This window comes from Salvia miltiorrhiza, chromosome 3 (genome assembly GCF_028751815.1).
Source record: "Salvia miltiorrhiza cultivar Shanhuang (shh) chromosome 3, IMPLAD_Smil_shh, whole genome shotgun sequence".
Taxonomy (NCBI): Eukaryota; Viridiplantae; Streptophyta; class Magnoliopsida; order Lamiales; family Lamiaceae; genus Salvia; species Salvia miltiorrhiza.
In genome coordinates, this window is record NC_080389.1 from 55,844,158 (window position 1) to 55,987,095 (window position 142,938).

Consider the following 142,938-nt stretch of genomic DNA (forward strand, 5'->3'; position numbering starts at 1 on the left):
CGTAGATGAGGTTGTTGTTGGTGGATACCAGGGCCGCTTCTGTTGTTTTCTTTAATTATAGTTTATAAATATAAAACCCAAATGTTACGACAAATTTGTAAAAATGTAACTTTTCCTCCAAAAGAACACTCATACTCTAATAGATTTCTCATTACAATTAGCCAATAAATTTCAATTGATTATTATATAATACTCCCTTAATCCCACTAAAAGTGGTCTGTATTCCATTTTAGATCATTCCACAATGAATGGCCTGTTTCTATAAATGGAAAAAGTTAACTCTTAAAAAAATATATTTCCTATTACTTTTAACCAATTTACACATTTAACCGATTTACACATTCTCCTTAATTTTCGTGCCGGAAAGTTTTGAGCCACTTATAGTGGGATGAAGGAAGTAATATTCTTGTCATTTATATATTGTATTAATAATAAATATCTTAAACTTTATATATCAAATAAATATGAACAAATATTTACAACCATTATATAAAAAATCCGCATTTATATAACTTAAAAATCTTAAATGTTAATGCACCAACACACATAATAACAAACACTTTTTATTGAATAGAATAGAAATTTTAAAGGCCACGATTCAAACTCTAGAAATTTGATCTCATCATTAACAATTCTACTATGGGATGGACTTGCATGCGGGAGTCCGCATCCTATGTGGGACGACCCGACCCATTTTTGAACGTATGTATATTACTTTTGAGATATAATAACTAAAGTTGTATTGTGGTGTAGTGGTTTAAAGCGGTGCCTCGTTTTCACCTTTAAAGGGCATGGGTTAGAAACCCAGTATTAAATAAATAAATTTAAAGACCACGTCACATGACTCACATGGAACTCGAACCCAAAACCTTTAACTTTGGACATAAACCCTTAACGCTTACACACACACAATCTCATCTTTATCTTTTCTTTTTAGGTTGGTGGAGGGATGTGCTGTGGACTAGACTTGAGTCGAGACTCCTCTCATGTTATATCCTGTTAAATTGTTGTTTTACTTAAAACTTAATTTTACTATAGCTATTCTTTGATGCTAAAAACTAAACAAAGCATTTTTTTTTTATCAGAAAAAGATTTCATTAAACATGAAAGGCATCAGAGATGCCCCAATTAAATACACAGAGTGCTCGAAAGATTTCCGGAGCACCAAGAAGAGAAGGAATCATTCCAATCAAGTAACTCAAAGATAGAAATCCAACTCCACATTCTAGTTTTAATATCAACTCCATTGATATCCCAAGCCTTTCCTTCGAACCGACCTTCATTCCTTCGTCTCCACAAAACCCAGATCGTACAACTCCAAAGAGCCTTCAAGAATTGTCTGCTTTTCTTACCTTTTCCCAGAAAAATGAAGGCTGTGAAGTGATCCTCAATAGTTGCCGGTCGGGCCGAGTAAATGCCAATCCACCGCTGTAGGGAATCCCAAACTGCTTCGGACTTCGGACTTCGGACAACGGAGGAAAAGGTGATTTGCCGTCTCGGTAGTATGGAAGCAGGCAGCGCAGCTCCTTTCAACGAAATCCAGTTCGACGTTCCTCTTGACCATGTTATCGCAGGTTGGGAGTCTATTCTTGAGAGCTCTCCAAGCTGTCATCCTAGCTTTCTGCGTAGCAGGAGCTTTCCAAACATTTTGGAAAACACTGGGATCTTTAGTTGTCGTCGGGTGCCTCTAGTTTTGAAGCTTGATTGCAAGATAAGCTGATTTTGTAGAGTACACTCCGTTCTTATCATCAATCCACTCCCATTTATCATTCCTATCTGCACAAGGAAAAAATTGAGAAAGTTCACCCATGAGAGAGTTTACCATCTCAGCTTCCCTCTCCCTCAACTGACGCCTCCACTTAATCTCCCAAACCCAGCTCCCATTGCACCATTTCCCCATGTCCCTGATGGATGCCTCCCTATCTTCGGAAAGCCAGAACAGTCTGGGAAAATCATCTTTGAGGGTTCGTTCTCCCAACCAAACCTGCGACCAGAACAGAGTCTCCCCCCCTTCTCCAACCGCTCGTCTCAAATTTTTTTTGAACCAATCACCACTCGACCCCGTTGCAAGACCCACAATTTTTCCCCACCATCCGCCCCTCCTTCAAATTCGATCCTCCGTACCCTCCGCCACCCCCCACTTCAATTCTCCATAGATTGAGGAGATAACTTTTGCCCACAGATGATCCTTCTCAACCAAAAATCTCCACATCCATTTCATCACCAAGGCGCCATTGAACCAATCAACATTTTTAAAGCCAAGTCCCCCTTCATCAAGATCAAAACAGAGCTCCTTCCAATTCACCCAAGGAATTGAACCTGAACGCTCTCCCCTTCCCCCCCACAGAAATTGACAAAAGATAGAATTAAGAGCTCTCACCGTGGCCTTCGGAATTGGAGAGAAGGAAAGTTGGTAAATGGGAATGACTTGCAAAACAGATTTCACCAAAGTGCATCTGCCCGCGAGAGAGAGTTTACTGTTCTTCCACCCTTCAACTTTTTTCTTGACTTTGTCGACCAAATATTGCCAATCCACGACCTTATTATGTCGCCCACCGACTTTGATACCGAGGTAGTTAAACGGTATTGTGTTGACTTTACATTTGAGATCGTCTGCCATATGAATCAAGCTGTTTTCTTCAATCTCAATCCCCATGAGGGAGCTTTTATTGTAGTTCACTGCCATTCCGAAAATCCACTGAAACAAGCTCAAAATGTGCTTAATCGCTGTCGAGTTCGGCTCCGGGCCATCCATGAAAAAAATCGTATCGTCGGCATATTGAAGGTGGGAAATCCTGATTTTATCTTTCCCGATCTCAGCTGGCTTCAACAGATCTCTTTCAACTGCACGAGTAGTAAGTGAATGCAATCCCTCGGCCGCGATCAGGAACAAGAATGGAGACAAGGGATCGCCTTGTCTTAAACCCCTTTCCATTCGAAACTCACCAGATGGAGATCCATTCACGAGCACATTTGTCGATGCCGACGAAAGGCAGCCTGCAATCCATTTCCTCCAAGTGATGTCAAAATTCATTCTCTCCAGCATGATGTCAATGAAATCCCATTCCACAGAATCGTAAGCTTTCGCAAAATCACTTTTAAAGAACAGTCTGCTCCTTTTCTTTTTCCTAGCTTGAAAAATGGCCTCGTTGAGAATCACCACTCCATCAAGGATCATTCTTCCTTGAACAAACGCGCTCTGATTTGCAGAGATGATGGAGTCCATAACAACTTGCATTCTTCCTGCAAGAACCTTCGCAATGATCTTATACAAGCTACCAATCAGGGAAATAGGTCTAAACTTTTCCAGGGCGATGGCTTCTTCCTTCTTAGGGATAAGGACAATGAAGGAAGAGTTACACCCTCTCGGAATTTTGCCGTTCTTGTGAAACTCACTCATAACCTACAGAAAATCGTCTTTAAGGAGCTCCCACGACTTTTTCCAGAAAGTGAAGTTGAACCCGTTCGGTCCGGGGCTCTTATTTCCTTCACAGTTCCAAATAGCAGCCCTGACCTCCTCTTCGCTGAAAGGGCGAATAAGCCACATGCGATCTTCATTCGAGAGGATTTGAGTAGCAAAATCTGGAGGAAGTTGCGGCATTACTCTATTCCTACTCTTGAAGAAAGCCTCGAAGTGATCTCTCACTTTTGCTTTAATGATCATCGGCTCGTCAATCCACTGTCCTCCAAAAAGCAACCCAGAGATCTCATTTCTTTTTCTTCGCCCAACAATTGCTTTATGATAAAAATTAGAGTTCACATCCCCCTCTTTGATCCATCTCGCCTTTGCTTTCTGGTGAAGAAGACTAGACTTTTTCCTTGACTGAATGATGATGTGGGCTTTTATTTCATTTCTCTTGATGATTTCCGCCTCCTCCAATCCAAAGGTGTCGTCGATCGCATCTAAGGTTTGCAGTTCATCTTTGAGGGATTTGATGGAATGGTCAATGTTGCCAAAAGAGTTCTTTTTCCATTCCTTCAACTCTGTTTTCAGCTTCTTTAATTTTTCTTTAAAAACAAAACAACTCCATCCCGTGTAGCTCCCCTCCTTCCACGCCTTTTCCACCACCTTCAAGAAATCGGGGTGAGAAGTCCAAGCATTAACGAAGCGGAATGGTTTTGGTCCCCAATCGACAGATTTTGTCGACAGCAGAATTGGACAATGATCGGAGATCGATCTTTGAAGTCCCCGTCCATGCGAAGAAGGCCATTCCGACAACCAGCGGGAATTCACAAGGAACCTGTCCAGTTTACTCTTACAGTCTCCATTGGGTTGATACCAGGTAAACTTACGGCCCTGCGTCCGGATCTCCGTCAGCTCACTTCCCCTAATAAAAGAGTCGAAACTTCTGGAATCCGAAGTACAAGAAGAGCCTCTTCTCCCCACCCTTTCTCCTTGTTGTCTGATGGCATTAAAATCTCCCAACACACAAACAAATTTATCAGCGTTCTGTTCCACAATCAGTCTAATCGAATCCCACAGTTGGACCTTTTCGGACAAAACCATCGGTGCATAAACGTTGATAAAACAGCATGCAATGTTACATGTCAGCCAGCGTCCGTTAACAACAACCGCTCCCGGAAGATCCCACCAACTTGACGCCGCAAACTTTTCTTTGTTCCAAATACTGAGAATTCCACCAGACCTCCCAATCGAATTCCTAACCGCCGTGTCAAAGTTATTCGCGCCCCACCAAGAATTGCAGATGTGATTGGGAAAAGCATCGAGTTTTGTTTCCTGGATAAAGCCTAAATCAAAATTCTCCTTTCTGATAAGGTCTCCGATGTCTCTCTGTTTTGCCGAACTGCCCAGACCTCTGATATTGTAGGAGATAATCTTTATGGATAACTGTCCTTTGCGTCTCCCATCTTCTTTCCTTCGGTGACTTTCTTTTGTTGATTGAGAATCCGTTCCACCAAAACCTCATCTGGGAGATTGCTCTCGAGACCCAGCGATTTCCCGAAGTTCCAGATCTCGAAACCTTTCTCCATTTTGTTTGCCAACGTCGAAACGCGCTGAGCTTCTTTTTGTGAATCATTCTCACTGCCCTGATCCTCATCAGCCTCCAAATCCGCAATAAAGTTGCCCCAATTATGTTTTTCTTTACCTTTCTTTTGAGCTTTCCTAAGTTTTTTGGATATCGTCTTAGGATCTTGAGCGGCTTTCTTGAGTTTTCCACGGCCCCGTTGCAAGAACTCCTCTTTTTTGTAGTTTCCGACCTTCTTAGGTGCTTCGAGATCGGTCGGGTCCTGGTGCTCGCTTTGGATGGTCGGAGAAACTTCTCCTCCGTTGCCCGAGATCTTCTCAGAAAAAACCCCTAATTTCTCCATTTGACCTTGCTTCGGGCTACAACTTTCTGTTTCAAATACATTTTCAGAAGTCCTGCTCCTGTCACGACTTTCCTTCTGCTGGATCGAAGGCTCAAGAGATGGGCTTGGAAGAGATCTTTGGGCCTCAGATCTAGGAAAATCTTGTGGGCTTGGGTCGGACAGAAAGCGTTTTGGGCCGTTTGGGAAAACCTCAACAAAACTTTGGGTGTGGCCCAGATCTTCCTGGGAGTAAATCTTTGACATTGCGCCCGAGGAATCTTTTGCCGCCTCTTTAACAAAATCTGCCTCGGGAGAAGCAGCCCTAACGGTTTTTGTGTGGGATTCGAGGGGACTCTTGCATGGGAATTCGAAAGGTCGTCATCTTCCTCGCCGTCGACCTCTGGGATTCCAATCTGAGCCTCCGCCGGCGCCACCGACACAGATTCCCACGACCATTCCGATTTCGTCTCCAAGATTTCTCTGTTGTTATTCTCATCCCAAGGTAGTTCGTCCTGATGGTGAACTTCTTCAATCCTGATTTGAAACTCGGCTCCTGCGATCTTGCAATGAACTGTTCGATCAATTGATTGAAGGCCGGTAGAAATTTGAATAAAAGCCGTATCCAGTCTAGTTCTGCTTTTAGTTCCATATTCCAACTTAAGAACATGCCCCATTTTAGCGCAAACTAAGTCGAAAAACCTGGGGTTCCAAGCATGTAACGGGACCCCAAACCACCTCGTCCAGACCATTCTATGTTGATTAACATCAGTGTGACTCCATGGTCTTGTCCACTCGAACCAAAAGGATCTCCATTCATCCAACTCCGTCAAGGAACTTTCCACCGTGGGTTTTCCTATTTTTTGAATGAGAACAAGATTCCCACCAAGGGTAATAACCTTAAGTTTCCCTGCACATTCGCAGTTAATTTCAACTTCAATATCTTCCCAGCAAAAGTCCGATTTCACAAAACCAGTAAAAGATCCATGCAGCCAGTCGTTCTCAGGTTCCGTCGGCTGAAAAGGAATCACTTCATCCACCGGGTTTAAGTCGGATTTCTCTCCAGTGAGTACCTCTTTGAAAGAAATACCTTCTTTGCACTTGCTTTGAGGTATCAAACAAGACTTTTTGTTGCTGGGACTTTGATCCGAACCCCCTCTGCTCTCAGCTTTCCCGACCGGACTTTCTCTCTCAAACCTAAGTTTATACACCCTGATCTTATACGACTCAATCCAGAGTTTGTTAAGATCCTCTAAGAGACCAACATGCTGCTCCGCTTCCAGGAACCTGACGAAACCAAAAGGTTTTCCTTTTAAATCCTTCTTCTTGGGGCAGAACACGTCGACCACCTTCCCCACCGATCCGAATTTCCGTCTCAGAAAATCATTGCTACAATCCTCCGGGATGTTGTTAAAGAAGAACGTGACTGTTCTATCAAAGGGTCTCGCTCCAACCGAAGACGTCGTTCGTGGGAATCCACTTTTTGCAGTTTCGAACCTCTTATCACCTCTCCTACTCGCCAGACTGGGTTTCCAAGGTTTTGGGAAGAAAAAGTTCCTCACCGGATTTCGGTCGGAAAGGGTTGGGGCTGCCCCTCTTTTCCTCACCTCTCTCCACTCTCTCTCCATTGAGTCTCTCTCCTACAACCTAAACAAGAGAACAATAAAAAACTAAACAAAGCATTGCTCCCTTATGATATTCTAATTAGTAGAAAGTAGAACTCGTGATTGAAAGATTAAAAATTTAAATCCCAAAATTATCTTTTAGACTTGCATAATATAATGTGTCTTTTTTAACAATCTAGGAGGTATATGATTTGCGTGATAAGAAATAATTAATAAAAGTAATTCAATTTAATCAAATGTTTGGTTAATATAATTGTGTTCGTAACGAATAACTCAGCTCATATTCTAATTATACAATTAAGTGATTATTTATAATTAAAAAATTAAATAAAATAATTTAATCACTCCCTAATCTTATTCATCAAACTAAATACCTTACAAGTTATTGCAAAAAGAAAAGAAATAACCAAAGCCCACCCTCGGAAAAAGTATCGTAGTTTGTCCTGTTCTCAAAGAGAGAGAGGAAAAAAAAAGTCCAAAATTGAAAATAAATTCGAAAGAAAAAGAAAAAGAAAAGAATGCACACTTCTCATGAAATCTACCGATTTGTGTGTGTGAGAGAGAGACTTAGTCCAAATGTCTTGATTCAAGTCCTGATCTATATTGTATTTTGATTTTTCTTTTTCTACTATTTTTGCAAAAGTATGACATTGTACTATTAAGTATTAGTACTTTTAACTGTTTTATTCAATGATAATTATAATCCAACAACCAAAAGTCTTAAATTTATAAAATTTATCAAAATTTCAAAGGTAAGTATATTATTACTCGAAGTAATAGATAATGAATCACAACAGAATATTAAACATAAAAAAACAACATCACATGCATGCTATAAAATAATAAAATAAATATAGTTTTATTACACATAAATAAAATTATCGCAGCGGATAGGATGCAGGGGAAAAAGTATGACGATTTGCGAATAAAAGAGTTAAGAAAATTGTGATCTCAAATTATCTAATTATAGTTCCTTTTAATGAAGCCTAAACAGAAGAGATAAAACACCTTCTGAGACTCCACTAAGACCTACCCGTTCAACTCCAAGCTCCAATCCTAGAGCGCCACGTATACCGTCAACCCAAACGACCTCGCGTCGCCACCGTGTGATCCTGCACCGACTCCATACATCGAACAATCAACCGACACGTGTCCACAGACCCACCGCCTACATCCGGTCATCACCATCCTCCACCGGCTACACCCGGTAGCAGCCCCTTTCTACTCCCGCTAACTATATAAGCACCGACCAACACCGAAAAATCTTTTCTTTTTTACCTATTTTTTTTTTCTTTTTGCTAAATTCCTTCTGATTGCTCTCTCTGTTTCCAGGTTAGCTTAGAGTACTAAATTCTTAAATTTTTTCCCTTCTCTATATTTTTTTCAATCAAATTAAATATTTTTATCTGGATTTCAGTTTGAAAGTTTCCATTTTGGCTGGCGTGTTCCAAGTTCAAACCTTTAATCTTTGTCCCGTTCTAATATATTGTGCCAATTGTAAGTTTTTTGATCTTTGATTAAATTTATTAGGGGTCTAAGGTGATGCTGTTTGGGAACTTAATCTGATTAAAAACTTACTGTAAGTTACCTTTATGCGAGTGAATTTGTTTGATTAAAGATAGTTTCAGTTTGATCGCTATGTTTTACTTGATATTGGAAGGTTGAAATTGAACTGGGTTATTCTGATGTGGGTATTTCGTTACTTAGGTTTGTATGATTCGTCGACTGCTAACTTTTGGTTTCAGCTACTTAGTTTCTAAGATTTGTGCTTTATTAGATTTGGCTTTAATCCTGGTGGTCGTGAATTAGGGTTTTGTAGATATACCTGGGAAATTGTTGTTCTCGAAGTGAATTTTGCAATGAGAATACTTTTTTCTAGTTGCTTATCTCTGGAAACTTGTGCTCGATGTATTTTGCTTACCTTATCTTTTTTACCCCACACTGTTATAATGTAGTTTATTGGTGCTACTATTTGTTGCTGATTGAGCTTCTTGTATAATTCCTGGCAGAATCCAAAGGAGTAGTCTTTTTAGACTTTTTCCAAAGGTGAAACCGAGTGGGCATGGAAGAAGTGGTGAAAAAGTACTCATAGTTTTGTGTTGACTCGGGTTCCTGTTCTGAGAGGATGAAGCTGGTCATTTCTTCTCTTTAGCTAGGCTCTTAATAAGTGTCGTCTTTTGTATGTTTGCCTCTAACTGTCGAAGAGTTAGCACTGGATAATTTTTTACCCCAGGCGTTAAGCATTTGTGCATCCAATGGTGCCTTCTCGGGTGGTTGGTGGAATGGCACAATCATCTTCAAGTTCTGGAATATTTTTTCAAGGAGATGGGCAATCGCAGGTTGCAGGAAATTCTCAGTTGAGTTCAAATTTTGGGAACTCTTCACATGCACCTGGACATGCTCGAGCCAATATGGGACCGCTTCCGGGGGATGTCAGCAACACAGTCTTCAACAGTGTGGCAACCTCAGGACCCAGCATTGGGGCAAGTTCTTTGGTCACTGATGCCAATTCAGGGCTTTCAGGGGGCCCCCATCTGCAGAGAAGTGCTAGTTTTAATACAGATTCTTATATGCGGTTACCTGCATCACCCATGTCATTCACTTCTAATAATGTTAGCATTACTGGTTCGTCTGTCATGGATGGATCGGCTGTTGTTCCACAAAGCTCCAATCAAGAGCCAGGCTCACAAGCTCATCAAAATCAGCAGCATCAGGGAGCTTCAAGTGCCACATCTTTACCCACATCACGAATGGGGCAAGTACACATCCCAGGCGGTCCAAGGGTTCCTAATTCTTTCATTCAGGATCCAACCACTATTTCTCAGCTACAAAAGAAACCCCGTTTGGATATTAAGCAGGAAGATATTTTACAGCAGCAGGTTTTGCAACAGCTGTTGCAGAAACAAGATCCCATGCATTTACAGAACACCAATCCTCAGTTACAAGCCCTAATTCAACAACAGAGACTAAGGCAGCATCAGCAGCAGCAACAGCATCGAGAACAGCAACAGCTTCTTCAGTCTATGCCCCCAATGCAGCGAGTTCAGTTGTTGCAGCAACAGCAGCAGCAGCAGCAGCAGCTAAGACAGCAGCTTCTACAACAGGGAATGCAGCCTGCATCTGGTATAAAGCGCCCCTATGATGGTGGTGTATGTTCACGTCGCCTAATGCAGTACCTGTATCATCAGAGACAGAGACCTGCTGTAAGTGATTTGGAAAAATGATTTGGTAAAATCATTTATTATAACATCATATTTTCATTGTATTCACAACGATGATGCATTTCCTATTGTGCACATGTGCATGTACTCTACTTGGCTTTAAGTTGTTCCTATCTAGGGTTGAGACTTTTTTGGACACCTTGTGTGGTGATATCTCTTATAATTGGTCTTTCTAGGACAATACTATTGCCTATTGGAGAAAATTTGTAGCTGAGTATTACTCTCCACGTGCAAAGAAAAGGTGGTGTCTATCCTTATACGATAATGTTGGGCATCATTCGCTGGGGGTATTCCCCCAGGCAGCAATGGTAATTGTCTTGGCTCACATCTTAATTTTACCAATTATTATTCTGCACTTAATTTTTTGTCTTCCGAAGAGTCACTATGATAGTTATTTTCATGATCTCTTACAACTTTCTGAACTGTTTGTAACATATCCGTTTCTCCAGGGGTATTGACCCAGGTGTACAGAAGCCTGAATTTATATTTGATGTTCTTCTTGCTTCTTCTTCTGCAGGACGCATGGCAGTGTGACATTTGTGGTTCAAAATCTGGAAGGGGGTTTGGTTAGCTTTATCTAACATTATATCATTTGTATTTTCTTTTTAAGTTGAAATCGCTTTTTGTTAAATCAAGAATATGATAATCGCTTTTTTCAGTTGAAATCGCTTTTTGTTCAAAATCTGTCAGTTCTGTTATTTATATTACCAGTAAATCCCTGAGTGGTATTTACTATTGTGGCTAAAGGTCTGAGCCTTACACATGCATACCTCATGTTCTAATTTCCTATAGCATTGCATCATTCAGTTAACCATTTTTAGCAAATAAAAGGAGGTTTGATTTAGTGTTCCGTGAGCTTTAGTGCTTCTTGGCCGAAGTGGTCTCACTTAAATTCCTTACGTCTTCAGGTTGAAACTTGTAATGCTATTGTATACTTATTTGTGCCTAATACTTCCTGCTTTCTTTTTGGTATTGACAGAAGCAACTTTTGAAGTGCTCCCAAGACTCAATGAAATCAAATTTGGTAGTGGTGTCATCGATGAGCTTCTTTTTCTGGACTTGCCTCGTGAATGTCGATTTCCTTCAGGAATGATGATGCTGGAGTATGCCAAGGCAGTTCAAGAAAGTGTATATGAGCAACTCCGTGTGGTTCGTGAGGGCCAGCTTCGCATTATTTTCACCCCTGATCTGAAGGTGACCTGTGTAGACCTGTTCATTTGAAAATTGAAAGTACCTTCAGGTTCATCTCCCCGTTATATTCATGTTTAACTCCTGCACTCCAAACTTCTTTAGATATTATCTTGGGAGTTTTGTGCACGGCGTCATGAAGAACTTCTTCCTCGCAGATTGGTTGCACCACAGGTACAGAATTTCCACTACCCAAACTCAGTTCAGTATTGCACTGTGATTCTAATTAATCTTAAATATGTAACTTCCTTACTTAAATTTGTTATAGATTATTGTGACATTGCTTTGTGATTTTCTGTATCCACATTTTAGGCGCACCATCGTTGTGGTAGTTGAAGGAATTTCCTGCTTCTCTAATGTAATCATATGCGGCACTGGGCCTTGTTATGCGTTCCTCTTTTGTTACTCTTAGTTCTTCTCAAATTATTATGGCTGAAGCTCACAGTTATAGTTGATATTATTGATTGCTAAAATTGCTTTCACCGCAGACCTTCAGCGAGCTTCCCTATCCAAATGTGCTTCCCTGTCCAAATTGGGCATTTGATGTGGATGCCTTATCATATTCATATATCTTTAGACTTAGATTTCGGGTTAGACATCTAATAGTATTGTGTCGGGGATCACAATCTGGATTCTTGGCTTTTGGAAGCCCTAAAATCTGACCCTTTATCATGATCCTCTGGTGTTGTACAGAAATATAAAACTTCTGAAATGCACTTGTGTTGCAGGTGAATCAATTACTGCAAGTTGCACAAAAATGCCAAAGCACAATATCTGAAAGTGGACCTGATGGCATTTCTCAACCAGATATACAAGCAAATAGTGTAATGTGAGTGAAAAGCTCAATTTTGTGGTCTTCGTTCTCTCTCTTGCTATATTTCATGTCATATTTTGAAATTCAGCTCTGATTTTTGGATTGTGTTCTAGTTATGTGACTAGGTCTGTGGTGTTTGTTAGCTGGTATAATGTTTTAAGTTGATGCATTAATGGTACTGGTAAAATTTAAATCAAGTATTTCTCCAATTGATCACCATGCCGACAATGTTATCCTACTCCAACACTCTTGAATCAACGTAGTAAGGTATAATTGCAAATGTCCCTAGAATTTGAACTAATTACAGAAAGCATTCAGTAGCTTTTAAAACCTTACTAAGTGCTCAAATAGAGTACACACTTATTGAGATCTAAATTTTTCCTCGCCAATAGCCCTCATGAATAGTACGATCTGTAAGGTTTTGAAAACTAATGAGTTTTTCCCACAGACTGACCTGGGGAAGGCTGACTTATTTTTTCAATAATATATGGAAGTTGTAGCTGTCTGCTTCATAGTGAGGAAAACCACAAAGGATGTGTGGTGACATATTAAGTTGCTTGAATTTATCGGATTGTCTCTGGAACCATTTAGTCTTTGTATGTAGTATGTGATTCCTTATTTAATGTCTTACATTTCAGGGTGGTAACAGCTGGACGTCAGCTTGCTAGGAGTTTGGAGTTGCAGTCGCTAAATGATCTGGGCTTTTCAAAAAGATATGTCCGGTGTCTACAGGCATGCCTGAAAAGTTATCAACTTTTTATGTGGTTGCTCGTTTGCCCAGTTTTTCTCATCCTTCTTTTTATCATCTTAGATAGCTGAGGTTGTCAACAGCATGAAGGACCTGATGGATTTCTGCACAGAACAAAAAGCTGGCCCTATTGGTAATGACTCCTTACAATCCGCTTTTTCTCCTTTTTGGCTTTGATAAAAAGAGGAAGTTGGAGAAAATTCCTTACCGGTGAAGTGTTATTTTTGGACCACTTAGGAATTGTATGATCCCTTCATAATGAGACCTCTATGTTGCCTGCTGATTTGACGTTAGCTACAGTCTGTCTATAGCTTTAGTGGCATTCCTCACCATTATTGTGTGATGGACCGCGGTTGAATCCCCAGTTCCCCTCCCCAAACTCAAAAAAGAAAAGTAATGTTGACCATTGTGGCAGTTTACGAGAGGAAATCTTAAATAATGTATTTTTGCAGAGGGCTTGAAAAATTTCCCACGAGACACCTCCACGCCCAAGGTTCAGATGCAAAAGATGCAAGAAATGGAACAGGCGGGTGGTCTTCCTAGTGACCGCAACACACTCAACAAGCTGATGTCATTAAATCCTGGACTTAATGGATCGATGGGCAATAACCAACAGCTGGTTGGTCGAGGTGCTCTGACTGGTTCGGCACAGGCTGCTCTTGCTTTGACTACCTACCAAAGTTTGCTGATGAGACAAAACTCGATGAACTCAGCACATAATAGCTCACATCAGCAAGAGGCGTCTTCACCTTTCAGTACATCCAGCCAGCCTACAACTCCGGGGCCATCAGGCATTTTGCCAGGTAGCTTTCAGAATCAGCCAGGTGGTGGCTTCTCTAGCGGCCAAGCTTCTCAGCGGCAGCAGTTAATGCAGCAGCATTCAGCAAATGGGAATGGTCTATTACATCAACATCAATCTTTGCATTCTCAAGGCAGCCAAGCATTACAACAACAAATGATCCAGCAACTACTGCAAGATATGAGCAATAAAAATAATGGGACAGCTCCACCACATCAGTCCATGTCTGTGCAGAATCAAGGTGGGAATATGTCGAGGGAAGGCTCTGGCTTTAGGAGTTCCCCGACAATTAGTGGAGCAGGAAACGCGCCAGGGAATAGTGCTGGGCGCCCTCCAAGCAGAAGCAATAGTTTTAATGCATCGAATGCTGAACCTCCTACTCCTGCTGGGAATATTGGATTCAACGAAAAAACATCGGATTTGTCCCAGAACCTTCATCTATCCGATGAGTTGGTTCCGGATGTTGCCCATGAGTTCTCGGAGAATGGTTTTTTTAACAATGATCTGGACGACAACATGAACTTCGACTGGAAGGCTTGACTAACTTAGTATATTCTCAGCTATTAACAAGTCTTGAGCCAAGAAGTGGAAACCGAGAATGTTGTACAGGTTGTTTCAGTTACCTTCTTTTTCTCTTCTTTTTTTCCTTCATCCCTGTTCTCCTGATTATGGAAATTGTTGGACAATTTCTAGCACACTATTCTTTTTCTTTGTTTTATCTTCTTTTTCTTTTCTTTTCTTTTGTTTTTTCCCCCCTTTCTTAAACTAATGGGTTTCCATATGTAAAACTTCTTGCAAGTGTAATCTATTGAGTTGATTCAAGTCTTCAGTCTGCTATACGATTTGCTACTTGGTCCACAGAAACTTCAGCCTTCTTGAAGAGGCAAATGTGTAGCTTACGGTGGCTTCAGGCTTCAAAATACCCAGATTGATCGTCCTAAATTGTTTATCTGCAGATTGTCCAAAATCCAGATTTTCTACATTTAATTGAAATCCAAGAGTTGTTCTAGTTGATGTTGGCTGGTTGGTTATCAACTTAGAAACTAACCGTGCTGCAATATGCAAATTCATGTGATAATATCATATACTCTTTCCGTCAACAAAAGAACTTTCTACTTTTTTTGTTGGGACGTCTACAAAAAAACTTTCTACCTACTATATCCCACCACTCTCAGTACTAATTAAAACAACTTTTCACCCTTCTTAATGCACTCAATTCACTTTTTCTCCACTTTCAATATACTCTCTCCGTCCATGAAAGAACTTCCTAGGAGGGAGTGGCACGGGTTTTAATAAAATGTTGTATAGTGTATTGAGAGTGGAGAAAAAGTTGTAAAGTGTATTGGGAATTGTGAAAAAGTATTAATAATTTATTGTGTTGTTTTAATTAATGTTATTTGAGTGATGGGAATTGTCTTAAAAGGAGAGTTTTTTAAGTGGTGGGGTATTGTCCCAAAATAGGAAAAAGTAGGAAGTTCTTTCGTGGACGTCCCGAAATAGAAAAATAGGAAGTTCTTTCGTGGACGGAGGGAGTATTAAACAACTTTTTTTCTTAAAACTCATGTGACTAAACAAGAACAATCATTCTATGTATCACATGCCCAAATGTGAGGACAATTATATTTCCAGCTTAATTTTATACCTTGGATTTCTTAGCTTTATTTAGTGAATGAATATACCTTGGATTTCCAATGAATAATGAGGTTCGCTGAGATTGAGGAATCAGCACACACCCAGAAGTTCAGAAGTGGAACACGATAATATTACAATTAAAATAGTTGCCACAAACACAACTTCAACACTTGCAACTGACACTGTCGCAGAGGAATTAATAGATATCCAATGAGGTAAGGAAAAAGTTCAAAGATAAAGGCATGTGCACAAACATAACACAGCAGTAGGAAAAATGAAACCAACATGTTGCCTTAAATTATGTAATAAGCAACGAGCGTATTTTGTGTCTATATTTCTGTTTGGTGCTTCTGTTTTTCTTTCATGCTTTCATCACTGGAAAAAGCTGCGTTACAATGGACGCCATTTCTGTCATCTGCCAGATATGAAAGCTGACTACCTAAAAGATGCAACCTCGTCCTTAAATTGATTCAGCAGATCTTCAATGTTCTTCAGGGGAGCATCATTTTTGTCTCTGACTCGCACAGCCACCTGAAGACATACGAGTACATACGAAACAGGTAAAGAAATAATGTCTAGTATAGTCCCCAATCTAGCAATCCAGACAAACATGATCCTCCACGATATTGCGGCAAGTAACATAGGAGGAATAATATTCATTGGTGTACGAGTATTCAGTGAGTGCGTACCTGTCCAGTTCCGACTTCTTTCTCCCCAACAACTAAGATATAGTTGTACTGCGCCAATTGAGCTTCTCGTACCTACAAGCATTCAAAACCAACCTTTAGTATATTTCCAAATTATCCTGGCATAAAGAGGCACTCTAAAAGTCAACCTTCAGCCTCAACATTTCTAATGAAACCCTATAGTATATTAGCATACTAGCCACGTAATGGTCCTGAAGCTTTTCCAATTAAGAAATAAATGAGCTTCTTATAAAATGCTAGAGTACCACTCAAATATAGAAAAGAAAAAAGAATCCAAAACTCTACCCTGCATAAGTCTACAGTGACTCAAGATAAGTTGCCTTTAGTATGACAGTCGTATAAATATTTGAGAAATATTTAGGAGAAATGCATATTTAGGTCAGCATTCTGTCTAAGTATTTTTTTTTATTTTTTTTTTTTTGGAATTGGGTCTGCTTTTATTTGTTAAAATTAAGCCCTTGTACTTGCATATAAAAATAAGACCCCTTGTGTATATTATGAGTCCCTATTATGTTAAAATTTGGTTCTTATAGATGCTGTACACTGAAGTAAGGACCTAATTTTAACACAAGGACTAAGTTTTTCAAATAAATGAAAAATGAATAAGCACAGGAGGCCTCATTTACATAAGGCCCCAACTCAAGAAAACTTGAAACTAATTACAGTTTTCAAGAGTCTGGTCCTCCCAAACACATGATTGAAAGGCCTGGGTTATATAGGGTTGATGTCTATTACTATTCCTCAAAGAACAGTTTATTATTGGATGGATGCTTTAATTGCAAATTGAAAAACTAGAATAAGCATCATAAGACTAGAACAACCCTAATAGTTATTGTAGTTCTGATGAAGATAGTGGATATCTATATACGCACCTTTTTATTAATTGTCCTGTCAGTTGTGTCAACATCAACATAATACCCAGCATCATGTATGCGATCCCGTACCTACAATCAATGCAAATGTAATCATGAATAAAAGTTATAAAACCCTTAAAAGGTCAGTGATTAAAGAGCGAGTCTAGAGCATAACTTAATATCCCAAGCAAAGGGAATACAATCACCTACATGCAGACCAAAAAGGGAGGGGAGGGAGGAGAGAAAACAAACCAGAAGTACAAGTTCTAAGTCTCATTGTCACAAAGCCAATCGCAAACAAAAATTATCACAAATCTTGGAAAGCAGTAAGAATGAAAGAGATCTGTGTACATTCAGAAAAACAACCAACTAACCTCTAGGGCATAAGGCTGGGATTTGTCAGAAACAGGGCATACTATTGCTTGGCGTGGACTTAGCCAAAAAGGCCACTTCCCCTTGTAGTGCTCCAAGAGTATAGCAAACATTCGTTCAACAGAACCAAGAATTGCACGGTGAATCATTACAGGTCTTTCCCTCTTGGTTTCGTCTTCCGCTGAGTAAGATAAGTTGAAACGAGCAGGGAGTTGAAAGTCCAACTGGAACAGTAGAATATTTGATCAAAAATCCATACCTAGATTAAGAAGCCAGCACATTTTGTGTGCGCTCTACAAAAAATTAGGAATTATGCCAACATGCCTCAGGCATGCCAAAAACTGCCTGGTCCGATGGCAGCTTAAGAGCTCTTCAAGCTTAAGTTTAGCAAAACCTCATATTCAGCCAATAGGCTTTTAGATTTTAATTGCATGGTTTTGCCTTACAGAAATCCATCCACAGACACCACTTCTGTCTATAATTTATAGGTTTATCTACAATCTCCTCAATCTTTTCCTCAGCTTTTTATTCCCAGAAACATGGATAAGATATGGAAAAGGCTGTTATAAAGTAAACCTGCAATGTTGCACACTGGAATTTTCTTCTCATTGCATCAGAAACACTGATGTCTATCTTCGGCCCATAAAATGCTCCATCACCTTCATTTATCTAATAGAAAATCCAAAATCAGTTTTAGTAAAAGAAGTTGAAATAGTAGAAAACTATGAAGAAATTAACAGGTCAGTGTAATCACTTTCTTCTAAAAAAGCATGCCTTAGAGTGGACCCAGCATTTGTTTGGCAAAGCAATAAATTCATGAGCAACTAACCTCCCAGGGCTTTCCAAACTCATTCAGAGCTTCTGTAAGAGCAGTTTCAGCCCTTTCCCATGTTTCTACATCTCCAAGATATTTCTCTGGCCTCTACAACATTGGACAAATATTAAAGCAAGATCTTGTACATTAGCCACAATCTTTCACATCTGACCACTAAAGCAAAGAGAAAAAGAAGTGTGGAATACGAACAACCAATTTTAGGTTCTCTTTCATTCAACATGTGCATTCTACTTCATATATTCTACATTTTCTTACAGGGAGACAGTTAAAAATAGACTTTTTTTTCTGAGCCCGAGTAAAAATAGAATTATCATGACAGACTCTTGATACTTCAGGTTGGTGCACTGAAACACAAACATATTGCAGCTCACCACACAAGTCCTGAACACAATTGTATTTTGATTAAGTGCTGGGATTCATACCGTGGATAACTTCAGGTCAAAAGTGAAGCCAAATATTTCGTACACGCAACTGATAAATTCTAAGACACCCTTCACTTCATCTTTAATCTGAAAAATTAGTGGTAAAATCAAACAGAATCAGAAAGAAGATTTTGTACCAAAACAATAGAACTAGTACAGAAGCAGAAAATCGATCTTACCTGAGACTCCCTGCAGAAGATATGAGCATCATCCTGTACCAAGATCTTAGAGTCAGACCTCAGTTAGACGAAGTGACCCCCCTCCCCCCAGAAAAGTAAAAAATTGCATGTACTAATAAACTATTTAACTAAGCTGAATCACCAAGCTTCATATAGGTAAACATTAGACTGAAAGAAAACCAAGGACCTTAATATAGACCACAGGGAGTAGTTAAAAATGAACGATAGATATCAGATCGACAAATAACAAGCAAGTGGCTTACAAGAACACCGAGTTCCTTCTCTATCACTTTTCACAAGAAGTTGTAGGTATACCTGCTGAAACCGCCTCACACGGGTCAACCCAGTAAGAGCACCGCTTGCCTCATTGCGATGCAAGACCCCGAAATCAGCCAGGCGGAGTGGAAGCTCTGCAAAGGTGCAACTGTTAATTGTGAGGATCTATTGACAAATGAACTACATGTAAGAAGTAAGAACCCGTGCAAAAGAGCACTAGGACATACAGTCAGCAAGAAATCTTATCCAAAAGTTTCTCAACATGTAACAGAAATAGAAAGATGGTAAGCATTCATACACAACAAATGAAATGAAAAGTGATTATTACAAGCATAAAGTTGATGAAGTTAATAGATATAACAGAAAGCACTGATAATTCAACTTATACATTGTTGTTTTGCATCAGTTAATTGTGCAGCTCCTAACCAAGATTGATATAATAACCGATAATTGCATGGATTGCGGACAGATTTTATTTTGGTCCCCATACGCAGGCTGATGGCACATGCACATCCATTATGTCAACAGGGTATAGAAGGAAAAAGAAGAAAAAGGCTCACCTCTATATGAACGCACTCTATGATCAAATATTAAACAATGGCCAGGGCAGTTCATTGGCTTGAGTCCAAATTCTTGCTTCTCTACCTGCAATAACATCAAAACACAAGCTACATCAAATTTAGCAGATCAACGCAACCAAAAGTCCAACCCTAAGTTACCAAAAGGAAAAGAAACAAATAATAGAGTTTAACTGATCTTCCTAAAATCATAAGCTAACCTCAAACACAAACATATTCTCCTTGTAGTTTGCAGCATGACCAGATGTTTCCCACAGCTGCATATTGTACATATTTGGAGTCCAAACCTAATAATATCAAGCAATGGGTGGTTATGGATTTAGAACTTGTACAGAAGCAAGTACAAATGCATCCTTGTCAGAATTAAAGTCTAACCTCCTCATAACCTCTCTTCCAGTACTGACTCCGTATAAATTCCAGCAACTTGTTGCAAACTCGAGAACCGTGAGGTAGAAAGAAACAACTTCCCGGGCTAACTTGCATGAAAAAGACACCTAATTAGAATCATGAATTAAAATCACTAATATGTCATGTAGCTCAAACTTTTACCTTAGAGGGTGAAAAAAGAAAAGTTCTTGCTTTTTTGTGAGTTCTCTATGATCATATTTCTTAGCTTCTTCAAGCATGGCCTTATATTCCTGAAAGGATTACAACCGAACACATCAAGAGACATTGATAAATGCAAACAGTTATCACTTTATAGGGTGAACGGGAAAGTAACAAATATGTTACCTTTAAACGCTTTTGGTCCGGAAAAGATATGCCATAAACCCTCTGCAAGCTCTCACGGTCTTTATTTCCACGCCAATATGCAGATGAAGCCTAATTTTACAGAATAAGAAGAAATTAACGATTTTGTTCACAGCAAGCATTTACTTCCAACAAAAAGCAGATCCTACCTTCAAACAACTAAATGCTTTCACAAAAGCAGTACTCGGTATGTGAGGTCCACGACACAGATCAACCAAAGGACCGCATCTGTATACCGTTATAGTTTTATCTTCAGGTAAATCTTTAATAATTTCAACCTGATGAAAAGATGGGAAAGAAAAACAATAAACAAGTGATATAAAGCTAATTCAAAGAATAGAAATGTGTAGTGTGTGTGTTGGCCTAGCGGTAGAGTGGTTAATGCTTGAGGCCAAAAGACTCAGGTTGGAGTTCATCGTGGTGCAGTCTTTAAATTTAATGTTGCAATTACCTTGAAAGGATTATCAGAAAACATGTCGATGGCCTGTTGTCTTGTTACTTCAATACGCTCAAAAGGTTGTTTTTCCTAATGCAAAAGGAATAGTAATAATTACACTGAAATAAAATAAAATGCTACACACACATATGTAGGGAAAGAGGTAGAAGAGGCCTTATTTTCCATAACCTTTTTCCAAGAAAAAGACGAGTCAACGTTGAAGCAATAAAGTTACCGAAACAAAAGCATGTCAGTGATGCCACAAACTCACACCATGCAACCAACCACCTATTAAGGTTAAGTAACATATATTTAGGAGTAAAAAAAAGAGCTCATACATCAACAGCTTTCTTGGCAGCTGCTTCAATATGTTTAAAGTGTTCCTCGTTCAATCCCAAATCACCATAAAATGCATCGTAGTAAAATCCCTGCAAATTATTCAACCAATTCAACATAAGTTTGCTCACATTTTTAGGAATAACGGGCTAGTATGAGAATTGAGAAAAGCAGTTGAAAAGTAAACCCTGCTTCAAAATATCGGATACAGTTCCCAATAATCTTAACATCTATGAATGGAACCATCAATCTGTCAGAGAACAATGCAATAAGGAAAAGCTCAAAATTCACCTCCCCTCTGGTGGTACACGGCCCAATGCATAGTTTACATCCATATGTCTGTTCCAACGACTGGAATAACCCAAAGCAATCACATTGTTAATGATCAGATTAGACAAAGTCGTATCTTTCAACAAACAAAATCATGAGACCCGTGAAGTCTTACTTCGCCCAGAATGTGCGCGCTCGAATGCCAGAATGTATCGCGCCCCTCATCAGTGTCAAACGTAAACAGCGCAAGCTTGCAATCTTCTTCCAGAGGCCGATTCATATCCCACAAAATTCCATTCACCTTCGCAATCAGCGCGTTCGACGCCAAGCTCTTTGATATCTCCTTCGCCACATCAAACGGCGAGGTGTTCCATTTCCTCCCTTCCTTAACCTTCCCATCGGGCAATGTAATCCTACACTCATAGCGTCAAGCCACAAACCGAACAATCGGAAACTCAACAACTATACAAACACACACAAAGAGAATAGATAGAGGAAATTACAGGATTTTTTCGTCGGCAAGCGCCATTCGCTTGAGTTTTTGCTCATTTTGGAGTGATTCGAAGAGCGCAATGCGTTTGGGGATGACGGATTGAAGATACACATCGTCTTTGGTGAAGACTGGTTGAGCAGAGCTAGAGTTAGGCTTAGCCTTGCTGCCGGTGGCGGATTCTCCCATCGGATGGAAAAGGCGGTGGCGGAGATAGGTGGGCGGCAGAGGGCGGCGCAGGGATAAGGAGATGCGCCACCAGAGAGAGAATTGCATAAACTGCAGAGGGTTTTCGAGTGTCACTTTGCTGAGGTTTTTCCAACCTGCTGTTTTAGAGTGAAGCCTTTGACATCACAGATTTACATACTATCCTTCACTTTTGGGATTCATTTCAATGTGGTGCCTATAGTTTTACTTTTAGGTCGATGTCACCCTTCTATGCTTAATTCTCATTTAAATCACCAATTTTTATCTCATCAAATATATAATACGGTTAAGGAATCCTGGGCTCTCCTTAATCCGGGGTCCTACGTGGCATATCTAAGAATTCATCATTCAAAATCCCTCCAATTCTAGAGCCTTTAAGGTTAAAATATAGTACATCCTACGTGGGCGTTCTACATCTTACATGGCTTATTTCATTTTAATTTTAAAAACACAAATTAAATATTTTTCTCTCCCGATTATCAAATCCTCCCAATTATCAAATCCGATTCCCCTTTCCCCTCCCCGTCTCTCACACCATACATTCCCCTCCCTCCGCCGCCATTCACTGTACTCCGTCACATTGAATTTTACAGCCAACACTACTTTTCTTCTATTTTTTGCTCCGTTTTTTCTTCTTATTTGCTATTGAAATGCCTTGAAATAAATGATAGATTTTTATTACATACACATCAAGAATCAGGTTCAAGCTTTATTGAATAATTTATTGAGATAAATTATTATCTATTTTTAACTATTTAGTTGTTGTGTATTTGATGATCTATTTAGCGAGTGGTGTTTTTCTTAACTTCTTATTCACTTGATGCAGCAATCGAAGCAAGAAGGAAAAACAGATTAGTTGGCGCATCTTATTGTCATCTCTTTGGATATCTATTTAATTATGTCTTGGCATTTTCGAGCTCTTCTTTAGCTCATTACTATGATTTGGATATTATTGATGATTTTTCTGTAACAGTGATGATTTTGTGGGGTTATTTTGATTCAATTTTTTGTTTCAGTACGTTGTCAATTTGTGCTCCCCTTTTCTATAGAAATCAGAATATGTTTTTAATTGGTTCCCCTGTGAGAATGATTTGTTGATAGCTTGAATGTATAGTTGTTGAAATTACTTTGTTAATGACTGTTATTAATTCTACTCTCGAATATTGGCCTTACGAAGAAAGGTTCCTAATTTCTCACTTTTTAATGTATGCACTTATGTTTGATGATGGCTTTATGGAAGAGTTATTATTTGATGAATTTAACATGATGAAATAGAATATGAGCATGAAGAGTTGGTGGAGTTCAGATGGAGAGAATTAGGAGAAGAGACACAGGTTAGAATTTAAAGCATTTTGATTAGCTTTTGAAATTCTTGAATTTTTTTTTAGGTTGATGATGAATATGTGATGAGCAGGAAATTCATGAAGCGAATTCGTGGTTCGAGTTGCTGTCTGTTTTACACATGATGGCAATGCTGACACTGATCGAGGCAAATGAGAAGCTAATTCCTAAAAAAAGTAGTCTGTCTGAGAGGCTTGTGTCTGCAAGATTATATCTATCTACATACATACAAGTGATAATTATGAAAATTTTGTGTTGATATGGTGATCAGATTGCATGAGAGATGCTGTTGATTTGCTGCTGAAAGCAGAAGGGTATTTGAATTTTTATGTTCTTGATGTTCTTCCACAGCTAGCACCTGAGATAAAGTGCATAAAATCATTCTTGAGATCGTACGAGTCAGCATATGCATACACATTTTTGTTGATAAGATTCTTGATATCTTTGTATGCGTTTTTGTTGATCAGATTCTTGATAACTTTGTATGGACAGGAAGAAGCTGCCTTCGGATAAGCCTTTGGATATGCAGGGGCACATGCTAGAAGCGATTTTACATCAAGCACTGGCACAAGTAGAAGCTGCCTTCTATTACAACTTGAACAGAACAACAATCTTAAAAAACAGGCATGAAGTTGAAGTGTCTGAGCTTCATCCGTTGCGGCTTCGGCTTCTTCGGGAGAAGAAGACACGCTGAGCCTGCAAGTGGCGCAGAATGCCTGTGAGCAACTGCTTTGGAGCTTCTTCTGCTTCTTGTCTCTGCTTATTTGCATTCTCACTCATTAATTTCAAGTAAAATGCCAACTCTCAAATAAGATTTGATTTATGTAATAAGACATTGGGATCTCGCTAATCATGATTGTGTCTTGAGATTAGAGTGCAGGAATGTGTGTAGAAGTTGCGGCCTGTCTGGATTTGGAAGATTGAATCTGATTTAGGAAGGGAGGATTATATTGTTTATTGCATAAATATAACTTTAGTTTCTTTTACAGTAATGTATTAGGTGGCTTGCTTTCCCAATTGCGGCTCAAGTTTAAAGGAACTAATGTCAAGAATCAATTTCTCTCTCTTTTGTTTTTCTTTCAAGAATTGAATAGTATTATCTTTTCAGGTTTAAAAGAATTGATTTTTGGGGCTTTTCTGAGTGGTCGTGGGTAGAAGCTTGAGACTACTGGGTGGAGAAGTTTTGTTGCTGAGGTTATTGGAGGAGTTGATCGTGCAGAACTTAATTTGTGATCTTTCAAAAAAAAAATTGATCTTTTGCTTCTTCTTTTTTGTCGGATGAGTGTTCATATGGTGGCTGGATTTATTAAGAGTTGATGGTAGTTATAATTTTATTGTTTATGCAAAAAATAGATCATCTGATTATTGTAGTTTTACTGCAAAAGTTGTGAATTGTTTGATTTAATGCAGTTATTCCTTTCTATTATATTGTGTAAAAGTAAATAAGCTCATTATTTAGACGGAATAAATGAGTGGGATAAATATTGAGGTTCTACTTCCACCAATAGGTTCTTTATTTTTATTTTTATTTTTGACGAGTGCAATGTTTTTAATATATACTCCCTCCGTCCCAGCTTTTTGTATCCACTTTTAGTAGTATTTTATACTAAAAGTGGATACAAAAAGCTGGGACGGATGGAGTATACGAAGAGGATAACTGACGGGTGGCGGGTATCTGCGGGTGACGGGTGTGGGTGGTAGAGAGTATGTCGTAGGTTATGGGTCGGGTGGCGGATACGGCCTTCGCTCGCGGGTATGGGCATGGATAGTCACTATCTGTGCCTGCCGTATCCGATTGCCATCCCTAATTACAACGCATTATTTTTCAAGTTCATTTGACAATTTTTTGAATATATGTTTTACTAAGTCATGTTAGAGTGGATGGAAGTCCTCTTTAATATACTTTTTTATTTTAATTTGACATGTTACGTAGATCTATGTCATATTAATACTTATTTTATTGAATAATATTAATCAATTATAAATATATTATTTGTGTTAATTTCTATATTTTTTTAATAAATTATAACATCAATTAATACCCGTCGAATTTCGACGGGTTACACACTAGTTTGCAATTAAAACACATTCAAATTTCTTGACGATTGGATGTATGGCGTGATATAATTTTTTCTCACTAACTTAAATATTTCACATGTAATGAAAAAATTAAACATATACTCCTTCCGTCCCCGTCTAATATTATTTTTTTTGGCACGGAGATTAAGAAACTTATTTTTTGTGTGAAAATTGGTGTTGTCCACTTTGATTAAGCCATTTAAGTACACTCCTAAAATTAGAATGAGACTATTATAGTGAGACATCCAAAAAAAAAACAAGACTATTAGAGTGGGACGGAGGGAGTATAATTTTTCGTGGAGAAAATGTACTCGTCTATTCTTATAAATTGTCGTTATGATAATTTTTCAACTATACTTCTAAGCGTACTTTTCGTGGACGGAGAGTATATTACTCCCTTCGTCCCACGAATCTTGATACGTTTGGTTTCGACACGAGAATTAAGGAGTTGTAGATTAGTGTTTTAAGTGTGTAGGTAATAAAATATAAAAGTAATAAAGTATGAGAGATAAGATAATTAAGACCCCTTATTTTTGAACTAATTATTATCTTATTTGAAAATGTGTCAAGATTCATGGGTTGACCCAAAAAAGAATATGTGTCAAAATTCGTGGAACACAAAAGACTTTACTTGAGTGAGTATTTTGAGGTTTCAGCAACTACTGGGTCGTACAAAAGCTATCTATTTCTATGCATTAGGTCAAGGGTATAATTGTCTTTCAGGTCTGCGTATGCGAAGAGACAAATACGTCATTTCAGATATGCCACGCCTTAGATCGATCAAATCTAACTTTACGTGCATTGAGTCGCCAGCTTGTAATGTATGTTGTGATAAATAAATTCGATTGATGGTTCAAAATTGTGATCCAAGCGCTGGTCCGCACTCCACATCTAAATGGATTATATATGCAAATCCAAATGCTCGAGTCAGTCATATCAGTAAACAACTAATCATAATTCATAACCAAAACAAACATATGATATTCATTTATCCGATCCAAGTATTTTTCTTCACAAGTAATAAAACTTCAAAACTTTATAGTATATGTCCTATTTTGTACCATTTGTGGTGTCCATACACTCACAGAGTCTCAGCATCAGTCGATGAGACACTACCTGAAACAAATTATTTCCTCATTGACCAAAGCTCAAACGGTCATTTCCCTATTTAACCCGACGCAACCATACTTGCTGATCACCGAACCTCAAAGAGGGAGGAGTATATGAGACACAGAAACAAAAAGCATACGAGGATGGATGGTATCACTCACATCAGGAAAACTGTGACTAGTTTAGGTACTCATAATCAGAGTCGTAATCGTCTATCACCAGGGGTCCTGCACCACGGAATGTGTTGAGGATTAGTTGCTCCCAAGTCCTAATGCTTTCACTAAATCTGTGGAAATGTGACCGGCTACTTGACTCTGCTTCTGAGATTTCTATAGGTGGAAAATTGTATCTTATAACAGGGTTGTACTTGAGGGTGCATTTTCCTCCGTCATCAATTTCCACGTCAAATACCGGGGAGAGTGGTCGACCAATAACTTGAACATGATTGATGCTGTGGCACAATAAACAAATTTTCAGACATGGTATTTGGAATGACAAGGCATCCTCTTTCAAAGGAAATCTGGCATTAGATACGAATTTTTAATCTCTAAAACAGTCCTAGGTGGCGATTAAAGGAAAGAACAGTTTTACCATATATAGTATAATCCGTCCATTTCTTGAGTCTGCACTCTGCCTAACAGCTCCACTTTAAGGAATCCTCCAATGCAAAGAACGGGTTTGGGAAGCTTAAACTTTTGCAAGAAATTTTCCTACAATCCATTAAAGAACCAGGTTAGCTACAAATTCCATGCATCAAAAAATGTAAAAAGAAATTTAAAAAAATGATCAAGATAAGCACTACATAAACAAGTGATATTAGAAACTTCATCTGAAGGCCTCTAGGCCGTCCTAAAAATAATTACATGCCAATGTCCTTAATATGACAAAAGTTTTTCATCCAAAAACCTAGACGAAAAATGAAATATCTAGGCCCATTAAGCTGAGGCATATATATGTTTTTTTGCATCAAATCGAACAAGTCCTTTCATGAAAATTCGAAAGAAATTATGGTGAAACTAAAGAAAGTTTACCTGAGCCGTTGGGAATTCTGGAGAGCTATATGTCCAGACAAACATTTCATCATGGTATTCTTTGGCATCCTTGAAGTCATCTGTTTGTTCATCTTCTATCTCCAGAGGGTCCTTGGAATAGCCCATATGAAACCTCACAGCTTTGGGTGAATATATGGGGAAGCCAAACTGAAAATACGCTGGTCAAAGAAATTTAAGCAATCAGTGTGAAGCAAACAATGGATTGAGAACTGAAAGTTACAAAATGGTCTTGAACTACCTTGAAATGGATGCACATGTAACTCGGTGATCAGACATAGCCGTGAAGCCAGTTTATAAATCAATGTCTCTGAAGCAGAGGGATCACTTGCACCCTTGCTCGACCAATATGAGGCCCTGTGGCCAATCCTATCACTTGGTTGCAAAGTATTCTTGATGCTTTCGTCTGGATAGTTATCCGTACTAGATGCACAGACGGCATCTGTTATGCAATTTTCTCTGCCAGAAGTGATGAGATCTTTACCTAAGAATGCATACACTCTGTGCTCCCTCTCCAAGTAAGCCCATTCACCATAACCTCCCACACCAGTTTCCGTAGGTTCAACTAAGTCTTTAGTTACAACAACACTGGCAAAACTCGACGCTTCAGGATACTTCCTTAAGCAAAGTTTCTTACACAGGCCATTAGCAATCACTGCAGCAAAATCAAGCTCACTGAAAAGCATAAGTATTCTGACAATTCCCTTCTTAACATCAGCATGGAAGGAAAGGAAAAGAAACGAGTAAATACGATGCAAAATTCATTAAATTTGTGGCTACAGCTACGGAAAAGAACACAAAATCAACATTGATGAAACAAGTAGACAGCAAGCAATATCATAATTGACGAAAGCGAACTCACCAAACTCGCGCCAAGACCGCGAAACCGCACTCGTCCGAACAAGATCACAAGGGTCATCCAAACACATAAGGATCTTTACTGACATGTCTTGTCCAAGCCATTGAACAAAATCCCTGCCTTCATCCATTTGCTCTTGTGAAATTTATATCCTTGTTGTGCAATTTTCAGCCAGAAACCAAATATCGCACCGCTCTAACCTAACTGAAACCAGCCCAAATCAGGATAAAACAGCAAATCAATTACTATCGAATTAAGGGAGGAACACACACACCAGGTTCAAAAGTAATAGTAAGTCAATTGAATAACTGTAGCAAATACTAACATTCATTGCAAACCGACAGAATAATTCCAAAATTGAAAATCCACACTACGGCGCTGAAAAATGATAATTGCGGGTCGAATTAAACAGCAATTAAACATAAGGGGAGAAGAGAGGGAAATTTACCTTTACAAAAAAGTGAAGAAGCAGGTAGATTACCCAAAAACCCGAAGATTGTTGTTCAGTTGTTCGAAGACGATAGATATGGAGAGAATATGAATTATGAGTAACACATACAGTTTGTTCGATAATGATATAGAGAAGAGTTTAGTGTCTTCAATAGATAATGACGAGTGAAATTCCAGCCTGGCATTATATAAAACAAATTGAGATAATATTATATCCATTAGGGGAAAGCGGAACTTCATTCGGATCCTCAACTATTTTGTGATAATATTTTTTATTGGAAATAATTAGAGATTATATCCTAAATTACTGATTTTACAATTGTTCATATAGTGATACTGGCTTCTTTTTAATTTATTCAAATTTATTCTAAATTAATTTTTAATTGGAGTTTTCTTAATATAATACGCATTATGTCCCATAAAATTATGCATTAAGTTTTTTTTTTGTGTCTTCCAAATATATGTATTTTCTAGTTTTGGACACTATCCACACATAATTAGATAATTTTATCCTTATAACTTACATTTATTTATCCATAATCAAATTAACTATACCTTCAATATGTGGCATTTCTCCAGTATCAAATCAATAAATAATAGTATTTTATTAAAATTCGTGCCAAAAAAATTGTGCATAATTTTAGGGGACAAAAGGAGTATAGATTATTATGGCTCGTTTGATACGCAATATAGACAATGTGTGATATGTCTTTTTACTATATTATATTAACATCATGTTTGATAGAAATGTTGCATTGAAATATATGTAAAATAATGTTTTAATTATCATTTGTATTATGTATACCATCTCACATGTGATATAGTATTTTCATGCTTTTGATTTATAAATGATCGTGTATTATACCAAATAAAATATTATGGTGTTGTAAATATATATTCTACGCCTTACTAAACAAGTGATACGCTATAATTTCCCTTCTTTAAAGAGAATAATTAAGTATTTCTTTAGTTAATAATTAACCGTTTTCAAAGCGTCATTGACTCTCTTTTTTTTTTAGAGAAAGAGAGAATATTATTAGAAATAAGAGTGTTCCATTCCAAACATGAAACTCTCTACTTTTTTAAAACAAAAGTTTAGCAGGCTAGGTGAGACAGAATGGCCTTTAATGCTTATTTCATGAATTAATTCACGTGTCCTAACTGAACTTTTCCATCTTTTAACTATATATACAAAAATCACCGATTTCAATCCAATTGACATGTTCTTGATAGAGATCCAATAGATATTCTTATGTTAGGCCGTACTCTATCAATCATATTTATATTTAGGTTTGAGTCTTATCTTAACATTCATTTTCACTGTGTATTTTATTCTACTACATTATAAACGATTTGAAGTTATATAGAACTAAAAAGATTCATTTTGGAACAAAATACAAAAGTTAGAAACACATTTTGAAAAGGACGTATTGAAGAGAATGATTTTGGAAGAATGAAAGTGGGACAAAATGAGAAATTGCACACATTTTGTATAGAGATTAATGAAGTCTCTTATTCTCCAACTTAGAAAGGGAAAGGCACGCAAGCATATATAGAGAGAAGAGATTTGGACGGCAAAACAAGTTTAAAAGGGGCATACTCCTTTGCTTTTCATTCGACAATTAAATTAAGACGTATATAATATGTACGGGCCTAACTAATGAAAGTCTTAATTAAGACAGACAAGTGGATTGGAAAATATTATGAATCGTAAAATACTTCCCAAAATGTATATGTGATGAGCTTCAACATTAACAAAGTATCCCAACAATTAATTTGGTTGCAAATGAGTTGATGTCCCAAAAGGATGTGTTCAATATCTAAATAGTTTGAGATTGAATGACATTTACACTATTATATGGAAAGTTAAAGTACTGACAAAATATATTATTATCAAACCTAGCTAAATTTCAATTATAAACATTAATTCAACTAAAAACACATTAAATTGTCATGCATGTTTTTTTCATTCAATGGCATGAATTTAGTAGCTGGGATGAGAGAAATGCAAAATCTCAATTGTTTCAAGGTTTAGGTGCTTGGAGATTAAAGCTTTGCTCGGCTGGGAAACAATTTCTCTCCCTACATGTTTTTTCATATACCTTTTTATATCATTTTTTCAAAATAAAAAGACAAGGATTGGAAATCAAGTAGTAATATATTTTGCGCTTATTATTATTATTATTATTATTATTATTATTATTATTATTATTATTATTATTATTATAAATGAATAAACAAGTATAAATTTAAAAGTTGTGTAATAGTGAATTAGAACTTGAGACCTTTAACATCATACATTAACCATGTTACTGCCACAATAGCACACACTTAATTTTTTAAAATAAGTAATAGGTGATCTTATTATTTATTTAGGATTAATTATCATTAAATACACGAAATTTAGTATAATTTTGGTTTATCACATGAAGAAATTGGAATGACAAAACATAAACTTTCGATTTTTTATTTTCTTCTAAACAATTCCAGCAAAATCAAAGCTGAATTGGAAATTACGTGTCTTAATGTTGACGTGATTAATTAATCTTAAGAATCACTACAATATATCTGCCTAAAAAAAAAAAAGAATCACTACAGTATAAACTAGATATGACTATGAGGATGCTTTTCTTTTAGAACCAAAGGAAAACTTGAGTAACTAGAATGAACAATAAAAAATACTAGCAAAAATCCAGTATAATAGGAAACACAAGGATTATGCAAAGCAAATTTTGGCTATTGATCAACTAAATAATTCCTAGCTAACTCTTGGAATCCAATTGAAACCAAACACTTCCTTATCCGCAGATGAATTTATAAAACAAACTTTGACAATCCAATTCCATCTCAACCACAAAGTTGGAGAATCATTTCTCTTTTGCCAGTAGGGGTGTGCAAACCCAACCCGGACCCGCCGAACCCGCCCGGACCGACGGGTTCGGTCCGGACCGAACCGGCCCACTATAGGTGTTTGGTCCGGGTTGGGTCTTATTTTGCGGACCGAAAGTTTTCCGGGTCGGTCCGGGTCGAACCCGGTCGAAACCCGGCGAACCCGGAACCGACCCATGCTATTAAAAATTTAATATTTAATATTATATTTAATAATTACCAATATTTATAATAATAATATAATATTAATCTAACTTATCTAACCCTAAGAATCTATTACTGACTCGGTGACTCCTCAGTCATCAATTTGAATTTTGAATCAAATACCCAAGTTCTAATCTAACCTTAACCCCCCGCCGCACACCCCATCCACTCCACTCCACTCAAACCCGCCGCCTCGCCTACCGGACCGACCACGCCCAGCACCATCGTCAGCCTGCGCCTGACGCGTAGATGCGGTGACGCCCAACTCCCAGTATCCACCCTGCGCGCCCAGAGTCCAGACGCCTCGCCGCGCGACCACAGCCACTCCGCCGCGCGCGCTGCCGGCTGCCCTGACTCCGCGCGCCCACCGCTGTGTTCCCCTGCCGGCTTCGTTGTTGCTTTATTTCATGCTTGAACTTACAATGCTTGTGAAATTTCTCTGTGCTTCTTAGGGAAAATGAAAAGGGGAAGAATGAGGGATCTAGTAAATCTCTAAGACGGATCTGGGAAATTTTGGACCCTGATTTTGCGGTTTGGGGGTGAAGTAAAGCGTGGTGGTTCACGGCGGCGACCACCGACAGAGGGAAAAACTTCGCAGCAATCTCGCCGCGCGGGTCTGACCCGGACCGAACCGGACCCGTTGCTCGGGTTCGGTCCGGTCCCGGGTCGGCCCGCTCAAAAATTTCGGTCCGGGTCGGTCCGTTTTTCTAAAAATTTCGGGTCTACAAACCCGGCGGGTCGGTCCGGGTCGGTCCCGCTGCACACCCCTATTTGCCAGCACCAAGTCCTCTGCCACCCATTCATGAAAAGGAGAATTGTTTGCTGCAGATATTTTGAGCCCAAGCACCGATGCTTCCCAGAAAAAACTTTGCCCACAGACATCGCGAACAACATGCTCAATCGCTTTTCTTTTCATTAATCTAATATTTGATCGATTTATTCTCACGTCGATTAATCTAATATTTGATTGCATTCAAAGTAACTTATTTATAGTTTTCATAAATATATGTTTATTATAAATTAATTATATATAACAAAACATATTAAATGCACCACAATTTCGCATTTTCTTCATTCCTTATTTTTATTTATCTTAAATCTTTTATCTCACATTGAGATTTTATTAGACTTCCTCGATTAAGAACTGAAATAAAAGGTCACTCATCATTCTCATTTTTATTTTTTGTTAAACTTCACCAATTAATTAAAATACAAATAAAATGTATACCTAGCTAGATGTATTTGAAATAAACAAATTTTTCAATTTAATATGATCAAATAAAATACTTTTAAATAATTTTAATTGAGACTAAAAGTCTCATGTGCCCTAGTAGGAGAATTTTCGCATATCACAGTTCCTGGTGCCCTAGGACTGTATTTTGTCTTTAAATACAGTTGTCTGCTCTCAGGAAGACACACACGATATTTAGGGTTTCGAGAGAGCAGTAGAGGGGCGCCAACTTTGAGAAGGCTGATTTCTCCTTGGGAACTCTCACAGCTCGTTGTCCATTCAACGGTGAAAGTTGAGCGGGATACAGTTTAGAAGATCAGAACTGGAGTCTTTCAACTCAATCATCGACAGCCTCTGCATACAATTTTCAAGTAAGTGTTTCTAACTCCAATGTGCAGCACTTAAATTCATAGGAGCATGTTAGGGATTAATCGTTGTATGGTGAATTAAGATATCCGAGAAACGATCTTATTAGGGCTATAATCCTTCAGATCTGTCACAGATTGAGATAGAGAGCATGCGGTGGGTGTCGTTGGCGGTAGGCGGCCGGTTTGCCGGATATCGCAGCGGCGATTTCGGACGGAAGGGGGGAATTAGGGCTCGCCCTTGACGTTGAGCGTGTGCAGTCGAGAGAGCTCCGGGGTTTAGGGCCCAGGAGAGAGGGAAAGGGGCGGCACCCTCGGCCAGCCTGGCCTCGCCGGAGCTTGAATCAGCAGCGGCGGCAATCAGATTTTGGAGGAGAAGGGCTCCCTGTTTTTTTGTGCGTGACTTTTTGAGATAAAAGAGAGACGAGAGATAATTCAAAAAAAAAAAAAGGGAAAAGGTGCAGATTAGCTCCTAAAGTAGTAGCCCCTGTAGCGTAAAACCCCCTTTAGTCACTGTGTGTGTAACTAAACCCCTGAACTCCAAGAAAATGGTGCAAATTCCCCCCTCTGACCTAACGTCGTGAATAGCCGTTAGTCAGATGGGGGGAATTTGCACCCTTTTCTCAGAGTTCAGGGGTTTAATTTCACACATAGTGAGTAAGAGGGGTTATACGTTATAGGGGTTACTACATCGGGGACCAATCTGCACCTTTTCCCTAAAAAAATTTGGTAAAATTTACTAAAACACAATTTTGCAGCCCATCATAAAAGGTTCAACACTATTAAGACCCAGCCCATTTTAATAAAAGAAGGGGCCCAAGGCCCATTTTAATACTTAACCGAAAATAGCACACACACTTAAACACATTCCATCACGCACACACTCAGCACATAATACCCGCACCCTCTCATCTCATCCCTTTCCCAGCCTCCCTCTGTCTCTGTCGCCGCCGTTCAACAGCACTAGCGCCGCTGCCGCCACCGGCGAGCGGCTGCTCCTTCTCTCTCCCTCCCAGAAGTCTTCCACTCTCTCACTCTCTCTTGTCTCTTCTCTAAACCTCTCTCTGTGTGTCGGAAACAGGCAGTACGCTGCCAACGCCTTCGTCCTAGCCGGTGGAAATAGGACGGCAGAGCCGCCATAGCCACCGGCCACCGCCGCCATGGCAAAGAAGCTTAAGCCATGGCTGCTGTGTGAAGAGAGTGTGTCGCAGCCCGCCGTCTAGCCAGTGATAGTGTAGATCGAGTATCGATACGACTAAATAAAAGGAATGAATAAAGACGGGAAAAACTAAACTCAACATCAAGCGGAAGCAAATAACAAATCATGTTAATTCTAACAACATAAAAACCCTTCAAGACATAAGCATCAACAACTTTATAAAAGCCAAAGTATGTGGATTCTCGTCAACATTTACAAAGCATGCATAGTTCAATATTTACAAGGATTCATATTATGCAGAGTATCACAGTAAAAGGTGAACAGACTATATGTATAAAGGCATATAGCTGAGAGTACATCACTTGATTAAGTCTAAAACAAACTCCAAAATCAAAATGCTACAATGCTGAAATGGAAATTTTATTGAAAAAAGAAAATGTGAAAAAAACCTTGAAAGTACAGGCGCAAACAAGGGGCGAGCCTCAGAAAATATAGCTCAAAATCCCTCTCAAAGGAAAAAAACCACGCAAAAGAGGAAACAACAAACAAACAACATAAGGAAGTGGCGAAAAGACAGCCCTCAAAACTCTGGCCAAACCATTGCCCCAAGGCAGCCCGGCCCCTTCCACCCAAAACAAGAGAAAAAACATGAAGCCGTCGACAGACGAACGACACAGCCCCAACACCGGAACAGCAAAGGCAGGAGAACACTAAACAACGCAACAGAACCAACCCAAAACAGAGGGAGAAGCCAGCCGCATCCAGACAAGAAGGCCAAGGACACAAGAACCTGCAAAACTAAGAGAAAACAGGAGAAAAAAGAGAAAACAAGACAAAGCAAAAAACAAGAAACGAACACCGCCCAAGACCACCTACCAAGGGAGACAACCCTTCCTAACAAGGCCAAACAAACCCCTACGTCCACCTTTAGAATGGCAAAGGAACCCAAAAGGCTCAACAACCAAGCAATCTCCAACCAAACCCAGACCCTCAAGTGACCACCAGTCTCGAGAAATGTGCAGAGCTAAGGCATTGAGAAGCAACATCAAGATAATACAAATTAATCCAATCAGACCCAATTCTCAGCTAGCAGTGAATCTCCTAATGCAATTACTTTTATAATCAAATCTCATTATTTTTTAAAATGATCAAAAGCTTTGCTTTGAAAGGCCATCTTCACGGGATGAAGCAATTGGAAGTAACCAAAGACTTCTCGTGAGGTTTTCCATGCTCATAATGAGGAGACCATCAGAGGAGCAAAGACCAGAAGCTCAAATTTCAATCAACCCATACAAACCAGAGAAAAAATATTAAGCCTATTGCAATGAAAACACTCCTGCTAGCATCTACCGGATAAATCATGTCATGAATTGCTTATGAAGATGTTGCGACCAAAACCTTAGACTCCTTACACAGCTCAAGAACCGTAGAACAAAATGGACCAAGCCAACCACCAAAACCAACACAAACCAGAGCCACAAGAGAACCAACACTAAACCAATGGAACGAGAGAGGCTCGTAAAACCCGAGAGGAAGGGGCAACCACCCAAGACAGGCAGAACCAAAAGATAACCTCAAAACAAGAGAAAACAAACAAAAAACAAGAAGAGAACATAAACTCCCCTGGAAAACACAGCTCCCTCAAGTGACAATCCGAACATAAGGCAGGAGCCTCCTGTCGTCACGAACCAGCTGGAGGATATCCGGAATCGCAAAAGGCCAGAAACCTTCCTCCGCCACCAAAGAGGCCATGAAATCAGCAACACGATTCCCTTCCCTGTAAATGTGAGTGATAATAATATGAAGACCAGCAATGGAAGAGAGTACCTTTCTCCAACGGCTGAAGAACCTCCAAGGGACCGTGTTGGAACAAGAATGAAAAAGATCAACCATGTAAGTGCAGTCCATCTCGATCCACACATAATCCCAACCATGAACCACAATCTACTCCAAAGCAATAATGAGGGCAAGAAGCTCAGCCTCAAACGCCCAGCCACGGCCAGCAGAGAAATGGAAGCAACCTAAAACAGACGAAGAATCCCGAATAATCCCACCAGCATGAATGAGATGAGGGGAGCCATGAACCGAGCCATCAATGTTGATCTTCTGCCACGGATGAGGAGGAGGAAGCCAGAACACATAGAAGTAGGAAATAGGACGTCGAGGTCTACAATATGAAATGAAAATACGGTAGATAGTAAACATCCGAAACAACAACCCCGCCAACACCACGCCATCATCCATCCTTACTTATCCTGCATATTTAGAAATATATGCAGGGCTTGAATACAGAATACTCAGTGGACATAAGCCAAAAAATAAATGAAACTTGCTCGTTAGAGATATAAATTGAACTTGCCACCGTTTCAAACAAAACACGGGGATTTTAGTATAAATAAACCTGTGCATGCAAAATCTCAATCATAAGCATCATAAATAATGATTGCGCAATAAAAAATACTCAACATGTATGTACCACGTCTACAATTCATCATCAAAGGTACCGAGAAGTAGGCCTCCCTCCCGATTACCGTGACCGGTCGATCCGATAGACGGCTCGTAGTCACCTCTGTGCACAAAATCCCGCTTAAGGTAAGACCAAATTTGTCCCATCAGTAGAGGGTAACACACAAGTTCATCATCAAAATATACGGCAAGTCAATAAGTTCAAATCATAATTATTCTAAAAAATCTATCAAATCATATCATCATTATCATTTGAGAACTCATATAAGTAGTAGTCAAAGTAATGCCCACCTGATAAACTTAGCTTACTTCAAGTGGTTCTCGGGGTGATCTCACTTGCGTCCTCGACTGGTATCTTCAAATATCATCATCGTAGTAGTGCATGAGACAAGTTAGAGGAACAAGTCAGAAACTAACCTTAGTCCTATTACAACACTCATCATAATCACACTCGACTTATCTAAATCTTAAAAACTCAATGCTACGTCAATAAACACTAATCCTATTCTCGACTTTATCGCTCATCTAGGACTTTTCACATTAGTAACCAAACACATAGACAGAGCACACATACAAGCAAAAATGGATTCACATTAGCATATGAAAGGCTAAACAAGTTCATTAATCCATAAAGCAATTATGTTTTAGAAACTTTTATGAAAATCGGAAAAACATTTACAGTTGGGGAAAAATTCCCAAAAAATTGTTTTAGAAAGCCAAGAGTATACTATCAAGCATTCTTGATTCAATCATTCATAATTAAATCACATAAACAAGTTATCTCAATTAAAAGCATTATTGACAAACTAAACTCAAAACTCTTTTGTTAGAAAATTCTCAAAATTTCAACTTAAGCTCACAGTCTACCCAAGAACATGAATATACGATCATACGACTCAAGAAAAATCAAACTCGGCTTCTCCTTGGACTCATCATGTTCAGTCATCAAAAAAAAATTAGGGAACGATCCATTTCGTCTCATCTTTCATATATAGGCTTAATTAATCATCACATAGCCATATACCTTCATAATTAACACTTAACTCATTGCATATGAGAGATCTCATGTAAACGCACAAACTAAACTCTGTGAAAATTCACAATTCAATGAAAATTCTCGATCTAATCATGGGTCCTATATAGGTTCCAATTAGGATATAAACATCATTAACACAAGGAGGGATCTCATAAATCATGAATACCCAATTTCTAGTAAACTAAACTCAAGTAAATTCACATATAGGCAACAATTAATCAAATTGTTCATGAATACTTAGTCTAGACATGCTTTTAATCAATTAATCATATCCAATTCAAGTATATATCTCATAAATCAAAAGGTCTCAATTTTAAGTAAACTCACTTTTAGAAAATCTTTAATCATGCTCAAATAACCAATTAAAGCCTAGATCTAACAAATTAGTTCACTCAATCAATAATATAAGCTATCACATAACTATTTCATGCACATAAGTAAAAATACATAATTTCCATCAAACTAACTCATTCCAATTTCCATCAATCACTTCCAATCATCAATCCAATCCATCAATTATCACCATAGCAAACTCAATAACTCATATCAACTCTCAATTCATCAATTAAGTCATAATCTCAAAAATTCCCAAACTTGGATAAACTAACTCAAAGGAAATTTCATAAATCTTTCCAAAGCTTATCAAAACACATAGAAATCATCTTAGTACACTCCAAATAGAATTAATCTCACTCCAATTTAAGAAAAGAAAGAGAAAATTTTTTGAAGGGCAAGGCCCTAATTTTCAAAAATTTCAAGGAAATAAGGAGGGGATGTTTTCTTGCTTCAATCATGCATAAACACACATATATCACACCATAGAGTCTAGTTCTATGAAATTAAAACACTTACTCAAGACTTAAAAGAAAGAGTGAAAATCTTCTCTGCTTCAAGCTTGAAACTCCATCTTTCTAGGTCTTGATTTGAGGTAGAGGTGTTTTAGGTTGATTTCTATGGAAGGCTTTTGTGTAAAGATGATCCAAAAGCTTTAGTGTTCTTCAATCATGGAGGATTAATGGAGAAGAAAGAGAGATGAGAATGAGAGAGAGAGAGGGGGGTGTGGGGCGTGAACTAGGGGAGTGGGGGAGAGAGAAATTCTTTGTTTGTTTCGATCCACTTGCTCCCTTAGTCATTCTTCAATTAATGCTCATTAATGCACTTAATCCACTTGCTCTCTATCCCAAACTAACTTCCTTGATACTCATGTGAAATATCTAGCTCATAATATTAAAATAATGAGAGTGTATTAAATGTGTGGTAAAAATTAAATCATGAACAACTACACAATAATAAAATCAAAACCACATGTTATGCACTCGGGTGGCCTAAAATAATAATAATATTTAGGCAATTATTCATTAATCAAGCCCGTACTTATCTAGAAAATAAATTCCGAGAAATTCGTTAAGAAAATATAGTATCAATATCGGCATTACTATCCATCAATTAAAATTAATCTCGTTCATTAAGAGAATTTAGAACTAATCACGTATGCTATCATTTTCACAAAAATCATAATTACTCAATTGTAAGTGCGCACGCATTAAGTAAATCACATAACGGCCAATCAAATAGCTCACGCAATTGTCACATCAAAAATGAACAATCATTCACCGTCCATCCAATCATCACTCGAAATTGACTCTTCCCTATAGTGGCTCTCACTCACTACCTCGACTCTATCTCTAGCATTTCTATATCAACTCAATTCAATCAGCATCTCTAACTCAATTCTAACTTTTTTCTCAATTCAATCAGCACCTCTAATTTACTCACATCACCATCTATCGATAACTTCCTCTCATCGTTAGTAAGTTAGTGTTAAACTCTCAGTGCTCTCAATAGTATCTTGACACTATTAATAGCAAGGTAAAAATACGGGGTGTTACAGAGAAAGAGTGAGAATCCGAATCCAATTTTTTTAAATTTTTTTTTTTTGGTATTTTTACACGAATATGTGCATCACAACTTTCTCTCAATCCAATCCTCAATTAAAATATTCATTTTTCTCTATTCCAAATACACAACCCAACCTTTATTTTATTTATACTCTCATTAATGATACTTACATGGCCTAATTTTTATTTTATTTTATTTTATTTAGCCATAATAATTTGAAATGTATTATGAAAACTTTAAAAAATAGATAAAATTAAAGTAATTTTTAAATTTCATAATTTACTCAATCATAAAATGAAAATCATAATAGTTAAAATAAAAATACATAAACCAAATTACAAATAAATATAGGTAATTTAAACTACAAGTACAATAGATACAAATTACATATTCAATTAGTCGTGCTGAATTTTTTCATATGTGCTCAATTAAGTCCTTCTGAGGAGCGATGTGAGCTTCTCGATTGCGAAGTTGATCTTCGTTGACCATGTAATTAGATAGACTTGCAATTATGTTAGTTGAGTAGTGAAAATATGCATCTTCATCTGAAGGTAAATCCATAAAAAATTATGTGGGATCATAATAGTTTTGGTATTCATCTACTATCATGTTGTGCATTATGATACAAGTTATCATGATTTTTCTCATTAAAATCATATCTCATATGAGACATGGACGTCGAATAAATGCAAAATGAGCTTGTAGAACTCAAAAGACTCTCTCAACATCTTTTCTTACAGCCTCTTGGTGTTGAGCGAACAAATTGTGCTTTCGAAGCACTAGACTTGCAATTGTCTTGACAAATGCAACCCAAAAAGGATATGTCACCAATGAGATGATATGCTTTATCATTTTGACGATCATTGACCACAACTTATCTTTGGTTCTCTACCTTCTAAGATATCACTAAAAATCGAAGATCAATTAAGTACATTAATATCATTGCATGAACCTTGTGTTACAAAGAACGCATGTTATATCCACAAATCACATGATGCAACGGCTTTCAAAATTATTGTTGATTTTCTACTTCTTCATGAATATTGACCAATCCGAGCAATATGACAATTTTTCATTTCCAATGCATGCAATCAATACTAGAGGTTGACCGGTACGGTATACCAAATTTTTTTCCTCATACTGTATATCGTACCGTAAATTGCGGTATGAGAATTTTCATACCAGTGTTGTACAGAACCCTTCGGTATATCGAAGATCGGCATACCACAAATTTCGGTATGAACTTTTTTCATGCCGATGTCGTATCGATAGTGCGGTATACCGTATCGAAAGTCCGTATACCGTACTTTACGGTATACTAAAAGTATTTGTATATCATTTCATGCTTAAATTTACCAAAATATTACGATATACCGTGTATTTGTGCATACCGAAATTTCATTAAACAAATATAAATAACATTCTAACAAGTCTAGAATTATATATGTGTGTGTGTATATATATGTAATTTATTTCAATCAGTACGATATACCGATTATTTTGATATATACTGATATTGCGGTATATACCAAAACAACAATATATATCGATTTTTTAGTGTGTATACTGTGGTATCGGTATTTATCGGTATACCGTGGTATGAGGAAAATTGATATTGTTATCGTACCAAAGAATTTCGGTACGGTACGGTAGTATACCAAAAATTCGATATTTTCAACATTTTTTCGATACAGTAAGTGCGGTATACCGATTTTTCGATATTTTAGTCCACTCCTAATCAATACTCTCAATCATGATAGGGAAACCACGTCGTTCCCCAACATAAAGTAGTCTTTGCAAATCTTGTTGATAAGGCTTTTTAAGGTGCATGTCACCAAAGCAATAAATGATACCTTATACAGAATGATGACAACATCTCTCGTAGGGGTGAGCAGCGGGTCGGACCCGGACCGACCTGGACCGACCCATCGGGTTTGTTGGACCGAAATTTTCAAAAAATTGGACCGACCCAGACCGATTTATACGTGTGGTCCGACCCAGACCCGGACCGAACCCGAGCAACAGGTTCGGTTCAGTCCGGGTCAGACCCGCCAATAATATAATCAACCCAATTCAAGACTCCCAATTGTCGTCCCAACTCCCAATTAGTAATTAACCCAATTCACAAAAATTACACATATACAATACTCTTTCATTATATACATATATATACATAAGAGATTGATATACACAAGGATTTAGGAGATATATATATTAATATTTCACGCACGCAATATCAGTTTTTGCAAAGTTTGATTTTGAATTTTTAGACTTGACTTAGGGTTAGAAGAAATTTGATTTGAAATTTTATTAATATTGTTATAAATATTAAATATATAAATTTATAAATAATTAATTGATAAATAAATGGGTCGGTCCGGGTTCGGCGGGTTCGAGCGGGTTTCGACCCGGACCGACCCGACGAAATTTCGATCCTAGAAATTCGACCCGGACCGGACCATACATGTGTCTTGGGTCGGTCCAGTCCGGACCGAACCCGTCGGTCCGGGCGGGTTCGACGGGTTCGGGTTGGGTCTGCTTACCCCTAATCTCTCGTGACTTATGAACTCATTGGTAAGTATTCATCAACAACATAAGTTGCAGTTCCATAAGCCAACACCATCATAGCTCCAATGTGTTTTTCTAGTGGTGAAAGGCATTGCCTACCGTGCAATCGGGTCTTTGTTGAACATATTCGTCATTGGCAATAACGATATTCGTTAGAGTATTTTTATACTCTATGTTTTATTGTCATTGTGTAGACTAGCATGAGTGTCTTCTGGAGTTCTTTATGTCGTTTCTACATGAGTTGCTTCTGCAGTCTTAACTTTTGAAGACATATGAGCAATTTATACTTCCGGGATTTTGGAGAGATTTTTGGAGATATACATGAGCCTTCTTATGAATATATATCTACTGGTGCTGCGTTTGCAAGGGAGTCTTCCTTCCTAGGGTTTCTGTGAACCCTAATTTATGCCGCCACAAGTGGACCCTAATATGAGCAGGAACTCAATCCAATATCTTCTAGGGTTTGACTATATATAAAAAACACAGAGGACCTGATGCGACTGTTGATTTTGGTGTTACTCTACTGCTTATTGAGAGTATTTTCGTGGGTATTATTCAGGGCACATGTTTCATGTAAGTGTGTTCTAGTTTGTTGCTTATTTCATCTTATAAGCGTTGTGGGTTGGTTTAATACTTTGATTCCTTGCTCCAGCCTGTTGGAGTAAGTTTATTTGTTGGGTTTAAGTGTTGAATGTGTAGCATTCAAGCTTAGAGAGTGAGTTGTTAATTTGCTCTCAATTATTCATCTTGGTGGAGGTTTGGGAAGATATAGAGGCTAGGGAGAACGAGTCTTCGCGTGTAAGTCATTTGTATATCTTATCATCACTAGTGGATAATTTACCCTGGGCGTGCCCCCCCAGACGTAGGTGTTTTATCACCGAACTGGGTTACCAACTTTGGTATTCTTGTGTTCTTCATATTTTCTGCACGAGTTTCAGTTAGAGTCTCTCTGTTAGTTATAACTTCTGCACGAGTTGCTGCATCAGTTTCTCTGTCAGTTTTAACTTCTGGGTGTGCGAGTTTATATATGTTTGGATAGGCGAAACTTTCAATATCCACTATATGAAGGACCACTGATTTTTGCATGCGAAATCTACATCGGAAAAGCTCCTGGGTATATGTCGAATTATGGACAAAATAGTCGTTCACCAAACGCTGCTCACCAACCTCACGTTCCCTATCACAATACATTTTTCTAGTGGTGGAAGGGGGAGTTCCTAAAATAAGATTGAGACTGTTTAGGAGTATATCATCAATAATGCCATCAATTTGACGATTTTGTTGATAATTAACATCGTTCTTCTCATTCATGTGAAGATGAAGAAGATTTTTTTTATTGATGGACATTTTGGCAATAAAAATGGGTTAACTACTAGATAAGAGCTACTTTCTCCGTCTCAATTCAATATGTCATTTTTCCTTATTTGGACGTTCCATTTCAATAGACCACTTCCTTAAATGTAAAGTTAATAGGAGTGCATAATAAATATCTCCACACAACTTATTATCTGCACTAAATGCTGGTGTGCTCCACACATAATTATCTCTTATTTATATATATTGATAACGCTCAATTAATATTTATCTGACATGTACATCAGTGCATACGTGAACCTTTAACTTTATAGTATATTTGATAAATCTATACTATATTAAAAAGGCAGTTTCCAATTTGAAATAAATTTCAAAATTGAGTGGCAATTTTGTAGTTATAATAAAATTGAAAGTTTATGTTTAAACTATATTTTTCTTTTTATTTTCCATTTCTCTAACTTCTTATTTTGTTGTTTTATTTCTTTCCAAAATTGTGAAATTCGATTAATTATAAAATATTTAATATGCATATCAAATTAAAGGTCGAGACACGAGCTTTAATTTGATATATTTTATATAAATATTTGATTTAAAATGTACAAATTAAATTTGTTTAAATATTTTTTTAATTTCTCTCTCCTCTCTCATCTTTTTGAAAAAATGTATTTTTGATTCTTTTTTATTAGTATTTTTTTATTCTTTTAACTTTTTTTGCTTTTCATAATATCAAATTTTATAATTGTAGATTCTTTTTTATTTTTTATTTTTAATATCCGATTCATTTCTATTTGTTAGAGTCAATGTTGACTCCGACAATGTTGAGACCAATGTTGATAACATTCGTGTTTTCAATGTTGGGTGGAATGTTGATAACATTCATGGTGTCAACATTTCTGGGTTTCAACCAACATTCTGGAGTCTGCCTTGACTCTATACTTTGACTCTCCATTGGTAATTGTATATATTTAATCTTTACCTTCCTTTCACGTTTTCTTAGTCTTTGGTTGTGAAATAACAGTTCTATGCTTGTTGACCACGTTTCTAATAAGTGGATAGGCGGTTATGCATGGTTCAAAGTAGTGGGAAGGCTGTTGCTATTTTTCAGGAATCATGATCTCGTAGCCAACATCCCAAGGCTGGTCGACTAGCAGTTATTGAAGACGGATTGCAGCAGTTATATGAAGGTTCTGGAAGTGGGAAGTGGATGAAACCAACCACGACATGAAGGCCTATAAATGCAGCAAGAAGCTTCAATCATCCTTACGTTTTGGAAGTGCATTATCTGCGACTTAACATTCACTCACAGCCAATTCGTCATTTTCCTGCTGCAAACGTGTCACCGGTTCTTCAAGGATTGCTTTGACGAAGTAGACTTAGGCAGCCAATCTGTAAAGTCTATCTTTGTATCGACGGGACGTCGAGGGCAAGAGTTGAAGTGCAAGGCCATTGGAGCGTAACAGGTTGTTTGCTTTGTCCGATTAACTTTAGTTATTCGGCTGTTTTGGGTTCTGTGTTGTATCAACATTGTAGTACTGAAAGTAGATAGGTTGGTTTATCTTAGGCAGTCATTCTGTAAAGATAGATCTCCAAGAAGATCCAAATCTGTACTTTGTATTGTTGATTCAACATAGTGATTTTAGCCTTGAGGCACTCACGGGTTATTTATAATCCGTGAAAAAAGTATTCCTGTGTGTTTTTTATTTCCGCTGCATGTTGGTTGTAATGTTAGTAACATTCTGTTGATAACATTGCATCCAACATTACTCTTTCCTTTACACAGTTTTACTTTGTTGGTAATTTGGGGCACTAAACTATTTCACTATTTAGTTAAAATTAATTTTTATTATATTTATGAATATGATAATTGAATTAGTATTAATTTTTATATAAATATAAGAAATAAAAAATATTTTTCCGTGTATTGCACGGGATGCAAATGCTAATTTGTATAATGCGGGACTTGTTTATGATTGAATTGAACTTGATCTTAATAGTATAAGCTATGAACTCAATGCTTGCGTGAGTATTTGAGCTTAATTAAGTCTAAAGGAGCTAGTTGAATATACGTAAGTTACTCCCCCGTCCATCAAAAGTATGACACTTTTGGTGGGCACATGTTTTAAGAAAATGATGATGATTTTTACATAATGGAGAAATGATCCCACCAAAATTTGAAATCAATGGTTGAGATTGAATTAATGATGATTGTTTTGTAAATAAATGTGTTTATAAGGATAAAAGATAAGAAAAAGTGGTGAAGTCGTATCTTAAAAAGGAAAATCATACTCTTCGTGGACGGATGAAGTATTAAGGGGGTGTATTGGATTGAGATTCTGTAGGATTTTAAAGGGCTTCGAAAGTCTTGGTGTATTCAATCTAGACTTTTAAAAGTCTTTTAAAATCCAAAGGTATTCAATCCATATTTTTTAAAGTCTTTTAAAATCCAGAGGTATTCAAACTAGATTTTTGAAAGTTTTTTAAAATCAGATTGTATTCAATATTTCATGGATTTTAGCAATTCATGTATTCTGATGGATTTGTCAAAAAAAATACAAAGGACGAAATCCGAGCTTTAGGGGGGTGTATTAGTTCAAGATTTATGTAGATTTTAAAAGTCCGTGGATTTTAAAAGTCTATAGAATTTTCACGGATTCTTCATGATTTTAAATGAATTCCTGCCCGAATTTTTAATGAATTAGCAAGAATTTGACGTGATTTTTCCGAATTTGAAATCCACAAATCCAGCAAGCTCTGGGATTGAACATGTGGTAGAGAGGAACCCAGCGCCCGCTGGGAGTCCATGAGCGCTGGACACCCAGCGAGCGATGGGTTCCAGCGAGCGCTGGCTTTATAGTGCCCAGCCATCGTTGTAGCTCCTCCACCAGCGGTCGCTAGGTGCCAGCCTGCGCTGGCTTCTTCAGCCGCGTCCGCATTTCGCATGATTTCTAATTGCACGGAAGCTCGAGATGCTTGGCTCATTTTGCAGGAACAATGTGAAGGTTCAACCAGTGTTAGAGCAACAAAAATGCGAATGTTGACCACCAAATTTGAGATTTTGAGAATGCGCGATGATGAGACTATCTCTGCATACTATGAAAAACTTTGTGAAATCTCAAATGAAGCTGTTGGACTTGGAGAACCTATTAGCAACGAAAGATTGGTCAGTAAGTTACTGAGATCTCTGCCTGAAAGGTATAACATGAAATTCTCTTCAATTGAAGAAACTGCTGATGTTGCTAATATGCGTGTTGGTGTTCTGGTCAATAAGTTGTTAACTTTTGAGATGAATCTCGAACAGCATAAAGCTGATCATGTGTCCAAAAGTGTGGCTTTTCGTGTTGAAAAGATTCCTGAAAACTCTGAAATTTCTAACTTGTCTGAGTGTACAGATGTTGATCCCGAGGAGGAAGATGATGTTAATCTTGCTATGTTGGTTAAAAATTTTAACAACATGCTGAAATCCTTTAAGAAAGAAAAATCCAAAAATGGTTTTAGGAAACCTTCTGGGATGTCTGCTGGATCTTCATCCAACATCACCAATGTTAAGAAGAATGTTGGAACAACATCTGAAGTAAGAAGTTTTGATCACATTCAATGCAGGGGCTGTCAAGGGATGAGTCACTATGCAAATGAGTGTCCCACAGTTGCAAGAAAAAGGCATTCTGGTCTTACTGCAACTCTTAGTGATGACTCAGATTCTGAGGAGGAAAAAGTTATCCTTATGGCTACAGTTGATGAAGAGGGTTTTATAGACTTTTAAAAGTCTTGAACGAATACACCCAGATTTTCATAGACTTTTAAAAGTCTTGAATGAATACACCCAGATTTTAAAAGTTTGCAAAATCTATTAAAGTCTTGAACTAATACACCAATCTTATACTTGAGATTTCGATGAATTCCTCTAAACTCCGAGTCTATAGATTTCAAAAATCCTTTAAAATCCATGAATTTTTAAAGTCATTTAAAATCCTACATAATCCCAATCCAATTAGTATCTTAGAATAAAGTTCACTGAAAATAGAACATTTGATTCTTTTGAGGGGATGAAAATAATTGATTTGTGGTATGTTGAGTCAATGAAAAGAGATACGCCTGTCAATCCCAACTTCTTCAAGCAATGTCAATGGCGGAAGCAGTAAAGAGTTCGTCAGTTGAACTTGAAATCAGCAAAAGAGAGAAAGAAATGCGGATTGTTGAAATGAGTATGATGGGTCGGGTCGAATAGGGCCGGCTCGGGCTGGATCCACATGCACTGTGCGGATGGATTCGGGATTTAAGTGAGTTTTTGTGAAAGCCCAAAACTCTTGCTATTTCAAAATTTTTGACAAATCTTTCAATATTTACAGTTTGAACCAAAAGCCTAATTCAGTTTCAAAATCCCTAATTTTCACATTTGGGGATTTGACTTCATTGCCTTTTCCCCTCAATTCCCGTCACCAACATCACGCCGCCTCTCGCTCGTCCAGATTTCTCGACGGCCTTCCCTCTCCTCCATGCCCATTGACCTGCTTCTCACCCCCCCTCTGCCGTAGTCCCCCCGCCGCACCCAAAAGGGGACTCGCGAACCGGAGCCGTCGCTGCAGTCCTTTTCGCCCGTGAGGGTTTCTAACTGGACTCGACCGCTTCGACCATGGAGTGATGAGTTTCAGCTGGATGGCCGCTGCCCGTCACCTCCAGATTGCGCAGCGTGAGTTTGCCCCCTCTCACCCCCGGTTGTTTGTGTGTCTGTGTGTGTGGGTGTGCACCTGCAGCTTGATGTGGTGTCTTGGCGGTGGTGCTATTTGCGTGCTTGGGTGCAGGGGTGGTAATTTAATTTGAAATTTCGTGATGGTTTTGGTGTATCTGAAAATTGGTTATGGGTTTCTGAAATTTGTGATGTCTTTATTTTTTTCATGGAAAGAATACTTCTTTCACGCATCAGCGCAACATTGAATTATGATCCAACAGAAACCACTACGCTTCTGTGTTTCTTACAACATTTATTGTTTCAGGATTCTGAGTCTGTTTGTCAAGTTAAATGGAGTTAACAAAGAAGGATGCAGATGGTGAAAAAGTAAGAGATTCACAAGATGGTTCTGTGTTCCTAAACGAAGGGCAGCCTTCTTCGGGCAGCGGCCTACCTCTGGGCATTACCCTGGCAAAGAAGAGTTTTGAAGGAAAAGATGCTTTATCATATGCTAACATTCTCCGTTCTAGGAACAAGTTCGTGGATGCATTTTCTGTTTACGAGAGTCTGCTGGAAAAGGATTGTGAAAATGTTGAAGCTCATATTGGTAAAGGGATTTGCCTGCAAATGCAGAACTTGGGGAGGCTAGCATATGAGAGTTTCTCTGAAGCTGTGAGGCTGGATCCTCAAAATGCCTGTGCTCTTACACATTGCGGTATCTTGTATAAAGATGAGGGTCGACTGGTGGAGGCAGCTGAGGTATGCTTGCACATGCTCTCCATGTCATAGGTCGTTTCTTAAACTTGTCCGAGTGGTTTTCCTTATTCTTCAAAGAAATGCTATTTCACTTCTTAAATGAGATCTCATACTCTGGATTAAACCTCCAGTTTTTCTGCCGGTGAATTACAGACATTATATAGGCTGACAGTTTATGATGAATCCTTAAGAATTTTGAACTTGTACAAGTTGGGTACTCTAATTTGGTCTCAGCCCTGAGGATTTTCTATTTCTCATGGAAGACCTTTTCCATCTCCTACTCCCATCAATGAGCTTTTAAATTTTAATAGCTAAAAGGTCTCATTTCCCTGGTTGGCTTCCGTAAATTTAAATAATATTTTACATAAATACTGCTTCTATTAGGTCATATTTTGCTGTTGTTTTCCCTCACTTATTCTATGTATGCTCATATAGTCATATTAATAAACAACACTTTGCATACGCCAGTGAATCGAAGTACCTTTAGGCTTTAGGAACTGCAATACTATGAATATCTACGGTCCAACTTGTTCCTCTCAATATTTTTTCCTACAGCACATCATTACTTGTGAAAGGTTTGCTTACTATTCTTGAAAGCGAGTTACTTGAGATTTTGATTTTTTCCTTTTTGGTTTCGTATCATTCTCAAACTAAAAATTTGAAAGTATTATGGGAGATGCTGAATACTGTTCTGAGAAGTTGATAATTTATCTGGTCACCCGTTGCTTTGGAACTGGGTCATCATATCTGTTTAGAAGTTTCTTGCATTGCTGTACTTAGCTTGGATTTTCGTTTCTCTTGTTTGGGATTGTACCTTCCATATTTAGTGTGTTTAATTTGGTGCAGATGTATCAGAAAGCTCTAAAGGCTGACCCTTCATACAAGCTTGCAGCAGAATGCTTGGCCATTGTTTTAACAGACCTTGGAACCAGCTTAAAGCTTGCTGGTAATACTCAGGAGGGAATTCAGAAGTATTACGATGCTATCAAAATTGACCCACACTATGCTGTAATTCTACATTTTCCCGACTTTCATAATCTTTTTTGGTTACTTGATTTTCTGTTCTGGCATTTGAGTTTTGATGTGTCAGTTTTCTGCCTGCAGCCTGCTTATTATAACCTCGGAGTCGTCTATTCGGAAATGATGCAATATGACACAGCCCTTAATTGCTACGAGAAAGCTGCAATAGAGAGACCCATGTACGCTGAAGCATATTGCAACATGGGTGTTATCTACAAAAATCGTGGGGATCTGGAGTCAGCAATTGCCTGTTATGAAAGGTGCTCAGTTAATTATTTACTTGTTAGATAAGCTTTCATCACTCTGAATTCTGATGCGATTGTTTATGCTCGTATGTGCAGGTGTCTGACTGTCTCTCCAAACTTTGAGATAGCAAAAAATAACATGGCCATTGCATTAACTGATTTAGGCACAAAGGTTTGGCTTCTTTCTGTTTCAAGTTATGTCTATACAGAAATCCAGAAGACATTCCATTAATCTTTAAACATTTCTATCCCATGGATCAGGAAGAAGGGTGGGTTATGGGTTACCATCTTAAAAATCTCTCTTCTGGATTTGTACCGAGTCTTGCTTTTTCTCAATTAACTTAAATTTTGCAACACAGTTTTATACTTTATGGTTGTTTCAATAAAAAAATGTATTCTAACACCTTATAGTTATTGCATTTACATTCACATTTTTATATTTAAAATACTATAGTTTGTGGAAATGATTTCACCTATCATCTATCTTGGTTTATTGACTCAACATGCTTTTATCTAGGTAAAGTTGGAGGGTGACATCAACCAGGGTGTCTCGTATTATAAGAAAGCTCTGTACTATAATTGGCACTATGCAGATGCCATGTATAACCTCGGTGTTGCTTATGGAGAAATGTTGAAGTTTGATATGGTAATTGAAAATAAAATTCATGGTCCAATATGATACATTTGATTTCAAACATACTCTTCTCATTGGGTGATATTGGAGCTATGGAGCATGTTTCTTGCCTGCCCTTATTTGATGTTTCTTGTAATGTTGACATCCTAATGTACTAGCATGTTTTAGCTTTTTGCTGGCAAGTGGTAATACAGTAGATGAACTTGTCTTGAGGCCACACTTGGAGGATGTCTTGTTTCATGTACTATCTGCCATGCCCTGTTGTCATTATCCTAAGTAAAATCCAACTCATGCAGGCTATTGTATTTTATGAACTGGCCTTCCACTTCAATCCTCATTGTGCAGAGGCTTGCAACAATTTAGGTGTTATTTATAAGGACCGAGACAACCTTGATAAAGCAGTAGAGTGTTACCAGGCAAGTTTGAAGCCGCCAAGTATTTGTGGTGAAATGTATAGTATGTTTCACTTGTTTTTTCTTATGATATCTATTTTAATTTGCAGATGGCATTGTCAATCAAACCAAATTTTTCCCAATCATTGAACAATCTTGGAGTTGTATATACTGTCCAGGTTTGTGCCTTTTTTTTTTGTTTATTATTGTGGTTAGATAAGTTGTAACATTGTTTCTGTGCACAGGGTAAAATGGATGCTGCAGCAAGTATGATTGAGAAAGCTATTGTTGCAAATCCAACTTATGCAGAAGCATACAATAATCTAGGTCCTTCCTTTCACCCTTGCTGTCCATAAAATAAGATTAAAATAAAAGCTCTAGTTTGGTCAATACGACTTTCAGTATCATCATCATGTTAGATGTGTGGCATGTTTCAACTAATTGAGTGGTACCAATATTTAATATATCATTCGAGGATCCTTTAATTAGGAATTACAAATGGATGATTTTGCAGAGCAAACGCTTAGTTGTTGTGACCATTGTTAGAGACATCATTTTTGTTCTTAAGTGGGATTGAATTATCAGATTAAATACTTCTTATGTTTTGTGTGTTCTTTTATTTTCTCACCAACCATATAGTTGCTTGTTGTCCTTTGGATGTGTAGGGGTACTTTATAGAGATGCTGGCAACATATCTCTTGCAGTTGAAGCTTATGAGCAGTGCCTCAAAATAGATCCAGACTCTCGCAATGCAGGCCAGGTAAAGAAATTTTGACACAGTCCCTCATGGATTTCCTTTCTACTATTTCTTGAAACTTGTATTGCCTTGGTCTGCAAGCCTGTAAGTATTATCTGATTTTGCTACATCTTGGGGTTGATTTTTTCCTTTTATCATGTGTCCTTGTGTTTTATATAAGACATCACATAGAATGGGTGTCAAAGAATATAATTGGTGAAAGATTTCAGAAGAATTACCATGAGTCTTTGGTCTGTTGCTGTTTCCTTTTATCATGTGTCCTTGTGTTGTACATAAGACATCACATATAATGGGTCTCAGAGTCTGTAATTGCTGAAAGATTTCAGAAGTATTATGCACCCAAGAGTCTTTGTTCTTGACAAGTTCACAAAATATCTTGAAGATAAGGCTCTTGTCTGTTGAAAAAAAAAGGAGATAAGGCCCTTGTCCAATTTCAACAGAATATTTCTGTCTTTGGGTAATTTTTTTTGTTCTTGCATCTTTAATAATTCATTAGATATTCCTCCTTTGACGTAGGTCTCTGGTTGCAACTCGTAATCTTAATCAGTTTCATATTAGTGACTTTCTGGACCTGAAATTTGCTTTATTATCGTTGCCATTAAGAGATTTGGGTCTATGGAGATTGTTTATTATCTAATTTTTTATCCTACCCTGCAGAATCGGTTGCTTGCAATGAACTATATACATGATGGGACAGATGATAAATTATATGAGGCTCACAGGTTTACATTTTAGCCAGTACATGCTTAATTACTTGCTGGGTATTGAACTGTTGTGCCTTTTAAAACTCTGTTAAGTGACCAAAGTTTTGATGTACTGTTCAGTAACATATGCAGTGATTCCATGCTTTTCACTGTTCCTATCTCTATGCTCGAGTCTGTTCCAGCAAACATGTCATTTGCATAATTTATTACACTTTGTACACTTGCCTTGGAAATTGTAAAATATTCAGGATTAAAATATCATGGTGAACTATTCTGATAGAAAAATATGCAATGGGCGATTAGTATAGGTTTGGAACATTAGAGCAGATAGAAACCTCATTTGGAGATAAGCTTACAGTAAGCTGCTGTAGTTAAATTCTGCTTGTTCCTTGTACTGAATTGTGTAAAGGGACTTCAGACTTGCTCATTTACGGTTTAGTTGGCATATGTCTCAAAAGAATGTTAGGGGTCTACCTTCAATGGAACTTGCTCGTGACATATGCTATTCAATTATTTTTTCTCTGGTGAAAAGGAACCTTCGAAAAAGTAAATACATTTTCTTTCTCTTGAACTTAGAAGAGGGTCACTTTGGAATAAAGAGCAGTGTGGTGGAGATCAGTTGCTTGTGAGTTATGATGATTAGAAAATTGATTCACGAGTAGATATGTTGATGTGCGATTTAGATGATTGCACAAAGGCGCTCCATGCATTCACCACCAGAAGACCAAAAACTGAAAGAAGTTAAGAAGTTCATATGCATCTGATACAGATTGCAAATAAACCTCTCCAGCGTTCATTTCCCTAGACAGACTCAAGTTTTTTTATTTTTATTTTGTAATTTTTTTATTAGCATTAATGGTTGTTTATCCTTTGGTAGCATATCTATGTATTCTTGTAATTTTTAGGTCTGGCATTCTTATACTTTCCAGACTATGTACTTGTGATATTTCTTCACTCAAATGATAACTGTTCAGTATTTGTTTTATGGTGTCCTTATTCAAAATTTAAACTTGCAGGGACTGGGGCAGGCGCTTCATGAGGTTATTCCCACAATATACTTCCTGGGAGAACCATAATGACCCAGAAAGGCCACTTGTCATTGGATATGTGTCTCCAGATTATTTTACTCATTCAGTCTCGTACTTCATTGAAGCGCCACTTATCTATCATGATTATACAACCTATAAGGTTGTTGTTTATTCAGCAGTTGTGAAGGTAAGAAATCTGTTGTAATTCAATAGGTAAGTGATTTGTCTTCAAAATGTTTCTAGAATATTATTGATAAAAAATTATCTCCCTTTTATTGTGCGACAGGCAGATGCAAAAACAAACAGATTTAGAGATAGAGTTATAAAACATGGTGGAACATGGAGGGATATTTATGGGATTGATGAGAAAAAAGTTGCAAGTATGGTTAGAGAAGATCAAATTGATATCCTTGTTGAGCTTACTGGTCATACTGCAAATAACAAGTTAGGAATGATGGCTTGCAGGCCTGCACCTGTTCAGGTATTCTTTTTGTACAAGCTTGCTATCTTTGCACATCAATGGGTCACATACTTGGTGTTTGCCAGTTTCTTTCTCTCTTCTTTGGGAAGTATTACATTGGGTATTTAAGTTGGAATCTGCCCAACAGGCAGGTACCTTATTCAATTTAATAATTCTGTTGGTTGACTATATTATTATGTTTTTTTTTTTTTTTTAAAATTCTTTTTTGTCCTCTGCTGAATTCCTACGTACTCTGAAAAGTAGGTTCTGGCCCATGACCTTTCAAAAAACTATCAACTTGGACTCTGAACTATTGCAAACCATTTTGGGTTGACTCACTTTTTAGCCCTTCTACACCAAGTTGTTCCTTATTTATATGTATTGTGGAAATTTTACCTATTATGAATCATAATTTATGATCTAAAGCACAAGAAGCTCAGACTACCTTAGATTAAATGAAAAACAGAATATCAGAGTATGATAGGCAATCCACTTCACTAGTTCTTGTAGTGTCATCTGATGAGTATTTTGGCTTTGTAGGTGACATGGATTGGCTACCCTAATACTACTGGTTTACCTACCATTGATTACAGGATAACTGATGCGCTGGCTGATCCACCTGATACAAAACAAAAGTAAATTTCAAAATTTTCAACCATTGTAACCATGAGAGTTGAGTTGTTTATTTAGCTCAAATATAAATTGATTTTTCTATCAATGACAGGCATGTTGAAGAGTTAGTCCGATTACCTGACTCATTTCTGTGCTACACTCCTTCTCCAGAAGCAGGTCCAGTGTGTCCAACACCTGCACTATCTAATGGCTTTGTTACTTTTGGTAGCTTTAACAATCTGGCAAAGGTAATGAGGACAAATAATATTATTTGACACTTAGCATTAATATTATGTCATTGAATATTTCAATCAAAACAGATAACACCTAAAGTGCTACAAGTCTGGGCAAGAATTCTATGTGGTGTTCCAAATTCTCGGCTCATTGTGAAGTGCAAGCCTTTTTGCTGTGAAAGTGTAAGACAACAGTTTCTTTCAGCATTGGAGAAGTTGGGATTGGAATCACTGCGTGTTGATCTTCTACCTCTAATTCTTCTCAACCATGATCATATGCAAGCATATTCTTTAATGGACATAAGGTGATACCATTTATTCATACTAAAATGAACTAGTTGGGTTACCTTAATTCAGTTTGGAACAGTTGGTAAACAACATTTTCATGCTGGCAGTTCTAAGCTTTTAATATTTTACTCCGGGTTAATTGCTAGTCCTAAGTTATACGAGTATTAGATTGTGATTATTGATACTCTATCTACCTGAAGTAAATCAAATATACTCTATTGTTTGCACAGTAGAAACTTCTCAAGGTTGATGTGATGCTTTTCATATATTTCAGCTTGGATACATTTCCATATGCTGGGACAACTACCACATGCGAGTCTCTATACATGGGAGTCCCATGTGTTGCTATGAGAGGCTCAGTGCATGCTCATAATGTTGGCGTCAGTCTTCTGCAAACTGTTGGTATGTATTCTTTTATTCATGCATTATTAAATTAGGGCCAGGCTTCAATTAGGTTGAGGTTCTAGAATCTTTAATGTCGGGCTTGCACACCTGTACTAGGTAATAGTATTACAATATTTTGAATCCAATATGTGCAATTTTTTATATATATAGTGAGAAACTATGTAAACACCAACATTCTCTGATAATCCATACAAAAAAGTGAACTACAAACCTAATATAGGAATTTTTTAAGCTGTCACAAGTAGATCTCTTTTGACAGGCTTCATAATTCTATTCAGAGTATTTCTGAAGATTTCTGACTGTTATGAGTTATTGACTTAAGATGCCCTGTTTTGTTATCTATTTACAAAAGCTAGTTCCTTACATCTAAATAGATAACAAAAAGGGCATCTTAAGTCAATAACTCAACAGTCAGAAATCCTCTGAATAGAATTATGAAGCCTGTCAAAAGAGATCTACTTGTGACCAGTGGCGTAGCGGGGGGGGGGGGGGGGGGGGGGGGGGGGGAAGCCCCCTCCCAAATTTTGAGGTTTTTTTTTTAATTTTTAATATATATGTTTATATTATAAAAGAAATTTGTTTTACAAAAGTTGATTAGCTTGTTATATTCTTCCATTTATAATTAATTTAAGGATAATTGCGTTATTTAAAACTATATAATCTATAAAAATATTATACATTATAATCACTATTATGCTTGTCTTTTAATAGAAAATGCCTAAAATGGATGGAATGCCCAAAAAAAAATTGTTTGCTATTATTACTATGCTTGTCTTTTATTATTATCGATTCTAGCTTGTAATTTATTGAAAATATATAATTTATGAAAATATTGTTCGTTATTATTGTTATTATGTTTGTCTATTAATAAAAAATGCCTAAAATGTACGAAATGAAAAAAAAAGTTTGTAATGTATTGAAATTAATTTTTAATATATTAAAACTATATAGTATATGAAAATGTTGTTCTTTATAATTAATATTATGCTCGTCTTTTAATAAAAAATGCTTTAAAAATACAGAATGTCCCCAAAAAATTTGTAATGTATTGGATCTAATTTGTTATATATTTAAATTATATAATCTATGAAAATGTTGTTATTTATTACTATTATGCTTGTCTTTTAATAAAATAATGCCTTAAATATACGAAATGTCCAAAAAAAAAAAATTTCTGGCTCCCAAATTAATTCCTGGCTCCGCCACTGCTTGTGACAGCTTAGAAAATTCCTATATTAGGTTTGTAGTTCACTTTTTTGTATGGATTATCACTGAATGTTGGTGTTTACATAGTTTCTCACTATATATATAAAAAATTGCACATATTGGATTCAAAATATTGTAATACTATTATCTAGTACAGGTCTGATGAAACATAAACTATGACCTAGCTATGTGATGAACTAATTCATTTCTTTACAGGTTTGAACAACCTGGTTGCCAAGAATGAAGATGAATATGTTGAACTGGCTGTGCAGTTGGCCTCCGATATTACTGCCCTCTCGAATTTGAGAATGAGGCTGCGAGATCTCATGGTTAAATCTCCCCTTTGTGATGGATCTAAATTTACTCGGGGGCTTGAGTCGGCATACAGAAATATGTGGTATCGATACTGCAAAGGTGATGTGCCGTCCTTGAGGCGAATGGAACTGCAATCTCAACAGCCACATCAGCTCCATTCGCAACAGGTTGGCCCAGAAGAGCTGGCTGTAAAATTTTCTGAACCTGACAAGTTGGACACGTCTAGAGATGCCCTCCAAGCAACCGTCAAGGCAAATGGTTTTAAAGTGGGGCAGTGTTCCTCGATCAATACTTCACATGGAGAGGAAAATGGGTTGCTTTCAAATCAGAATTGTAGTTCGGGGAAATTTGGTTGAGTTCTTGGTTTGAAAAAGAATGATTGATCGAGAATGGAGTCAAGTATATGAGGAGGTTTGTATTAGCCAATGGCTAGTTTCTATAGGTGATTGGAGCCCCCTTGTACCATAATATTTATGGGGCTTTTATACGGTAGGATTCGCGGTGGCAGCATTTGGCGATGCCTGCAGCACGTGAGCTGATTGTTTTCGAACTAGTCTAGGATGCAATCAACTATTTGTTTGGTGAAAAGATGTAATCTAGCTGAGAAACATAAAATGGTAGTGCTATGTGCTTTGTATCAAAGAATGTTGTCAATTTTCCCCCATACTTGCTGATTATAAATGGGGTTTTTGCAATATATAGGATTATTGTTGCATTTGTTTCTGCAGGTAAACTTAAATTGGTCGACTACAACTGCTCTCATTTTGATCTACAATTTCAAGGATGAACATCGGGGGTATCTGCACCTTCAATTAACCTATAAATTGCGCAGTTGGCGTACTCATTCATCCAAGTTGGCCACTTCAATCAAAATTGATTAACCAGTATCAATGAACATAATGGAGAGAGTGAGAGGGAGATCTTAGCATCTTGCTAGTAGACATTCTCTTTGAATATATGATTCATGTATACAACTTGAGAGCACATTAAATAAGGAGATAAATTTCACCATCCATACTCTTAACGTACATTCCAAAGACCAAAACCAGTGAGTAAACGGCAACACCAACGAATAAAAATAGGGGAAATGGAATTTTGGCTATAACTGGAATAACCATCAAGAAGCGATAGCACCAGCTAACATTTGATCCCAACAAAATAAATAGATAAAATTAAAAGTGCATTAAGTTTCTTTTAATTGACTATAATCCATGCAAACACGCCATTCTAGTTGCAATTAATTGATGATTATGACTAGCTATTACACTAATCCCACCTTTGTTACACAGTGCTACATAAGATGGAGAATACATGCATTCACCTCTTTCAATCAACATCTTGTGCAAATGTTTTGGCAATTGCTTCACCTCAACAATATTCACGTCTGCTTCAACTCTTATGGATGTGATTCGTAAACGGCTCCTTTTCATTTAATAAAATTTAATTCACTTCATACGAGTCTAATTAAGTAGACGAGACAATTCATAAGAGTAAGTAAATTGCAAAGTAATGAAAAAAAAATATATTATACATTATATGAAACTACGTTCATTAAATTATTTAAACATGCATGCATATCAAGGTTCATTAATGAACTCTTCAAATAAAATCAACTTCTAATATTATCATTTCATATTAATATATTATATCTTTGATACCGGATCTGTATATATATATCCAACTCAAAACAAAATTTCGTTTTACATGATCACAATTAAACACCCTCCAGTTTCGTTCTCACGTAACTCCCTCACTATGTATAAAGCCACAAATTAAAAATCAGCATAGTCCAGCTCCAAAAACTGCACTTACAAACATATAATTAAATTAATCCTACCTAAATTAAACAAATTAAATAATTCAAATAAAATCCTTTTGATGATGAGGTTGAGGTCGTCCAGTAGTGGGAAATACAAACACGGAATCGACACACAGTCCACCTTTAGTGTGTGTACAGTCAATCTGAGTCATAGAGAAGTTGAGCGACGTGGGAGTGTTGGAATCTTGGACCACGAAATCTCCGACGTGATGGTACACCCATTCCGATCTGGGTTGTTGGTTGAAGAAACGCTCCGATTTGGCGTGGCCGGAATTTGATGATTCTAACTGAAAAGTGACTGGCTTCACATCCCAGCCGTGAATCTTTTCCGCGATTCGTCCGCCGTAGGAGGGGCGGCCGATGCGCAGGCGGAAGAAGAGACTGTAGGCGCCGACGGGGAATTCCAACTCGAGGCTGCCTGCTATTTCTAGCCACCATGTTTGATGGAGATAAGCAACGCAGCCGAACCTATATATATGCATTATCACTTGTAAAACCGATCACAACATGTCACCTCATCAAACACACAAAATCGAAGCTCTTGCTACTAACATCAATTGGATTTTCCTCTTAAATTTCTGAGGATTTACTATCACTTTTTTTTAACCGCAATTATGAAGAAATTTGGACATAAAAAGATTCTTATCTCATGTGTATAAAATCAATAAAATCTATAGTGGGTGTTGCTATGGGGAGAATTATATTTTTTTGTAAGAACATGAGAATAATGTATTTTTCTATAAAATTAATGAATTCAAAAAAAAAAATCTCTTTCAGGATTCAAATTCAAATGTTGCATGATGCATATGATAATGGTTCTTCGTTCTCATTTTATTTAAGCGTCCTCATTTGAACATTTCCATAGATATTACATAGCTAGGAAGATCTTAGCTAATAGTGAGAACAACTATTTTCGTGAGAAATTAGAATAACGAATAAGTCAATATATAAGATTAAGTCAGCTGCTTGTAATGCATGAATAACCGTAATTCAGTTGATTGGTGAAATTTTCGGCCCCTCTAGGATTTAAACCAATGTTTGAATGGTTATTCGTTCATTACAAGTAACTTATTCAACTTTACATACTAATTTATTCATATAAATTCTCATTCTAACGAAAGATAGCATTCTCACTGGATCCTTTCTCTATAGGAAGAGCTTAATAAGAACCACTATACAATAAGAACGAAAAACTATTTTCAGTCATTTGATTATCAAGAGCTACGATGGATGTGTCATTTTGTTGGATGAGTATATCACTTAGGATCCAATCCTAGAGGGAGTATTTTATTGGGTTAAGTATCAAATAAGCCCTTAACGTGGAAACTCTTATTACATTGCGGACCCTATGGCAAATGGGGTATCAAATAAACCCCTATCGTAATTAATTTTGAACAATTAAGCCCCCCGACTTAACGGAGAGTTAACACCGTTAACTTTCTTTTATTTTTTTAACGAGCAAATCGTCGAACATCCGGTAGGCGCGGCTGGACGGCTGGTGCACCGACATCACCACCGTTTTCCCCCTCGCCGCGAGGCCCCCCAGCGCCGCCATGAGGCGGTAGGCCGCCGTGGCGTCGAGCCTCGACGTCGGCTCGTCGAGGACCAGCAGGCTGGGGTCCAACAGCATCTCGTGCGCGATGCTCACCCGCTTCCGCTCCCCGCCGGAGACACCGCGCACGAAGCTGTTCCCAATGATTGTGTCCGCGCACCGCCCCAGCCCCAGCTCAGCGATCGTCGCTTCCCCTTCGCCTCCAGTTTCGACCTCCGGTAACAAGAGCAAAAGTCATCGACGCTCTCCCTCTCTATTCCCGACTTTCTCTCTCACCTCTCCTAACAGATCGAAACAGGGGGTTAAGGCCGAAAATAGCCGGTAACCTTGCCGAAAATCGCGTGGTTGGGCCTCTCCTTCGCCTCCAGTTTTGACCTCCGGCAACAAGAGAAAAAGTCGTCAACGCTCTCCCTCTCTCTTCCCGACTTTCTTTCTCACCTCTCCTAACAGATCAAAACAGGGGGTCAAGGCCGAAAATAGCCGGTAACCTCGCCGAAAATCACGTGGCTGGGCCTCCCCTTCGCCTCCAGTTTTGACCTCCGGCAACAAGAGCAAAAGTCGTCGCCGCTCTCCCTCTCTCTTCCCGACTCTCTCTCTCTCTCACCTCTCCTAACGGATCGAAATAGGGGGTTAAGGCCGAAAATAACCGGTAACCTCGCCGGAAATCGCGTGGCTGGGCCTCCCATTCGCCTCCAGTTTCGACCTCCGGCAACAAGAGCAAAAGTCGTTGCCGCTCTCCCTCTCTCTTTCCGACTCTCTCTCTCACCTCTCCTAACAGATCGAAACAGGGGGTCAAGGCCGAAAATAGCCGGTAACCTCGCCGGAAATCGCGTGGCTGGGGAAGGAGAGAAGAGAGCCACAAAATAAAATTAAACGGCTGATAAGTGGACGTTAGGTCTAAGGGTGTAATTGTTCAAAATTAATTACGATAGGGGTTTATTTGATACCCCTTTTGTCATAGGGTCGGCAATGTAATAAAGGTTTCCACGTTAAGGGCTTATTTGATACTTAACCCTATTTTATTTTTTATTTTTTAAAGTGCATTAATTTTAACGACGGATGTATCATTATAATTGTTCTCACATTTTCACAAAAAATGTAGTTCTCACTAAAACCACATCATATATAATGAACGGGGTATACTTTTCATGAACGGATGGACTATTTAAATTTTGAATTTTGGACCTAGTTGTAAATTAGACTCAATTTTAAAAATCAGTCAATTACATTTAAATTGAACCTAGTTGAAAATTAGAACATATTTGAATTTACTGTGTAAATGTCTGAATTCTAAAAATTAAAATGTATGCTCCTTATGGAATTCGAACCCAGGACTTTGAATTCATCCAACAAAGATTAATCAATCATAGATTTTGATGATCTAGGAACTGAAAATGGTTCATAGTTTATTTGAGCCATTTTCGTCTGAGTTCGCGCGAATCCTGGAGGGGGCAAGTTGTTTAACATATTAAATAGATCCGCCTGTTCATGAGTTTTATTGATTTATTCGGAGAATTTATTGATATAATCATTATTCTCCATTATCTCAATATATAACATTTTCCATCGAACCACACCCTATGCTATTTTTCTTGAGAAATGAGAATAATGAATAAGCCAGTATATAGTGTTGAATAACGATATTCGATTAATTGATAAAATTTTCGTAGACATCTATATCTTTTAAACTATATCATTAGGTATTCATCTTGGATGCCTCCATATATATCATTATGCTACTGTATGACTAGCTGAGTAGTGCAGGCATCCAACTTATCATTTAGTACATTAACTATTCAAGTCATGTAGTTACTCAGTCTACCTCAACATTAATTTGAGGGCAATTGACAATCATATGAAAATCAAAATTATAGAAAATTCGTGTATTTTGATGCATAAATTTTAATTAATATACAAAACTAAAATTTAATGAAAATTTATGTATTTAGGCGCAATAACCCCTACGTATGATTACAATTTAAAATTTTAGATACAAAAGGATTATTCTCTTAATTATGATAAATAAAATATCTCTCTCTACATATACTGTTTTGACTAGCATATCATTCAAATCGTTTAAATGTATATGGATCGATAGATGTATGTGTTAGAGAAAAGGTTTTGCATGTGGAAATAATTATTGTTGTGTAAATTAAACATAATTATCTAATCTTTTTATTCTTCATATATCCTCATATATATGTTAATTATATCTCACTTGTACTTAAATAGTATGATCAAACACATGCATGATAGAAACACGCAATGTAGGAGAGGATCAGAGTCAGCAACCTTGCACCAACTATATTCACTTCTCTTTACATATGAGTTGACACATAAATAATGCTGAATACCAATTACTGGATATAATTTTATTTTTCCAGATAGTTTACTGCTAAAAAAATCCAAACCGTTGCAAGTTTTTTTGCAATTAAATTAATTGATTAAAAACTAACTATATTTTCCGAATTGAATGAAGTCTCTGTCAATATAAATTAGTGAGTACGTATCGAAATTTTGAAGGCAAGAAATATTTTGTGTTTTTTGAAATTATATTTGGACATGAAATGGAATATATAATTAATTCTAACCTTGATTCATTGGTAGAGACGTGGGTCCAGTATCTGCGATCATCTATGCCTGTAATTTTCATGGCTTTCCATGAAATAGCCACACTAATTCCTCCTCTCCTTTTGTCCAACCAAACTTCCTATATATAGTTTATAAAAAGGCACGTGAAACACGACGCTTCTCTCTGTAAAAGTAGAAGTAGAAGTAGAAGTGAAGTACCTTAGTGTGGGAGGCAAAGAGGAAGGGAGTGGCGAACCTCTTATAGATGTCCTTCTTGGTGAGAGCGGCGGCGGCGGCGGACCCAAACACCTTCTTTAGAAGAATCTCGTGATTTTCAGGCAATTTGGATTCCCAAACACTATCAGATAAAGAAGCTCGGTGAAAAGTTGTGTTCACACGTGCCACCCTACAGATTTCCGATGCCTCCATACGTGACAGAACACACGCAACACAGCTCTCCGGTAGCTCTCCCAGACCCCTGCCGCCGCCGCCGCCGCCTTCGATGCCAGAAAAACCAGCCCCCATAAACATATAGTATCGGAAGATCACCCAACAATTTAATTTAGGTCTAATCAATCGAGAGAGAGAGAGAGAGACAGAAATGAGAAATGTTAAGTAGTAGTGAAGTGACCCGGGTTCGATCCCTCTTGGGAGCGAATTGGAGATGGGAGATATAAGGTGGATCTTGGTGAATGGAGAGATAAGGTGGTTCTTGGAGTGGATGGGGGAAACTAATTACTAACATCTAACATGACTTTGCCCGATCAAAAAAAAAAAAAAAAAAAAAAAAAAGTGGATGTGGTATTTGTGCTTTTGGGAATACAAAGCCTCTTTTTGTATTGTGATATTAATTAATTATAAGCGCGCGGGTGATATGAAGTTGGTGTGACCCAACTTTATTTTTTGTATTTATACGTAGCTCTTATATACGTGCATGTGTATATATATATGCAGTTGAATATTAGATAGGGGTCGGTGTGGATCTCCATATTTATGACAACTTGTTATACTGTGCGCCTTATTGCAACATTTTTAAGGGCTACAGACACATGTATGTGTGTGTGAGAGAGAGCGTTGAACTGTGAAGGAACCAAATCCTCACGGTAGTTGAAGAAAATCTTCCTTGCCAATTTGTCTAAGGTTGTCACAAGATTAGATATAAAAATATATATAGAGAGGGAGGATCATGTCAGAACTCTTAACTTTTTGTGAGAACTAACCATTTGTAGCCTTGGAATTTTTTCATCCAACGGCTCACATTTCACTGTTTCATTATTTTGTGTATACCACTCTTAATTTATTATAATTTTTAATTATATTTTCTTTAATTTTAAATTATTATGTTTTAATATTATAAAAGGATAATTAACAAGGGTTCACTCATCCAATTAGTGTTTATAATTTATTATTATTATTATTGGGATCCTCCATTCCTCTATTTTGTGTGTACGCACACATACATTTATCATTTCATTCCAAATTTCTGAGGTCTTGAAAAAATTTAATTAATTCATAAACTGATGTCTTAACTAAAAAAAAATGCTATGGTTGTTATTTTTGCAACTATTCCCACGTTACATTTGCTTGATATATTTTTACGTTGTGAAGATCCAACCGACATAGTTGGACTAATTTAAAATTATTAAAAAATAAATATACGTTAAGTGATGTCTAGCTTAACTATATACTTATAAATTTATGTCGAATTTATAATTACGTATACCCAAATTTCGCGGCTCCCTTAAAACAATTAACCTTTTAAGAATAAGTATTAAGAAGTAAAAAAGTGATCAGCATGTCTGCCACAGCCACAAATTCTTGGGGTACGTAAACTGCTTTGCTGGCTCATCTTGGGCTTAATGATTAATATATAAAATTATCAACTCTTCCATGTGCCGACTAACGTGGTGTTTAATTAAGAAAAAATATTGTCATCACATTAATACAAGTATTTGTCATACCTAGCTATTATTCAACTTTATTGTAGAAAAAATATTGTCATCACATTAATACAAGTATTTGTCATACCTAGCTATTATTCAACTTTATTGTAGAAAAAATATTGTCATCACATTAATACAAGTATTTGTCATACCTAGCTATTATTTAACTTTATTGTATCAGTCCGAATCGATAGCTTATATTAATTGATAATTGTGACATGACCTTGATAACGATATCGCGTTGATGAGCTAATTTAAAATAATGTGCCATGCTATTCATGCACGTTGTTTAGGAATACAAAATTAATGATTGATTGTCTTGACTTTGATTTCATTTATTTGTTTATAATAATTTCCAACCGATGCGACATCATCGATACGTGAAGTCTTAACAAATTCGACTAAATGTGAAAGCGATCTGAGATTTTTTTTAATAACACTATAAAACCTAATATACTAGTATTAATTATTTGTTCTAGGCCTCGGTTTCTGAAATTGGTTAATTGGGTTATTGTCTTGTAGACCATGGTGTAAGATGATTATCAAATCGATCAAATTAAGCTAATCAACTAGAGATTTACTTATTTGATATCAGCTATGTATACAGCTTGATTATATTTACCAACTAATCCAGCGTTTGAATATAAATGTTAAAAATGAAAGTTATAATTCTCATTTTCAAATTCTGTAACATATAGTTTTCATTTTCAAATTTCGTAACATATAGTTTTCTTTTTAAAAAAATACTAAAAGTTACAATCATATTTTAACAATTAGGTCAATACTATTGTGGGGTGTGTGTGTTGTGTGATTTTTTTTTTGATCAATCAAAATTTTATTCAAGAAAAGGAACCTGGTACCAGAAGTACCAAACAACATCAAGCCAGAGGTGAATACTCATTAGAGCACCACATGGAAAAAGGTACATTTGACTCCACGATGTGATACAACTTATTCCAACTCCACATCCTACCTTTGATATCATTAACAAGAGAGAGCACTCCCCAATTCTTGTTCTCCCATCTACTATCGTTCATATATGATTTAAAATCTTAATTTGACGGATATGATTTAAAATTTACCAAAATATTTTTTGTTCAATTTTAGTATATTCTTGTCCGTTTTTATTGAAGAAGGGTACATTAGCTAGTAATGTGATTTGATATAATATAATGCGTCAGAAATAATGATATAATTGAATCCCTTAATTACCGCATTTAATATCTCCTAATTTTAACTTTCATTCTTCTCACTTCTCTTAGCTTCATAGTAATTACCGTCAGAAAGGTATAATGCCTTTTTACATGATCTCTCTTTCATTATTTGCAACCATTATGGAACACTCCATTGTAGAAGGTGAACAAGCTTTTCTTTGTTCACTGATCTTACAGAACATTACTGTGTCACTTGACGAACATTTGCGCTTTAGTGGGCCGGGGCTTCGAAGAAGGTGTTCTTGACGAACATGTTATATTGTTCATTTGATTTTTATTGTTTATGTCGTTTTGCTTATATTAGAATTGTTGTCTTCGTATTATAATTTTTAAAAAGATCTTCTGAATATTGCAGCTACATTGTGGAGGAATCAAATGCTGGAGAAACCAAGAAAGCATCGTGAGTTTATGATCCCTAGGAGTTCTAGGATTTCTATATTTTTTTTTGTTACAACAGTCATATTAATGAGTATGATATGTATTTTTGATGAACAATAGATAAGTGCGGAAGTGAGGAACCTATTAATGTTGACATAGTTATATTTCTGTTAAGTAGTTTTTGAATATTGGGTTTGATTATTATCCACGTGGTTATGATGGCTATTAACCTATTTATTTTCGACATTCATGTGGTTGTGGCTAATATTCAAATGATTTTGCTCATTGTTCATGTGTTCATGTGGCTATTAGTATGCATAATTGATTTTTAAGATATAGTATCTTAATATTGGTATGTGAAATGTTATTTGCTGAATTGATTTTGTTACTAATATGTATGTTATTCATGTAGTTAGAAGTTTTATTCACATTAAATAATTTTTTTTCATGGAAAATAATAAGAAACATGATTTCATATGAATAGATTATTGTTTAGTATTTTCAACGATATGTGAATGTAATATGATTGTAATTCATGTTGTTTTCACGGTTATTCATGGTGACACTATCATGTTATCGAAATGACACTAATATTTTGGGTGTATCTTATACCCGGGTGTATTGGAGATTTTATGTAAGTTATTTTAGTATGATGTGTATATATTATATCATTTTTAATTTTGTCATATATTTTTTAATTTGAACGAAATTAAAATTAAGGACAAATTTAGAAATGGGCTAGAGTTTATATATTTATATTACAACTTTATATAGTTGAAAAAATACAAAAAATCACTAATAGATTGTGGATTTACAATCAATTAACGCCTCAAAAAAAAAAATATGTTGTTAAATGCAAATCAGTAAAAAATAATTAAAAGTTCCAAAAACTCTTTCAAGACTAATAGAAAATTTGAAAGAAAAATATTTAGATATTTTGGTGAAAATTTTAAATAAATAATAATAATCATTAGATAAAAAAGTTTTTGTCGAAATCCTCGTCATTTATTTGATTAGCCTCCAACTATAAGATGGTTTCATCTTCATTTAATGTTATTATCGTTATTAGAGCTATCTTATAAAATAATATAAGTAATTTATAGAATTTTATAATCTAAACATAATATTTTTTTTACTATTTTAATTAAGTAGGTATCACCGTGCATCGCACGGGAGTAATACTAGTATTATTAATGTTAGATGCTTTAGAATCGCTGGGATTTGAAATGGAGATCCCTCATGATGCCACGTAGGAGAGTGAATTAAGGAGAAGGCTTGAATCTCAAACCATATTATATAATGATAACTTTTAAACGCTTAAACTTAAAAAAAAAAATTACCATCTGCGTACTCCAACGGTATGAATCTGGGTGGCAGCGGTGGGGGTTGGGGGCCATTGCTATTATTAGGAAGCTTATTATTTGACTCCTCTTTTGATATTTTTAACATGTGTGACGAAGAAAATATTTATGCATAGTCAAGCTACCACTAGTTTATTGATATTACTAATATTTTATGTAACTATTTTATAAAATCGTAAGGATTATTTAATAATTTTTCGTAATGGGTCATTTAATTTATAAATTACAATTCTTCATTAAAAAAGAATTAAGGCTAACAATTAATATTTGTAAAATGATTAGACAACAACTTATTCTAATGAACTAGTAGAAAAATTATCGCAGAGTTGCGTGTAAATAAAATCCATACAATATTGTTGCAAAGATTTTGTCGTAAATTTACATCCTAAAAGTAAAATAACTCATATAACATTGCTTACTTGTGTCGGGATAATATATAACATAATTATGTCATAATTTTGCATCACTATTTTCAATGTGTTATATAATTGTAGCATTCATTTAGGTGTCGCAGATAAATTGTCGTAAATTAGAAACACAAGATAAACTGACACAAAATTGTGACATAATATATAGATGACGATATTTTACAAAATTGAATACGATACAATTTTAAATGAGTAGTATAATCATGACATTAATGAGGTGCCACAAATAATTATCGCAATTCAGAGACAAAAAAATATGTGTCGCATTTGTGTCAAAAAAATACGATACAATATTTAAATGAAGCACAATTGTCGCAAATATACAACAATAAATACTACAATGTATTAGATTTGCCGTATAATAGTGACATCTTAATGAAGTATTACACAAAACATGTCATAATTTGGAGACATAAAATATATGTTGTATGTGTCAAAAATTACAACACAAGAATAAGATGACGCGTAATTGTCGCAATTACACGACACTAAATGAATAAGTGTGGTAAATTTATGACACCAACGTGTAGTGTCGCACATGTGTATGTCGCAATAGGTCAAGAATGTTCAAGTGACTAAAGTGTTGAATCAACACAGAAAAACAAACAGCTGAATAACAAGAGTTACTCGGACAAAAAACCAGTCTGCTACGCTCCAATGTCCTCGATCATCAATCCTTGCCCTTGACCCTCCGTCAATATAGAGTAAGCATTTACAGATTGACTGCTTACGACTCCTCCGTCAAAGTAAGACTTGAAGAACTGGTGTCATGTTTGCAGCAAGATAAATGACAATCGTGTTGGTTGTGAGCGAATGTTAGGAACAACAAACCACTGAATTAATTAATTGGAAATATTTCACCGTAAGATTTCAGGAGTGGTCTCGTTATATTACTTCTGCAAAGCAAGAAATTTCTCATCCAAAGCTTACATTTCTTTCTCCGCCTCTGCGACAGCCGCCGACCACCTTCTTCGGAAGGATCCTACGGAAAATACATCTGTTTCATCTCAGAGATACTCTCAGAATCATCACAACTCCGCTCCAAACATGAATCTTCCACCCCGTTGGCAAGCCCTACACTCGGGTAATATAGATCAGCTTTGTCGTCAGAGACATCATCTACCGTGAAAGGTTGAAGGCCGCCTTTAATTTAGTACGAATCCATGCTCATGGTGGTGACCAGGAGGAAGGGTAGTGATAGAGGTATTTCTCGGTCGAAGGGGGTCTGCAGCGAAAATAAACAGCATAATCGGAGGGGGTTCATGACTGGGGGGTTGTGTTTTCCCCATCATCGCCTTTCCCACCACTTAAAGACATCATAGCAGCAGGGGGAGGGGGAAGGGGGTAGTGGTAGGAGTAGGCTACCACCACAGTGGCCGTGAGAATCGACCCGCACAGAGAGGGTTAACAGAGGAGAAGAATAATGTGACGTTAGGTTATGATTTTTAGCCATTAGGCGAAAAGGAATAAAGAGGCGGCGCTAGGCTAGATTTTTAGCCACTAAAAGGCGACATAGAAGATGAAGCAATTCTAAGATTAACAATGAATTGGGGCGACGAATATCACAATTAGTTTCTAGGGTTCACAGTGAATGGGAGAGGTGAATTTGACGCTTCCATTGTAGAGTTCACCAAGAATGGAAGGTTCGGTTAGTATTATAATTAGTAAAAAGGTTAGGGTATAATTAATGTGTTTAATTAAGCTCTTAATTTCTCCTATTTTTTTCTCAAAATAAAAACGACTCAATTTCGTTGGGACGTTTCTAAAAGGAATACGATTCAATTTTTGTGGGACGGAGGGAATATTTTTGTAATATGAAATTGGATAATTTTATATATTGACTCTTTAAAATTTGTGGATTAATATGGAGAATAAAATTTAATTTGGGAATTTTTTAAATATTGCTGCTATATAATCGACTTTCCATAATATGGCTTTTGAATTAGAAAATAGTCGATGGACCAACCTAATAATTGAAATGAATATTTTGTTGCGAAAGTATTATGAAACGAACATAATTTTATTGTTTTGCAAAATAACTGCAATAGTGTATTTTCTTTTCAATCATTATATAATACGGTTTGGGATTCTTGCTCTCCCCTTAATTCAAGGTCCTATGTGGCTTCCTAAAAATTCAGTATTTCAAATCTCTGCAATTCTAGAGCATTTGAGTTTATAATATTTATCCTATATGACAAATTAATTCCACATAATTTATTTTATTTTAAAAAACACAAAATCAACATTTTTCTCTCCCAATTCACAAAACCTAAAACCAATTCCCCTTTCTCTTCTCTCACATCCGACTCTTCCCTCACCCGCCGCAATTCGCCGTACTTCGGCCTCAAGCTGGAGTTGCCTCCCCTCCCTTCGGTTTGCTAAGCGCCGTACTCCAGCCTCAAGTCGGTGCCACCGCCCCTTCCTCCATCCAGTACGGTCAACCCTCCCCCGACCTGTCTCCTTCGATCGACAACAGCAGTGCGCGACTGCGCCGCTCTTTCTGCGTCCTGCCTCCTTCGGCCTCGGTGACGAAGCCGTCGTTTGAGCTTCGCGCAAATAAATCCTGTGCCCACAACTAGGTTAGCTAGCAGTAAGTCCATAGTCAAATCCACATAGAACTGAGCGTAATCTTTCCAACAAGGGTGTCACTAAAAAAGGTTTTGTTTCTGATGGTTCTGACCATAACTTGCTTAAGGGCAGAACGGGGTTTCCCAAACTAAAATAACAAAAGTAAGTTGATCAAACAACAAAACAATTCTGACTTGGGCTTGACTCACTGAACATGAACTAGGCATTCGGTCATTGGTTCAAATATATTTCACTACACTCATATACTAGTTGGTTATAGGCAAAAGATAGCTACGCCCCCAATTATCACGTGTCACGCACTTAACAACCATCTGCCCAATCTATCCTTTGTAGTAGCCCGCTCTTTTATTTATGATTAAAACTAGTAAATGCAAATTTTTATAAATGAATCCAGTTTATGGTCCTGATTTTTTTTTATATCAGAAACGGAGTTATTATTTTAGCTTTATACTTTTATAACGTATGAGAAAAACGCGACGAGGATTATTGAGCATTCAATAATTATTATTTCCAAGTTATAACTGACTTAGCAAAGTCATGTTATTTATTAATCGAAAAACAAAAGCAGTTATATTTATTAGTGCTACTTGAAGTCGAGAAATTATTCCGACTCCAACGCAGATTAAATCTACGGATTTAATCTAGATATTAAATGGCTTGTGAAGTGAATTAAATCTATGTATTTAATTTATACACGAATAATGAGCAGAAGCCAGTATTTGATTACAAAAACGCGATTAAATATACAGAATCAATCAAGAAGACAACCAAATCAATTAGCAAAAGCAAAAGTTTTTTTTTAATCAATTAAAGTTTAGATAAAGTTATTATTTCCATCCTTTGCTAACAATGTACACGTCTTTGCTCCCCACCTCTCCACTCCACCAACTTCTCCACCACACTCAAGTATAGCCACTAATTCACTCCTTTAATAATTCAGCAGCAACTCTCTTTCATTTCACTTCTCATTTCCCCTCCATTCTGCACTAATAACCCACGTGAAGGAGGAACTCCATTCATTGCTCTTCTGCCAAACTTTAGAGGTAAGATTTGGCTTAACTCCTTCCATTCCTTCCTAAGCTCAACCTGCATCGTTTGAGAAACAATCTTTATATTTCAGTGTATCTATCCACTGATTCAATCAACAACAGCAGCCATCAACAACAAACAATTACCGGTATATACTAAGCTCCTTTCATTCGAATTCCATTTGCATTTCATCCAACAAGCATGATCAGTTAATGAATACTAAGTATATAATGAGTATATATGCATAAGGGGCTTAGCAATCACGAAGTCAGTAAGAACTTCTATGATATAGAAACAACTACATGATCAGTTTCATATTACAGAGGGATATAGTAAATCACATATGCATAATCATGTTCCACCAATATATCAGACAGTCCACGTTAAGACTTGTGCTTTTCATCCTACTACACTCTAGAACAACAAAAGCTTGAGAACCTCTGCCTTTAACAAAATAGAAACTAGAACAGAAGGATTTAGGACTTAGCCTTAAGATATAGTGCCGGCTGCCTGTTCGGACGAGCCCAATGCAACGGCGAACCCCTGCTACCGTGATGGAGTTCGAAAACGAAGACGATGAACTCTCGTTGTCTCCTCTGTTTCAGAGTATAACAGCAACAGCGGCAGATGAGACCGGTGGCCGACGGTGTCTGACTCATCGGAAAAGGAGTAGCCGACTGCCCTGCTTTGAATCGGGAAGATGGACGGCGATTGTAAATCGCCGGATTTACAGAACGCAGTTGACGCTGATCAGATCTTGGCCGAAAGAGAGAGAGGCCGGCGCCCACCGATTCCATGGTTAAGATGAGGGGAGAGATGAGTGCGGCCAGCGCCGGCTGAATCGCCGGATTCCAGATGAGGACGATGCAGCAGACGACAGGATGAGAGAACGTCGACTCAATCGTCGGTTTTCGAACGAAGAAACAGCGGCCTTGAGTTCCAGATCTTATGGCTCGATTGGGTTCCACTGTTGGAGAAAGAGGATAGCGCCGGGGTTGGACGCGTCGCCGGTCGAAGCTGACCGGAGCAGTGATGGCTGGACGGCCGGAAAAGATGGAACCGACTGGATTTTGAGGGGCGCCGAGCGAGCAGACTGCAGAGGAAGGGGCGAGCGGCTCCGAGAGACAGAGAGATCGGCTTTGTGACAGATCAGTGTCCGAGTTTGAGAGATGACTCGAGGTGAGAGGAGTCAGGCGGCCTCGCCGGAGCCGCGGCTGCCGACACCTCGACTGGAGGCAGGCCGAGAGTCGAGAGAGATAGGAGAGGGCAGCGGCGAGTTTGAGAGAGAAAAATGAAGGACCAAGAATTTGAGTAGAGAGAGAGAGAGGATGGACTTTGATTATTTTAAAATTTGGGCTTCACTTTTAAATTAGAATTGGGCCTCTATTTTTTTTATTTGGGCCGAATTTTGATCTTGGGTTTTTATTTTATTCTAAAGGATTGGGCTTTTATTTTAATTGCTTTGGGCTCGAATTGTTTTAAGTTTGGGCTTGGTATTATTTCCTTTGTTGGGCCAGTCTTTTATTTAATTGACCCTTCTCATTATTTCTATTGGGCTCGATTTAATTAAGGAGTTGGGCTGATGCATATTTTATGATGGGCTATTATTCTAGTCCCATTTATATTTCGTTGGGCCAGTTTAATTCATCATTTGGGCCGATTAAATTGCCTTTTTGGGCTAAGATTAATTCTTTTCAGTCCACATTAATTATTATTTGGACCCCTATTTTAATTATTTTGGGTCGAAGACTTTTTAAGTTGGGCTTTAATTCTTTTAAAGCTTGAGCTGAAGTTACTCCTTTGAGCTAAGCCTAGCAGTATCAATTTTTGATGGAGCCCAATTATTTATCAGTGGGTGAGCCGATTCGTATTCAGTAATGAGCCGCCCAGTTTATTAATTAATGTTTTTGGACTTCGGACTTTAAAACGAGCTATTATCATTTATTTCTTTAAAGCCACTGGTTTATTTAATTAATTGACTACTCTCTTTTGAGCCTATTAATTATTTGAGGTTACGCTAGTAATGATGTTTCTATCGAAAAGCCCGATAATTTCTACAAGGTCACACCTCGTTTAAAGCCGAGTTAGTCATTTTTCAATCAAGTACAAATGCGAGGTTTATTTCACGACTAGAATATTCCGATGAGGAAGGAAGAATCACAGTTTTATTTGACCGAGCTAGACGAGAATTAGCTAAATCTATTAATGAGGATTAATAGTAGAATTCCCAATTATCGCTCAAAAGATTAGTTCATGCATACCAGATTCATGCATAGTTAATTACGCTTTCTCATTAATTGAGAATTTTCCTCGAGGCAATGTCTTATTTTACATTCTCATGATTAAGGTCAAGCGCGAGAGTAAGAACTATTCAAGAAGTCACAGTACCTTAGCAAAACTTTGCTATCAGGTGGGCAATTTCTTACGCGTAAATAAAATGCTATGCAAGTGTTATGCTTTAAAATGCAAATTGGATCTTCAAGTGTGGTATGCTTTATTACGCTTAAATGAGTTAAGCTTTATTATGCTGCACGTTAAATGATTTACGCTATGCTATTTATACTATTTACGCCTATGTAATTTACGCTTATTTACGCTTGAATGCTTTACGCTGATAAGTTTATGCTTATGATTGATGCTTGCGTCTGTTGGGGGAGGCCTCCCTCAACAGTACGATGCCGTGTCCGCTGAGGAGGGCCTTCCTCACGGCGCGATGCCCGTGTCCGCTGAGGGAGGCCTCCCTAGCGGCGCGATGCCAGTATGCCAGTGTTACAGCGTCTATTGGGGGAGGCCTCCCTCAATAGTACGATGCCGTGACCGCTGAGGGAGGCCCCCTTCACGGCGCGATGCCCGTGTTCGTTGGGGAAGGCCTTCTCCACGACACGATGAGTATTTATGATTGTTAATTATGAAGAATGCGCTCATGCTGTTTATGAATTTGGAAAGGTTTAATAAGCAAAGGATTTGAAAGAAACTTATTCCTCTTATGCGATGTTGTGTTTTGTTGTTGATGTTATGTTATATGCTTGGCAACTGCCCACTAAGTACTCTTGTACTTAGCCCTTCGTTGTTTATGTTTGTGCAGGTTGAGCTGTGATGGGCGATGAAGTGTTGCTGAGTGGAGTTTTTGTCGAACTTAAAGTAGGCTCAGAAAGGATACATGTCTTCATACATGTATCTCAGTTATGCATTCCGCTGTAAACACTGATTATTTCAGTTACGCCTTCCGTTGCAAACTCTGATAATGTTTTAGCCAAGCCCCTAACGATGCCTTTTTCCTTTTAAGGAATATAATGCGTATACAAGTTCTTTGAGTACCCTTTTTATGCGAACTATGCCTTTTTCTTTTTTAAGGAATATTTCACACGTATTCAAGCTCTTTGAGTATTCTTTTATGCACCCCTTTCTAAACCCGCTTCGTAATTTCCCTTCCCCAGTCATGGTTTCCCGACTTAATTATCCCTAATTAAGGCCGGTCCTGATAGAGTGGTATCAGAGCAGTTCGTTTGCTCTGAGCCTAAGAGTTTATTTAAGCCAAACTTAGAATGGATCACTAAAGTGTCTAGAGTTCAATCGACAAAGCTCAGCACTTCATCGCATCACACTCAACGAAGCAGAATGGTATGCTCTTCCAAGCTTGAGTTAATGTTCACAAAAAGTGAGAATTATCGTAATAGCAAAGTTAGTAACTGTCAATAGCTTTGTTATGTTGTTATTGAATGAAATGATTTACGCAAGTGCGATTAAGTATGCCTATGGAATAAATCCCTATGAACATAGAGCTATTAAGTTATGAGATCACCACTACGACAGAACATAGAAGCAAACGTAGAAGAACTTCGACTGTATCTTTTGGTGGCTATAGTGAAAGAAGCAAGATAAGTGATGCGTATAGAATAATTTTTAAGCTCGTGATTTTATAGCCCCTATGAATCTCCATGACTTATGCCTAAGTATCCAATTTAGATGATGAGATATTATATGTTTAAGAATTGATATGACTCATGGATATGAGATGCTAAGGACCCTTAGAGCTTACTACATCAATGTTGTCATTGGAGTTATGACTTGTTTACAAGTTAGAATAAGTTAACATGTACAAGAATTCTTTTGAGGCTTGTATTAGATTATGCTAGAGTGTACTAATTGGCACATCCCTGCTATCAGAATGCCGCCTAAGAGAGGACGCCCTGTGAGAAACAATAACAATCGCAGAAATCATAACGCTGTACCAGAAGAACCACAAGATGCTCGAGAACATAACCCACCCCCTCCACCCCCAACTAGGAGAGTCGAAGAACTCTTTTTAAGGCAAAATCCACCTTGATTTATTCTTAATTTACAATATTTTTAGAGGTTTGTTTGTGCGTGTTTTAGGATAATCTTCTGGAATTTGGTGCGTTTTATGGTGTATTCTATGCTTTGCAGGAGATTTAGGCTTACCAGATGAAAGAATGCAATTTTGGAGAATTTTGGATTAATTAGGCGTTTTCTAAGTGTTCTGGAATGCCAGAGCAGAGGAATCAAAAGCCAGTCCAGAGAAATCCGCGGAATATCAGAGAAGCGGAGCCGACATCTCCAGAGCAGAAAAATCACCGTTCCTCTGGCATCAGAGAAATCAACTCGCCAGAGGAGTCTCTAGCCAGAGGAGTCGCGAGGCCAGAGATATCAATGCCAGAGGCGAGACCATTTCTCTGGCGAAGTCAGAGAAGTCATATCCAGCGAAGTCACAACCCAGATCAGAGAAGTCATTGCAGAGGGATCGAGTCCCCGCTGCCAGAGAAGTCAATGTCAGAGGAGTCGCTTCCCCCGCTGACCAGAGAAACCAAAGTCAAAGGAATCGAACCTTCAGTGCAGCGGAATCGAGAAGCCAGAGCAGAGAAAACACCTATTCCTCTGCCGAGAAGTGCCAGCATCAGAGAAGTAAAGTTCAGCGCTCAGAGGCCAGAGAGATCACCCGTTCCGCTGGCGATACCATTCTTCTGGTGCAACTCATTTCTCTGGCAAGGTCCGTTTTCCAGAGCACGCATCCAGCTGGAAAGTTGCCTTATTTTTATACGATTCTATTACCTTTAGAATTCGATTACCTTTAGAAGTATACTTTGCATGGCAACTTTCCATGGTGATCCGAAGGAAGTTTGAAGCCTATAAATAGGTCCTCTTTTGGCCTTTCAAGAACGACATCATCAGACGGCAGACACCCGAAAACCTTAGCATTCATACTTTAGTTTTTAGCTTTAGAATTTTATTGTTTTCTAGTTTTCAAGGCTTGGATCAAGATTGAAGATTCAAGCGCTACTTCAGTTTTTATTCAGTTTTTATACAATTCAGTTTTTACAATTGCGTTCTTTTTAATTATGTTTAAGTTTTATTTTGCTATGTCTGGCTAGTTTCCTTTAGCTGATTCTAGGGTTTGTAAATAGTTGATTGAATTTATGTGATTTATTTGTTAATACCTTTGTGCCTTCCAGTTTATGATTTATAATTCCTGGTGCTTAATTTCTTGTGAATTATCTGATCAATAGTTTGCATGTGTAGCTATTCGGTTTGAGACCTATCGGAGATAACTGTTTAGCGGATTCAGGAATGTATGATATGATTTTAACCTTGAGACCTAGCGGAGATAGGTGGATCATAGGGAGCTATTCTTAGGAACTTTTGGGAGTTAGTAGATTTTCTTGAGACCTAGCGGAGATAGAGAATTTACTAATCTACGATCGTTGCTGCTCTAGCGAGAGTAATTGATTAATTAAGTGATCTCTCATCATAACTGGATTAAACTGGTACATAGGATTAATAGATTTATTATGTGGATTTAGTTAATGAATTTACTACCCTAGGATCAGTTGTCTTTTATATTTGATTTTTCCTACGATCTTTTAATTATTGCTATTTGCGTTTTAGTTTAAGTTAATTAAACCTTCATTCTTTCGTTTGCCTGAATATTACTAGAGTTTAATTAGGATTACTTGGAGTGATTCGTCATAATAGTCCCTGTGGATACGATACTCGATTACTTTTTACTTGCTACAATTACCTGTGTTAGTTGCAGTTTTTGTTGCTAAGAAATTAGTGATCAACTTTTTGGCGCCGTTGCCGGGGACTGTTTAGAATTTACTTTAATATTTCTGATTAGACTTAAGCATTATTTCAGGCGTTATAAGTTTTAATTTTATTTTATTTTTAGTTTTTAAATTTCTGTTTTTGTTTGTTGTCTCAGGCGTGTATGATCACGAGATCCAAAGGAAAGGAACATCTAGTGCCTTTGAACTTGGAAATCGAAAAGCAATACAAAAGAGACAACCGCGAAAAGAAAAAGCTAGCAATGGCAGAGAATAACATGGACCTTCAAACTCTTGTGGAAGTCGTGACAAACCTTCAGAGGCAACTAGATGAAGAAAGATAGCGCAACCGGGCTCCTCCACCAGAGCCACCACTGAATCACATGTATCAGCCTCGAGTTGATCAATTTCAAGGAGGCAAATGGGGACCACCTGTGCAAGCCAACACATTCGAGCTGAAGCCGGGATTGATAAACATGGTGCAAGCTGAGCAGTTTAGTGGAGCGGCTTCTGAAAATCCGCATGCTCACATTACCCAGTTCCTAGATATCTGCGACACTATTAAGCAGAATGGAGTGCCACCTGATGCCATCAGAATGAAGATGTTTGGATTCTCTCTCAGGGACAGAGCGAAGGAGTGGTTCAAGAGTCTGGACAGAGGTGCTATTACTGGATGGGAGGATTTGTGTAGAGCTTTCTTAGCAAAATACTTTCCTGCCTCTAAAGCTCAGAAAATCATTGCAGAGATTTCTCACTTTTCCCAGCTAGGAGATGAGACCATTCATGATGCCTGGGAAAGATTTCGCGAGCTGCTCAGGAACTGCCCGCAACATGGTTTCACAGAGGATCAGCAAATCATTCACTTTTATAATGGTTTGACTGGTCTGACAAAAAGTATGGTGGATGCCACTGCAGGTGGATGTCTTCTCCATAGAAATACAAAGGAGGCATATCGTGTGATAGAAGAGATGGCCTCCAACAGTTATCAATGGCCGAATGACAGAAATTCCACGAGAAGAATTGCAGCTGTGAATGAGGAGAGAAATGATTTTAAGGAGAAATATGAAGCTCTTCAAAAACAGTACGAGATGGAGAGAAAGACACTACTAGCTAAAATTCCTCAGCAGCCAAGTTTACCTGATGTGTCGCAACTGGAAGACGCTAATTATGTCCAGCGGCAGTACCAATTTAATAGATCAAACTATCAAGGACATCAGGGCGGCAATCCACCGTATCATCCAAATAATAGAAACCATCCGAATTTTTCCTATTCAAATCCCAACAATGCTTTGCAACCTCCACCTGGATTTTCTGTTTCTAGTGGGGGAGTCATCAATGAGCCAAAGAAAGATTCAATGGAAGAAATGATGAAGCAAGTATTGGTGAAGGTCACCGGGATGGAGACAAACTCGGCAAACTTGGGAACCAAAATGTTCAACATGGAGCAAAATGTGTCAGCACTTTCTAAACAGGTGCAGATGTTAGAGAATCAAGTTGGACAAATGGCTAACCAAGCAGCTGCACAGCACAAGCCGGGCCACTTTCCCAGCAACACTGAAATTAACCCCAAAAATCAGTGTAATGCAATTCACTTGAGAAGCGGGACCCAGTATCAGAATCATCCGGAGCAGAGGGATAGGCCAGAGCAGAGGGATCAACCAGAGCAGAGGGCTCGGCCAGAGCAGAGGAGCCAGCCAGAGCAGAGGAATCACCATTCCTCTGCAGAGCAGCGGGACGGCAAGAATGGAAAGGAGACAAATGTCGAGATTGTTGAGGAGGATGACTTGGAGACGATTGTGCGCGAGTCACCGTCAATTTCTAAGGCATCGTCGAAAACCTCTGATGCTAAGAAGCCTAATCTTACTCCTACGTTTCCCAGGCCAGAGTATAAACCTGTAGCACCCTTCCCGAATAGCCTGGCAAAGCCGAAAATGGATCAGAAAGTAGCCAAGTTCATGGAAATGTTTTCAAAGCTTAACATCAACATTCCCTTACTTGATGCTTTAAGAGATATGCCAGGTTATGCCAAGTTCCTCAAGGATACAGTCTCCAACAAGAGGAAGTTGGGGAAATATGAGATGATTAATCTCTCCGAGGAATGCAGTGTAGTGCTACAAAGGAAGCTACCATTGAAGCAAAAGGATCCTGGCAGCTTTACTATAGCTTGTGTGATTGGAGGGCAGAATTTCTCCCGCGTTCTTTGTGACTTAGGGGCAAGCATCAATTTGATGCCTCTCTCTATTTTTAACCGGTTGGAGATCGGAAATATCAAGCCTACCTCTATTGCACTGCAGATGGCCGATCGCTCCATCACATATCCCAAGGGAGTTGTGGAAGATGTTCTAGTGCAGGTGGAGCAGTTTATCTTTCCTGCAGATTTCGTAGTGTTGGACATGCCGGAGGACAAGAATACTCCACTGATTTTGGGACGTCCATTCCTAGCTACCGGCCGTGCTCTTATTGATGTGCAGGATGGAGATCTCACTTTCCGCGTCAATGATGAAAAAATGACATTATCCATCTATGATGCGATGAAAAAACCAGCCGAGCCACAAGTTGAGGATTGTAATTCAATTGATACTGTGGTGGATTTCCCTGCAGCCGTGAATGATCCTTTGGAGGAGTGCATCACACAGTCTTTATACCCTTATTCCGATCTTGATGGGGCGTGTGATGAGATCTTAGATTATATTGCAGAGCTGGAGGCCGTAGATAGACACCCCATTGATCCTGTGCCTTACATGGATATTCGCAAACCTGTTGATGGGGGGAGAAAGTTGGTGGACAAAGAATTCCCTGCGCCAGAGGAATCAGCCAGGCCAGAGGAATCATCGCCAGCGGAATCAGCATCGCCAGCGAAATCAGGGTCAGAGGGATCCGCCAGAGCAGAGGGACCCGCCAGAGCAGAAGGGTCCGCTAGAACAGCGGAATCAGACAGAGCTACGGCCACACCCAAACTTGAGCTGAAACTGCTCCCTGAGCATTTGAAGTACAAATTTTTGGGTGACAATGAAACTTTTCCTGTCATTGTCTCTGCTTATTTAGCTCCGTTGGAGTTGGAAAAGTTAATGCGAGTTTTAAGGAAATACAAGTCTGCTATAGGATGGTCTATTTCCGACATCAAAGGAATTAGTCCTTCTACACGCATGCATCGTATCTTGTTGGAGCAGGAATACAAGCCTAAGGTGCAACCGCAGAGACGTCTAAATCCGGCGATGCAAGAAGTGGTGAGAAAGGAGGTGCTCAAGTGGTTGGATGCAGGCATCATCTACGCCATCTCTGATAGCGAGTGGGTGAGCCCGACGCAAGTAGTCTCCAAGAAGGGAGGCATGACCGTGATGAAAGATGAAAGAGACGAGCTCATTGCTACAAGGCTGGTCACAGGATGGCGCGTGTGCATTGATTATCGAGCTTTGAATGCAGCCACACGTAAGGATCACTTTCCTTTGCCATTCATTGATCAGATGCTTGACCGATTAGCAGGATACGAGTACTATTGCTTTTTGGATGGGTATTCGGGCTACAATCAAATCATGATAGCCCCGGAGGATCAGCATAAGACCGCGTTTACTTGTCCCTACGGCATCTTTGCCTTTAGAAGGATATCTTTTGGTCTCTGCAATGCTCCTGCCACTTTCCAGCGCTGCATGATGGCGATTTTCCATGGGTTGATTGAAAATATCATGGAGGTATTCATGGACGATTTCTCCGTTTTTGGATCTTCCTTTGATAATTGTCTGGACAATCTTGCTCAAGTGTTGCAGCGTTGTGAGGAGACAACACTCGTACTCAATTGGGAAAAGTGCCACTTCATGGTCCGTGAGGGCATTGTTTTGGGGCATAGAGTCTCTGCCCAAGGTTTGGAGGTGGATCGTGCTAAGATCGTGGCCATTGAAAAGTTGCCGCCGCCCACTTCTGTGAAATCAATGCGAAGTTTTCTTGGGCATGCAGGATTTTATAGGCGCTTCATCAAAGACTTCTCCAAGCTGTCCAAGCCACTTTGTGCTTTACTAGAGAAGGATGTGAAGTTTGTCTTCACCGAGGAATGCCGCGTCTCATTTGAGAAATTGAAAGCCGCGCTGATTTCTACACCAGTGTTGATCACGCCGGATTGGAGTGCTCCATTTGAGTTGATGTGCGATGCTTCCGATTGGGCCGTGGGAGCTGTGTTGGGGAAAAAGAGAGATAAGTTATTCAAGGTAATTTACTACACTAGTAAAACTTTGGATGCTGCTCAGAGGAATTACACAACCACGGAGAAGGAACTGCTAGCTGTGGTGTACGCTTTTGATAAGTTCCGTTCTTATTTGATTGGAACTCATTCAATTGTCTACACTGATCATGCCGCCATCCGCTACTTGTTCACGAAGAAAGACTCCAAGCCCCGCTTGATTCGTTGGATCTTACTGCTACAAGAGTTTGATATGGAGATCCGAGATCGGAAAGGATGTGAGAACGTGGTAGCTGACCACTTATCTCGTTTGGAGAATCCAATCGAGGGGGATGATCCAAAGATGGCCATCAATGAATTTTTTCCCGATGAGCAGATTTGGACTGCATCGCCAGAGGACTCCATCATTCCTCTGGCTGCCTCGCCAGAGAAATCAGTTAAACCAATAGATCAGCAGATTTGGGCCGTGTTATTTAAGGATCCTTGGTATGCAAAGTATAGCAATTACTTGGTTATTGGAGCTCTTCCCGAGGGATTGTCGCACTATCAAAAGAAGAAGTTCCTCCATGATGTCAAGTTTTATTATTGGGAGGATGCTTACCTCTACCGAAGGTGCGCCGATGGCTTTATTCGGCGATGTGTTCGAGAGCATGAATGGCCAAAGATCATTGAGGAGTGTCATAGCTCCCCTAGTGGAGGTCACTTTGCTACCAACCGCACTGCCATGAAGGTAAATCATAGTGGATTCTATTGGCCTTCAATTTTCGCAGATTGCCATGCTTTCGTGAAGTCTTGTGATCGCTGTCAACGCATGGGCAATATCACCAAGAAGGATGAGATGCCGCAAAATATCATTGTTGAAGTGGAGCTGTTTGATGTTTGGGGAATTGACTTTATGGGTCCTTTCCCTGCCTCTTGCGGTTTTTCCTACATATTGCTTGCTGTGGAGTATGTGTCTCGATGGGTGGAAGCGATCCCAACTACCACCAATGATTCCAAGGTAGTCATTAAATTCTTGCAAAAGAATATTTTAACTCGATTCGGAGCACCGAGAGCGTTGCTTAGTGATGGGGGGTCGCACTTCAACAACAAGTTACTAGCAAGCATGTTGGCAAAGTATGGAGTAAAGCACAAGGTGACGACTCCATATCATCCTCAAGCTAATGGTCAGGCGGAGTTGGCTAATCGGGAGATCAAGCAAATCTTGGAAAAAAGTGTGGCCAACAACAAGGATTGGGCGAAACACTTGGATGATGCTCTTTGGGCTTATCGCACTGCCTACAAAACTCCGATTGGTATGTCTCCCTATCAACTCGTCTTCGGCAAGTCATGTCATTTACCTGTGGAGATTGAGCACAAGGCATATTGGGCGACGAGGAGAATCAATCTGGAGTTCAAGGAGGCTGGTCATACAAGGCGAGATTTATTGACGGAGTTAGATGAATGGAGGAATGAGGCCTACGAGAGTTCCCGGATCTACAAGGAAAGGGCGAAGAAGTTCCATGATTTGAACATTCGCACCAAGGAAATCAAGCCAGGAGATGAGGTACTTTTATACAATTCGAAATTACGTTTGTTTCCTGGTAAGCTGCAATCAAGATGGACAGGGCCATATGTGGTGCATAAGAGCAATTGGAATGGGACATATGAGTTGTTTGCCGCTGATGGCACTACCTTCACTGTCAATGGTCATCGCCTCAAACCATACTTCAAGTCAAACGTGGATCGTGGTCTTGAAGTTGTCAAATTCAATGATCCATAAGTTTGAGGTATCGTCGAGCTCTAGACGTTAAATTAAGCACTTGTTGGGAGGTAACCCAATTGTTTTTCTTTGTTTTGTTTTCTTTTCTTTCAGTTTCGTTTTAGTTTCGTTTTGTTTTTCTTTGTTTTGTTGTTTTGTTTGGGGCGGGTTTTTCCCTGCCAGTTTTCTGGAAGTTTTCGTGTTTCAGCAAAGCCGCTCACTTCGCTACTCTGTCCAGAGAAGCCACCCTCTCCTCTGTCCCGACCAGCGAAGTCACTCAATTCGCTGCCCCGTTAAGCGCTACTCTGCCAGGCAGTCACTCTCTTCGCTGCTCTGTCCGCCAGAGAAGTCACTCTTACCTCTGAAATAGACCGCAAACCCTCTTCTTCACCACTTCGCCCGATGATTCAGTTTTTCATTGCCGATAATCAGGGACGTTTTCTACACTCTTAATATTTCTTTTATGCCCTGAGGACATGGCATGCTTTAAGTGTGGGGGAGTGGTGTTTTGTGCGTATATTTTTTGAAAAATTGGGCGAAATTGATTTTTCTATGCTTAGTTTTTAGTCTCGAATCTGGCTAATTTTTATGAATTTGTGGAAGAGAAGATGGTTTTCAATGTGCATTTCGGGTTTGTGAATGAATGGAGGATGTTCTTGTTTTACCTTTGATATATGTTTCTTGATTGTGCAAAGAATTATGAGTTTTGTTGCAACACTTTTGTAAGTTAGTAAAACGTGATTTGTCCGGTAGATGCTAGAAGGAGTGTTGTCATTGTGATTGCCTACGATCGTATCTTATCTGTGAAATGTGAAAAAAATGTTGGACGAATTGCCAACTTCAAAATTGCCAGCTCTGAAACATCTGGCCTGTTCTATAATGTGATAGCTCTGAGTCTCTGCTCCTCTAGTCTAACTATGAGCATGGGAAACCACGTGGAAATACTTTGGATTACATCCAAATGGTTTTCTTTCATGAATTATGGCTCAACTGTCGAAAATCTCAAGCACACAAAGTGTGAAAAATGGAGATATTGATTATAAAGGCGATCACATTAGGGAATTCACTTCTAGCGGAGAATTGGGTCTGATCGAATTACTTGCATTACTCTTTTGTTACTTCTTAAACTTTGAGTTACTTGCATGACCGAGAGATGTATGTTGATTGTAAAGTTTTGAATTGACTTTGTGAATGATGGGATGGAAATAAACGTTGTTGAAATCAATCTCTTCCTAGGATTCATATAGATTTTGCTTGAGGACAAGCAAAAGGCTAAGTGTGGGGGAGTTGATTTATGCTTAATTTACACTATTTTTAGGGGTTTGTTTGTGCGTGTTTTAGGATAATCTTCTGGAATTTGGTGCGTTTTATGGTGTATTCTATGCTTTGCAGGAGATTTAGGCTTACCAGATGAAAGAATGCAATTTTGGAGAATTTTGGATTAATTAGGCGTTTTCTAAGTGTTCTGGAATGCCAGAGCAGAGGAATCAAAAGCCAGTCCAGAGAAATCCGCGGAATATCAGAGAAGCGGAGCCGACATCTCCAGAGCAGAAAAATCACCGTTCCTCTGGCATCAGAGAAATCAACTCGCCAGAGGAGTCTCTAGCCAGAGGAGTCGCGAGGCCAGAGATATCAATGCCAGAGGCGAGACCATTTCTCTGGCGAAGTCAGAGAAGTCATATCCAGCGAAGTCACAACCCAGATCAGAGAAGTCATTGCAGAGGGATCGAGTCCCCGCTGCCAGAGAAGTCAATGTCAGAGGAGTCGCTTCCCCCGTTGACCAGAGAAACCAAAGTCAAAGGAATCGAACCTTCAGTGCAGCGGAATCGAGAAGCCAGAGCAGAGAAAACACCTATTCCTCTGCCGAGAAGTGCCAGCATCAGAGAAGTAAAGTTCAGCGCTCAGAGGCCAGAGAGATCACCCGTTCCGCTGGCGATACCATTCTTCTGGTGCAACTCATTTCTCTGGCAAGGTCCGTTTTCCAGAGCACGCATCCAGCTGGAAAGTTGCCTTATTTTTATACGATTCTATTACCTTTAGAATTCGATTACCTTTAGAAGTATACTTTGCATGGCAACTTTCCATGGTGATCCGAAGGAAGTTTGAAGCCTATAAATAGGTCCTCTTTTGGCCTTTCAAGAACGACATCATCAGACGGCAGACACCCGAAAACCTTAGCATTCATACTTTAGTTTTTAGCTTTAGAATTTTATTGTTTTCTAGTTTTCAAGGCTTGGATAAGATTGAAGATTCAAGCGCTACTTCAGTTTTTATTCAGTTTTTATACAATTCAGTTTTTACAATTGCGTTCTTTTTAATTATGTTTAAGTTTTATTTTGCTATGTCTGGCTAGTTTCCTTTAGCTGATTCTAGGGTTTGTAAATAGTTGATTGAATTTATGTGATTTATTTGTTAATACCTTTGTGCCTTCCAGTTTATGATTCATAATTCCTGGTGCTTAATTTCTTGTGAATTATCTGATCAATAGTTTGCATGTGTAGCTATTCGGTTTGAGACCTAGCGGAGATAACTGTTTAGCGGATTCAGGAATGTATGATATGATTTTAACCTTGAGACCTAGCGGAGATAGGTGGATCATAGGAAGCTATTCTTAGGAACTTTTGGGAGTTAGTAGATTTTCTTGAGACCTAGCGGAGATAGAGAATTTACTAATCTACGATCGTTGCTGCTCTAGCGAGAGTAATTGATTAATTAAGTGATCTCTCATCATAACTGGATTAAACTGGTACATAGGATTAATAGATTTATTATGTGGATTTAGTTAATGAATTTACTACCCTAGGATCAGTTGTCTTTTATATTTGATTTTTCCTACGATCTTTTAATTATTGCTATTTGCGTTTTAGTTTAAGTTAATTAAACCTTCATTCTTTCGTTTGCCTGAATATTACTAGAGTTTAATTAGGATTACTTGGAGTGATTCGTCATAATAGTCCCTGTGGATACGATACTCGGTTACTTTTTACTTGCTACAATTACCTGTGTTAGTTGCAGTTTTTGTTGCTAAGAAATTAGTGATCACACCTACGTTTGACGGAACGAGTGAACCAGCTGAAGCTGAGATTTGGGTGCGTGCAATGGAACGCATTTTCAACTTTCTACGTTGTACTGATGAGGAGCGCCTATCTTGCGTCTCATTCCAACTAACAGGATCAGCTGATTTCTGGTGGGAAGCACGACGAAAAATTCTGACACCTGAACAATGGGCAAGTTATACTTGGGAAGATTTTAAGACAGGATTATATGATAAATATATTCCGAAAAGCTATAGGAAGAAGAAAGAAGTTGAGTTCTACGAGTTAAAGCAAGGAAAGAAATCTGTGGTTGAATACGACAAGGAATTCTGCAACCTGTCGAGGTTTGCTCCGCAACAAGTGGACACAGATGAGAAGATGGCAGAGAAATTTTGTGCCGGTCTACGATACGAAATTAAGATGGCTCTAGCAAGCCACGGAGGACTCTCATACACGGATTCTCTGAACAGGGCACTTGACATTGAAGCTGCAATGCCGTCAGACAAGTCAGCCCCACCGTTGATCTCAACGCCAAATGATTCACCAGTAGCCTCACATACTCTCAAAGGGAAGCGCAAGTGGGACAACAACGAAGACAATATCAATCAGACTAGTAAGAAAGTGTGGCAAGAAAAGGAACGGGCCGAACAGTTTATTCAACCAAGGTACGAGGCACAGACTAATCTCGAGCCAACTGGAGGTAACCAAGGTCAGAAAGGAATTTCACCTTGCCCAAATTGCGGTAAGATGCATAGGGGTATCTGTCGGGCTGGAACTAACGGTTGTTACAATTGTGGCCAAAAAGGTCACTACTCCACGCAATGCCCCAACAGACAACGAGGTTCAGCAATTGGGAACACCCACACCCCCTTGCCAGCAATACGTGGACACTTGCGTAATCAGCCTCAATCACATCAGTGAAAATCTTATGGAGACATCGCAGACAAGAGAAGTTACGTGGGAACTTGAAGACAAGATGAAGGAAAAATACCCCGAACTGTTTTAGCAGAGATATGCAAATTTCGGGACGAAATTTTTGTTAAGAGGGGTAGTATGTAGTAGCCCGCTCTTTTATTTATGATTAAAACTAGTAAATGCAAATTTTTATAAATGAATCCAGTTTATGGTCCTGATTTTTTTTTATATCAGAAACGAAGTTATTATTTTAGCTTTATACTTTTATAACGTATGAGAAAAACGCGACGAGGATTATTGAGCATTCAATAATTATTATTTCCAAGTTATAACTGACTTAGCAAAGTCATGTTATTTATTAATCGAAAAACAAAAGCAGTTATATTTATTAGTGCTACTTGAAGTCGAGAAATTATTCCGACTCCAACGCAGATTAAATCTACGGATTTAATCTAGATATTAAATGGCTTGTGAAGTGAATTAAATCTATGTATTTAATTTATACACGAATAATGAGCAGAAGCCAGTATTTGATTACAAAAACGCGATTAAATATACAGAATCAATCAAGAAGACAACCAAATCAATTAGCAAAAGCAAAAGTTTTTTTTAATCAATTAAAGTTTAGATAAAGTTATTATTTCCATCTTTTGCTAACAATGTACACGTCTTTGCTCCCCACCTCTCCACTCCACCAACTTCTCCACCACACTCAAGTATAGCCACTAATTCACTCCTTTAATAATTCAGCAGCAACTCTCTTTCATTTCACTTCTCATTTCCCCTCCATTCTGCACTAATAACCCACGTGAAGGAGGAACTCCATTCATTGCTCTTCTGCCAAACTTTAGAGGTAAGATTTGGCTTAACTCCTTCCATTCCTTCCTAAGCTCAACCTGCATCGTTTGAGAAACAATCTTTATATTTCAGTGTATCTATCCACTGATTCAATCAACAACAGCAGCCATCAACAACAAACAATTACCGGTATATACTAAGCTCCTTTCATTCGAATTCCATTTGCATTTCATCCAACAAGCATGATCAGTTAATGAATACTAAGTATATAATGAGTATATATGCATAAGGGGCTTAGCAATCACGAAGTCAGTAAGAACTTCTATGATATAGAAACAACTACATGATCAGTTTCGTATTACAGAGGGATATAGTAAATCACATATGCATAATCATGTTCCACCAATATATCAGACAGTCCACGTTAAGACTTGTGCTTTTCATCCTACTACACTCTAGAACAACAAAAGCTTGAGAACCTCTGCCTTTAACAAAATAGAAACTAGAACAGAAGGATTTAGGACTTAGCCTTAAGATATAGTGCCGGCTGCCTGTTCGGACAAGCCCAATGCAACGGCGAACCCCTGCTGCCGTGATGGAGTTCGAAAACGAAGACGATGAACTCTCGTTGTCTCCTCTGTTTCAGAGTATAACAGCAACAGCGGCAGATGAGACCGGTGGCCGACGGTGTCTGACTCATCGGAAAAGGAGTGGCCGACTGCCCTGCTTTGAATCGGGAAGATGGACGGCGATTGTAAATCGCCGGATTTACAGAACGCAGTTGACGCTGATCAGATCTTGGCCGAAAGAGAGAGAGGTCGGCGCCCACCGATTCCATGGTTGAGATGAGGGGAGAGATGAGTGCGGCCAGCGCCGGCTGAATCGTCGGATTCCAGATGAGGACGATGCAGCAGACGGCAGGATGAGAGAACGCCGACTCAATCGTCGGTTTTCGAACGAAGAAACAGCGGCCTTGAGTTCCAGATCTTATGGCTCGATTGGGTTCCACTGTTGGAGAAAGAGGATAGCGCCGGGGTTGGACGCATCGCCGGTCGAAGCTGACCGGAGCAGTGATGGCTGGACGGCCGAAAAAGATGGAACCGACTGGATTTTGAGGGGCGCCGAGCGAGCAGACTGCAGAGGAAGGGGCGAGCGGCTCCGAGAGACAGAGAGATCGGCTTTGTGACAGATCAGTGTCCGAGTTTGAGAGATGACTCGAGGTGAGAGGAGTCAGGCGGCCTCGCCGGAGCCGCGGCGGCCGACACCTCGACTGGAGGCAGGCCGAGAGTCGAGAGAGATAGGAGAGGGCAGCGGCGAGTTTGAGAGAGAAAAATGAAGGACCAAGAATTTGAGTAGAGAGAGAGAGAGGATGGACTTTGATTATTTTAAAACTTGGGCTTCACTTTTAAATTAGAATTGGGCCTCTATTTTTTTTTATTTGGGCCGAATTTTGATCTTGGGTTTTTATTTTATTCTAAAGGATTGGGCTTTTATTTTAATTGCTTTGGGCTCGAATTGTTTTAAGTTTGGGCTTGGTATTATTTCCTTTGTTGGGTCAGTCTTTTATTTAATTGACCCTTCTCATTATTTCTATTGGGCTCGATTTAATTAAGGAGTTGGGCTGATGCATATTTTATGATGGGCTATTATTCTAGTCCCATTTATATTTCGTTGGGCCAGTTTAATTCATCATTTGGGCCGATTAAATTGCCTTTTTGGGCTAAGATTAATTCTTTTCAGTCCACATTAATTATTATTTGGACCCCTATTTTAATTATTTTGGGTCGAAGACTTTTTAAGTTGGGCTTTAATTCTTTTAAAGCTTGAGCTGAAGTTACTCCTTTGAGCTAAGCCTAGCAGTATCAATTTTTGATGGAGCCCAATTATTTATCAGTGGGTGAGCCGATTCGTATTCAGTAATGAGCCGCCCAGTTTATTAATTAATGTTTTTGGACTTCGGACTTTAAAACGAGCTATTATCATTTATTTCTTTAAAGCCACTGGTTTATTTAATTAATTGACTACTCTCTTTTGAGCCTATTAATTATTTGAGGTTACGCTAGTAATGATGTTTCTATCGAAAAGCCCGATAATTTCTACAAGGTCACACCTCGTTTAAAGCCGAGTTAGTCATTTTTCAATCAAGTACAAATGCGAGGTTTATTTCACGACTAGAATATTCCGATGAGGAAGGAAGAATCACAGTTTTATTCGACCGAGCTAGACGAGAATTAGCTAAATCTATTAATGAGGATTAATAGTAGAATTCCCAATTATCGCTCAAAAGATTAGTTCATGCATACCAGATTCATGCATAGTTAATTACGCTTTCTCATTAATTGAGAATTTTCCTCGAGGCAATGTCTTATTTTACATTCTCATGATTAAGGTCAAGCGCGAGAGTAAGAACTATTCAAGAAGTCACAGTACCTTAGCAAAACTTTGCTATCAGGTGGGCAATTTCTTACGCGTAAATAAAATGCTATGCAAGTGTTATGCTTTAAAATGCAAATTGGATCTTCAAGTGTGGTATGCTTTATTACGCTTAAATGAGTTAAGCTTTATTATGCTGCACGTTAAATGATTTACGCTATGCTATTTATACTATTTACGCCTATGTAATTTACGCTTATTTACGCTTGAATGCTTTACGCTGATAAGTTTATGCTTATGATTGATGCTTGCGTCTGTTGGGGGAGGCCTCCCTCAACAGTACGATGCCGTGTCCGCTGAGGAGGGCCTTCCTCACGGCGCGATGCCCGTGTCCGCTGAGGGAGGCCTCCCTAGCGGCGCGATGCCAGTATGCCAGTGTTACAGCGTCTATTGGGGGAGGCCTCCCTCAATAGTACGATGCCGTGACCGCTGAGGGAGGCCCCCTTCACGGCGCGATGCCCGTGTTCGTTGGGGAAGGCCTTCTCCACGACACGATGAGTATTTATGATTGTTAATTATGAAGAATGCGCTCATGCTGTTTATGAATTTGGAAAGGTTTAATAAGCAAAGGATTTGAAAGAAACTTATTCCTCTTATGCGATGTTGTGTTTTGTTGTTGATGTTATGTTATATGCTTGGCAACTGCCCACTAAGTACTCTTGTACTTAGCCCTTCGTTGTTTATGTTTGTGCAGGTTGAGCTGTGATGGGCGATGAAGTGTTGCTGAGTGGAGTTTTTGTCGAACTTAAAGTAGGCTCAGAAAGGATACATGTCTTCATACATGTATCTCAGTTATGCATTCCGCTGTAAACACTGATTATTTCAGTTACGCCTTCCGTTGCAAACTCTGATAATGTTTTAGCCAAGCCCCTAACGATGCCTTTTTCCTTTTAAGGAATATAATGCGTATACAAGTTCTTTGAGTACCCTTTTTATGCGAACTATGCCTTTTTCCTTTTTAAGGAATATTTCACACGTATTCAAGCTCTTTGAGTATTCTTTTATGCACCCCTTTCTAAACCCGCTTCGTAATTTCCCTTCCCCAGTCATGGTTTCCCGACTTAATTATCCCTAATTAAGGCCGGTCCTGACATCCTTTCAGTATTAACCCCTTAGAAGTTATCAGCTAATGGAAGTTAACTATCCCATGCAACATCCACCCTCTACGTTGGCCTCTCGCTAAGAGTGCTTTGCCCAAGATGCATTCAGATTTAGATAGACCCAAACTTACCTATTGCGTGGAGTATTTCACCACAGTCACGGCTCCAACACTCGTTGTACTCTCCGGAGGTCGATGGCGTTTCGCCTTTGCCCAGAGGTTACTTGTGGCCAAAACACCCCAGTTAACTAGTGATCAGTTAATTAACCAAGTTTCTCAAACCGTATTTTAATCAAACCTAGTGTATCAGAAATATACTCATGCAGTTATTATGCCCAATTTAGACCTCTCGAGTTAGGTGTTCATGCTTAGATCATCTCGCCCAAATCAGAATATAAAATTCGCTAGACATAAAATAACAAAGGCAAGAGACATAATGAAAAATATAAAGACAAAGTACTGAATTGAAATTACTTAAAGTAAATAAGTACTTATGGCTAAAAGTGTCGTTCCAAATATAAGCAAAATAAAAACTATCTACGCCCACAACCTGGCCAAAGCTTAAACTCCAGCAAAATAAAATACTTGCATAGCAGCCGGTCTCTGAATGGATTGCTCTCTAGGCGATGCCCTTCGAGTATTAATAGAGGCGATTAGGGCTAGGGAAGCCAACCCATAATGTTGCGACTAGATCCAAAATCTTAGAGATGCGACCAAATCTTGAAGAGATTTCTTTTCTTATGTGGACGGGGTGCTGGTTTGACCCATTCAGCCTCTGCTTGGTTGCTGCCACCTTTTGCTCATATCAAGCCTCCACACTCAGTTCCTACCTCGTCCGTCTGCTGTGCTCCTCTAACCTTCATTCTTTCTCATTCTCCTCTATGCCTACTGGATCCCACGCGGTGCTTATGGGCAAAGGACTGGTTTGCCCAACTTGCTGCTTTTCGGACTTTTAATCCTGAAACAGCTCGTCATGCTCTCCAAATCCCCTTGTATCAAACCCGTGCCTCTTTCGTGGAATGTAGCAGCATCATGCCCCAAAAGCACCTCCTGCCCAAAGAGCGGGTCTGCCTTTGAACTATGCCCTCCCAGGCGACACGACACTAACAAAACAAGGAAAAAGACTCTATCTAGACCTAAAAACAAACACAAAAATCGAGCACAAACTTAGGCTTATCACTCGGTGCCTCCGTCCGGCGACTCTGGCGACGATATAATACATGGCATTCAGAGGAGAGGGCTGCGGCAGCCATAGTCGGGGCCGTTGGGCGCCTAGGGCGAAGGAACTGCCTTTCGATTATTTTTCGATAACCATAAATATCATAGTCTTTTAACGTAGTTTGATTATCTGCATAGTTTTGATTCAAAGATGAATTTGATTGATTGATTGATAGGAAGAATCCCCATTTTCCATTTCCTTCCATTCTTTGTTTTTTAGCATTTTGTTATCTAAATCCATCTGCTCACGGAAAATTCTGCCATGATCCGATTTTAGATTTAATGGGAGAGTTTGTATGATAATTTGTATGTTGATGACCTAATCTCATTTAAACTTTTGCTAAGGATATAACCAATATTGGAAATGAAGAGTTTAGCTTAACTTAAAGAGAATTCTAGCTGCATGACAGGATACTTCACTCATGCCCAACAAACTACTAATATTCCTTTTTCATTTAGACAACTGAGGCTAATGGAATCACATGTATTATGATATTTATTCATATAATCATTCAACATCTCTATAGAAATAGTGGGCGTGCAACTTCCTATTTGATATTAGGCTAAAATACTCCTTTCACTTAACAGAGACATGTTGCAGGTATACTATATTATGTTGTAGCCTATAAGCTTGATGTAGAAAAAAAAATGCTACAATAGTCGAAAATGATAAAAGTGGAAAGGCATATCTCATTTGAATATATAGTTGTGCTTCAGTGTTATGAACTTTTCGTGCAGTTGAATTGCTACTGATAATTGTATCTTTCGAGTTCCTTTTCATTCCGTTAATTTATATTATTGCTGCAGAAGTGCAAAAACTGGACATAGAATGGTACTCAGATAAGAAATCGCAAGCAATAACTGTTAACTAACCACTCTGTCACCTCACAGTGATGGACAAAGATCATATGCCTGCAGAACTAGCCAGAGGTTGATGTTCATACCTTTTGGTGGATATTAGTTGATGTTTGTATATTAAAGAGTTGTCTTTGTTTGTAGATTACCCATAATATCTCTTGGTCTCATATATGTGATATATTCTTTCACGTTACAGGTGAAAAACATTTTGCCAGGAGAGTTCAATGGGACAATGATATAGGTAAGTTGGCAAGAATTAATAGTCTTTATTTGTGGCGAGACGAAGAGAAGATAGAGATTTATTATGTGTTGGTGATCATTGTAGTCACGGATCTTACTTAAATAATGTCCTATTTGTCAGATCTTTTTCTTTATAATTTTATTTTGAGAATATGCTTCCAACTGAAAGAAAATTTAAAACAATCATAACAGACTTGAACAAACTTGATCACTTTGTGAAGCTTGAGCCTTGAGGAGAATTCTAAGGTATATTTTACACCTCTCAATTGAAACTCTTTTTTAGCATTTACTTTATCTATTTTACTCAGAGCAATGTCTTATTTTTTATGATTACTATGTCATTCTTTTTCTCTCGGGAAATTTGTGTTTTTAGGAAAAGGAAGGAGAAAATTAAGAGGAGGAGCCAGAAGAGGAAAAAAATGTAGAAGAAGGAGAACTCAGCGACGAGGGTGATTATGAGCAGGTATAATATATGTATACAGACGACCGTGCTGACTCACCTTACATCATTTCTATTTTCAGTTCCATCTTTCTTTGACAATGCACAATAAATCATGACAACTGTGAACTGTGTGCTTGAAAGAGAATTTCTTGAAATTTATGTTTATGTTTATATGTATTAGTGTATACATAAAAGCTTAACTGAAATAGTGCAGAGACAAATCAAGACTTGGTATATCTCTCTATATCTAAAATTTTAATTTGATGAGGAAAAAATGAATTTTTCAGAATTTGTTACCTATCGAATGTTCAATTAATCCTTAGATGATTTCAGTGCCATACTTGGTGTTAGGTCCGGAGGGTCTCGAATAGGTGTATGGGGGAAATACACCTATAGACTATTTTTCAGAAGATTTCAATACGGAGATCAAAAACGAAAATACAAACACAAACAAACTCAGACATCTGTTTACTGAAAAGAGTTTTGACCAAAACAGGGTTGACGACTGATACTGAAAGACTCTTCAGTAAGGAGTTATCAGTTAAGTCACAGGAACTTATTAATATATCAGTACTTTAAAATTATTACGTCAAAAGATAACTGTCGAATTTCGACGGATTAGCCGCTAGTTTAAATTTAAACAACTAAGGGCATGTTTGGTTTTCAGTAAAGGATTATGTAGGATAATTTGTAACCAGAATATTTAGCGTGGATAATGACATATTATTAATACTGAGTTGGTGTTTGCTATCATGGCTAAATACAGAATATTCTGGTTTAAGTTAATCATAGGGGGGAGGTGGTATTATTAGTGTGAGTTATTCCTACAAAATAATACAGGGAGGTGGGATAAAGTTGGAGTTGACCGTATTAATATAACATAATACCAAACACTACACAAATATGTACTAACTTAACTTATCCTGGATATAAACCAATATCAAACAGGCCCTAAAAGTTGTTTTTGTTTTGAAGAGTTAGTCTTCGTTTTGTATAGTGAAGGACTGAAAGTCAAGACAAAAAGCAGCGGAATGCGGCCTTTGGACATTTAGAGTACCGTTGGAGGTGGGCGCTCATTCCCATTTGAATTTATCTTCTACTTCTCTCATTCTCGCTCACTGCGTAGCCCTAACTTTCTCTTGCTCAATCGAAATCATGAAGTTGAAGAAACCTCTCAAGGAGCTCAAGCTCTCTGTCCCAGCTCAGAATTCCCCAATCTCTTCATTTTTGTACGTCATTATCCCTCATTAACCTCTATTTAGATTCATCGGGCCCCTGAGTTTATATTCGTTTTGCAATGCAGGACGGCGAGCGGGACCTTTCACGATGGCGATTTATTGTTGAATCAAAAAGGGCTTCGATTGATTTCTGATGTGAATGAACCCCGCGTAAGTATTTTCTTGTGTTCAATTTCCTTCCAATTTCGAAGCTACAATGCAAGTTGCAAGAAAGCATTTGGGGTTAACTTCTGTGATGGGAAATTAGAGAAAAGAAAAAAAAAATCAATCAATTCTTCAAAGTTCGTTCCTGTTAGAAAAATTGCCAAGTTCTTGAAAAAGAACGGCTTCATTTCAAACAAAAGGATATAAAGCTTCGTAAGATCTGTATTTGTAAGGACATAGCTCGTAAATGTCTGCTCTAGTTTATCGCTGATAGTTAATGGAAAGTTGAAATCAAAGCCACAAATAGCAAATCACTTTATGTAATGAGGGCAATGTCTCCATTCTGATTTCTTTTGCTTCATTTTGTGGATACTGATTTCTTTTGCTGTAATTTGGGCAATGCATGACTCAGATAATACCCATTTTTAGCCATTACCCATACGAGTACAAAATACATAATCCAAGCAAAACATGTTATCTTTCTTTGTTGTTTTATCTCAACCTATCAGCACAATCGTGTGGCATAGTTCTTTTTTGTTACAGTTGATAAGTAAGACATTTAATCCAGCGGTGGATGTCATGTCTAGAGCTTGCAGCAAAAAGATACATGTGATGGCTCGGGGCAAAACCCCCTGTTTGTTAGGTTGGGTGTGGGTCTTTTGTCTAGGTATAATTTCAAAATCAGGACCCAGGATTTAGTTAATTATGCTATACGTGTGTGTGTGTGTGTGTGTGTGAGTCACTGAGTAAGTAGAAGTACCACATGCTCAAATAGAGTTCTATAAAATGGTAATATGTTCAAGTATTTGAGCATTTGAAAATTTGGCATCTAACATAATAACATTTGAAACCAACAGTTGATAGTGATGGTACTAGACCAATGAATTTAAAACTGAGTTGTAATAGAAGTGAACAATACAAGCAACTTCCCCAGTTAGCAAAATCCAAAGCTATGTGAAATCTTCCGTGTTTAACTTGAAGTCTGACCCCACAACGAAGCGGCTTAGTCAATAAGACGCTGCCCCTCCAACTATTAGGTTCGGGGTTCGAGTTATAAGGGGGGAAATGGGGAAAAACAAAGAAGCTTGAAGTCTGACCCCTATGAAGGAATATTAAATTGAATTAACGTTCCGATTGCCCGATGATCGTTTCTTGGTTATTATTAATTTGCCATACAACGATTAATTCCTAACATGCTCCTATGAATTTAACAGCTGCACACAGGTGTTAGGAAAACTTACTTGAGAAACGGATGCACAGATGGTTGATGATCGCGTCGAATGATTCAGACTCCAGCTCTGATCTTCTCGACTGTATCCCGCTCAATTCCCAACGTTGGATGGACAACGAGCTATGAGAACTCCCAAGGCAGAATGGCACCTCACGATTTTCTGCGCCTCCCTCTGCTCTCAAACCCTAATATTTTATCAGTGTATTTTCCTGAGAGCTGACAGCTGTATTTAATAATACAGAAATAAGGAGGAGGCGCCAATTACAGTGCTAGGGCCGAAAATTCTGTCTTCATGGGCTAGGAGACATTGGGCCAGCCCAGGGACCAGATACAAGGAATAAAGATGGGCCTCAAATAAATTAATTCATCCATGGTCAGCCCAGACCATAATTAATTTATAAATATCAGTTCATTCCACTAGAGAACCGATACTGACTTACCCCTTTATTGCCGGTGATGAGTCGGGGCTTGTATTTAGACTTATTAAATCTCCGTATTTAAAATATCCGACATCCATTAATTAATTAGAGCTCTGACAGCTTAAATTAATTAATCTCTTAATAATTCCTTAAGCAGTACCACTCAATCTTTATTATTACGCCTGAACTTAATCAACCTGCAGGGTTTAGCGTAATAAACCTTATTGAGCTCCTTAAGGGGATGTCATTATCCTATACCGGATACGGGTACTAATACAGATAATCAAATATCATATATTAACTGCTATCACCCAAGATACAGAGTACTCGAGTTAGTATTTAACTCTCGCTCATAGTAAGTCAAAGTGATATACGAATTAACATATATATCTGAATACTTATTAGTATTAAGATTTATAAGTCACCGAGATCTTGATTCTTCACTTAAGTCAGATAGAAGAATACATCTCAAACTGTGGTCCTATCAATACGTAATGACGTACCAGTATAGACAAGTAGCCAAGACAAACTACTTCCATCTATACTGCAGCCTAAAACAATAACTTGTCCTAGAGTTATTTCGGCTGTGATCAAATTATATCTCTTAAGGTTATTCCAATTATATGGTCTTCTGTGATCTACAACACACCATATAATCTACTTATACAGAGATAAAGAACATACATATGCAATCATGAACACAATCAGATAGGAGATAAGAATAGTGAATAACAGGAATCATTGTATACAAGCATAAAGTTCTTGCTTTCAGTATACAAATCCAACAATCTCCCACTTATACTAAAGCAAAACTTTTAGTATACAATGTGTCTAAATACTAGCTATTACAAAACTTCACTTCATCTCTCCCACTTATACTGAAAGTTTTTCTCTAAGTGGGTGGCATCAACCGCAATCCCATCCCTCGAGCATGCTTCTCATAGGTCTTTTGCGGTAAGCTTTTCGTGAAAGGATCAGCTAGGTTCTCCAATGTATCAATCTTCTCTACTAGCACATCTCCTCTGTTTACGATTTCTCGTATGATGTGGTACTTTCTCTCTATGTGTTTTGACGCCTTGTGGCTCCTGGGTTCCTTAGAATTTGCCACTGCACCCGAGTTATCACAATAAATTATGATACTCTTAGGCAAATTAGGGACCACTCCTAGATCCAAGAGGTAGTTCCGGAACCATACAGCCTCCTTAGCAGCTTCCGAAGCAGCTACATACTCGGCTTCCATGGTGGAGTCTGCAATGCACTTCTGCTTTGCACTCCGCCATGATACGGCTCCACCTCCCAAGGTAAACACATAACCAGAGGTAGATCTCTTCTCATCCCGGTCAGCCTGGAAATCCGAATCGGTGTAACCCAAAGGAAATAGACTGTCTGACTGGTAAACTAGCCTATAATCTCGAGTCCTCTTCAGGTACTTGAGAATATGCTTTACCGCAGTCCAGTGTCCTGGTCCAGGGTTCGACTGATATCTTGCAACCATGCCAACGACATAGCAAATATCAGGTCTCGTGCAGAGCATCGCATACATGAGGCTACCTACGGCGGAAGCATAGGGTATCTTCCTCATCTCCTCAACCTCACTAGGCGTCTTAGGACACATGTCCTTAGACAGAGGAATGCCATGTCTAAAAGGTAGCAAGCCTTTCTTGGCATTCTGCATGCTAAAACGAGCAATCACAGTATCAATGTAAGACGCTTGAGATAAGCTCAACATCCTTTTCTGGCGATCACGAACGACCTTGATCCCCAGGATGTACGCTGCATCTCCTAAGTCTTTCATTTGAAACTGTTCGGATAACCACTTCTTTATGTCCGATAATAGCTCAACATTGTTGCCAATGAGGAGGATATCATCTACATAAAGTGCAAGGAAAACCACGTCACCATTGGCATCTAAACGGTACACGCAACTCTCGTTCTCACAACGAGTAAATCCATAGGATTTAATGACCTCGTCAAAACGTTTGTTCCATGACCTCGAAGCTTGCTTAAGTCCATAAATGGACTTCTTAAGCTTCCACACAAGATGCTCTTCGCCCTTCTTCACAAACCCTTCAGGTTGCTGCATATAGATGTCCCTTCCTTCTTCAAGGAAACCGTTTAGGAAAGCGGTCTTGACATCCATTTGCCAAATCTCAAGGTTCATGTGGGCTGCTATGGCAAGGAGTATTCGGATAGACTTAAGCATGGCAACCGGCGAAAAGGTCTCATCATAATCTATACCCTGTTCCTGGGTATAACCTTTCGCCACCAGTCTAGCTTTAAAAGCTGCGACTTCGCCATCCGAATCTCTCTTTCTCTTGTATACCCACCTACTACCTATAGCTAGGAAGCCATCTGGTAGTTCGGTCTTCTCGTATACATCCATAGCACCCATGGATTCTATTTCAGAAACCATGGCCTCGTACCAAGAATCTGCATCTTGATCTTTCATCGCTTGTCTATAGTTATCAGGGTCGACATCCTTCTGTTCATCAACAGGGAGTAGATCCGAAGATTCTCCCAAGAACATAAATCGATCGGGTTGAACTACAACCCTCCCACTACGACGAAGCGGTGGTGGTACAGTTGTGACAATGGTTTGTGCAGGGTCTTGTGGTGCATTCACTTGCACACTTGGCTGGGGTGATGGAATCGCCTGTCCATTGCCTTCGATTTCTTGAAGGACAATCTCGGACTTAGACTTGTGATTACTTTCATAATCGTGTTCCAAGAATCGTGCGTTGGTGCTAACAACCACTTTCTGATCCTTCGGATTGTAAAAGTAACCACCTTTCGTTTCCTTAGGGTATCCTATAAACAGCATTAGTTCGCATCTCGGCTCCAATTTCCTCGCTTCCTTGTCTAGCACGTATGCAGGACAACCCCATATCTTTATATGATTCAAGCTGGGCTTACGCCCTGACCATAACTCAATAGGAGTTTTAGGAACCGATTTGGACGGTACCCGATTCAGCAAATAAACCGCTGTTTCCAAGGCATATCCCCAAAACGAAATAGGCAATGATGCATAGCTCATCATAGATCGTACCATTTCCATAAGAGTTCTGTTTCTTCTCTCCGCTACACCGTTCTGTTGGGGAGTACCCGGTGCAGTCAATTGGGATGTAATCCCAAGATCTGACAAGTATTGCAGAAACTCGTTCCCGAGGTATTCGCCACCGCGATCAGACCGCAATGACTTGATAGATTTACCCGTTCTCTTCTCCACCTCCGCCTTGAATTCTTTGAATTTCTCAAAGCATTCAGACTTGCGTTGAAGTAGGTAAATATACCCATACCTTGAGTAATCGTCAATGAAAGTGACGAAGTACTCGTATCCTCCACGAGCTCTAGTGGACATCGGTCCACACAAGTCAGAGTGAATCAATTCTAACACATCCGAGGCCCTATTCCCCTTTGCCTTAAAAGGCCTTGCCGTCATCTTTCCCTCTATACAGGATTCGCAGGTTCTAAATGGCACAGCTTGAAAGTCTTTCAAGATTCCATTTGAAACGAGCCTTTGGATCCTATTTAGATTGATGTGGCCTAATCTTAGGTGCCAAGTATGTGTATATTGTTCATGAGAGTAATATTTTCTCTTATTAGGATTTGGAAGAATTTGTGATGTAGATGCAACATGGACAGAGTTATTCATTGGACATGTAATAGTATAGAGAGAGTTGTTCAAAATTCCAGAACAAATAATCTTGTTATCTCTCATGATAGAGACACCCCCATCAAAAGTAACAGAATATCCATTCAAAAACAACTTTGAAACAGAAATTATGTTCCGCCGAAACTCCGGCACATATAAAATATCTCTCAAAACTAAAATGTCATCACCAAAACATAAAGATAAATCTCCAATAGCAACAGCTGCGACCTTCGACGCATTGCCCATGGAGATGGTGATCTCATCACTTGCCAGCTCCCTTGTTGGGTTGAACCCCTGCAAGGTGTAACAAACATGGTCAGTTGCCCCCGTATCCACTACCCACGAATGAGTAGAAAACGAAGCTAAACATGTTTCTGTTACTAAAACTTGTGACGTACCTTGTCCCTTTGCCTTGAGCACTGGACAATCTTTCTTCCAATGCCCAACCTTGCCGCACTTGAAGCACTTTCCCTTGGCTGTCGGCTTGTTCACGCCGCCGCTAGGGCCATCAACCTTGGCTTTACCGCTCCCACTAGCCTCATGGTCATGCTTGCCCTTTGGACCTTTCCACTTCTTTTTCCCGCCTTTCGACGAAGAAGTAGATCCCTTGGCAGCAACAAGGACCTCTTTCCCATTGCGCGTGCCCATGACCCCCTCTGCCGAAACTAGAGCATTCAACAACTCATTAAGAGTATAGTTGGCCTTGCTCATAACGACATTGAGACGGAAATGCTCAAAAGTCTTGGGGAGAGTATTGAGGATGATATCGACCTTGGCTTCGCCTTCGATACCCCCTCCTAGCAGATCAAGCCTGTCAAACAGATTTGTCATATGCATGACATGATCGTGCACCGAGCTGCCCTCGCTCATTTTACAAGATAAGATTTCTCTCATCAAGTTAAAACGAGCAGACCTCTCGGACTCCCCATAAACCTCGCTGAGGTTTAACATGATGGTCGCTGCGTCATCCATGACCTGATGCTGGAGTTGCAAATTTTGCGACATAGTCATCATAATATAGCACTTGGCCATATTATTCGACTTGTGCCACCTTTTATGCGCCTCACGTTCCGCATCAGTCGACTCATCAGTTAAGGCCGCGGGACGTGGAGTGGTAAGCACAAAACTGTGCTCATCAGCGTCAAGAATATACATAATATGGCGTTTCCATTCAGTGTAATTTGGACCGGTGAGAGGATTGTTGGCAAGAATGTTAATAATCGGAGACATAGACATATCTGAAAGTAAACAAATAAACATGTAAGAACATGAAACGCACATAGTTCGTAACAGTAATATTGTAACCTTTTGATAAAACAATATTAATGAAACCTCCAACGGCTCAAAGAATCCCATGTGCAAGCCACGTTGGGTGGACGTTTACACATGAACTCCTCAACCAGACTATTTACCTAGTCATTTAATTTCCATCCATGTCAACTTAACCTTTTTGACAAAGGAAATTAATAGTTGGCACCTTAACTAGACCATATCATCATCAAGAAGGGACTCCTTTGGGAGTTGTACATTGTACTTGATATGATATCTAAGCAATGACCACATTTTAACCTTGAAAATTAAATTCTCGAAATTAGCATACTCACTAGGACCATGCCGCTTTCAATTTAATTTTCTTGGTTATCTTATTTAATTCCATTCTCCAAAGTACTTGTGAAAATTACACAAGTAAGCCACGTTGGGTGGACGTTTACTGCATAACTCCCACTACTTTAATGGTTTAAATATTTTTTATAGAAACCTCTTCTGACAAACTTATGAAAAACAAATATGAAGTAAGCCACGTTGGGTGGACGTTTACTCATATTGCTAATCACTTTGTCTAGAGACCGCATGTGGAGGTCTAAAATAATTTTTAATTACTATAAAAATTATTAAACTGCTTAGTCTTTTTCTTTCAAAAGGTTTGTTCATGCTCAAGCACATAAACCTAAACATGCTTCTCTAGAACGCAACATGTAAATCATGCTCGCAGAATTCTAAAACATGCTTAAGAAAACGGCAAACCTACTAACATGCTCGTCTAAGCGCAATTAATAAACAAATATTAACAAGCAAAGACGTGCAAAAAGCAGGTAAAGAGCATAAGGGATTAACAACCACGACATGCAAAGAACAGTAATAAAAGAATTAAAAATCTTCGTGATCCATTCGTGGAAACCCAACATCTATTCTATTACAAAATAAAATAGAAAAACAAGCCCAAAAACTGAAGATAAAACTCGGCCCGAACACATGGGCCCGTCAAGCTAGGGTTTGGGCCCCCTAGGGTTTGAGAAGCAATCGCAGCTAGGGTTTGGAAACCCTAGCCGCCGCGGCCATCTCCCAAACAGCCGCCCCGCGCTCGGCAGCAGCCCGGCGCCGGCCACCCGCGCGAGCAGCCGCCCGGTCAGCAGCGCTCGGCGCCACCAGCACCCGGCCCCTCCACCGCACGAACGCACCAGCAGCAGCAGCGGGCTCCAGCGCTGCGCTCCCAGCGGCAGCAGCTCCAGCAGGCATCCCGGCGTGGACAGCAGCAGCGGCAGCAGCGGCAGTGCGCCGCCCGCTGGGCGCGCAGCGCGCGAAGCGCGCAGGCGCGGCCCCCGAGCGCGCACAGCCCCTGCCGGCTGCAGCCTCCTTCCCTGCCCGACCCGCACAGCAGCAGCCGCCCGCCTCGCCTCGCATCGAGCAGCAGCAGCAAGGGCGCACGGCGCCTGCCCAGGCGCGCGGCGCTCAGCGCGCGCGCAGCCCTTGGCGCCGGCGGCCTTGCTCGCTCCGTGCCCGTTGCTCGTCCTTACACCTTCCTCGTCGTTGATTCGTCGTCGTCCTCGTCTCGTTCTTCAATTTTACAGATTTACAACGGAAAAAACAAATACAATTGAAATCCTAATCTAACCACGGATTTTCTCGTGGTGAAAAACGATTACAACGTCAAACGACGTATCCCACGAATCAACGAATCACGAAGAACAACAGCAGTTAAAAAAACAACGCATATTATTAATCGTACACAAATTAATAATAGAGCCAAGAAAATAATCCTGGGCTCTGATACCAATTGAAGGAATATTAAATTGAATTAACGTTCCGATTGCCCGATGATCGTTTCTTGGTTATTATTAATTTGCCATACAACGATTAATTCCTAACATGCTCCTATGAATTTAACAGCTGCACACAGGTGTTAGGAAAACTTACTTGAGAAACGGATGCACAGATGGTTGATGATCGCGTCGAATGATTCAGACTCCAGCTCTGATCTTCTCGACTGTATCCCGCTCAATTCCCAACGTTGGATGGACAACGAGCTATGAGAACTCCCAAGGCAGAATGGCACCTCACGATTTTCTGCGCCTCCCTCTGCTCTCAAACCCTAATATTTTATCAGTGTATTTTCCTGAGAGCTGACAGCTGTATTTAATAATACAGAAATAAGGAGGAGGCGCCAATTACAGTGCTAGGGCCGAAAATTCTGTCTTCATGGGCTAGGAGACATTGGGCCAGCCCAGGGACCAGATACAAGGAATAAAGATGGGCCTCAAATAAATTAATTCATCCATGGTCAGCCCAGACCATAATTAATTTATAAATATCAGTTCATTCCACTAGAGAACCGATACTGACTTACCCCTTTATTGCCGGTGATGAGTCGGGGCTTGTATTTAGACTTATTAAATCTCCGTATTTAAAATATCCGACATCCATTAATTAATTAGAGCTCTGACAGCTTAAATTAATTAATCTCTTAATAATTCCTTAAGCAGTACCACTCAATCTTTATTATTACGCCTGAACTTAATCAACCTGCAGGGTTTAGCGTAATAAACCTTATTGAGCTCCTTAAGGGGATGTCATTATCCTATACCGGATACGGGTACTAATACAGATAATCAAATATCATATATTAACTGCTATCACCCAAGATACAGAGTACTCGAGTTAGTATTTAACTCTCGCTCATAGTAAGTCAAAGTGATATACGAATTAACATATATATCTGAATACTTATTAGTATTAAGATTTATAAGTCACCGAGATCTTGATTCTTCACTTAAGTCAGATAGAAGAATACATCTCAAACTGTGGTCCTATCAATACGTAATGACGTACCAGTATAGACAAGTAGCCAAGACAAACTACTTCCATCTATACTGCAGCCTAAAACAATAACTTGTCCTAGAGTTATTTCGGCTGTGATCAAATTATATCTCTTAAGGTTATTCCAATTATATGGTCTTCTGTGATCTACAACACACCATATAATCTACTTATACAGAGATAAAGAACATACATATGCAATCATGAACACAATCAGATAGGAGATAAGAATAGTGAATAACAGGAATCATTGTATACAAGCATAAAGTTCTTGCTTTCAGTATACAAATCCAACACCCTATTATACTAATGCATGGTCATGAGTATCTTGTGCTTATTAGTTCAACAAATGTTAAAGATCTACTGTTCACTGAGTTTTATTCTATAACCATTGATTCTTACTGCAGATAGTGGTCTGCAAAGTGTTATTGCATTTCTTTATCTCGTTAAAGAAGCAAGATTTCTCTTATTTCTACTGAAAAAGCATGAATATATTGCCATTCCTTCAAAATCTGCACAGACAACAAACACTATTGATTAATAAGCTCCATAGAAAATGTATGTGACAGACTTATAATTGCATGTAAACTTTATCAGATCAGACCGCTTTCTTCAAAAATAAATTAAAAGAATTGAAAATATTAAGGATAGAATTGCCCATGTTCTTGGTATTCGTGACATGTATAGAGTTAGAGATATCAAAAGACCATTGGTAATTTCTTGCTGTACTTTCATAAATTGGTAATATATATATATAAGTTCGAGTGTCAAACTTTATATCTCATAAAAGTGGAGCTAACATGACTTTGATTTTTCTTTCTCTATGTTGATAATAATTTAGCCATCAGAGATTAAGGAGCTTGATCTTCAATTCTCACTGGAAGACCTTGAGACCATCAAAGTCATAGGCAAGGGAAGTGGTGGTGTTGTTCAACTTGTTCGTCATAAATGGGTTGGGACGTTCTTTGCATTGAAGGTATGTACGCAATCACTTACGAACAAAAGTCTGGATAGCTAAGGACTGGTGGCTTCAGCCTTTCCCTTTAACTTCTCCCATTGTGATAAACACAAATCTCTTGAACGCTGTCATGCTTAATCTTTCAATGGTCGTAGATAAGAGCTTAGCCATATTACTCGGTTGTGAATATCTAATTGATTCTTTTCCCCCATTTCTCTCTTCTCTAACGTCATAACTTTGGGCCCTTTCTTCAATTTGCTTCAACATTTATTTAGCCAAAAATCATGGTCGTTGCTCCTTTTGTGTGTCTTTGGTCTTTAGCACTTAATTTAACTGAATAAGGTGTTGCCACAGGTTATCCAAATGACTATACAGGAGGAGATTCGGAAACAAATAGTTCAGGAGCTTAAAATAAATCAAGCATCTCAATGTCCAAATGTTGTAGTTTGCTATCATTCATTCTATCACAACGGAGCTATATCTATTGTGTTTGAATACATGGATCGTGGATCATTAGTCGATGTTATCAGACAAGTCAAAACAATCCTTGAGCCGTACCTTGCTGTTCTTTGCAAACAGGTTTGTGTTTAGGTTTGTGTTTCCTCACTGTACAAATCTTGTAATCAAAACTATACACCCTTGTTTCAATTTTAACTGAAGTATATTTCTACTTCAGGTGTTACAGGGCTTAGTGTACTTACATCATGAGAAACATGTTATTCATAGAGATATAAAGCCTTCGAATCTTCTTGTAAACCACAAAGGGGAAGTAAAAATTACAGATTTTGGTGTTAGTGCAATGCTGGCAAGCTCTATGGGCCAACGAGACACATTTGTTGGAACGTACAATTACATGGCGGTAAGTACAGATTGCTCTCATTGAACATCAAATGATGATAATGTATCTACCTTTATAGTTAAAGAACTTGGTTTCAGAGTATTATTTTCCTTATTGGAATCTCTCTTTAGCCTGAAAGGATCAGCGGGAGCACCTATGACTATAAAAGTGACATTTGGAGTCTGGGCATGGTTATTCTTGAGTGTGCTATCGGACGTTTTCCTTATGCCAAATCTGAAGATCATCAAAGTGGCCCAAGCTTTTATGAGCTTCTACAGGCAATTGTCGGAACTCCACCACCTTCTGCTCCGCCAGATCAATTCTCTCCAGAATTCTGTTCTTTCATTTCTGCATGGTAAGTATACATGTTACAATCCCACAGATATACATATTATAGTTTCTTTTGGTAGGGGATGGGGCTATCCCTTTTTCAAAATCAAGTCTCGATAAGAACCAAATAACCATTGAGATTAGTGTAGATGGGAAACAGATAATTTCTTCATTAGCTTGAATGCACTTCAGCTGAATGTATTTAGATTTGAGTTCAGCATAAAGCATGTTGATGTGGTGTTTGATGGAAGTATTAAACAAGGGGCAGAAAAAGAAATAACTACATGATTCCACTCAATCTCAGTTCTCAACTATGGCCTTCCTATATTTCTCCACAAGTAATCCTGGCTGTTTTTGGAGTGTGTTTTCTTTAAGCCTGCCCAATCTTTTCATCCCTACTACTAATTTCAGTTAATTATCTTCTTGTTCATTAGAAAACAACCATATCATGAGTGATCACCTGCTTTGTTAGAACAACTTTCGTTTCGCAATTAACTATTGTTTGCCATCTTATTTATTGCATTGGCTTGCAATTTGTGCAGCATACAGAAGGATCCTAGAGACAGATCTTCGGCGTTGGAACTACTGGTAAGTTTGTGCTCAATGTCTGCCCCATATCTTTATACGTGCCTCATTTAACTTAGAAACTGGCACGTGCAGAGCCACCCTTTCATCAAGAAGTTCGAAGACAAAGACATTGATCTCGGTATTTTGGTTGGTAGCTTGGATCCACCCGTAAATTTTCCCAGATAATCGCGTTATATACTGTAACTCCATCAACTCTTCAATGTTACTCTGTAATGTATGTTTACATGCATTATACATACTTGTTCTACAATCATGAAATTCTTTTAAGTGGTGTTATATAGTGAAGGAGTGCAGCTGTTATTATGTTATAAAAGGAAGCCTTATTGTGAAGTAAAGAATTTATAAGCCAACCTTTAGAAAATCCTAACTTAGGTAGTGTTTGTCTAAAGTTTTATTTTGGACATCTTATAAGTTTCAACATCTTATAAGACGTAATGTCTCAAAAGTTTATAAGTTGTTGAAGTGCTTGGTATGATAAACTCTTTTTATTTTGCAATGACCTAAAAAGACACCCTTCTTTTCACTAATTTTTTTCATTTAAAAACAAATATTTTCATAAACATCATGTACTCCCTCCTCAGCCCTTTAGTTTAGTTTAAGAAATAAAGTTGTCCATTACTAGTTGAAGCGAATCATTTAAAACATAGGAATTAAAGGCTTCAAAAATCAAATTTAGATTGTAGTAAATAAAGGTTTGGCAAATAAATCTAGACACGGGGCCATTTGAAATTGGGAAATAAAGTTTTAATGTATTAATAATAAAACTTAACCAAATCAACCACTTAAAAAAACCATCCAGCATCAAATAAAGCAACAATAAACTCACTTCAGAAAATTCTACGGTGGAGCAACCAAGAATAAAAATTTAATATTGGTATCTTGTTTTTAAGGATATGTTGTAGTTTTACGAGTGAGAGAATCGTAGTCAGGGAGAAAATCATAAATCAGCGAAAAATAAAATTATAGAGTATATATAAAGAGATTGCGGTAGGGTAGTTTACAAAAATATTAATCTACAATGCATATATTGACTTAAGCTCTCTTGTTATTCTAAGATGCCAATTTTTTGAAAGTGTCTTATTTCGATTTAGTTTGCTAGACTTTAAGGGTGTGTTTGCTTTTTATCCCTCCATTATCCCTCCTTTAAATATTTCCTTTCTTATCCCACATTTTACACAAAAGAGAAGTTTATCATTTTTCCTTCCTCCTTATTTTCACTTTAAGGGTGCGTTCTCTTTGGTTGTAAATTTATCATGGGAAAAGGAAGGATAAACAAAATTTAACCCTTTAAATCCTTCATTTCTTTTTCCACATTTCCTACTTGACCCATACTCATTCCTCATTTACACCACAAAGGAGGGATAATATTATCACACTATTTTTGGAGGGATAATATTATCCCTCATTTGCAGTGTAAATAAGGAATGAGTAAGGGTCAAGTAGGAAATGTGGGAAAAGAAAGAAATGATTTAAAGGGTTAAATTTTGTTTATCCCTCATTTTCTCATGATAAATTTATAATTAAAGAGAACACACCCTAAGGAGGGATACTATTATCACACCAAAATGGAGGGATAATATTATTCCTCATTGAAGTGAAAATAAGGAAGAAAAAATTGTGAACTTCTCTTTTATGTAAAATGTGGGATAAGAAATGAGACATTTAAAGACATAAATTTTTATTATCTCTCATTTTCTCATCCATCAAACTGAACACACACCCGATTGCAACACGTTAAATTAGCTATTAAAGTTGCTTACACTAAAATAGATGTGATTAAATTCCAGGAGTGATTGTTCATTTTTCTGGGGTTACATTTTAAGAAAGTAGTTACAAGTAAATGACAATTGCGACCGATACCTTTTTTTCTTTACAAAATTCCTCACGTCAGGAGTTATAACGTTACTTTCTTAATTTTTATTTTTAATGTAAATAAAATATTAGTTGGTCATTTCGTCCAAAAAAATATTAGTTCGTCAAATTTATGTATCAATCTAATTTTGGTCTTATGTAGCAAACAAATCTCAGGTTCTAATATGGATTGTTTTGTACGGCATATATAAAAAATTCATGGATGAAAAAGCAAAAGTGTTGAGAGTGGAAGCTCATTAATGTAAATGATTCTATATTTATTTTATTAAACATTGGAGAGATTGAAGAATCCGGGCCGCATAAGTTAGTCCCGACGAAGCAGAATCAACAACGAATCCCTAATAATAAGTGAACATAACAATCGACGAGTCAGTGCCCTATGTTTTGTCAGCTTTGATTAATAAAGAAGTTAACTTGAAACTGGATTAGCAACAACCCTAATCATGATCGTTACCTTTGGAAAAACTGACGAAAAGACGACGACACCCCTAGCTAATCTAGATTTTATGTATAAATATGCATTAGAGTATCACCAATATATAATTCTAGAACAATATCAGCAATTTAATTAACTAACTAATTCATTTATCTTAAAATTCCAAACAAATTAAATAAATGGAAGTTGACAATGTAAATTTAAAAAAATCTTTCCAACATTTTAAAAAATGTTGACCCAATAGGTTCATTAATAAAAATCCTAGATGGCAGGCTGGCACCCTTCTGTATAGATATTTCTGCATTAATGGAATTTGTAAGCATGAATCCATGATCCAAGAACTAGTAATATAAAAAATCAAACGATGCAAGATCCGAAAAAATCATTTTTTTTTTTTTTATCATAATGCATACTGATTACTGAATGTTTAACATAGAGTATACCTTGTTTTACGGATTAGAAACGCCCAGAAAAATAAAAGGAAATAGTAAAGAAAGAAATTCTACTTTATCGAAACGGATAATGACTGGTGTCAGAAGAGAGAAACTATGGAATAGCAATTCGAGGAGATATAATAAGACATGTATAAAGAAAGAAAGAAAAAAAACAAATTAGTGCGGATAAGGGTGTAAACAAATCAAGCCGCTCGCGAACTATTAGGAGCTCGGCTCGAAAAAAGCTCGTTTAAGTTCGTTTAGAGAAGCTCGATAAATAAACAAACCAAACTTGAGCTTAGTAGTATTCGGCTCGTGAACATGTTCGTCAAGTGATTCAGCTTTAAAAATATAAATTATTAGTATATACAACTTATATCTATCCACTAAAATTAATAATAATTGTATTAAATTTCTAATTAATTTTATTTGTCATAAGAAAATAATTAATATATTTATTATTTTAAATAAAATAATTTATTTTTAAAATAAAATAATCAATATTTTGAATATAAATATAAATTTAGAAAGTTCGTATAAGCTCGATTAGGCTCGTGAGCCGCTCGCGAGCCTCAAAGTATTCAGTAAGTAAAATTTGGGATTCGATTCGATACTAAACAAACCAAACTTGAGCACACTACTATTCAATTCGACTCAGTTCGATTACACCCTAATTATGGACAACTCCTTTTTATGAAAAGTCACAAATCATTACACTGCCAATTAAATAATTCAAGAAGTGAGGCATGATTTACAATCATAATTTTATAATTTCATAGTTATGTGCTGGAGTTGCCAAATTGGTGGAGTTGAAAATAATTTATGGCCGAGGTCTCAAGTTAAAATTTCTTATGACATCTAAAAAGTTCAAATTTCATATACAAAATATCTTTCGAATCGAGACATCTTGTCGATATTCATAACAAATTTTGTATTGTTTGTTATTTTTGGAGGGAAGGGTTGGACACCTTTGGTCATCTTTATTTCTATTTAAATTTGATACTCTTTCCGTCCCGTTCAAGATGCTACATATTTTTTTTTGGGCCGTCCCAACGAAGATGCTACATTTCTATATTTGGCAAAATTAAGGAATTTTAAACACTTAATTAACACTAATTAAGTATTTCTTTGTTACTTTCTCTCTCTTACTTTATGACTTTATTACCTTCTCTTTCTTACTTTATCACTTTATTACTTTCTCTCTCCTACTTTATCACTTTATTATTACACACTTAAAACATTAATCTACAACTCCTTAAATCCCGTGCCGAAAAACAAATGTAGCGTCTTGGCCGGGACGGAGGGAGTATTAAATTAATATAAACAAAAAAGAAACTTTTGAAGAATTTTGTTGGAGTAAAGATAGTTAGAGAGTATTTGACTGAGCTCATAAATTCTTAAAATCAGTTGTTCAAAAGCTTATAAGCTCATTCAAAGTGTTTGACAAAATAAGCTCTTAAAGAGCTTATAAGTTGTAAAAATAAACTCTACAACTTATAAATCTCCAAAAAATAAGTTCCTCTATCCCAACTTATTTTCACATTATCTTATAAACAACTCTCATTTTACAAAAATAACTCAACTATAATTTTTTATTTTCATCATATATCATTCTAATTTCATTTTTTTCTCTCTCTAACAAAAATTTTCTCCCACTAACCAAAAATTTTCTCTCTAGCTTATAAGCTCAATTAGTACCCAGACACTTTGACAACTTATAAGCTCTTAAGAACCTACATCTTATAAGCACTTGAAACGTCTTATAAGTTCCATTAACTTATAAGAGCATCCACAGTGGGATACTCGATCCCACTTACTCGAGTAAGCTGGGGATCGAGTAGCCCACTGCAAGCGACGCTTACTCGAGGCCTACTCAATTTTCTGGGTAAGGCCTGATCTCCATTAAGTGCAGCGCGTGTGTGACACGCCCCCATAATAATAATAATAATAATAATAATAATAATAATAATTATTATTATTATTATTATTATTATTATTATTATTATTATTATTATTATTATTATTTTTAAATTTTAAACTCAACGGCTATATAGCCGATTTTCTTCAACTTTATTTTATTTTATTTTTGTTTCCAACAGCTCTTTTTCTTCAACTTTTGATTTTTTTTTTCCTTTCTATAAATACCCCTCATTTGTCAAATTCATTCGCACATTCAAAATATTTTCTCCTTCAATCTTTCTCTCTTTCTCTACTATAATTTTTACTCTTCCTCCAAAAATAGCCGAATGGTTCGATGATACTTCGTCGTCTTCGTCCGATGGGGTTGCGTAAGAAATCGTCAATGAGATCAATAAGCAGAAGCAATTGATTGCTCAAATGTTTTCCCAACCGGAGCCGGAACGTGTCATTAACCACCGGTCTTACATCTACCGTGATCGTGAGGCTGCCCATTTACGTCTTATGCAAGACTACTTCAATGATAATCCGAATATAATTATTTATTAATTGTTATAATTTTTTTTTGAAATTACAAGAGATTTCTGAATATAATTAATTATGCAACTCGTACGCAGGCGGGACCTCACCACCACTCAAACGGTGGAAAAACATCACCGCACACAGGCGAGAAATGTCCTGCATGTGGGACCTCAACACCAAACAATATAATATCGAACGCAGACGAGAATACAACACCACCTAAAGTGGAAAAACATCATCGCACACAAACAAGATTGAACCCAAGACCTCTCAAAAAATAGAATTTTCTCATAAAAGAAAATCTTTGAATGTCTCAGCTTTATCACTAGAGAAAGGCGTGATTGGCCTTGATTCATTTAACTTTACAAGAAATTCAGGCACTATATATTGATGAGATTTTTTCTTTCTTTGAAAGTGTTGTCAATTTGGTCCAAAATTAGCATAGCTTCTACCAGTGATTGTATCCGTCTGCCCCTGTTTGTATTTATTATTTACACAATTTGCATGGAATTTCCGTAGCTAATTAAAGTTTTCGTTTACTGGATAATTCAACCTATCCTAGAAAGTGTATAATAAATCTGACAAGTAATCTATTGTATTTATAAATCTATTAATTTTAATTTGCTAGTTTACATGCCTATGCAAGGCTAATTTTCTTTTATCATATAATTAGATAGATGATGAATGTTTAACGACTGATTAATCTAATTTTTTTTCTTTCTTTGTGTTCTGGATTTTATTATTTGTTCGATCATCATTTTTGCATAATTTATTACATTAGTTTAGTATTAGAAAATTATTATTAATACTTTAATTGAAATATATATGGAACGTATTTTTTGATATTGGCCTAAAGGATCTTGAGATTAGTACAATATATAATTCTTTAATTATCTATTGAGAGTTGCATATTAAGTATGATCTAGAGGCAATAGTTTTAAATGTAATTTATATCGGTTTATTCGTTGCGAAAGTAAATTTAAACTATACTTGTGATAATTTTTAGGAAGAAGTTGAATGCGAGAATGATTGAAGCTCTAGGACATCCTCTTATCAGTTTAAATTTCCATTATCTCTATATTTTAGTTTATTTAATAGACATGTTCTCAGTTGGGAGTAATACCCATTCGTGGTATTTTCAGTTTATGTGGAATGCGACCTTACTCAGTGCTATATAAAATTGCATCTATATACTAGCGGTGTACTATTATTTTAACGAATATAACTATCAATACCTAACTCATTTAAACTACTCCCAACATATACATGAGGAGTGGTTCATATGAGTTCAAATATTTAATTATCGTATAAAATATGAATCATTTTCAGCTCTTAAATCAAAAAAATTTACGGTGAATTTATCGCTTTAAAATTTGTTGAATAAATTCATAGTACATGGTCCAAAACCGGCCGTAAGTAGCGAATTTTTCTTTTCTTTTTCTAATTCATAATTTTTACGGCGAAATCATAATCTTTCATATGAAAAATATAATCCCGAAATTACCTTGATAAAAGTTTAGAAACTTTAAAATGGAGACGACCAGGAAGACTCTCCATGTTTACCATGTAACTTCATATATTAGAATGATAATGGAATTTAATGTGGTTGCATTCCATTGATGAGCAATCGCAATCCTTATTTAGAAAAATACAAACACGCAATTTGCACATAAATCAGGCACCCAATTCTCGAGGAAGCGTCTGACAGAAGCGCACAAATCCGCTATTGAGATCCCAAACTCAACTCTCCGTTACGATAACGATGATCAACACGCAATATCCTTTTCTTCTTCACCCTCTTTTTTAATAAATAATTTTTTTTTAATTATACCATGCTACATAATAATCTGTTAGCTAGTTTATTACTAATATTATTAAACATAGTGACGACTGCAGATTTTTTTTAGTGTTATATTATAAGAATCCCTTGTTACATGATATGAAATAAAGCGTGAGGTATTTAATTTAGTATATCTTAATTATGTATAAGATATTAATATCATATTTTTGGTACGCTATATTAGAATGAAAAGGATTGGCAGGATGTTGCAAAAAATTGGATGCGGCAAGTTGTATGTATAAAGTTGGGGACCTTGTGTTTAGATTCACGTTTAAATTGACTCAATTAACAGTTTTATTTGCTCTTATAAAAATTCTCATTCGGTTTTTTATGAAATGTCTCATTTGCTTTGAAAAAAGTTTCATTTGTGTAGAATAAAAAACTCATTTATGTAATACATTCCTTACCTTGTGTACACAATATTATTTTTATTTTGAAAAAATTATTTGCTTTTAATAAGTTTCATTTACTTTTCTTTGTGACTTGGAAGTCTCATTTTCTTTTAAAGTCTCGTTTGTTTTTTTAAAAAAATCTTATTTAAATAATAAAACCTAGTATATTAAAGCATCGACGAGTCAATAGGATCTGATCATGTATAGGGGGTGGGATGCCGACCGCATGTTTGCGACTTGCTGTCCTCATAGAATATAAGAGTTGGTAGGACGTGATTTAGGATTAATTTAATTTAATAACTGAAAGATTGACTAATTTATGGTTCAAAGAGTGATTAATTCATAGAACGTATGGTGAGAAGTATCACAACAGGTAATAGTAGTATGTACGATGATACCGGTCCCACGAAAAGTACTAAAGTGAGACAGAACAGTATGCAAAAAATAATTAACCAATTTAGTGATAAAACACCTATATCTGTGGGAAACTCCCTCTTATTACGCCCCTATACCTTCCAAAAACTCCACTAATGGTGGACAATTGAAACAAGACAACGACTCACACCCTAGGTGTAAACTTAGCGCATTCACCACCTAATCCCTTGCTAAGCAAGATTCAAATAAACAAAGAGTTTACAACTCTTTTACTAAGTATGCCCAATAGTGTTTACTTCTCAAACACTATTCTGCTAGAACAAAGACGATAACTAGTACCAGGAACCGCACCACTGACAGTAAGTCTGGGAGGACACCTAGCAGAAACACAAGAATTCTCGACTACATCATGCAAGATCAATTTACCACGAACTTCCCCACCTTCCTGAACGAAAATGAGTATTCGTAAATAACTTTCACGTCCTCGATCTTCTCTTGCAATCCGAGTCAATACTTTTCTAGTCGTTAATGGTAACAACTCCTTGAAAATAAGTACGAACACATCAATCCTTAATCTGACAACTCCTTGAAAATAAGCATGAATAAATGTATCCACAATTTTAGCTTATTAAATCTTCAACAAACAAGAGATAAGAAGTCCTACGTCTTCTAAAAACTCTCATCTCCTAGAAATTCGTTTATAATAAGGACTATGTTGTCTTTCGACAAATCGATACATTTGGTGATACTAGTAATTAAAAAAGTATCAAAGACAACAAATACAATTGTCTACATAATAAGAAGAGAGCGCTTTTAAAATAGCCATTTTGAAGAAAAAAACATAATATTTGGCTACTATTTGAAAAAACACAAAATCTGACCATTTATTATGTGTAAAGACTGTTTTGTCCTTAATTACGGCGGATCGAATTCGGGTCGAACTGCCCTTAATTAGGGCGGATCGAATTCGGGTCGAATACGGATTTGCGCGCGGATTAGGCACATATGGCACTATGGCACTATTAGTGCCATATGTGCCAACCAAAAAAAAAGTATATGACACAAATGGCACTAAGATGGTCATAAGTAATATTCGTGTAACACTACATAAGAGAGTATATGGCACTAATGACACTAATATAGTCATAAATATCATTCGTGCAGCACACTAAATGGAGAATCTAAACCCTAAATGGGGAATCTAAACCTTAAATGATAATCTAAACCCTAGATGGATAATCTAAACCATACGGGGAAGTGTTCAAAATGAACATATAACTGTACACAGGTATATGACACTAATGACAATAATATGACCATAATTAAGTACCATTCATATGGCACTAATATGGCCATAAGTATCATTCGTGCAACACTGGGTATATGACACTAGTAGTGACATATGTGCCTAACCCGCGCGCAAACTCGAATCTAACCCGAATCCGGTCCGCTTTAGTTAAGGGCAAAACAATCCTAAAACATAAAAAATAACCAAATTTTGTGTTTTTTCAATTAGTGGCCAAATATTGTGTTTTCTTATTCAAAATGGTCATGCGAGTATATAGTGACATATTGTATTTATATCTATCTTATCATAAAAATGAATTTAAAATTTTAAAAAATTTCAAAAGATCTCTTTTATTGAATAAACAAAATCAGCTAATGAAATTGAGTATTGTAATTTAGAAAACATACAATCTATGGTCTCTATATATAGTCCATTTGTGTGAGGTGGATACGCCGGGTATAGGAGCTGGTCATGAAACAAAAAAGTGTATTTACGAATTATTTTTCACTTCCCTGAAATCCACAACTGAGATTTTAATAATGATTTGATAGCGAATAAAAAAAAATAATACTACTATTTGTAGAACTAAAAGGGAAAGTGGGGCCCAGAGGCTCTGTTGAATTAAGAGGAGCCCACTGTATCTCAGATATTAAAATGCTGACAAAGACATGCTACAAAACAAACTCATATGGTAAAGCAAAGAATTTTGCCAGCGCCTTCAATTAATTCTCCTATTTTCTTTTTTCAACCTTCTTTCTTATTTTGGTTGATATTGTGCGACATTCATTTATTGATAGTTTATTCTAAAAATTAATTTAAAAGCTTACATAATGTGAAAAAACATTATACGGTGTGACATATTTTATTAATATTTTCTTCCAAAAAGCTCCAAAGAAATATTTCATCCGTCCCACGAATTTTGACACGTTTTCCAAATAAGGTAATAATTATCATTTTCTCGCTCATACTTTATCACTTTTATACTTTATTAGCTACATATTTAAAACATCAATCTACAACTCTTTAATTTACATGCTAAAACCAAACGTGTCAAGATTCGTGGGACGATGGAGTAGAACATATATAAATCAACCTAAAAAGAAAAAGAAGTGGTGCAGCTGGCACTATATTTAAGAAACCAGGAATATGTGGACGTCTTGAGCCACCTTTTTTCTTGAAGAAGAATTAGATGTGCACATATTTATACGAAGAAGAAAAGATTAACTAATTACCATTAAAATCATGACTTTCACGCGTTTTTTAATATTCAATTACTATATTTTCCAGTGATACAAAACTAACGTGACGGACAATCGATCAGATGTGAGCATAATCAATATTCTGATGTGGCTGAAATTAATCTAACGTTGTGTTGCGTGTATACGCACGCTCCCATGCAAGAAAAATTCCCTAAAATCTTAATTTTGGCATTAATTAATTGTAAAGATGGATTGGTTTGTGCGTAGTTAAGATGATTTCAAATTATATGTTTTAAAACAGAAAAACGCGCAAAAATATTAGCCTTAATAATACAGTGGATTCCAACTCAACATATCAAAAGGTACCCATTTTTATCCTCGTTGTGTAAAATATAGGGTTCAATTAAGACAATTGAACTCACAAATTCCACATCCAAATTATTACATGACTAAATACGTACTATTTTAATTAATCTCTACATGAATTAACCAATATCACATTAGTAACAATTCTTTTTAGAATTAATTCAATTAAAATGTCTGGGTCTTGTTTTCTATTAAAAACCCCTTAACTTTAAGGGGATGGCTGGTATGCAGGAATGGAATTAGAAGGGAATGGAATTGATTTTAGAATGGAATGACAATGGGAATGGAATGGAATGAACTGTAGTATTCCCATGGTTGGTATTTACAAGGAATGAATGGATAGGATTGAAATAAAATTAACACAATAATAATAATAATAATAATAATAATAATAATAATAATAATAATAATAATAATAATATTATTATTTATTATTATTATTATTATTATTATTATTTGTTACTAGTACATTTTATTATATAATATTATTAATAATAATGATTTTATTTTTTACAATTATTATTTAATAATAATAATAATAATATTATTATTATTATTATTATTTAATTTAAAATAAATAATATTTATTTTGAGTAATCTCACAATAATAATAATAATATTATTATTAATTATTAATTGTTAAAATTATTATTATTATTATTATTTATCATTATTTTATAATTATTAATTGTTACATTTTATTATTATTATTATTATTATTATTATTATTATTATTAATTTATAATTTTTAATTATTATTTTTTACATTTTATTATTATTTATTATTATTTATTTATTTATTATATTATTTTGAATTTTTATTATTATTAAATTTATTATTATAATAATATTATTATTAGTATTATTTGTTACTAGTACATTTTATTATATAATATTATTAATAATAATTATTTTATTTTTTACAATTATTTTGTATTATTATTATTATTATTATTTAATTTAAAATAAATAAATATTTATTTTTGAGTAATCTCACAATAATAATAATAATAATATTATTATTAATTATTAATTGTTAAATTTATTATTATTATTATTATTATTATTATTATTATTATTATTACTCCCTCCGTCCACGAAATGAGTACCCATATTTCCTTTTTCGTCCGTCCACGAAATGAGTACCCATTTCCCTTTTTGGCAAGTGTACCCCACACATCTCTTTAATTAATACACTCAAAAAGTGGGACCCTTAAACTATTCACACTACACTCCATACATTTCTTAAAACCCGTGCCGTCCACAAATGGGTACTCATTTCGTGGACGGAGGGAGTATTATTTATCATTATTTTATAATTATTAATTGTTACATTTTATTATTATTATTATTATTATTATTATTATTATTATTTATCAATAATTTATAATTTTTAATTATTATTTGTTACATTTTATTAGTATTATTTATTATATTATTTTTGAATTTTTATTATTATTAAATTTATTATTATATTATTATTATTAGTATTATTTAATTAAAATAAATAAACTTTTATTTTTTAGTAATATCATATTCGTGGGAATACACAATACCATGGGGGAGGGGAGGAATGGCTAATCCCATATCCATGAGAATAGGTATTCCATCGGGAATGACGATTCCCACCACAAGGACTGTACCAGCCATAGGATTAGGAATGGATGCAGGCATTCCCATTCCATTCCCATTCCATTCCTGCATATCAGCCATCCCCTAAGGAGGTGATTGGTATGATGGAATGGAATGATGGTGGAATGGAATGGAGGTAGGAATGGAATGAAGGGAGGAAAGGAATGACAAACCTTGGTGATTCCTTTGCTTGGTATGCACAAGGAATACAAAAGGAATGGAATTGTAATTCCTTGTTTGATTCCATTCCTATGATTGGTATCTAAAAATAAATTTTAGGAATAGAATGGAATTATTTTGTTTTGCTAAATTAACATTTACATCATAATTTATCAAATTGGCATTATTTTGCATCTCTCTTCCACCTCTATTTTGTGTTATATTTGTAGGGACAATCCAAAATATGCACTGGGGTAAAATCGAAAAGAAAAAAAAAAGAATATTAATCAATTTTTTTAAAAAAAAACTGACTTATTTTTCATGCATATTACTACTACACAGAAACATGCACCCGAAAAAAAAATTAATTTTTTCTTGCCACCCACAACCCCACCCCCCACCCTACCCCCTATCTTTTTTTTTTTTTTTTTTAATTTTTCTCGTCACCCCCACCCACCCCCAACCCCCGTCCCCCAAATTTTTGTTTATTTTACTCACCACCCCCACACCTCCCCCCCCCCTCAATTTATTTTTTTATTTTCTAAAAAAAATCTCGCCACCCCCACCCACCTCCCACTAACCCCCCTCCCCCTCCCCCCGTACCTCCCAATTTTTTTAGGGTAAATTTGGTTTAGAACATTAATAAATTTTCAAATTTTGGTTTTTCCCACAAACTTTCATTCTTGTTTCAAAATACATAATAAATCACTTTTTTTGAAATTTTCCATAGTGTGATTTTTCGGCGAATTTTTTAAATGATGTGGCGCCGAACTTGAATGATGTGGCATATTTAAGGGTTAAGTACCACTTTCCCCCTCAACGTTGACACCCCTGTCACCTTTAACACTCTAACGTCAGGGTTGACGTTGTTTACCTACCTCAACGTTTCAAAACTAAAGCAAAATGCCTCCACGTTTTAAAGGCCGCCCCAAGCGCTGCTCTAATGGGATCAATCACCGTTAAAACGCAGGGGGCAATTCGATTGTCATGTCACATAATTTTCATGTAATTATATTGTATTGCCACGTTATTTAAATTTTTTATCGAAATATGTCATCGTTGGAAATTCCAAAAAAAATGATTTATCATGAATTTTGAAACAAGAATGAAAGATTGTGGGAAAAACTAAAATTTAGAAATTTATTATGATTTTATACCAAATTTCCTAAGAATTGGATCTTCTTGAGTTGCAATACCAATGGGGCATGTATCTTTGTCGCATTTCTGCATCATGAAGGATGGATGGGTGGGGTGGGGTGGGGGTGGCGAGTAAAATAAATAAATAAATAATTGGGGGTGGGGGTGGGGGTGGGGGGAGAAAAATTTTAAAAAAATAAAATAAAATTTTTGGGGGTGGGGTGTGGCGAGAAAAACTAAAAAAAGGTTAATTTTTTTTTTTGGGTGGGTTGGGAGGGGTGGCGAGAAAAAAAAAAATGAAATGTTGGGGGTGGGGGGGTGGCAGGTGGGGTGGGGAGAAAAAAATTGGAGGGGAGGGAGGGGTGGGTGGGGTGTGGTGGTGGCGAGAAAAATAAAAAAAAATAAAAAAAAATATTTTTTTTTGGGGGGGGAGAGGGGGCTGGGGATGAGGGTGCAAAATATATAAGAGTAATTTTGTCAAAACCTAAATTTAGGTGGAATTAGAAATGGAATGGAATGGGTAATACCATGTTGGAGGGAAGGAATGATGATTCCTATATGTAAAGGAATGGTGATTCCCTTAAGAATGGTGATTCCTAAAATAAAACTATACCAAGCATAGGAATGGAATGGAGGTAGGAATCACCATTCCATTCCCACCTCCATTCCACCATACCAATCACCTCCTAAGTGATTTACTTGAACTTCTCTATATATATAGTACTCCTACTTTAGTAAATACTACAAAAATATAAGGAAAAACCTTCTTTTGTAAGAGAAAAAAAAAACCAAAAATAAAAATAAATGAGATTTGAAGGGCGCCACTGAATCTCACACCAAAAAATGCTGAGTTCGGGAAAGAAAAGGATCTATTCAATGCCAGCGGAGGTGGGGTGGGCTCCATTCCCCTTTCCCAATCATCATTTTTTCTGCTTCCTTAAATCAAAATCTAGAATACAAATTTGTTCATATTAATTTTGCACACAACATTAACTGCGCTGCGACTAAATAATACTATCGCTTCTACGTTATGAGATATTATTCTCCATCCTCTGTTATGCATCCCGTCGTGTATACACACTTCAATTTAAATCTCTCTCTTTCTCTCTCTCCACATGAAATTATACTACTATTTTAATGAGTTTCCCATTCGTGATTCACTAATAAAAATGGTTTTGTTATAATATAATTCACATTAATGGTATTAGAATTATAAAGATCAAACAACAGACAGCTATTCATTTCATTTGGTGAATGCTACACGATTATACAAATAAATTCCAAAAAATAAGTAAATCTATCATCAACTTACATGTACAGATTAAATTATTCCTTCACAAACATTAAAACCAAGAATACCTTTTATCTTAATAGAGTGGTTTATGGTATATGTCAAAACACCTTTTTTATTTTTAAAATAATGTATAATAAATACAATTCGCCTAAAAAAATAAAAATGAAAAAACATCAGTAAACTAAGAATATAATCAGTAAACAAGTGTTCTCGTCCGATAAAATCCTTTTATCGGTAACTCAGATCTCCATTTCATTATAGTATATATATCTGAACATTTTTCTTATAATCAGCTAACCTTAAAATTTGCAATATATATTTTGAGTTTGAGGTGTTGTTATCAACAAAAGTGTGTTCTACCATCCCCTATAAGTATCAAATAAGCTAGTCTCCCCCCTCTCACTCTCTCTCTCTCTCTCTCTCTCTCATACACGCTCACAACCCACATGTTCTACTTGATTCTTAACTTGTCTCCCCTTCGCACTCCTCAAAATTTCTAACAAGCAAGCATCCCCACCCAACCATTTTCTACTTGTATAAACTCCTACACATACAACTCTGGTATCACTTGAAAATTGAGAGAGAGAGAGAGAGAGGTTGCAATGGGGGGTTCTAGCCCAGCACACTACACTCCTCTCTCAAAACCAACACCCACCGCCGTCTCCTTCTTCAAGAAATCCAAACTCTATCCACTCGCTATCGTCACCATCCTCTGCTCCCTCTCCTACCTCTTTGGCGCCTGGCACCACGCCGGCGCCACCACCGACCCCTCCCTCGGCACCACCATCAATTGCTTCACCACCTCCCGAAACACCACCAACGCCCCCACCACCACCAACGCGCAACAACAACAACAACTAGACTTCGCCACCCACCACACGGCCCAAGACGACATCGCCGCCACCGCCGCCATCAAAGAATTCCCGCCATGCGACGTCAAATACAGCGAGTACACCCCCTGTGAGGATCAGGAGAGATCGCTCAAATTCGAGCGGGACAGACTGATCTATCGCGAGCGCCACTGCCCGGAGAAGAAGGAGCTGCTCAAGTGCCGCATCCCGCCGCCGCACGGCTACCAGAATCCCTTCAAGTGGCCGCTCAGCCGCGACCTCGCCTGGTACGCCAACGTGCCGCACAAGGAGCTCACTGTCGAGAAGGCCGTCCAGAACTGGATCCGCTTCGAGGGCGACCGCTTCAGGTTCCCCGGCGGCGGCACCATGTTCCCCAACGGCGCCGACGCTTACATCGACGACATCGGAAAGCTCATCAATCTGAAAGATGGCTCCATTAGAACTGCCATCGATACTGGCTGCGGGGTGGGTAACCTTTTCATTTTTTATTTCTTATTTTATTTCTTTCACCCTAAAATCAAATTCGGAGCATTTTTTCAAAATAGGAAAATCCTATTTTAATTAGAGTTTTGTAATGGATGCTTTTCTTTGACATAAAGTTTTGACGTTTTGATTTCGTGTCATTGAGATTGACATAAGGATTTTCTCAAAAGTTTGTAATTTGATAGCCAAAATTGTCTTACGTTATGAAATGTTTTTTTGCTTAAAATGGATTCTTTCCAACGGAAAACCTTTTCAGGTCAGCGTTACCAATACATTTATTACTTTGATTCCATGCAATAAATTCTATATCATCTGTAAAAAAAAAAGATGGTTTAATTTTTATGGATTATTATATTATATGTGGGATTAGGGATGAGATTTCGTGATTTTATACAGTAAATTGGAGTTAATTTGGCAGCAGGAGATGATGTGGAAATATAATCTGCCATTTTCAGTTTGTTTAGAAACGTATATGCAGTAAATTGTCTGAATTTATAATAAAAGACACATGTAGATGAGGTGGGCAGGCATACATAACCAACTTTTGTCTTTACTTCCGGATTTTTGAATTGGCTTTAGAATCCAAACACCTTTATTTAGACATCAAGACTTGTATACATCACATCACAAATATATTCTTCATTTTAAGTCATGTACTAATCCATCAATTTTGTATCACTCATCACACTGCACACATTGTTCGTTGCCTGTCTAGCTCTATTAACATTATCACAACTCGTTAATTATTTGACATGTACACATAACGATATAAGTGACATAAATTTTCTTGACATGTGCACATCCACATCTCATAATATAAGTATATATTGAAAAATGAAAGAGATGTTTTGGTAGTGCAGGTTGCAAGCTGGGGAGCTTATCTTCTGTCACGGAATGTGCTAACGATGTCGTTTGCACCTAGAGATACACATGAAGCACAGGTGCAGTTTGCTCTGGAGCGAGGGGTTCCTGCTCTGATTGGTGTCATTGCCTCCAAGAGGCTCCCTTACCCTTCACGAGCCTTCGACATGGCTCATTGCTCGCGCTGCCTCATCCCGTGGGGCCAATATGGTACACCACCCTCCATCGATCTTACCTGTTATGATGATAAACGAAATGCTGATTATATGTTTGGTTTGTTGAATAGATGGTGCTTACTTGATGGAAGTGGACCGTGTGTTGAGGCCGGGTGGATACTGGATCCTCTCCGGCCCACCAATCAACTGGAAGAAACACTGGAGAGGGTGGGAGAGGACAATGGATGATCTCAACGCAGAGCAGCTGCAGATCGAGAACGTTACAAAGAGTTTATGCTGGAAAAAGTTGGTGGAGAGAAACGATATCTCGATTTGGCAAAAGCCTCTCAATCATTTGAGCTGCAACAAGTTGAAGAAGAGCTCTTCCTTTTGTCCTGCACATGATCCTGACAAAGCCTGGTTGGTCTTCCTTTTTTGCACACCTCTGCTCGAGCTCCAAGTATGGTATCATAAATGGAATGATATTGTTGCAGGTACACGAGCTTAGAGACGTGTTTGACCCCCCTGCCTGAGGTTTTCGATGCAGGGGAGGTAGCCGGAGGCGAGGTGGAGAAGTGGCCGCGTAGATTGAGAAGTGTGCCTCCGAGGATTAGTAGGGGGAGTGTTGATGGAGTTACACCTGAGATTTTCCAAAAGGATTCACAGTTGTGGCATAAGAGAGTTGCCTATTACAAGAACATCAACAACCAGCTTGGGCAGGCTGGGAGATACCGTAACATCCTTGACATGAACGCCTTCTTGGGTGGATTCGCTGCTGCTTTGGTTCAAGATCCTCTTTGGGTGATGAACATAGTCCCCGTCGAGGCTAAGGCCAACACGCTAGGCGCCATCTACGAGCGAGGCCTGGTTGGGACTTACCAGAGCTGGTATGTGCTTTTACACATCTCATTCATTCATCTATATATGTATTTCTCCTTTGACATTGATTTTGGTTTAGGTGTGAGGCCATGTCAACTTATCCCAGAACATACGATCTCATTCATGCTGATTCCGTTTTCACGCTCTACAAGGATAGGTATGGTCGTCTGCTCTTGAGCAAGCTCGTGTATAAATTGTTTTCTTTGTCCAACTGCGACTAAATGGTGGCGATGATCTTGTTAGGTGCGAAATGGAAGATATCATGTTGGAAATGGATCGAATTTTGAGACCGGAAGGAGGTTTGATCATTCGAGACGATGTAGATGTGTTGTTGAAGGTGAAAAGGATTGCAGACGCATTGAATTGGGATAGTCGGATTGTGGATCATGAAGACGGGCCATTAGAGAGAGAGAAACTTTTGTTTGCAGTGAAGTTGTATTGGACAGCGCCAGCTTCTGCAGATGAAATTTGATTTACATATTTGTTTTCTTTATTTCTTCTTTGTCTTTTGTTTACAACAAAAAAATTGTTAATGTTTTTGCTTGCTCTCTAATCGATTTCAACTGCCTATATTAAGATTTGGTGTCGGATTTTGTTCTTTGATTAGGAAGTCATAGTGAGATAAATATATGTACAAGTAAGGTTTGTGTGGTGTATGCATTAGCATTAGACGAGTCAAATGCTGTGTTGCACTTTGAATGTAGTGATCTCTTGATTTGATACATTGTGGTGCCAACTCAACCTAAACTGCACAAATCAGCAGATTATTGATTATTTTCTTGTATACTAGTTTGATCTAGAAGAATACTGACCTACGATTTTAGTGTTATAGTATTAGTTTGATCTAGAAGAATACTGAGCTACGATTTTAGTGTTAAATTTAAAAACATCCTGTAAAATTTTACATAATGATGCATATTATCCACCAAGGAACTAAAATTCATATATATTCAAACAAATTATCCATCCACAATTACAAGAGTTGTATCCAAATGTGAAAAGTATAATTTTGTTCATATTGAAAAATACTAATATGAACAAAATTATGTCAATATGAGAGGGCTTGAAGTGTGAAGGTGTTTAGAGTTTGAATAGCCCATTCTATTTCAGGCCCAATTATGTCGTTGTTTCTTTTTTTGGTGGAAAGCGCAATTCCGCAGTTGAATAGATCAAAGTAAAGCGTGTTTGATTTGTCACATTATCTGTTTTTCTTTAAGATAACTTTTCTAGAAACATTTCTCTAATTAAGAATATTATATTTCCTGAAATGTTAGCATTTTTTTTATTGATCGCTATTGGTTGGACATGTATATAGAAAGTTGGGGAGTCACGAATTTAAGGGGTGTATTAGTTCAAGGCTTTAATAGATTTCTCCAGACTTTTAAAGTTTGGGTGTATTAGTTCAAGACTTTTAAAAATCTATGAAAATTTGGGTGTATTCGTTCAAGACTTTTAAAAGTCTATAAAAATCTGGGTGCATTCGTTCAAGACTTTTAAAAGTCTGTGAAAATTTGGGTGTATTCGTTAATTTATGGACTTTAAAGTTGGAATGACTTTCATTGATTTCGTTGAAAAAATAGGCATGAACAAATCCGAAGGCAGACCACGAGAATTCACAAATCTTACAAGATCCCCGCGCTCGCTGGGTGTCAGCGCCCGCTGCCAAGAAGCCAGTGGGCGCTGGACCCTAGTGCTCGTGTCCAACGAAGCCAGCGCTCGTTGGGGCGCCGCGGCCGCTCGGTCACTGGAATTCATTGTAGCCAGCGATCGCTGGGCTTAAGCGAGCGCTGGCTCTCAAACGCTCGCGTGAACCCAGCGCTCGCAAGGTCTCCACGCCCGCTGGCTTTGTGGATTTCAACTCCGGAAAAATCACGACAAATTCTTGCTAATTCATTAAAAATCCGACCAAGAATTCATTCAAAATCATGAAGAATTCGTGAGAATTCTAAACTTTTAAAATCCATGAAATTTTAAAATCTACATAAGTCTTGAACTAATACACCTTCCTTAGTTCGGAGGGCTGAACTTGTATGGTGTATTGGGTTCGGGGGTGGTAAGTCCCAATTTTTTTTTCTTTTGGCATTTTATACATTTTAGATATTTTTTTTAAAATTAAAAGACAATCATAATAGAAATAATTATTATTAAATTATGTTTTATAAAGAAAAGAAAAGAAAAAACAAACTTAAAAAAAAATCCTTGAAAGCTTAGAGAAAACAGACTAAAGGTCGGGTCTCATTAAAAGTTTTTATTTTTAAAGAAAACCCAGTGGAAATTTTAAAAAAGAAAAGGAGTGACCGTCTAAAATCGATCAATGAAAGAAACTGAAGACAAGAAATAAAACGGGAGCGGTTATGATAAACAGCATTACCGGACTTCGAACTAGTCACATCACCCAATAACTGATATCATTCGGAAGACAGTTCGAGCAATGATAATTAGGAAGCTTCGGACTAAGCATCACCTTCCAATTAGCTATGCTCGAACACCCACCGCAGCCTAAAGAAAGCGAGAAGAAATCGTGGTCCATCCGATCACCTAATGGAGCTACCACGCCATCTGTTTGTCGAAATGCCATGGATATATAGAAATAAATCAATAATAGCACAAACTTTCCTAAAGCTGTAGGACCAAAAAGAACCCAAGTGTCTGACCTCATACCATAGTATCTGCTCGTAGGATACTCGTATGCCAATTATTTAGCAACTCGCACATAACTATGCGTGGACATGTCTCTTTTAACAGATGAGATCCTCTGTCCCAGAATATTATGTGTACTACATGTACCACTCTTCATTTTTTTTATTTTATAAATTATTTTTTATAAAAATAAAAATTATTATTATATTATAAACTCTAATTAGTATTTATTATTGAAAAATTATATACCCTAACTTTTAATTAATGAACCCAAATAATCTATTATTAATTCAAATAAATATAAAAAATAATTATAAACCCTAAATGGATGAGTGAACCTTTGTTAATTATCTTTATATTATATAAAAGCATAATAAATTAAAATTAAATAAAAAATAATTTAAAAATATAAAGAAATGAAGAGTGGTATACGTGGTAAACACTATATTTTGGGACAAATCAATCTCTTTTGCTCTTTCAACAACATTAGAGATCTCATTAATCGCATAGGGCCCTATGTTTTAATATATTAATATATATGTACAATTATAAAAAGAAAAAAATAATTGACCCACTAATATTTTGAAAAATGGGGGCAATGTAATGTAGAGATTGAAGAAAAAAAATTGACTTTAATAAAATTTCATTCATTTTCTTGTCATATATCAAATATGGAAGGAAAAAATCGACTTTTTCTTTTGTTATACTCCCTCCGTCCACCAAAAAAACTCTCATTTGGGGTTCGGCACGGAGACTAAGAGGCGAAAAGAAAGCTTGAAAAGGTGGTGTAAAGGTAGTGCTAAAAGACGAAAAGGGTAGTGTTTATGTATTGTGATACTTTTACTAATCTTTCACTAGTTATTGATAATATAAATAATAATATAATAATAAAATAATAATAATAATAATAAGAAAGATATAATAATAAAATAATAACAAAAACAATACAATAATAATAATAATAATAATAAGAAAATAATAACAATAACATAATAATAATAAGGGATAAAAAATAAAAAAAATAACGAGTGGATAAAATACAGAAATAATAAAAATAATAATAATAAATAATAATAGAATAAGGATAATAAGAAGAATAACAAAATAAGAAGAAGAAGAAAACAATAACAGAGAAGAAGAAGAAGAAGAAGAATAAGAATAAGAAGAATAAGAAGAAGAAAAAAAGAAGAAGAAGAAGAAAAATAACAAAACAACAACAAACAACAAACAACAACAATAAGAAGAGATAATAATAATAATAATAAGATAATAATATAATAATAATAATAATAATAATAATTAATAATAATAAAATAACAATACAATAACAATAACAATAATAATAATAACAATATAAAGAATAATAACAATAATAAGAATAAGAATAAGAATAATAATATAATAATATAATAATAACAATACCAATATAATAATAATAATAATAATAATATAATAATATAATAATAATAATATAATAATAATAATAATAATAAAATAATAATAATAATATAATAATAATAATAATAATAACGATAATAATAAGGATAATAATATAATAAGGATAATAATAACAATAATAATAATAATAATAACAATAATAATAATAATAAATAATAATAACAATAACAATAATAATAATAATAATAATAATAATAATAATAATAATAATAATAATAATAATAATAATAATAACAATAACAATAATAATAAGAATAATAATAATAATAATAACAATAACAATAATAATAAGAATAACAATAATAATAATAATGATAATAATGATAATAATAATAATAATAATAATAATAATAATAATAATAATAATAATAACAATAACAATAATAAGGATAATAATGATAATAATAATAATAATAATAATAATAATAAAAATAATAATAATAATAATAATATAATAAGGATAATAATAATAATAATATAAGGATAATAATAATAATAATAATAATAATAATAATAATAATAATAATAATAATAATAATAATAATAATAATAATAATTAATGATAGAGTAAAGTGGGGCCAATAGGTAAAGGTGTACTAATTTTAAAAGCAAGGGAGGGTATAATTGTCCAAAAAGTAGAGTAAGAGTTTTTTTGGTGGACAAATATTTAAGGGCAAGTAGGAGTTTTTTTAGTGGACGGATGGAGTATATGAGTAATTATAGAAAATTATTGTAAAAATATTTCATTATATAATTTTTATGAAAATTATTTTAATTTTTTTTGTCATATTTTGCCCCTCCTGTCTATAGGGGCGTGGCCGCGTGGCTCCGTCCTGATTGGAGATGATATTAGAGGGGCCAAAAGAAGAGTGAAAACCACTTCAACTTCAATAACACCCTCAAAAAAACAAGAGTAGTATAAAAATAGTGATAGAATTTTTATATAGAAAAGGTTGAAAACGTGAGCTGCAGTAGCAATTTTGCGTATTAAATCGACGCCGACATAGTTTTTGAGAAGGGAAGTGAGGATTAAAATAAATAATTCCACTATTATTCAGTATTTTCTAATATCTAGATTTAGATACAGGACTTGAAAAGTTATAGAATAAAGTAATTCATCGTTTGACTTCACTAGTGGAAAGTTCTCAACAAATGAAAATAAATAAATAAAAATAGGACTAGTCTGACTGTTAATTAATTAATAGCATTCATATCGAAATACGCTAATCATACTGAATCCAGATTCAAACTAAAACTTATTTCTAAGTAGCATATATTCACATATATAATGCTTTTTACTACAAATTTTATAGACTTTCAGTTATGGTTGGTTTTTAGAGTTTGTATTCTAAAGACATCATATCCACAGTCACAGCTCCAATTACATACCTTTTGATGTCGATGTTGATGATTTTTAGAGTTTGTATTCTAAAGACATCATATCTTTTGCTCCAATTACATACCTTTTGCACATTATTATTATTATTATTATTATTATTATTATTATTATTATTATTATTATTATTATTATTATTATTATTATTATTATAGTTGTTGTTGTTGATATTAAAATCAAGTCCTATATTCAATTCGATACAAAAAGATATTTTTTTTCCCAAAAAAATTAGATAATTGGCCAAAAAATCGATGGTCCAATTGGGACCGAATATCAATTCGTCGCCCACTTTCACTCATGAATTGTATGGTTTGGATTTTTGGAGTTCTATTTTGATTTACTATTCCCCCAAAAAGAATGGATTGATTTTGTTTTTGAGAAAACGATGGAGGAGGAGTGACCTGAAGGAGAAGGCATCCATACACTACCCTCACACAAATTCAAAGTTGATTGAGAAATGGTTTATGATTTTTTTTATTATTATTATTTTTAGAGTGGTTTATGATTTTTTAGTTATCTTTGAAATTGACTCATCTCTTTATAATTTAAGCGACACTAAAAAAAAAAAAAGGCCTTATAATCTGTTACATATTTTGGAACATGTTAAGAGTTTTATTAACTTGTGTTTAATTTAATCTCATAAAAATATTTCAGTCTATTTAGTTTTTAAGAGGTGTGGTTATTATTAGGTTGAATATAAGTATTTTTAACCATTATCATTTTAAATAAATTAACAAGCCAAAAACATTGTAGAAATAAAACGGGAACGATAAAATTAAGACACCAAAATCTCTTTATTATAAGAAATTACTAATTTGAGTATATTAAATTATACTATAAATTAGCAAGTTAAAAGCGTTGCGGAGATCTAGCTCCAAATGATAAAATTGAGACATCAAAATCACTCTTTTAGAAGAAATTATTTATTCAATTTAATAGTGCGATATGTATAGTGCATTTAAAAAAATAATAAATCTATGCAGCCACATTGTGGTCACCCACAATCTAGTTTAATGGGAAAATTTCAATTTAGTTTTTTAAATAAAAATTGGATTTAATTATTTCATTGTATTCTCTACATTGTTACTCCCTCCGTCCCACTGTAAGTGAGACCTATTTTTGAGCACGGAATTTAAGAAAAATGTATTTTGTGTGTAGGTGAAAAAGTGAAAAGGTGTTTAAAGGGGAAAAAATTACCCAAAAAGGAAAGAGTCTCACTTACAATGGGACGCCCAAAATAGAAAGAGTCTCAGATACAGTAGGACGGAGAGAGTATTTTTTGTAATCTTTTTGCATATTTTATTTTTTAATAAAAAAAATGTTACAAAAAAATATAAAAAAATAAATACAATATAGAGAATATGAATAAAATAATTAAATCTTATTTTTATTTTAAAAAAATAAATTAAATAAATTAATTTTTTTTCTATTTAATTAATTTGTCGGTGACCACAATGTGGCCCTTGAGATCAAAAAACAATAGATAACTTCTATAAAAAAAGGGGGGGGGGTAATTGCCCCTAAATACATTATCTTTCCCCATTTTCTGGAATTGCACATCACCTTTAAAATTCGTCTCATAATACATAACCTTTCTTTTTCTTCTGGAATTGCACATGGTCAGCCAACCACCAACCGGAAAAATGACGTGGATGCCGGAAACGCCATATATACACGCCGAAAAAAAAATTGATGTGGCAGCCATGTAGGATTTTTTTTTTTTTTTGCTATTAAATTCGAATTTCCAGAATATAGAATTAAAGCATTAATTTTTCAAATCTCCAATTTTCCCCTAAATTCCCTAGTTTTACAATTTCCCATTTTTTATAATTGCCCTAGCGTCCAGACTTGAATTTTGATCTGCTCCACAATTGCCCTAGCGTCCAGCGATCTGCTCCACATTGCCTTAGCTCCAGCGATTACACCAACACCAAGAAAGGCTCCAGCTCCGGCGATTACACTTGCTCTAGCGATAACACCAACACAAACCAGCGGCGAAGGCTCCGGCGCACGCGACGAACTGGCGACCAATGCTCTGGCGTACGGAACGAACCAGGTAGGGAGATGAACCTGTCGCCGTTGATTTAACTTAAATTGCAATCTTTTCCCTAACATCAACTGCTAATTTGCATAGATTCCACAAACTCAATTAAAGCGAACAAGCCGACAATTTGAATTATTCATTATGCATTTGACGTGGGTTGCTTTCTTTATCCAGGACCTATTGTGCTGAAAACTTAGTTGATATAATCCTTTTTTGGCTGGTTTAAATGCATTTATTGTTGTCGTGTTGTTGATTATGGTAGAACTGCAGGGGTGATGAGAAATTGTTGTTTTCGTGAGATTTAGTGAGGAAAGGTTGCGATCAGTGATATCAGGAGGCCAACCATCGGGTTCGGCGCAAGCCGATAAAGATCCGTATGTTCGACAATTTGTTGCGAATGGGAAAATTGTAAAACTAGGGGATTTGGAAAATTAATGCCTTAATTATATATTCTGAAAATTCGAATTTAATAGCAGAAAAAAATCCTACATGGCTACCACATCAATTATTTTTTTTTACAGCGTGTATATGTGGCGTTTCCAGCATCCACATCATTTTTTCGGTTGGTGGTTGGCTGACCATGTGCAATTCTAGAAAAAAAAATAAAGGTTATATATTATGATGCGGATTTTAAAGATGATGTACAATTTTAAAAAATAAAAAAATTACTCCCTCCGTCCCGGCTTTTGGTATCCAATTGAGAACGACACGGATTTTAATAAAGTGATTGATGTGTTGTGAGTGGAATAAGGGTCCCACATTTTATGTGAGAGTTAAAATAATTAAAGTGGAGTAAGGGTCCCACCTACTTTTACCAAAAATATAAATGGATACTAAAATATGGGACGGCCAAAAAAGAAAAATTGGATACTAAAAGCTGGGACGGATGGAGTAATATATTTAGGGGCAATTACCCCTAAAAAAATATTAGCAAGTGAATAGAGAAGACTAGAAAAGATTTTTCAATAGGTGGAAAAAAGGAGGAGCAGAAAGCGTGATTACCTGTTAATTGTCGTCTATTCAAAACCGCGAAGGGTCCCAACATCCAACCACCACGCCGCGCGTCGCCCCCACCCGCCGCCTGGGCGCGCGTGCAACACTATCCCAATAAATATAGGCATCGCTGCTCCCATCAAATGCTCCCAAGAAAAATGTTGAAACAACACACAGCAGCTTCTCCACTCGCCATAATGAGACATGGGTAAAACTGCCAAGTGGTTGCGCTCACTCCTAAGCTCCAAGAAGTCCGAGCAGCCGTCGAGGGAGAAGGAGAAGAAGAAGAAGAGCAGGTGGGCCTTCTCGAAATCCGCTGCTTATAAGTTGAAGAATGAGGACCCATATCTTGATGCTAACAAGCATGCAATAGCCGTCGCGGCGGCCACGGCGGCGGTAGCTGAGGCTGCTCTTGCTGCCGCACACGCCGCGGCTCAGGTGGTCAGGCTCACCACTGCCGCCGGAAGCGGGAGGAATGTTCCCGCCTATGACAGGCGGCGCGTGGCCGCGGTTACCAAGATTCAGTCTGCCTTCCGAGCATATTTGGTTAGTTTAGTTATCTACACAGTTATTTTTCCTTCCTTTAATTAATTTTTGCTGTATATTTGTTTGAATTGACGCCTCCTTGTGTAGGCCAAACTTTTTTTTTTAGTATGGAACATCTACAATAAATCCTTCACAAATTTGGTCGTATATTTGTCAATTTGATTCTAAAAAAAAAATTGTCAATTTGACTCCCACTATCTTACTTTGATGTTTGATCAATATAATTTTATACTTCTCCTTGGCATATTTAGTTGCATAATTCGCAGGTTTCAACATTACTAGTTTGTTCTTAATTCTTATGCTTCATTATTTCCAGCTTCCAACCACATATGCAGACAATACTACTAGGTGGTCTTGCAATTTTCATGTAGTTTATATATAGTTTCAAGGTTACTGCAATTTGCATGGAACTGTGATTGATTTGATCATCTCCTCCTTCACTAGAAAATCCATTTCTGCAACAAGTTGTGGATAGTAAAAATTGGGAGGCAATCCTTGTGAAGAATTTCAACTCTCATTTACTTTTTTTTTTCCCCTATTCTGTTTGTTGTGTCATTGTCTGTAAACAGTTGGTTGTCGAATGGCACCGATGACTGGCTTCTGGGACAATAAATTCTTCAGTGGTGGGTTAACGTAATTATCGATGTAATTTACTTTCAGAAAATTGTTCCCACCTATCCCTTACTATTTCTAGTCCTTTCACTAACTTCACATTTTCTTGCTTTGAGTTTGTAATGTCTTCCAACAGTTGTTTAAACATTTTTAGAGAGAATAACTGACTTAAATAGACTTTCTATTTACTATGCTACTTGTTGGAGGCTTATTCTCTAAAGCAGTTGGATGAATGATGAACTCAAAGTTAAAGCAGTTTGGTAAAAGCTGGATACTGTTATTTTATATTGCATCATAATACCTTTGGAGTTTGGAGCTTGCCTTTAGTTCCTTGTGTTGTGTACTTTCTCTTGTTTTAATATATAATTAAAGTTGTCCGCGATTATCAATTCATACAAATCAGCTAACCGAAGTCTCTACATTTCAAATTGATGAGATGCTGATTATGTTGTTTCTGATTTGAAGTCTTTATGTATGAATACGAGAAGGAAGGCTTTTTGATTCTTGGTGGCTGTGTTGTAGGCTAGGAGGGCATTAAAGGCACTTAAGGGGCTGGTGAAGCTTCAAGCTCTGGTGAGAGGCCACATTGTCCGAAAGCAAAGTGCAGATTTGCTTCATCGTATGCAAGCAATGGCCCGAATTCAGGCACGGGCCTCTTCACATAGATCTTACGTATCAGATTCTTGTAAGGCAAACTTCAGATTCTCCAACTATCAATCTTCAGTAAGTAGTCTAGTTTCCTTTTGATTTGCACAAATTAAGAATACTTGTTTTCTCATGTTCAATGGTACATTGCTTCACTTCGCCTCGTCTCCACAAGTAGCCTTTTAACACTTGGTTCATACCGTTGCTTACTGCAGGGAGCTGTGAATCCGAGAAACTATCATCAGTGGTCGGATACTGGTAAACACGGTGGATACATCACCACCAAGGTAAGTTAACTTCAACTTTTGTAGCTTATTGTTAGCCCAATATTCATATGGGAAAGAAAACTAGTGCACTAACTATGCCCTGATGGCATCAGCCATCGCGCACGAGCAATATTGGCAGCAGAGACATGGCGTCTAATTGGTTGAACCACTGGATCGAGCAGTATTCATGGAACAACCGCCGTGGAGATGATGATGAGAGAAGTGACAAGATACTTGAAGTCGACACATGGAAGCCCCGTGAGAGCACGACCAGAAGAGCCTCTCCTGCTGCACAAAGTTCATCAGCAACGGGGCAGGAATGTCTGAAAATCATCTCCTTGCCCAGACTCTCAGCGAAGCTCGAGAAACCGGATCCTAGTATATCCTCATCAGCAAAGGAGGTGGAGCAAGTTGCAGTTTGGACAGCTGAGAGTAGCCCTAGACCCAACACCAACCTCAGAGGGATGTTTACTCCAACGAGAAGCGAGTGTGACTACCTCACTCACCCCAACTACATGGCCAATACAGAGTCATCTCGGGCTAAACTTAGGTCTCAGAGTGTTCCCAAGCAGAGGATGCAGTTGGATGAGCGTTCTTGGGAGTCGGATGCCATCTCGGAGAAGGGCTGTGCTGTTCGACCCAGTCGTGCTAATGTAAACAGGCAAGGCAGTCATGCTCGTGTTAACGTTGTTAGCTCGTCGTATGGCTACAGATTTTAGAAGCTGATTATTACACGAGGAAAACTGCTGCTCGCAATCTGGTAAATTAGTTAAAATAATATTTGGCTCAAAGGAAACAAGGAATGTGTGGCGTTTCTTGTTTCTTGGAGCGTAGTGTCTTGTATTTATTGTTTGACGACATGGCAACATCGAATACAGATTATTTCAAGCGATTTCATGTATATCTTTTTGTGCGTTTCATTGATGTAGTTGGTAGAGTTTGCAAGTCAACATAAACAATTCAAAACATTTCAATCATCTGTCCAACTAATTCAACAAGATATCATGACATGTCGTGTAAACAATACATGATGCTTCTCTCTTAACTTTGACGAATAAATAAAAACGTGAAAAGGAGATTGAGTTCAATTAGAATATGCTTCATTAGAAAAATATCGCCACTACAGTGGATTCAGAACTGCATGAAATAAGAAAAATTGAAATAAGCTATGAAATAGAGTCTATAGATCTTCTTATTTTATATTTGGATTTCTTTCTATTGTTGATGTTGATGGTTCTATTTTTTACTTTCTTTGTATTCATAATTGGTACTATATTTTATTTTTTGTTTTCTATATATGGTAAGAATAGAGAGATGATGAGGATTGAATCTTGGATCTCAACTTTAACCCAAAGAGTCTTGTTTTTTTTTTTTATGAGGCAATTAGTGTTACTAAAGGGGAAATTGGCATATTATCTAAATTTTCTTTTACAATAAAACTCTACGTGCTACTTCTTCCTGCTTAGTTGACCATGCCACAAAATCTTAGAACAAGTATGCACAAAAATGTTACACAATTTGTTAAAGAATATTGGACTAATTAAACCAAAACCATAATAATATATAGTAGTACTAGTATATGTTTTCTTTTATTGACGAAACCAAAGTTGTTTGATTTTCTTATTCTGCTCATGCCCATGAAAGTATGAACCACGGTGTATATGCGTTTCTTGGATGTAATTGTGGAGTTCGCAACTTAACAATAAACAAACGGAAAAAACTAATTAATCCACAGCCACATCAATCCATAATTATGTTACTTCCATTGGTTTGGGAATAAATTTTAAAATTACACATCAAATAATTTAACAATTTGGAAACCGAAGCCTTGGTGTCTATAATCTTGTTGACAGAGACTCATTGATGGCAAGTAATGAACAGAATCGTAAAAAAAGTAGATGACAAGAAGAGGTAAATAAATTAAAGATAAGCAAGAAAAAGCATTATTATTAGAAAAAGAAACATGTTTATACATACACCATAAAAACTCTGTTTTCTTGGACAGCATCGCAATCTCCATCTCCATAACTGCTGCATTTCTTCATATTCGAATCCCATCATATTATTAGAGAGAGAGAGGAGGAAGAAAGGAGGACATATCTCTCTCTCGATCGAAACTTTCTCTCCTTTCTGCCCCCTCTCTCTCGCTGACAATATGAATATCGAAAATGTCACGCCAATATGAGATCTTCATACTACTAATGTAATGCCCTTTATATAAACTAGGAGTTTAGTTGTTTTCTTCATAGCGTAGATTTCAAGTTGGGCCTAGATTTGCGTCACAATAAAATCAAATTCACTCGTAAGGTTATTTGTTTTCTTTTTTCCAACGGCAACTATATATACTCATCATTGGTTCGATTCCAATTTTTAAAATTCAGATACGAAATTTTATAATACGAATACAAATATTTTTTTAAATTTGATTAATTATCAAATACGGTTCGAGAATTACGATATTCGATTCGATATTCAAAAATATTCTATATATATATGAAGTAATATTTATATTTTAAAAAATAAAGAATAAAATAGATATATAATTAAAATAAGCAAAAAAAGAATATTTATTTAGATGATGATGATAATATATATATATATATATATATATATATATATATATATACACTTGTCTTCTCATAAGCTTTTAGTTCCATTCAGATAACATATTTAATTTAGACCAAGCTACCAAATACAACCTATAAATTAATTTAGAAATTGGACTAAAAAAAGATAATGATGAGATAAAAAAGTTATTACTGAATCAAATTCGAAAAAAAGCATGCTTTCTACAAACAACCTAATCTATGTATGTAGGAAAGACCGCTCAGAAACAATTATGCAAAACAAAGTAACAATTAGAATAGAAACACCACATAAATATATATATATCATCCCAATCTAAACTCTGAACATAACATTGCAGCTTTCAAGTGGCATCACAGTTCCATTTAGAGGTCGGGACACAGCTCAAGTAGCGGCACCAATGGCAACGCTCATACGCATTCACTCCTCGAAACAGCATCACCAATGCAACGCTAAACCTGTGCATTTGAACATCACATGCATTAACACAAACGCTTCTGCAACGAGTTCGGAGCTCTAGATTTTTTAAGGTAAAAACGATACACACCCGACAATCAGCAGTGCCAGAGAGACAACGAGCAGCACGTACTGGTATCCCTTATATTTGGGCGTCACACCACGAATCCCAGCTGCTGGATTGTGGCGTGCTAACCACGCAAATTGAGGACGAGGGAGGAGGATAAAGCCAAGTAAAATGCCGGTCAGGAATCCACCAATATGAGCAAAGTTATCCACATAAGGAAGAATCCCAATGCCTAAATTGATCACGACTATCACTATGAGCGTCAATAGTGCAGCCACCTGCAAAAACCAATGAAAATAATCATATCTTACGACTCAATTCTATTGTAGACAACAAGAAAGATGAACATCACCCGACCTTGTTTGTATATATCGACCAGTTTGTGATCAACTCTGAAAGCATTGCTCCGAGAAGCCCAAAAAGTGCACCAGATGCACCAACAGAGATACTGTTCCGTATGAACAACGAAGATAGTACACTCCCACCAAATCCAGATAACAGATAGATTATGCCGATGCGTACTGGGAGAAAGATATCATAAGTTACTTATAAAGATAGTGTAATATAAGATGATTAGCTAAAGAAGCACTAGTTTACTAGTAACACTTTTGAGGTGATATCATCTCATAGCACTTACCAAATCCAAAATTCTGCTCAAGGCGTATACCAATGAAGACGAGACTCAGCATATTTGCAAGCAAATGTATTAGACCAGCATGTAACCAGATACATGAGATAAGCCTCCAGCCTTGGTGCTGATGCACTACCTTATCCCAATTAAGACCCCCAAATCTCTCCAACCTTCAAAAGGGCAAAGGTTTAGATTCAATACTAATATTTTCAAAAATTTTCATTTTCCTAGTTCCCATGGCCATGACCAGACAATGCATGCATCATTTAAAAGAAAACACAAGTTCGAGACATAAACGTCTAGCAACAACAAAAACGTAGACATCTCAAAATACTACTCCTATTACAAGCATGAATCTTCAAACAAGATGGATTGAATCCAGAATCAAATTAGACTCCCAATGGTAAATGTCATGTTAATGTTGTGTGATACCAATTCTGCCATCAAACCCACAATCATAATTAGACTAGCATCATGAATTATGGATATCTTCAATAAAGTTTCAACCTTATTTACAGGTTTATCCAAAAACTTAGTCAACCTATACTATCACTATTCACTAGGTAAACTTATTTTTGTAAGCTCCAGAATAAATCAAACATAGGTTGAGAAATAATTGAAGCTACAAGCATTTGAGTAGTAGCAATGAATTGGCAACCAACCGTCTCGTAAGGACGAAACAGTGGTTGGGCAAATAGCACCAGAATTCTCAATTTCTGTTTTTGTGATCAAAGGAAAGGGACATTAAACCTTTTTAGCCAACAACAAAAGATACCATTTCACCCATTCCCTAACAAAAAGCAGGACCATCAACGTTCTCGAAAATGTCTTCTCGAGCACCATATTTATATTAAAGGTATTTAAAAAAGGCAGTTACCAATTCATCAAGAAAAAGAAACAACAAAGGCGAAGAATTAAGACTTGGAAACACTCACTGTCTCAGAGTCCGGTTTCCCACCAAAAATTGAGAAGATATTACGAACACAAATCAAACTAAAAATTGACCTTTCATCCAACTCACAGCAAAAACAAAGGATACATAAAAAGGTTTCATAAATGTATAAACAGAAATCACCTGAGAGGGAGAAGCAGACAACAAAGATACAAAAAGAAACAATTTTTGCATAACCAAACTAAAAATTGAGCTGATTCTTACGTGGAAGAAGAAGGGCCAAACAGAGGATTCTCTCCGAGAGGCTGAAAGGAAAAGCGGCCAAGAAACCTGGCGACGCACTTGTGATCATCGCCGCTGCTTCTGATACGCTTCGGACAGTTATTGAAATACATCACCACGACGAACATCGCCACGTTGGCAGCCACGACAACCGGAA

The 142,938-nt window shown here is 37.3% G+C and overlaps 10 protein-coding genes, 3 long non-coding RNA genes and 1 other non-coding gene across 23 annotated transcripts in view; 8 read left to right on the forward strand and 6 right to left on the reverse strand.

Moving 5' to 3' along the window:
- Positions 1 to 8,182: 8,182 nt before the first annotated feature.
- On the forward strand, positions 8,183 to 14,531 carry LOC131014557 (probable transcriptional regulator SLK2). 4 transcript variants are annotated; one of them, XM_057942564.1, is made up of 11 exons: positions 8,196 to 8,264; positions 8,350 to 8,429; positions 8,942 to 10,135; positions 10,330 to 10,461; positions 10,671 to 10,719; positions 11,133 to 11,347; positions 11,447 to 11,515; positions 12,070 to 12,170; positions 12,794 to 12,887; positions 12,967 to 13,036; positions 13,356 to 14,531. In XM_057942564.1, the coding sequence occupies exons 3-11, from the start codon at positions 9,188 to 9,190 to the stop codon at positions 14,240 to 14,242; spliced, it is 2,565 nt and encodes an 854-aa protein (XP_057798547.1). In that variant the 5' UTR covers positions 8,196 to 8,264; positions 8,350 to 8,429; positions 8,942 to 9,187; the 3' UTR covers positions 14,243 to 14,531. The 4 variants fall into 4 exon arrangements, with proteins under 4 accessions (XP_057798548.1, XP_057798547.1, XP_057798550.1 ...); XM_057942565.1 differs by lacking the exon at positions 8,350 to 8,429 and having other exon boundaries at positions 8,183 to 8,264; XM_057942567.1 differs by lacking the exon at positions 8,196 to 8,264 and having other exon boundaries at positions 8,276 to 8,429.
- A 911-nt stretch (positions 14,532 to 15,442) lies between these two features.
- On the reverse strand, positions 15,443 to 22,222 carry LOC131014559 (threonine--tRNA ligase, mitochondrial 1). Its single transcript, XM_057942568.1, has 20 exons — positions 21,853 to 22,222; positions 21,525 to 21,762; positions 21,371 to 21,430; positions 21,082 to 21,171; positions 20,759 to 20,833; positions 20,457 to 20,585; positions 20,290 to 20,379; positions 20,107 to 20,195; positions 19,933 to 20,029; positions 19,758 to 19,844; positions 19,540 to 19,624; positions 19,019 to 19,113; positions 18,704 to 18,736; positions 18,525 to 18,611; positions 18,097 to 18,189; positions 17,844 to 17,936; positions 17,270 to 17,491; positions 16,914 to 16,985; positions 16,024 to 16,095; positions 15,443 to 15,865 (listed from the first exon to the last, which is right to left on the reverse strand). The coding sequence occupies exons 1-20, from the start codon at positions 22,113 to 22,115 to the stop codon at positions 15,770 to 15,772; spliced, it is 2,166 nt and encodes a 721-aa protein (XP_057798551.1). The 5' UTR covers positions 22,116 to 22,222; the 3' UTR covers positions 15,443 to 15,769.
- Positions 22,223 to 22,474: 252 nt separating this feature from the next.
- On the forward strand, positions 22,475 to 24,451 carry LOC131014560 (uncharacterized). 4 transcript variants are annotated; one of them, XM_057942570.1, is made up of 4 exons: positions 22,475 to 23,380; positions 23,461 to 23,563; positions 23,659 to 23,701; positions 23,880 to 24,451. In XM_057942570.1, exons 2-4 carry the CDS (start codon positions 23,509 to 23,511, stop codon positions 24,079 to 24,081), a joined length of 300 nt encoding a protein of 99 aa, XP_057798553.1. In that variant the 5' UTR covers positions 22,475 to 23,380; positions 23,461 to 23,508; the 3' UTR covers positions 24,082 to 24,451. The 4 variants fall into 4 exon arrangements, 2 of the variants coding, with proteins under 2 accessions (XP_057798553.1, XP_057798552.1); XM_057942569.1 differs by having other exon boundaries at positions 22,496 to 23,380; positions 23,659 to 23,779; XR_009098258.1 differs by having other exon boundaries at positions 22,502 to 23,380; positions 23,461 to 23,701; positions 23,880 to 24,176; positions 24,261 to 24,451.
- Positions 24,452 to 26,427: 1,976 nt separating this feature from the next.
- Positions 26,428 to 29,109, reverse strand: LOC131014561 (F-box protein At4g00755). Of its 3 annotated transcripts, none has more exons than XM_057942572.1 (6): positions 28,933 to 29,109; positions 28,488 to 28,688; positions 27,867 to 28,280; positions 27,608 to 27,786; positions 27,168 to 27,286; positions 26,428 to 27,027 (listed from the first exon to the last, which is right to left on the reverse strand). In XM_057942572.1, exons 2-6 carry the CDS (start codon positions 28,612 to 28,614, stop codon positions 26,754 to 26,756), a joined length of 1,113 nt encoding a protein of 370 aa, XP_057798555.1. In that variant the 5' UTR covers positions 28,615 to 28,688; positions 28,933 to 29,109; the 3' UTR covers positions 26,428 to 26,753. The 3 variants fall into 3 exon arrangements, with proteins under 3 accessions (XP_057798555.1, XP_057798557.1, XP_057798556.1); XM_057942574.1 differs by having other exon boundaries at positions 28,488 to 28,684; positions 28,933 to 29,089; XM_057942573.1 differs by lacking the exon at positions 28,933 to 29,109 and adding an exon at positions 28,810 to 28,859.
- A 6,072-nt stretch (positions 29,110 to 35,181) lies between these two features.
- LOC131014562 (uncharacterized) lies at positions 35,182 to 39,409 on the reverse strand. Of its 2 annotated transcripts, none has more exons than XR_009098259.1 (4): positions 39,137 to 39,409; positions 37,540 to 37,603; positions 37,259 to 37,351; positions 35,182 to 37,037 (listed from the first exon to the last, which is right to left on the reverse strand). It is a non-coding gene; the product is annotated as an uncharacterized LOC131014562 (long non-coding RNA). The 2 variants fall into 2 exon arrangements; XR_009098260.1 differs by having other exon boundaries at positions 37,249 to 37,351; positions 39,137 to 39,399.
- Positions 39,410 to 48,414: 9,005 nt separating this feature from the next.
- Positions 48,415 to 58,501, forward strand: LOC131014563 (probable UDP-N-acetylglucosamine--peptide N-acetylglucosaminyltransferase SPINDLY). Its single transcript, XM_057942575.1, has 18 exons — positions 48,415 to 48,752; positions 49,057 to 49,490; positions 50,334 to 50,495; positions 50,592 to 50,767; positions 50,849 to 50,924; positions 51,270 to 51,398; positions 51,683 to 51,802; positions 51,889 to 51,957; positions 52,024 to 52,105; positions 52,444 to 52,538; positions 53,193 to 53,257; positions 54,256 to 54,454; positions 54,554 to 54,748; positions 55,268 to 55,362; positions 55,452 to 55,587; positions 55,660 to 55,877; positions 56,135 to 56,262; positions 57,688 to 58,501. Exons 2-18 carry the CDS (start codon positions 49,083 to 49,085, stop codon positions 58,140 to 58,142), a joined length of 2,808 nt encoding a protein of 935 aa, XP_057798558.1. The 5' UTR covers positions 48,415 to 48,752; positions 49,057 to 49,082; the 3' UTR covers positions 58,143 to 58,501.
- Positions 58,502 to 59,337: 836 nt separating this feature from the next.
- On the reverse strand, positions 59,338 to 64,346 carry LOC131014564 (F-box protein PP2-A13-like). The gene is made up of 3 exons (XM_057942576.1): positions 63,948 to 64,346; positions 63,749 to 63,867; positions 59,338 to 60,073 (listed from the first exon to the last, which is right to left on the reverse strand). The coding sequence occupies exons 1-3, from the start codon at positions 64,257 to 64,259 to the stop codon at positions 59,647 to 59,649; spliced, it is 858 nt and encodes a 285-aa protein (XP_057798559.1). The 5' UTR covers positions 64,260 to 64,346; the 3' UTR covers positions 59,338 to 59,646.
- A 10,556-nt stretch (positions 64,347 to 74,902) lies between these two features.
- LOC131014565 (uncharacterized) lies at positions 74,903 to 75,998 on the forward strand. Its single transcript, XR_009098261.1, has 2 exons — positions 74,903 to 75,080; positions 75,756 to 75,998. It is a non-coding gene; the product is annotated as an uncharacterized LOC131014565 (long non-coding RNA).
- A 3,465-nt stretch (positions 75,999 to 79,463) lies between these two features.
- LOC131019271 (small nucleolar RNA R71) lies at positions 79,464 to 79,570 on the reverse strand. The gene has a single exon (XR_009100191.1). It is a non-coding gene; the product is annotated as a small nucleolar RNA R71 (small nucleolar RNA).
- Positions 79,571 to 91,666: 12,096 nt separating this feature from the next.
- LOC131014566 (uncharacterized) lies at positions 91,667 to 92,787 on the forward strand. The gene is made up of 2 exons (XR_009098262.1): positions 91,667 to 91,844; positions 92,520 to 92,787. It is a non-coding gene; the product is annotated as an uncharacterized LOC131014566 (long non-coding RNA).
- A 3,879-nt stretch (positions 92,788 to 96,666) lies between these two features.
- LOC131014567 (mitogen-activated protein kinase kinase 6) lies at positions 96,667 to 109,488 on the forward strand. Its single transcript, XM_057942577.1, has 8 exons — positions 96,667 to 96,911; positions 96,986 to 97,070; positions 107,303 to 107,437; positions 107,774 to 107,998; positions 108,096 to 108,278; positions 108,389 to 108,612; positions 109,130 to 109,175; positions 109,248 to 109,488. Exons 1-8 carry the CDS (start codon positions 96,838 to 96,840, stop codon positions 109,338 to 109,340), a joined length of 1,065 nt encoding a protein of 354 aa, XP_057798560.1. The 5' UTR covers positions 96,667 to 96,837; the 3' UTR covers positions 109,341 to 109,488.
- Positions 109,489 to 124,334: 14,846 nt separating this feature from the next.
- LOC131014568 (probable methyltransferase PMT16) lies at positions 124,335 to 127,843 on the forward strand. The gene is made up of 6 exons (XM_057942578.1): positions 124,335 to 125,354; positions 126,233 to 126,443; positions 126,520 to 126,808; positions 126,883 to 127,275; positions 127,347 to 127,424; positions 127,511 to 127,843. The coding sequence occupies exons 1-6, from the start codon at positions 124,641 to 124,643 to the stop codon at positions 127,737 to 127,739; spliced, it is 1,914 nt and encodes a 637-aa protein (XP_057798561.1). The 5' UTR covers positions 124,335 to 124,640; the 3' UTR covers positions 127,740 to 127,843.
- A 7,941-nt stretch (positions 127,844 to 135,784) lies between these two features.
- On the forward strand, positions 135,785 to 138,768 carry LOC131014569 (protein IQ-DOMAIN 24-like). The gene is made up of 4 exons (XM_057942579.1): positions 135,785 to 136,344; positions 137,479 to 137,679; positions 137,817 to 137,888; positions 137,981 to 138,768. The coding sequence occupies exons 1-4, from the start codon at positions 136,003 to 136,005 to the stop codon at positions 138,584 to 138,586; spliced, it is 1,221 nt and encodes a 406-aa protein (XP_057798562.1). The 5' UTR covers positions 135,785 to 136,002; the 3' UTR covers positions 138,587 to 138,768.
- Positions 138,769 to 140,607: 1,839 nt separating this feature from the next.
- The window catches only part of LOC131014570 (RHOMBOID-like protein 2), a 2,835-nt gene continuing 504 nt past the window's right edge, over positions 140,608 to 142,938 (reverse strand). The window contains exons 1-5 of the mRNA XM_057942580.1: positions 142,764 to 142,938; positions 141,614 to 141,777; positions 141,334 to 141,497; positions 141,001 to 141,254; positions 140,608 to 140,911 (exon numbers count right to left, since the gene is read on the reverse strand). The exon at positions 142,764 to 142,938 is cut by the window's right edge and continues 504 nt beyond it. Coding sequence (XP_057798563.1) covers positions 140,797 to 140,911; positions 141,001 to 141,254; positions 141,334 to 141,497; positions 141,614 to 141,777; positions 142,764 to 142,938 — 872 coding nt within the window. The 3' untranslated portion in view covers positions 140,608 to 140,796. The remainder of the gene's footprint in view (positions 140,912 to 141,000; positions 141,255 to 141,333; positions 141,498 to 141,613; positions 141,778 to 142,763) is intronic.

Coding starts and splice junctions, on each gene's coding strand:
- LOC131014557 (XM_057942565.1), top strand. CDS start 9,188: ATGGTGCCTTCTCGGGTGGTTGGTGGAATGGCACAATCATCTTCAAGT. Junction 10,720..11,132: donor AAAATCTGGAAGGGGGTTTG/GTTAGCTTTATC, acceptor TGGTATTGACAG/AAGCAACTTTTGAAGTGCTC. Junction 11,348..11,446: donor TTTTCACCCCTGATCTGAAG/GTGACCTGTGTA, acceptor AAACTTCTTTAG/ATATTATCTTGGGAGTTTTG.
- LOC131014559 (XM_057942568.1), bottom strand. CDS start 22,115: ATGCAATTCTCTCTCTGGTGGCGCATCTCCTTATCCCTGCGCCGCCCT. Junction 21,763..21,852: donor CTTGCCGACGAAAAAATCCT/GTAATTTCCTCT, acceptor CTATGAGTGTAG/GATTACATTGCCCGATGGGA. Junction 19,845..19,932: donor GGAAGAGAGGTTATGAGGAG/GTTAGACTTTAA, acceptor TGATATTATTAG/GTTTGGACTCCAAATATGTA.
- LOC131014560 (XM_057942569.1), top strand. CDS start 23,509: ATGATGGCAATGCTGACACTGATCGAGGCAAATGAGAAGCTAATTCCT. Junction 23,564..23,658: donor GAAGCTAATTCCTAAAAAAA/GTAGTCTGTCTG, acceptor TATGGTGATCAG/ATTGCATGAGAGATGCTGTT. Junction 23,780..23,879: donor ATAAAATCATTCTTGAGATC/GTACGAGTCAGC, acceptor TTGTATGGACAG/GAAGAAGCTGCCTTCGGATA.
- LOC131014561 (XM_057942572.1), bottom strand. CDS start 28,614: ATGGATGAAGGCAGGGATTTTGTTCAATGGCTTGGACAAGACATGTCA. Junction 27,287..27,607: donor CAGAATTCCCAACGGCTCAG/GTAAACTTTCTT, acceptor AATGGATTGTAG/GAAAATTTCTTGCAAAAGTT. Junction 27,028..27,167: donor GACGGATTATACTATATATG/GTAAAACTGTTC, acceptor ATTGTGCCACAG/CATCAATCATGTTCAAGTTA.
- LOC131014563 (XM_057942575.1), top strand. CDS start 49,083: ATGGAGTTAACAAAGAAGGATGCAGATGGTGAAAAAGTAAGAGATTCA. Junction 50,925..51,269: donor TAACTGATTTAGGCACAAAG/GTTTGGCTTCTT, acceptor GCTTTTATCTAG/GTAAAGTTGGAGGGTGACAT. Junction 54,455..54,553: donor TTTATTCAGCAGTTGTGAAG/GTAAGAAATCTG, acceptor ATTGTGCGACAG/GCAGATGCAAAAACAAACAG.
- LOC131014564 (XM_057942576.1), bottom strand. CDS start 64,259: ATGTTTATGGGGGCTGGTTTTTCTGGCATCGAAGGCGGCGGCGGCGGC. Junction 63,868..63,947: donor TCTTTGCCTCCCACACTAAG/GTACTTCACTTC, acceptor AACTATATATAG/GAAGTTTGGTTGGACAAAAG. Junction 60,074..63,748: donor GTCTCTACCAATGAATCAAG/GTTAGAATTAAT, acceptor GCATATATATAG/GTTCGGCTGCGTTGCTTATC.
- LOC131014567 (XM_057942577.1), top strand. CDS start 96,838: ATGAAGTTGAAGAAACCTCTCAAGGAGCTCAAGCTCTCTGTCCCAGCT. Junction 108,279..108,388: donor GAACGTACAATTACATGGCG/GTAAGTACAGAT, acceptor ATCTCTCTTTAG/CCTGAAAGGATCAGCGGGAG. Junction 108,613..109,129: donor TGTTCTTTCATTTCTGCATG/GTAAGTATACAT, acceptor CAATTTGTGCAG/CATACAGAAGGATCCTAGAG.
- LOC131014568 (XM_057942578.1), top strand. CDS start 124,641: ATGGGGGGTTCTAGCCCAGCACACTACACTCCTCTCTCAAAACCAACA. Junction 127,276..127,346: donor GTTGGGACTTACCAGAGCTG/GTATGTGCTTTT, acceptor ATTTTGGTTTAG/GTGTGAGGCCATGTCAACTT. Junction 127,425..127,510: donor TTCACGCTCTACAAGGATAG/GTATGGTCGTCT, acceptor TGATCTTGTTAG/GTGCGAAATGGAAGATATCA.
- LOC131014569 (XM_057942579.1), top strand. CDS start 136,003: ATGGGTAAAACTGCCAAGTGGTTGCGCTCACTCCTAAGCTCCAAGAAG. Junction 137,680..137,816: donor TCTCCAACTATCAATCTTCA/GTAAGTAGTCTA, acceptor TGCTTACTGCAG/GGAGCTGTGAATCCGAGAAA. Junction 137,889..137,980: donor GTGGATACATCACCACCAAG/GTAAGTTAACTT, acceptor TGATGGCATCAG/CCATCGCGCACGAGCAATAT.